General features: G+C 38.1%; 1 protein-coding gene, 2 long non-coding RNA genes and 1 pseudogene across 4 annotated transcripts; 2 read left to right on the top strand and 2 right to left on the bottom strand.

The window, feature by feature from the left end:
• Window positions 1–23,553: 23,553 nt before the first annotated feature.
• On the top strand, window positions 23,554–31,160 carry LOC309510278 (uncharacterized protein). Its single transcript, XM_082191282.1, has 15 exons — window positions 23,554–23,614; window positions 24,171–24,366; window positions 24,527–24,696; window positions 24,777–24,878; window positions 25,139–25,371; window positions 25,452–25,630; window positions 25,723–25,813; window positions 25,956–26,100; window positions 26,240–26,439; window positions 26,582–26,709; window positions 29,526–29,638; window positions 29,716–29,898; window positions 29,988–30,140; window positions 30,710–30,899; window positions 31,038–31,160. Exons 2-15 carry the CDS (start codon window positions 24,179–24,181, stop codon window positions 31,063–31,065), a joined length of 2,103 nt encoding a protein of 700 aa, XP_082047408.1. The 5' UTR covers window positions 23,554–23,614; window positions 24,171–24,178; the 3' UTR covers window positions 31,066–31,160.
• A 5,029-nt stretch (window positions 31,161–36,189) lies between these two features.
• LOC309510272 lies at window positions 36,190–36,797 on the bottom strand. The gene is made up of 3 exons (XR_014210288.1): window positions 36,711–36,797; window positions 36,519–36,586; window positions 36,190–36,247 (listed from the first exon to the last, which is right to left on the bottom strand). It is a non-coding gene; the product is annotated as an uncharacterized lncRNA (long non-coding RNA).
• An 8,994-nt stretch (window positions 36,798–45,791) lies between these two features.
• LOC309510275 (NACHT, LRR and PYD domains-containing protein 3-like) lies at window positions 45,792–98,249 on the bottom strand (annotated as a pseudogene). The gene is made up of 7 exons (XR_014211624.1): window positions 98,196–98,249; window positions 96,287–98,092; window positions 74,608–74,778; window positions 71,365–71,535; window positions 60,850–61,020; window positions 48,337–48,512; window positions 45,792–47,110 (listed from the first exon to the last, which is right to left on the bottom strand). The product of XR_014211624.1 is annotated as an NACHT, LRR and PYD domains-containing protein 3-like (transcript).
• A 3,775-nt stretch (window positions 98,250–102,024) lies between these two features.
• LOC309510269 lies at window positions 102,025–102,352 on the top strand. Its single transcript, XR_014210285.1, has 2 exons — window positions 102,025–102,213; window positions 102,253–102,352. It is a non-coding gene; the product is annotated as an uncharacterized lncRNA (long non-coding RNA).
• The last annotated feature ends 41,310 nt before the right edge of the window (window positions 102,353–143,662 follow it).

The following is a 143,662-nucleotide window of genomic DNA, read 5'->3' as shown; positions in this document are numbered from 1 at the left end:
AGCAGATGACTGACCTCATTGTCAGCATGACCAACCTCCATGCGCGCCGCACAAAAATTGAGAGACTGGACCGGGGTGGACTCCACAGATCTCCGTGCCTACATGGGGTCTGTGGGATCATCGCCTTCCCCTCCTATTTTTACTCCGTAAAAAACAGATTGAACACAGAATCCATGTTCTGGACCCTTGCGATGGCATAGCGCGTCGGCCCTGGAGTCACGGGAGTTGGCAGGCTGAAGAAAGTTGTCTCCGCGTTGGTGGAAAACCACACTTCGCCGTTTCTCCCAATCCACCCAGATCCAGGATCCTCCGAATCTTCCTCGCCTTCAGTGGAAGCTAGAGAGGATGATGAGGATGCCACATCCAAATCAGGATCTGACTCTCCTGAGTCTGTGGTGTCAGAGGGAGAAGACGATACATCCTGCAGCTCGCTGGAGGGGTCAGGCTGCATAATCATCTCTAAAACTTCACTACAAGTCAAGCCCTTTCTCATGTTGCTTGCTGCTCTTCTCACCATCAAATGACCAGCAGGCTTGCATGCAAGTGTTTAAATCCACTTGCTTTGTTTAGTCTGCATTTCTCACCATCAAAAGGCAGCAGATGCATAAATACACTTACTTTGTTTTTGTTTACTCCATGTAGTTCTGAGAGCTGAGGTGCATATTTTGATTTTCTCAGACGTATCAAGGTGAGTTCTCATATTCTCTCACTCACACACTCACACACACACACACACACACACACACACACACACACACACACACACACTCACCCTCTCTCTCTCTCTCTCTCTCTCTCACACACACACACACACACACACACACACACACACACACACACACACACACACACACACACACACACACACACACACACACACACACACACACACACACACACACTCACACACTCACTCACTCACTCTCTCTCTCTCTCTCTCTCTCTCTCTCTCTCTCTCTCTCTCTCTCTCTCTCTCTCTCTCTCTCACACACACACACACACACACACAAAAATATGCTATTATAACTCCATGTAAAAGCCAGAAACTAAGTTTTTTTTTTTGCACAGGCCTATCTAAAGGGTTAATGGTGCCACCTGGTTATCAACAGTAAAAATTACAAATTTAACCTCTTCCCAACAGGGAAAACCACCAACAATCAAAAATGCATGATTATATGGTGTTATGGCTTTGCAATCAAAAAATGTGGTTATAATGGAAGTCTATGGGGCAAAAACAGCCACAAACAGTAAATGAGGGAGAAAAAGTTCAAATCTGATGCTGCACAAAAACTAACAATGCATCAAAACCAATGTTATTTCTAATCTTTGACATGTCCAAGACTGTGATAAAAGGTAAAAAAAAATCCAGTCCACATTCACATTTTATATTGAAAATAAGTCATTTTGTGTTTTTTTTTCTCCAAAATCAGTGACATCATTTATGAATTTGGCAATTAAAGAGTTTTAAACATTTAGTAGTTTTGATCAGGACTGAGGTTGATTAATAGATTTATGCAAAAAAAATTGAAAAAAATATTTATCTGATACATTTTTACAGCAGTTTAAAGTAGTGGCTGTTTTCAGCCACGAACATAACGAAAGGGTAGTGAATTTGAACAATGCACAAGGGTTAAGGACATTATGGAATTAAGATAATGTCTGTACTATGTTATGATTGTACTGTACAATTAAATACAATCGTTGCAAACTAAAGTCTGCAGTCTGAACACTTTACCTCAGAGCGTCCGTTAACTGAATGAATTGAGAATATCACCTGAAAATCCGATAACATCAGCCGTTTTCATCCACACAGCTGATTTCCTTAAATGAATGTAAAACTAAATGTATATTGCAGGACAGGGTGAAGTCAGTATACATTAACGACGATTTTAGACAAATATGAGACAAAAATGTAAATGGCGCTCTGTGGCACAGCAGGATTTTGAACAAGGTCCTGAGCCGTTGATGGGCGCCGCGGACAGACGCCGAATGGCGCGCAGGTTTGCACTGCGTTGAGATTTTATGCAACAGGAACTTTTCTGAATGCTGTTGGTGACACAGTGGGTCTCAGTAAAGCTTCTGTGTCATGGGTGGTATACAGGGTATCTTGTACCATGTTTTTGTATCTTTTCTGTACGTCTTTAACGCTCCGCTCAGTGATCGGATTAACGCTGTTAAAGGGATAGTTCGGCCAAAAATGATATTAAACCCATGATTTACTCACCCTCAAGCCGTTCGAGATGCATATGTCAATCATTTTTCAGACGAACACATTTTCAGTTATTTTAGAAAATGTTTTGGATCTTTCAGTGGTTATAATGTCAAGTTATGGGGTCCACCTCCTTCAAGTCCCAAAAATGTGCATGCATCCTTCACAAAACTAATCCATCCGGCTCCAGGGGGATAAACGAAGGCCTTCTGAGGGTGTAATCCGTGCGGTTTTGTCGTAAAAATATACATATAACCACTGAAAGATCTAAGACATTTTCTAAAATAACTGAAAATGTGTTCGTCTGAAAAATGATTGACATATGCATCTCGAACGGCTTGAGGGTGAGTAAATCATGGGTTTAATATCATTTTTTGCCGAACTATCCCTTTAACTGTCGAAGCAATCTTTTTCCAAATTAAACATTTCTTCTTGTTTCTACATTCTCCGCTAAATTTCAAGTAAAATGTCCTTGTAACTGTTATACTCCAACAAACACATATTTTCCGCTGGGGTAAACTGCACTGAGCGGTTGAATGCGCTTACTCGATCCGCCATGTTTTTTGTTTTGAAAATGTCTTATTTTACCCAGAATGCATTGCAGTGTAGTCCTACTTAAGATAGTCAGAGTCTTAAGTGCTTTGTGCAACGGTCTGATTTAGATGTCTATCTGAAGTCTGACTATCTACTATATCTAAGCCATAGTCAAAGTCTATCTTTGTGAAACCAGCCGCAGATTGTCATGTTTTATCTCTAAGACTATGAGCCAAATTACTGGAGAGAAGAGCAGCACCATCCCAGGAGGGATGAATACCATCTCTTTTCAACAGGTCAGGTCTGCCCCAAAAACTTTTCCAATTGTCTATGAATTCTATATTATTTTGCCATTGAGTGAACACAATCTACTAACTATCTCATCACTCCTGCGAACAGGAAGGGGGCCAGAGCAAATTACAGTGCCTGACATCGTACTGGAAAGTTCACACACCTCTTTAATATTAATTTTGGTGATCTCCGACTGGCGGAGTCAAACATCATTTGTGTCGACGTGAATAATAATCTTAGAGAATTTACGATTAGCATTAGCCAGCAGCACTTTTAAATTTGCTTTGATGTCAGGCGCTCTGGCTCCCGGCAAACATGTGACTATGGTGGCTGGTGTCTCTATTTTCATGTTCTGTGTAATAGAATCACCAATAACTAGGGCACAATCAACAGGATTCTCAGTGGGTGATTCACTGAGTGGGGAGAACCTGTTTAATGTTGTTATCGGAACGGAAGAGCGGTGTTTTGTCCTGCGACTATAGCGTCTCATCGTCAACCAATAGTGCATGTAAGCTGTGCTTTGACCTGTGATTGCATATATGGATATATATATATGGATATATATATATATATATATATAATAATTCGTTACATTTATATAGCGCTTTTTCTGAGACCTCAAAGCGCTTACATATACTTCCTTTCCTTACCTTTTTTCTTTTAGGCACATGAGGTTTTTTCTTTACCTACTCTCTGGGTTTCTTTTGTTTCTCGTTCTTCCTCTCATGACGGTATCTTATTTCCAAACATTTTTAGGTGAGGATCGATACCTGGAACCAGTCGTGGAGGAGGATCTTTTCCATATTAATCCGCTTGGCTGGATTACTTTCCATGCATGAATGGATCAGATCCCTGCATTCTGTGAAGAGGGGAGAGATGTCCGGTTATTATTGTAAGTGTTATACTTTGTGTAACTGCTCACATTATTTTAAGCAGTAATAAAAGTTCCTGTATGACCCGTCCACATGCTCTCACCTTTGGAAATGTCTTCTGTGTAGGAGGGCTCACCAAACATCTGAGGGAGGTACCGGTACTCGCCAGGATACTTCCCAGACAGCATCTTGAACATCAGTACGCCTAAACAATACACTGTTGCAGGCTTGCCATGATACTTTCCATGCCTGACCCACTCAGGGGGAGCATAATCTCTTGTGCCTGGAAGAAAGAACAAGATTTCGTCCATTGCAATGAATTTGTATTTCCATAGCTTTTTGTCGATTTATTCACCATAGATTTGTGGAATAATACGTACCACTGAATTTCGAATAAGAAGACTTCTTCAAGCGTTTGCTACAACCGAAGTCTATTAATTTGACCTGCAAGGTGTTTGGGTTGATGAGCAGGTTTTCCAGCTTGATGTCGCTGTGGAAGACGCCCCTCTCACTGCATATTCTTGCAGCAGTGACAACCTGACGCATCACAGCTCGTGCCGTCGATTCCTTGAGGATGCCACCATTTTGCAGTAAAAATATCCTCATATCTACACATGGCGTGGGCCGCTCTAAGACCAGTAGATATTCCTCTGGTGTCTCGTACCAGTCCAGCAGCTTTATTATTTGAGGAACACTGGGATTTTTGTTCATAAGAGCCATCATCGCGACCTCATTTGGAGGGGATTTGCCGAATAGACCCTACAGGAGAGATAATAGTTATACAAAAGTGAGATAATTAGGGGACATGGTTTAATTTAAATGAATTACTACAGAATTATGTCCTGCATTTGGGTAAGTATAGGTTTGAAGAGTTAAGTAATTGAAATACTGGAAATAGTTACTAAAGTTTCGGTCACTTTTACTGTCGACCGGCAAAAATTTTCAGGGCAAAATTTTGTCATTTTAATGGGAATTTTTGCGTGAGGGTAAAGTCACGCGAATGAACTGTGCTGACTAACAGAAAGCTGCTTGGTTCGGAAGTTCATACGCTATTGACAATGGTCCTTTTGTGACTGCAAAATTTTGTTAAAATGTCCTATTATTAATGTGACTGTGTACTCTGAGAGTAATAAAACGAAGAGAGGAATTGCCTACTTACAATACGGACATTTTCCATGGCTTCTGTCTTCAGCACATGTTTGATTGCCACCTGTTCTCCAAGGGAAAGAAAAAATAAGAATTTTTTTGTAAGAATGTTTTACAATTAATTAACTATATGTGCAGAGGTCACATGATTCCAGTAATTAACCTTGATGTAACTTTTAATGAATTTAAATTCCAACTTCCAAGAGTGCAAAAAAACTACCTTTCTTGAATCAGACAAACGGATCCCGTCGTAGACGCATCCATATGATCCTCTACCCAGCATTTTCATAGTTTCATAGTGCTGCAAGACTTCCCCTGTTAAAAAAAAAGAGGGACATACAAAATTTACAGTATAAACCACAAAAAAACATACAAAATTCACATTAAAAATAGCTGTAGAATGGACACATTATTGTGGTGCCTCACACAACCAAAATCCATCCTCAGTTCACATTTTCATTTGGATAATAAAGACAATGTCCAGAAAAACATGTTAAAATGTAGGTACTTTTTGCACATTTTATGAGTCATGTTGGGGCTTGTTATATAAACTGACCTGTCTTTCCCTTTGAACTTATATGGATAATTTCATCCTCATTCTTCCAAGAAATGTCATCCGATGTCGAAGCGGAGTTGATGTTCTCCTCAGTCATAGATGGCACAGGCAGAGAAGGACTGCTGTTGTGTGAGATGATGCCACTTTGCTCTTGCCTGGTGATGTCTTTATCACCATCCGGCACACTGGTGGGAGAAGACACACAGCTGTGCCTGCTGTACACTGAGTTGTGTTCAGTGTCGCTGTTGTGTTCAGCTTCCACATCAGAGCATCTCTCAGGCTGTTGGCTGCTGTCATTTCTGCACTGACTCTGTTGGGCTTCGGTGGAAGTGTTCTTGGATTTCCGAGACAAAACCCATCTAAGGAACTTCCCTTTCTTCTTCTTCTCTACTTTCTCTGGGACAGGCCTTGGCGACACAGATGCAGCAGCATCTTCCTTTACAATGTAACTGTGAGATTTGCACTGACCCATTGCTCCAGATGTCTCTCTGATGTTCTGTCACTAACTTATCACAAGTTCACTGAACGTAAATTGCACAGATCGAAATGAAATACTAAAAATCATGAGATATAACACAGATCGAGAGATATAAAACAATTAGAGCAATTTTTCACCACAGATGTAACAGAAATACTAGTCAGATCGCTTGTACTACAGACCAGAAATCAACTGAACTGCTAGAAAACCAGAGAAGAGTTCTATGGGCGACTCTGCCTGTGACGTCACGAGTAGTGACGCGCGTCGGCCGGTTGCCAAGGGATTTTTTAGAATGTTTTTTTTCGAATGAAACTTGCAAAGATAACGTCTCTGGTTACTTACGTAACCTATGTTCTCTGAATAGGGAACGAGACGCTGCGGATAGCGCAGTGGGATATTCTCCGAATGTGCCGATTGTCTGAAGCCCTATAGAATCACGCCAATTCATTGGCTGATGGCGCCCGCGCAGTCTGGCTCCGCCCCGACGCTCTTACGTCGCATCATTACATATTCGCGTGCGCCATCTGCTCCTCAGATTTCTCTGCCGAAAAGAAAACTGTCAGCAGCGCGAGGAGCTTGGCAGCTAACGCAGCGTCTCGTTCCCTATTCAGAGAACATAGGTTACGTAAGTAACCAGAGACGTTCTCTTTCATAGGTTCACTCAACGCTGCGGATAGCGCAGTGGGAACGGACTACCAAACTCGCCAAGCTAGAGCGCTTTCCATGACTGGTACATAAATGAGACAACGACCAAGATGAGTTCAAACAGAAAGAACCTGGGAACCCGGGGTCATGTCAAGATCCAAATTATAGAACCTTACAAAAGTGTGCGGAGAGGACCAGCCTGCCGCAACACAAATGTCCTCCAAAAGTGCTCCTCTAAAAAGAGCTTGAGAAGATGCCACACTTCTGGTGGAATGTGCTCTAATGCTAAGAGGTGAAGGCAAGCCACGCACCTCGTAAGCCAACGAGATAGCTTCTGTGACCCAGTGAGAAATCCTCTGCTTTGATGCAGCAAGCCCACGGCGGCCAGCACCGAAGCAAACCAGAAGCTGGTTAGATTTCCTCCAACCGCCTGAGCGGTCTACATATATCTTAAGAGAACGAACTGGGCAGAGCAAGTTAAGCTTCCTATCTTCCTCAGAAGAAAATGGAGGAGGGTGGAAAGCGTTAAGGTTAACCACCTGCGAGCGGAAAGTTGTGGAAAGAACTTTGGGGACATACCCCGGTCTCGGCCTCAAGGAAACCTTGACCAAGCCAGGAGCAAAGTCCAAGCAAGACTCGCTAACAGAAAGAGCTTGTAAGTCTCCTACCCGCTTTAATGAGGACAAGGCCAACAAAAGAGAAACCTTGAGAGTCAGAATCCGCTCCGGAGCTGACTCCAAGGGCTCAAAGGGGGCCTTCGTCAAACCCTCTAGGACAATAGAAAGGTCCCATGAGGGAACTCTAGGGGAGCGAGCCGGTTTCAGGCGCTTAACCCCACGCATGAAGGCCGAAACTAACCTTAGTTTCCCCAGGGGAATCTCGTCCGATTCCCTATGTGCTGCAATAGCTGCGACATAAACTCTGAGAGTGGTAGCAGCTGCTCCAGAAGCAAACTTCTCCTGCAGGAATTCCAGTACTGAACCAACAGGGCAGTTAACCGGGCTCCTATCATGTGCTAAGCACCATGTCTCAAAAACCTTCCATTTGGAAGAATATAGCCTCCTTGTAGAAGGGGCTCTAGCACTCGCAATGGTCTCCTGAACGTCAGTTGGGAGATCAGAACTTAATGCTAACGGCCTCTGATCGGCCAAACATACAGCTTCCATATGTCTGGGCGAGGATGCCATATCCTGCCCTGCAGTTGGGACAGCAGGTCTTCCCTGACCGGGATCTTCCAGGGGGAAGATTCCAGCAGAGGAATTAGCTCTGAAAACCATGGCTGAGACGGCCAGAACGGAGCTACCAGGAGGAGGCGGACTCCGCTCTCTCTCACTCTGGCCAAGACCGCCTGGATCAGTTTGATGGGCGGGAAGGCATAGAGTTTCTGCGTTGGCCAAGGGTGAGCAAACGCATCTATCCCTAATGGAGCCGGGGGACTCAGGGAGAACCAAAGCGGGCATTGGGACGACTCTTGACATGCAAAGAGGTCCACTTCCGCTTCTCCGAAAACCTCCCATATCAGGGCCACCGTCTGGCGGTTCAACATCCATTCTCCCGATCTGAGTTTCTGCCTCGATAGAAAATCTGCTGCGAGGTTCAGAACCCCTGGGACATGAACTGCTCTCAGAGACAGGAATCTGCTCTGAGACCACAGGAGAAGGTGACGCGCATGCCTGTCTAGGGTGCGCGACCGAGAACCCCCCTGCCGGTTCACATGAGACACCACTGCCATGTTGTCTGTTCTGACAATTACATGGTGTCCTTCCAGAAGAGGGAGAAAATGATGCAGAGCCAGAAAAACGGCTCTTAACTCCAGGCAGTTTATGTGCCAAGAGAGAGTCTCGCCAGTCCAGACCCCACACGCTGGTCTGCCCTCGAAAACCGCTCCCCAGCCGGTGAGAGAGGCATCCGTCGTAATCATTTGACGACGAAATACCGTACCCATGCTGACCCCTTTCCGAAGAAAAAGAGGGTCCCGCCAAACTGACAGGGCTCGAAAGCAACTGCGCGATACCTTCAGTAGACGAAGGGTTGGCCCGGAGGGCCGAACCCCTGAGAGCTTCATCCACCACATGAAGGGTCTCATGTGGAGCAGGCCCAGCGGTAGCACAGAGGAGGCCGCAGCCATTAGGCCCAGCATCCTGCGGCAAGTGCCCACAGACACATGATGGCCTAGCGAAAAACGGGCCAAGCATGTCGTCAGACTGGAAATCCGTGCAGGAGCCAAGCGGGCCTGCATGAGAACGGAATCCATGTTCACCCCCAAGAAAATGGTGCTTTGAGCCGGAGCAAGAACACTCTTCTCCGAGTTCAACCTCAAACCGAGAGACTGGATATGACTCAGGACGATGTCGCTGTGGTGGGTCACTAGTTCCCTGGACTGGGCTAAAATGAGCCAATCGTCCAGGTAATTTAGAATACGGATGCCCTGGAGCCGCAATGGGGCCAGAGCTGCATCCATACACTTCGTGAATGTCCTCGGGGCCAGAGCGAGGCCGAAGGGAAGGACCCTGTACTGGAACGCTCTTTCTCCAAAGGCGAACCTGAGGAACTGCCTGTGTCGCCGTACAACCTGGATGTGAAAGTAAGCATCCTTTAGGTCTACTGTCACGAACCAATCCCCTGGCCGAATCTGAGATATGATAGCTTTCAGCGTCAACATCTTGAATTTCCCTTTGTAAAGGGCGAAGTTCAGTCGGCGGAGGTCCAGGATGGGACGCAAACCGCCGCCCTTCTTCGGGACCAGGAAATAACGGCTGTAAAAGCCCCGTTCGGTTTCTCCTGAAGGAACCTCCTCTATTGCTCCTTTGAGAAGGAGGGATGAAATTTCCTGCTGAAGTACAGAAGCCTGAGTGGCGCTGTCCACTACAGTAGGAAAGACCCCGTTGAAACAGGGGGGATTGCGGCAAAACTGAAGAGTGTAGCCGAACCGAACTGTGCGGAGAACCCAAGACGATACCCCTGGTAAGCGCTCCCATTCTTGAAAGAAATGTGAAAGAGGAAGAGGGATGTTGTAATGCAGACGACATACCTGAGTGAGGGTGCCGTGTTGACGTTCGTGGGGTAGAGAAGTTGACTGTGCAGGAGAGCCCTTGGCGTCCTGGCACGTGATGGGAGGCATCGATGCTGGGGTCATGGTGACCAGGTCTGCCTGCTCCGGAGGAGAACAAAAAGTGCCTCCGAGGATGCGACCGGCAGTTATAGAGAGTGTCGGGGGTGAGGGGAGAAAGCAAAAAGCGTCTCCTTCCTCCCGCGCCGGGCTGAGTAGAGATGGTGAAAAATGGCCTGCACTTCGAGACACTCTGAGTGGCGAAGGTGACAGGGCAAGGAAAGGAGAGCTGGGAGGTGGGCAGAAACGCTTGCGCGGTCTGTCCCAACCTTGAGGAAGCAGAGGAGCTCTCCTTTTTCCGACCGGAGGGTCAGGAACGGCTCTGGGCCGCCGGAGCGGTCGGTTTGTCGGACCGCTTCAACTGGAGGCGCTTGTGAGGCCGTTGACGGGGAAATGGGCGACCGCGGGCTCCCCAAACCTGTGTAGGTGGGGGATGCACCGGTTCGCTCCTCCTGGAAGAGAACTCCGGTCTATAAGAGGGACGTTCTCTGGGTCGAACAGGGGAGGGAGCAGAAGGTTCCCTAACCCTCCTGGGCATGAACTGTCTGAACGCGGCCGATTGGGATTTGGAGGAGCGGAATTTCTCAACCACTGTGTTGACCGCCTCACCAAACAACCCCGTTTGAGAAATGGGGGCGTCCAAGAGGAAAACCTTCTCCTTGTCACGGATCTCCGTGAGATTAAGCCACAAGTGGCGTTCCACCGCAACGGAACCAGCCATAGAGCGACCTATGGCGCGTGCAGTATGTTTGGTGGCTCTTAAGGCTAAATCCGTAGCCTTACGAAGCTCCTTGACCGCTTCGGGGGTCACGCCGTCGCCCTCATCCATTTCCTTCAGGACGTCCGCTTGGTAGGCCTGAAGAATGGCCATAGTGTGCAGGGTCATGCCTGCCTGCCCAGCCGCCATGTAGGATTTCCCAATGAGAGAGGAAGTAGTCCTACATGCTTTAGAGGGGAGGAGGGGGCGCGACTTCCAGGACGGCGCAGACGACGGAGCAAGATGGTCGGCTAAAGTCTCCTCAATCGCCGGAATGGCGGAATAGCCCTGTTCCACAGAACCTACTAGGTTGGTGAAATCAGCAGCTGCCGCATTAGTGAGGCGCGCAGAGAAAGGCTGCTTCCAGGATCTGGAAATCTCGTGATGCAGATCACTGAAAAATGGCAGCTTTCTCCGTTGAGGCCTAGAATTAGGGCCACTGAGAAGTCTCTCGTCGAGTTTCGACGACTGAGATTCGCGGGGCTCGTCGGGCCAATCAATAGCGAGCTTCTCCGTAGCGCGCGAAAGTACGTCAACGAGCTCCGCGTAGGCCGCAGTAGGCCGCGCTTCCTGGCCGCTCGGCGGGATAACCTCGTCGGTGAGAGGAGGCCCGAAATCCTCGGAGTCGGAAGCCTCGGTAAAAAGTACATCCTCCAGCCCGAAAGAAACCGCGTCGCGTGCTCCCGGGCTGGGGCGCAAATAATCGTGCGAAAATTCGACTGGCATGCCTCGCGCGTGCCGAGGGGAGGGAGGGAGAGAAAGAGCGGGGCTCGTCTGCTCGAACTCCACATCCTCAAGCTCTACATCCGAACCCCAAGTCGCGGATCCTCGAGCGGCCTCGGGAGCGCGACAGGGGGAGACGAATGATTCCCTCTCAAAAACCGCGAGCCGCGATTTGAGGGTTCTGAGCAACAAATTTTCACAGAATTTGCATTTAGACGATCCTATGACTGCCTCGCGCGCATGTGAAAAACCCAAACATTTAACACACTTACTGTGTGGGTCGTCGTCAGCGATGTAACGAGCACATGGCGGAGTACAGCGTCGGTATTCCATGGCAACTTCACCGTAAGGAGAAACAGAGTTCCGCTTGAACAGTCGCAGAAGCGCCGAGAATAATCCAGAAGTCGTATTTTTTGAGCTCAGAAAAATCACGAGCGAAGGGCAAACGTGACCGCTTCGTTCTGAAGGCAGAGAAATCTGAGGAGCAGATGGCGCACGCGAATATGTAATGATGCGACGTAAGAGCGTCGGGGCGGAGCCAGACTGCGCGGGCGCCATCAGCCAATGAATTGGCGTGATTCTATAGGGCTTCAGACAATCGGCACATTCGGAGAATATCCCACTGCGCTATCCGCAGCGTTGAGTGAACCTATGAAAGAGAACTGCTATTGTTTTGACAGAAAATGTATATCTTTATAAACTTATATGTAAGGGAAAATCCACGGCTTGCTGTGCATTAATTTTCCCCCCAAAATTAATCAAATGTGCCCATCTCAAACAAATATCAGTGATAATATTGTGGTCAATAAAACAAAATCAATTTGATTAGAATTAACATGATAACGTACGTTCAAAACTAAAGTAGCCTAAATTCACCTTTATTTTTATGTATCTGTCAGTCTGAGACTTCGTTGCCATAACGCAATATGTCACTTGAGTGTGTCTTGCTTCGGACTTGACTGACGGGTCTAAATAGTCTAACGGCAGGCTTAACCGTAGCTAAATAAATGTATGCGTTTTAAAACGAAAATGCACTACTAGTGTAAACGTAGATGTTCCACAGTCTGCTCGGGAACCGATGCTCTCGATACAAATATGGTTCTTTCATTGAGTAGTCGACGGCAGGAAGAAATCAAACCAAACAATTTCTAAACTTTTTTTTTCAATGATCAAAGGTAGTGTGTCGATTCAATTAAAAATACACATATCACATATTTTAAAATATATCATAATTCATTGTTCATCATGTTTGTTCGAATTTCAGGAGATCTCTCCTGCCAGGCTGTTGTCGAAAATAAGATATTGTTCTTAAGTGACTTGCCTGGATACATAAAGGTTAATTAATTAATTCATTGCAATTTATATGCTACAGTTTTTTGAGTCCAGGAACACATCAAGACTAAAATTTGAGCTAAAAACAGCGCGCTGTCAAAGCACGTTAAGACGCTGCTCCGCCAATCTCCAGCAGGGGGCGTTCAGTATTAGCGTCGATAGAAAACACCAGTCCGCATGGAGTGAGTGAGTGTAGCAAACAGACTCATGCATGCTTTCCTCACGTTTGATGTGTGCGTATAGTACCAACTTGATTTATGTACTTCAGCTCATGTTAACTGTTTGATGAAGTCAATTTATTATGTTGGTTGATATTCCTTGTTTAAGGAAGCTTTACATAGAAGTAGTGATTGATTTGTGTTCATGTATTCAAATGATGTTGCTTATTGTTCATGAAAGTGTTTCTGCTACATCTCATTGTATGCATCTGTTTAGTTAGCCTATTGAATTGTGTTTCTGTTATGTTATATATTGATTTATATTATTATATGCGTTGCTTTAGACCACACACCCATGAAAACACCAGTGTACTCATTTGTGCTTATGTGCTGAACCTTTATTGAAGCTGTGTGGAATTAATGAGGAGAAAATAAAGAATCAAAGAACTTTCATGCTGCACTGTAAACAATTATGCACTGTTAACTTAGTTAAAATAAGTTCATATACTTAGGCTGATTGTTTGTGCTCTGTTTACATTACTAATTTAGCCAACTCCAAATGTTTTATTTGAATCCAATTTGTGTGTGAATAAAATCTGTTAAATAAACTTATTTAAAACGAACCGCTGTACCTGAAAATATAAAACGATCTGTAATCATTACTTCTGCAATCCAAAAGTATGGGAAAATTGATAACACAATAGATGCACTACTTATTTGGGACACAAGCTGCAAGATTGTCACACTATCTCACAAACATAAAAACAAACATTTAACTTTAATATAAAGAACATTTTTCCTTGCCCTCCATCTATCCTTTCAATCACATCTCTCCATGTATCCTAACTATCCACCCTTCTATACTGTCCTGTCTCGTCTTCTCACACGAAAGAACAAAACACTTGCTTCCTGTACTTATTCACCAGGATAAACTCCTGGCAAATGTTTTCCTTTCTGACTTTATCCAGTATTACTTTGTGAATGTGATAGACTGATACAATGTGAATATGCAACATTGTGCTTCTCAGCCAGGTCTTCAACCTCCTCGGAGCACCGAAGCTCCTCTCCTCTTCAGCAGAGGCAGGAACAACCACAAGAAGTCGTACAAGTGCTTCTACTTGGTTGAAAAGGCCACGAAGTTCAGGCAACTGATTCCTCAGAATAGTTGCGGCCTCTGAACTGGTTGGGTATGTGTTTTGGAGCTTAAACATGTTCAGCTGCACCTTCAGTGACCTTTGGTTTAAATTCAGGATACTGGTCCACCACAGCAGTGTTTTCAGACCAACCTGATCAAACCTCTCCTTCAGTATCCAGCACCTTGAAGCTGATGACGGTCCAGTGCTAATGTAAGTGCTTTTAAGTAGTAGTTACTACAGTTATAACGTTAGTCTATCTGTGTGAAAAAAAAAAAAAAAAAAATTGTCAGTTCTGTGATCGTGCTTTTGAATCGTTGTCAGAATTTTGCTAGCACAAGAAAATCCATGTTCCTAATGTTGTTTTTAAATGTAGGCTAGTATTCCTGATTGCCATGCCATGGTCCTACAACTACTCCCACCATTCAAAGAGAAGTTAGACGGTGTTATCCTTAAAGCAGATGAGTAGAGATTATTCAACAAATCTCATTAATCTGTAATGTTTTATGTTTTGGTTCTGTTGATCATGGTTGTGCTGTCCTTTTAAAAAATTGTTTCAGGAATTTGCAACGCTGATGTCCTGCAATCTACATTTGCCAGTGGAGTCCACACTTTATGTTGCTTGGTATGTAAACATTGGGTAGTTTTAACCTAAAATGAAAAGCCATCATTTACTCACCCCACTGCAAAATATGTTTTTCTTAATTAGTGTTTTTTTCTTGTTTCCAGTCCAGATATCTAAAATTCTTATGAAGAAGCATTTAATAGACAAGTAAAAATTTGATTGTTTTCTGAAAGAATAAGTCAAAATTAAGTGAGTTTATGCTTAAAACAAGCAAAATAATATGCCAGTGCGTTTTAACATTCTAACCCTAATCAATTTTAATGTTTAGGTGAAAAATGTTATTCATAGAACTATGAATAGACAACTACATCGAACCACAGTGAAACCCACAATAGTTATTTTAATTATTAATATTATTTATTTATTCATACATTTAAAAAAAAAAAAAATTTAATTACAGGTCAATCTCTAAGCGACCAGTAGTGGACATTACGTTTGGAAGGTCAAGGTGTGTGTGAAAGGATCACAGCATCTTCATCACTGGCCTGGCAGCGCTGTTTGCCTCCTCCTATGAGTTCAGCTTGCAGTACCAGGAAGAGGCAGCACCTTGAGTTTGTTCAGAGGTTAGTCATTAGCATATTTGCCATTCATATATATATTATAAATATAATAATATATAAATAGCTGACTACTGGTATAAACAATATGGCCATGGTTTCCATACTGGGCTTAGCTTAAGCCGGGTCTAGGCCTTAATCAAATTAGGGTATTTAAGCAGCTTTTATAAAAATGTCTAATAAAAAAAAAAAACATTACTGGTGTGCATCTCGAGACAAAACAGTGGCAGTCACATATTTTAAGATATGTCAGTGCAAGTTGTTTTCAGTTAAATGATTAGTGAAAATTCTGTCATTAATTACTCACCCTCATGTCGTTCCAAACCTGTAAGACCTTTGTTAATCTTCAGAACACAAAGATAAGATATTTTTGATGAAATCTGAGAGGTTTCTGAACCACCCATAGACAGCAACGTCTTTGCAACTTTCAAGGTAGTCAAAACATCGTTTATATAATCCATGTAACTACAGTGGTGCAATCTTAATATTATGAAGCGATGAGAATTCCTTTTGTGCACAAAAACAAAATAACGACATTATTCAACAATCTCTACTCTTTCATGTCATTCTCCTACGCTGTTGACGTAGTGTAAACAGTGTCAAGTCACCTTAGCGCTTTTAACAATATAGATTGTTTCAAAGCAGCTTTACAGTGATAATAGGAAAGTACAGTAACATAGATTGTTTAGGCTTTACAGCAGCTCTAGAATAAATTTATCAGATCGACTATTTTTGACCGTCAAAATGCCGGCGGACACAGCTTCAGTGAGTTGTTCAAAATCTTTCTTTTTAGTAAACTCTGTGTACACAAGCAATGTTCTCCATGCTGGAGTTCATGTGTAGAGCCCCTGGTGATACTGAGAGCAAAGTTTCATGTTGTGTCGAGCCTTCTTAGTGTTTTAAAAATAGCGATTTTTGATGCTATCATAGTCGTGCCCCAAGCACTCCCATTCAAAAGGCAATTTGACCGAAAACGAAAATACGGTCAAACTTAAAAGTGACGTTTCCATCCTAATTATGCTTTTAAACAAAAGTTTGCCTCGGGTAGATTAACAAAAAGAGGTTGCATTTTGGCAAGAGTTATCCTTTAACGCTCTCCGGCCCACTCATCTACACAAAACAGTGCCTGGTGGCTCGAGAACGCAAACCCTGTTATAGATTTCAAGGTGCAAGCCTTGAAAAAAAGCCAGTGCAGTGCTTCTGGGTTCTACGTCAGAACGTAGGCTTATTATTGGCCGACTCTGGTCGTGTGTGATGACCCAGGAGCTAGCCAATAGTGAGCCTACGCTCTGATGTACAATCCATAAGCGCTGCACTGTTTACACTACGTCAACAGTGTAGGAGAATGACATGGAAAAGAAGAGATTATTCAACAATGTTGTTATTTTGGGGTTATTTTGCGCACAAAACCACGGGGTCAAATTTGACCCCTGTTAATTGCTGCTACCCCAAAAAAAAAAAAATGGTCAAATTTTACTTCAAAAGCCCAGAGTGCCACTTCTGGCCCCTGCATAGAGACACCTAGTGGATGAATATTGAACTCACAAGTGCCAGAGTGGTAGTAATATGATGGCTGACCACATGCTGTTTTGTTGAGCTGGAAACCTAGCCAAACAAAATCGTCTTCTCAGCAAACCAGCGGATGGTAAAATTGTGTATTTTTTGTTCATCTATTTAGTATTAGCTTGCAGAATGCCTAGAAGTATGTTTTATATTATTTTTGGATAAATTAGCAACTCTGAGCTAGTTCAAAAAACGATGGGCCAAAAATGACCCTCTGGGTGTATGGGTTAAAAACATGTTGGGTCAAAAATGACCCTCTGGTTCTTTGAGTGACTTTTATGGAGAATGGTGACAGTCCTGTGTTTGGCTAAAGCCTTGAAATAAATAAAGTAGTATATCTTTTCAGGGAGTATGGCCACTCCCTTTTCAGGACAGGGAAAGCAGCAGAGAAAGGTCACTGTAACACAAGTATTGGAGCAACTTGAAGCTGATGATAGTGTGAGTTCCTCTCTCTAGCAGAACAGATTTTTGGATAAGCAAAGACCCATGGTGTTAGTTTTTTTCAGTCGTGATTTTGGCCTTGTGTTCTTGTTTCCATTGGCCAAAGTGTTTGTACATTTGATATCCAGTTCTAACATGCAACAAATAAAGCAAAAAAAACAACAAAAAAACATTGTTAAATGTAGCTGTGTGGTTGACTGATTATTTTCCTAAATTTAAAATAGTTTGCATTGACGGTGTTTGTTATTGTTATTCTGTGAAATGATACACCTAAAGCCCATGGGTCAAATTTGGCCCTAATCCTAAATTAGGGAATAAAGGGTTAAAATTTAAAAAGTGGATATTTTGGTGTTCAGTGAACTTATAGAAGTAATTTAATGCATAGTTCATAATTTTCCAAAGAAGAAAAGTGTTCTTGGGTTCTCCAGGGTTAAGGTTGAACCAACGTTGTTATATACTATTTACTGATGTTTTTACTACCTTTCTGGGCTTTGACAGTTGCAATGACATTGATGTCAATGGAGGGACAGAAACCTCTCAGATTTCATTAAAAATATCTTAATTTGTGTCCCGAAGATGAACGAAAGTCTTGAGGGTGAGTAATAATGACAGAATTTTCATTTTTGGGTGCAAACATGCATTTTAGTCTGGTAAATGTCATGTTTAACATTATCATGTAGTCATGTATGCAATTCACATTGCAAGGCTTGCAATTAAGTTAAATTATTTCTGTCACAAAGGTTTGGGCTGGATTCTGGCAATGTGTGCTCTATATAAACTGAGAGTCTATGACTGCCTTTCCACTGATACTCTGATGGGACCTGATGAGGGGATGATATTGTTAATGAGCTGGGTGATGAGTAGACAAAAGTTGTAGAATAAACTTTAAATCTGGCAACCCCACTTCCAAAAGTTTAGTTAGTTGACAGTGCGCTTGTAAACAGACACATTGAGTTGATGTATTTTAACCAGGGCAGAAGAAATATCAGTTATTGATCACAACATCCAACATTGCATTTTTTTTTTCATGTTGTTTAGTTTTATCCAAACAAATTAGTCGTTAAAACCGATATCTGGTTTTTATTTACACGTCTTTTGTGCTGTCTCTCTCTGTCAAAATATATAAACTCAGTCCATAATATTTCATTGTTTTTTTTCTCTTTCTTTTCTGCCTTTTAGACGCTTTCTTGACATCAATCCTGAACGTGGATCAAAAACAAAGAAAGGACAAGTAACTTCAAAGAAAACTGGCCAAGTTATGCAAAAAAAAAGAACACCACTGTAAGCCTACAGGTTTCCTCACTTCTGCGAAAACTTGCAGACTTTGAATGGGATTTCGTTTGCACTTTTATGGACTTCAAAACAGAAACAGCACTTCACTGCCATTATAAAGCTTGGAAGAGCCAGGACATTTTTTTAAATAACTCCGATTGTATTCGTCTGAAAGAAGAATGTCATCTAGACCTAGGATGACTTGAGGGTGAGTAAATCATGTGCTAATTTAAAATTTTTGGGTGAACTATCCCTTTAATTAAGCGCTTAGTTATACCTGTTTGTTGTTAAAGTGTTAAAATTGCATTTTATGTTTTAAAAAATTCAGCCAACATGTTCACAGAAGGCAATTTTCTGATCTTTGCTTTTAACCAAATGTTGTTTTCTTTTTCCTAGTGTGGCTACTCTTATGAAACCTTAACGTATAATATTTTAATTATGTAATTATAAAAGCAGCATTCCCTGTAAAATACAATTTATTGCTGTAGACAGTTATACTGTATTTGGTAATTACAGTGGAGTACTGTAAATGCTTTTTACTGTACTAGTGCTGTAAAAATACAGTATGTGAGGAAACTACACACTAGAAGCCTATTAGGCCATGGCATTGTTTCTTTTGTTGCTAAAAAAAAGACATGTTCAATAAAAATATAATTGGATCAGTGTAATGTTGCAGTTGTATGTATGTATTTTACATGGCTCTATTGATTGAAAGATATTTTGAGTTTCAGGAACTAAAAGTTAAGTTGGGCCCGGGCCGTTAGAATATATAATTTAGTTGAATTGGTAATGGAGTAATGCTTACTTAACAAGCTGAGTTAAATAAATGGGTGGGGAATGATTGTTTAAACTAAGTATCTTCAGTACTGTAACTCGGTTATAAGTACATTCAACTTAAATGTTCTATTCCATTCCATTATGGGCTTAAGTACATTGAACGTAGTCCACTTGTCTTATTCAACTAATGCTTCATTACTTAAAAAATTTAAGGCAACGAGTTACCTTGGTTTTTTTAAGTAGATTCTACTTATCCGGGTTTACAGTGAGGAAAACCGTTCTAGGTAGGGCTGTTGAGTTACTATGTTATGAGGTATATATATATATCAATCATGGGTTTGCATACATAATATGAGATTTTTTACACAGGAAAAAAGAATCTACAAGATTGAATATCTTAATATATATTTTCTTAAATAATTCATTATAATACATTTAAAAAAATCATTTTTTTGTTAGTTATAGGCCCAGGCCTGAGGGATGAAACGAGAGTTAAATTCAACAAGAAAAAGAGGAAAACAAAGCAATAAGCCACTTTTGCTTGTGGATGAAAATGTTTGGATATAAAATAAAGAAATTAACAACATATTCAAGAGATGACAATTTTGGGATTTCGTAATAAAAATAAATAATATCGTTAAAGGGATAGTTCACTTTGAAATTAAATTTTGGTATGTTTTAGCTTACCTCAAGGGCATCCAAGATGTAGGTGTCTTTTTTTCCGCAGTAGTTTCAATTTTGATATTTTTAGGTCAAACCGTTCTTGTCTGTCAGTCATATAATGCAGGTCGATGGTCACTTGTCTCAAACAGCATGCACAGAGTCCAAATTAAAACAATTCCCCGTCGTCCAAATTAAACAATTCCCCATCGTAAGTACACATTGATGGCCTAAGACACGAAACGAGCGGTTTGTGTGAGAAAACGAACAGTTTTTATATCGTTTTTACCTCTTGAACTCAGCCACGTCCAAGTGATCTGAGAGCGCGGGCGGGTATAGATATATACACTAGATGTCGCCTTGGCTACTGCGAAACCGTTTGACCTAAAAATATCAAAATTGAAACTACTGCGGAAAAAAAGACACCTACGTCTTGGATGCCCTTGAGGTAAGCTAAAACATACCAACATTTAATTTCAAAGTGAACTATACCTTTAAGGATATAACGGTGGGTCACATTAGTAGGGTTAAATATAACTTAAATCAAACCATAAATGTGTTCACAAAATAAATGGGCAGCAGTTTCTTCAAAAAGACCACAAAATGAGCAAGTTTAATCAATATCAAGATATTTACAGATAGATGAATTAAACGTGTCGTTCAAATCTTTTAAGTTGTTGCGCGTGTGATAACCATAGACTGTAAAAAAAATATGGACGTAGTGTCCGTGACGTCACCCGTAGGTTTCTGAAGAGCATTTTTGAAGCCTAAAGTAGGCGGAGCCGGCCGTCGCCATCTTGGCCTTGCGTCACTCCCGGATAACAGAAAATAGGCAAAGAGGCGGGGCGGGAGTGGAGCTGAGGAGCCTTGCTAATATGATTCTGTACTATTCTGCTAGTTGAAAATGTAAAATTGGTTGATGTTATAGCGCACACAGTTGTTTCCGCACGGAAATATGATGGTTTGCTCATCAAAATACAACAAATTATTCCTCACTCCTGTCCGCAATCCGAATATATAATGAGACTGTGCCACTACAGTAGCCATCTTGACAAAATTATTAGCTAACAGTTTGTAGAAAAATACTATTTAAACGAGTTGTCTGGTTTGTTTGACGTTGAAATCTTGTTGAAATCTGTTTAACGCTGCAGTAGTGACTGGTCAACCCAGTCTCACGGCAGTTCGTGAAGTGGTCACGTAATTTAATCTATTTATTCGTGGCAGGGACACGTTTATTTCGTTATTTTCGTAACTCCAGCACGTTTTTTAAACTAATGCATTTCAATTGGATGAATCTTTCGTGCATCCAGCACGATTCTTTCTGCCGTTATTTTCGTAATTTCAGCACGTTTTTTAAACTAATGCATTTCAATTGGAACAGCACGATTCTTTCTGGAACCCTGGCCTGCAGCGTTGAAATTTGACGTCTTGGGTCAGCACGACCCAAAAAAATATTCAGGGCGAGTCAAATGGCTGCCCCTAGAACATTTTTATCTGGCCCTCCAACAGGTTTTTGATGTTTAAAAACCCTCGCAATCTGATATCAAAGTGCCCTCTGCGCAAAGGTTTAGCGCGTTAATCAGCGGTGAGTTTAACAACGCACACGGTGTGCAACCGCATTCAGCGGTGATTTTAACAACACTCAACTGCAGGTAAACCGGAAATCAGAGGTGAGTTTGACCAAACCAACGCTCAACTGCAGGTAAAACGGCATTAAAAGATGAGTTTAACAACGCTCCAAGGCGCGTGCAAGTAAGCAGTTTAAGCATTTTCTTGTCATAGGTAAGTTAGGACGCTGACTGCTTTAACTAGAGCATGCTGGATAAAAACGTATTTTTATCGGAGGTTTGCTGATTTTAATAAATATATATATATATATCATATGCTACGATTGTGTTCAATTAATCAGTTTTATTTGTATTTTTTATTATTATTAAATCCTCTAATTAATAACGCTGACGTCACCGTATGGGTCGATCCCAAGGTCCATTGCGATTTTCCACTCGGTAAGTAGAAGAGTTAATTAATAGAGATGGATACTATTCTTACATTTACACATCAAAAACTGTTGAATTAGGACAAGAAGTTGTGTTTAGAAACTTTGTAAGGTGGCCATTTCATTCTTATGACGATAAATGATCGAAGACTTTATAGCTTTCTGCACCAAAATATCGATTTTTGCAGGCTAGCAAAGTTAGCTAACGTTAATTGAATTCAAGTTCATTTTTGTCGCATATATAATCATGTAAGGTAGCCTACAATCATAGGGGAATATACGATTTTCAGTATTACATTAGGCCACAATTATTATCCAACATTAAATGTTCAGAATGAAGAACGGTGTTGCCAGATTGGTTAGTTTTACAGCCTAACGTATCATTGTTAAAAATCCACGCAAAATTATATAATAAACACCCACATAAATCCATAATAAACTATACAAATTCATAACTACTATTGGGGCTAATCACAATTTTTCAATATGAAATAAAAGATAATAGAGAAAATAGAAAAAAATTCGCTAAAGAAAATAGAGTGAACAGAACCAAGTCCATTTTAGTTTTTTAATTGAGCACTTCAGTGCTCATTAAAAAAAGGTATATTTAGCTCTGTGCATAACAGTCACAAAAATGTTATATTTTATCCATTGTTAAGTAATTTCATTGTCTCGGTCCCATTAACTCCCTCCCCGTAAACAAGTGTTTTTTTGTTTTTGTTTTTAGATTCTTCCAACATTACCCACCTACTAGTAGATTATCATTACACCACCACAACCAAAGGCCCTTTTAAGCGCCAACCTCTCTGGATTTGTGCACTGTTTGTCTTTCGGTCTGTCTCTCATTTCTGTCTGTGTCTCTTATCTCTGTCTGTCCATCTCTGTGTCTGTCCTTCTTTTTCTGTCTGCCCCTCGTTTCTGTGATGACCACTACACGTGTCACCGATTGTCAAGATGACAATTACATGGAGGGGAGACAGATGGCTCTTGAAATGAGCTTAGAACATGTTCTGACTGAAGCCAGGGTAGGTGTTTTTTAGGCGTTTATTTTTTTTAAAATTAATTTTCAGATGCAATGAAGTAGAGTGCCTACATTGGGTCCTAGTCCTATTCTATGTATTACCACATACAAAAAAATCCATTGTACCTTAATGGTTGAAGAAATATTTAGGCTATAATAATCACTCTTGTAGACTATTATATAAGCCTAGGTACCTCAGACTCATTCAGTCTGTGATTGTATCTAGCTGCTCTCAATTGTCAAACATTTTTATGAAAGGGGTATAGAGTTGGTTTTTACTTTTGAACTCCTTGGTCCAGCCAAACTGAATGCATTGATCAAGGATTCTTTCTTGAAATTGTTTTTCCACCTCAAAATATATAGGGTATAAAGTTTATGATAAGAGTTTTTTTTTTTTTTCATATCCATTGCATCTTTTGTTAAAAATATATTTAACAGCCTAATCATGATTTTCACTTCAACCCCCAGAAAGAATCCGAGGAGCAGAGGCAAGTTCCCCCTCCGCCAATCCCAAAAAGGGTGTGTTTAGGGCGTGGCAAGCCAAGGGGGAGGCGTGGAGGGCGGCCCAAAGCCTCAGCTACCGGTAATAATAATAATAGTAATTGGTTACACATCATGTCAATAAATCAAGTTGTGTTGGTGGTCTAACTTGGTTTTATTTCTCTGTGTGCTCTGTTGTAGTTACACACAACCAGATCGGGAACTACCTGCTCACTGAAGATCTTCCTGCAGCCAGTCTTGATCCTCAAGTGGAATTTGGTAAAATATGGTCGAATACATTTGAATTATTTTTAGGTAATTTTCTGAGGCAGTTCTGAAAGCAGGGTTCACCCAAATCCTGGATTCATGTAAAATTCTGGCATAAAATGTTAAAACTCGAAAGCTTGCCAGACCTCCCGTGCCTAGTTAAGGCCTGCTAAGGCATGAATTGGCCTGTGGCGGTATCGGACGTGGCTTAGCGAAGGGTCAGTTGTACCCACATCAACTGCTTATAAATCATCAAAGCCACAAATTGTGTCCACAATGGCCTGAGTCCTATTATTGAACCACTTTTTTGGTAGTTTCAATCACACATTTAGTATTTTCAATTTTGTCCCAATGGAATTACGTCTCAATTTTCACGTTCATACAATTTACCCTGATACATGTTTCAAAGTATGCTGAATTTGGCCCTAGATTGTTGGAAAGTTGATTTGGAAAAGTTCTGAAATTTATGTTACTGAAAGCATTGGCAATATATTTACCCATTTTTATGAAATCATGGGTCTGCATAGAAATGGTCCTTTGTCAATTAAATTAATATTTGTCTTTGCAGAAAAAAACATGGAGAGCCTCTCTGCTATGTCGGACTCCCCTGAAATCCAGAGGGCATCATCATCATGGGCTTTCAGGCTGCAGCAAGCCTCACAAAGATGGAAGGAGGCAAGGCCATTCCACCTTAAATGCCTCATCCAAACTCAGGATGTTGGCCAACCATTTTGTAGCCATTGCTGCAAGCCTGCAGTTGTTAGGTGAGATCTCATTAATGTTCTTTCATACTTTGTAGGTTTTTAGAGTGCATCACTAATTGATGTCTTCATGTTTCGGATAAACTGCACGTTTATGGTGGAGTCAGGGCTGTTTTAAAGAGTTGGTTCAATGACTATATTGGTTCATTTATTTCGTTCCTAGATGCAGAGAGTGTCTGCCAGACCAGTGGTTCTGTGAAACCTGCGATAGCAAGACTCACAGAAGATGGCCACTCCACGATAGGGAGTCAGTCCTTGAGGGCTTTTTTAAAGCTATTCCCCCATCTAAATATTTTGTTAGAGGGGAGGGAGGATACAGCTCACACGACCAAGGTAGGTAATTGCAAAACTCTTTTGTACTCTTATGTAATAAATCTAGTAGGCTAATTTTGTGTTTATCTTTCCTTTGCTAGCTTGTATTTTGCCAACGGTGAGAGTGACTCAAAAATGTCCCTGTGAAGTCCCCAGCATAACTGTGTCACCTGGCAAAGCAGTCATTTTAATTTCCATCAATGGTAATATTTCTAAACTCTGATCTTTTTTGAATATTCAGCTGTTTCCCCCTTTTTTTGCCTTTGCTTTAAAATGAAAATAATAGTACTTTAACTAAAACGACAGAATACATCTTGTCATTATGATAAACCAAAAAATATATACTTATTTGAACTATGCTGGTGTGATTCTACTCAAGATGTAGCCCAAGTGTCTTAAGGTGTGCCAGCTGATTGTTTCTAAAAACTCAGGTATTCATGGGTTTGTTTTCTTATTACCCAAGGGCGTTATGACATGCACCAGCCATTGTTTGCATGCCAAACATGCCAGCAGCAGTGGGCTCCAGAGTTCATGGACCTCATAAACAGTGGATACTGGCCAGCTTCCACCAGCTCTTCCACTTTGTATTCCCTCAACCTTTTCAGCAGTGTGAGGGAACTAAAAGTCATCGCTCCGGCACTGTCCAGACAAGCCTTGGCAAAGCTGCTGGAGCACCGTACAAAGTGTGGTGGGCGGGTAAGTATTCACCATATTATAGAATTCTTTACCATATGTAGACATCTCCAAAGTAACATTTAATATAATGCATCTTTCAGTCAGGACCAGTGTGCGGGGACACGCTGCAGCGCAGCTTCCTCGAATTTTCATATTGTGCTTTTGAGGAAGACAGCATGTCCTGCGGTGCACCTTTCACCTGCCCTGCTTGCACCCCAGACATGCTGGCAATCTCTGTGGATGGCAACAGGACGCTATACCGGTTTCTCCGAAGCGGAAGGTGATATTTTTTTCTTCCAGTATAGATTGATCTGGATTTTTTTATATTTAATATTCAGCATAGATTAATGTTCTGTTTGGTTTCTTCCTCAGCTCCGACTCTTCGTTTTTTGAAGGAGCATTTATTGCAGAAGACACATCTGTGTCAACATTTGTTGATGTCCTGCATAAAGCTGTGAAACAGGCAGGTTTCAAATTATTTCTTAATATAATTAGTATGCTTTTACAGCCCAGATTGTATTTGCATTGGTGAAAAAACTGCCCTCAGCTTCAAATTACAAGGAGTATATACAGTATGTTTATAGTGTGTTTCATTTACATCACAGCTACCTGGACAAGGCAGATGTGGGAGCTCCTCGTGGACAGCAGCGAAGGAGACTTCTAGGAGGACCTTCAAGTTGGACGAAGAGGGCATGGAGGTTGCGGTGTGTCGGCATGGTTTCCTCCTTAAAGCGCTCAATATGTTCAGAGGTGAGATTATAATAAATTGTTTGCTGTTAAATGTAACTTTGTATTGTTGTTGTTTGTATGCAGCTTATATACCCCTGCTTGGTTGAGTTTCCCATTATGATCTCTTCAGAATGTACAATAATAATTTTTAAATCCCTAGGTGAAATCTTTGCCTACCCCATGTATCTGCACAAGGAGTTGATGAGTTTAAAGCCAAGGTTTATCGCCATGGATGTAATGTGTAAATACTGGCCATATTTACACAAATCAGCAAACATCCTTCCTGATCTCCAGGGGCTAACATCAACCAGGCCTTTCCTAAGCGTCATGCACGCTACAGCACATTCCTCTAAGTGTGAGGTATGTTCAGTGTTTATTATGTTTAACTATCATCGGAAAATAAGTCCCTCTGCTGTGCGTCAGGGTCCGGTTCGCCTTGTCGTTACTTATTATCCGATATGATCGGCGGACATTACATTATCCCTTACATGCCTTCTTCTAGATTACATGGAGTGGCAAAAACCAAGAAGGAGCAGGGTCAACTGCAGGGGAGGAAGTTGAACAGGTGAACAGCTACCTCTCCCGCTGTGCCTTAACAACTAAATACATGTCGAAAGTAGCCTGGCTAACGTCAGACCACTTTCTCTTTGAGACGTGGTCTGGATACTACATGTTCATTTTCTCGTATTTGAGGCGTGGTTTACGAATGCCCAGAGCCGTTTATTGGGCGCTACAAATGTCTATCAAATGCGCCTGTACGTAGCTTATAGCCAATCGTTTCAAATTATACCAGATGACGTAAGTAGAGCGACAGATATTCAACGAAGAAGACGACGATGGGTCAGAGATTTATGTGTACACCAGAGAGTCCTGCACGGGTCCGATTTTGTAAATCCGCACCCGACCCGCTTAAAATAGAACCGACACCCGACCCGCACCCGAAATAAAATCAGTTTAGACTATCACATTATAGACACTTACAAAAATGTTTATTGCCAGGTCATACAGAAGTTACACGACAATTAACACAAGGACAACTTCAGCCGAAGCTGTCAAAAGGCCGGTACATTAAGAACATGGCTAACGTTACCACACAAATCGAACAGACGCGGCTACACCACTATATGCCACGCAATTTCGTCTAGCCTACATCTGACAATTTTGGGTTCAAACACGCCCTGCACACCACACATACTAACAGTGTTAAATATGAAAAATACCGTTCGATAGAACGGCTTTGTTACCAGTTATCTGCGTGCTTCCTCAGGGATGAAGTTCCACATTTGCGGCTATCCAACACGAAAATGTTTGCAGCAAAGCTTTTTACAATATTTTCTTCAGATAACTCCAAATTTCTCCCACACACTGGACTTGATTTTTGATGACGTATTGTCGACAACTTTACAATCTCCACTAGCTATTCTTTTCTTCAACTCCTCAGCATCCATCTCGACGACTGCAAGCAGATCGCGCGCGCGGTTATGATGAATTTTTAAAAGTGGAAGTAGCCTAGGTAACGTTATAGATCCTGGGAGGGGTGGCGCGTCGGCACAAATAAACTGATGTGGATTTTAAATTATTTTATCAACTTGAAATACAGGCATATTTTTGTAGATGAGATGCTTGCTAAACTAAATATGCATATATTTTTACGTCTGTCATGTTGGATCCATAGATAAACAAACTGCTTCGGTGTGTCGCATATACTTCGTCATCGTCTTGCTGCTCCCTCCCCGTTCTGTGATTGGTTCCCTATTTCAGGGGAAAAATTAGCCCATGGTAGCCAGACTACCTTGCAGCGTGAATAAAATCGCGCTGCTCAAGGCAGTATGGGGAAACCCAGGCTATGTCGAAAGGAGGTAATTGTAGAATTTCTCTTCTAATGTAATTTTTTTTATTGCTTTATTGCATGATTTTCACTCAACATTTACTCTCAACAGCACGTGTGGATATGCTTACAATCCATGCTATGGCCTGGAACTACAAAAAATTCACAACACTGCATCGGGCATTGTCTGCAAGATATGTGAAGGAGTGTTCTCTGTAAATGGTTTCAATTTGTGGTTATTGTGTAGCTTTGTGTAACTGTATTGTTTAACTGTCGAATTAGACTTGCCAGAGGCTTCAGGAGGAGACAGCAAGTCTAGCGGAGCTTAAAGAAAGCTTGGCTTGCACTGATGAAGCAGTGTGGGTGTCTGATGTGAGGAAATGGGCAGCTGGTGGTAAGTTTGAACTAGGGATGGGGCCGATCCGATCCAGTATCGGTATCGGGACCGATACCAGCGTAATTCACGTATCGGATTTTCCCGATCCAACCTGCGGAGATATCCGATATCCTTGAGTCATGTCTGCGCTTTAACGTTGTCTGCTGAAATGACTCCAAAAGTGATTCCCGCCGGCTAGTCTGCTAGCTGGCTGCAAACTGCGGAATGGATTTCCTGAACGGAGGCGCGGCTCAATGAGACACAGAGTTATGAGACACGCCACCGCTCAGGAAATCCATTCCGCAGTTTGCGGCCGCTGTGTGGAAATTCTTCACACTGGAAACACCGCAGAGCAAGACAGCAAAATGCAATGTTTGCAAAGCCGTAATTCAGAGCTCGTTGAAGCTCCCTCGCGTCGTACAACACAACGAATGCAATCAAACATTTAAAAAAGCACCACGTTACTGTCCGTTCACACCAAACGCGAATAGCGCGTCAAATTCGCGTCTGCCGCGTCTAGTTGGACGCTTGAATATTTTGAATCCATTCGCGCGCCCAGAGCGAAATTGACGCTCGTAAAAAGCAAAACTTTGAAGCGAAATTGACGCGCGTCTGAGGCGAAATCCGCTTGTCTGTTTGCACATGGCTGATGTTGATCGAGCATTCATCGAGAGAGTTACAGCATCGGAGCGAGGATCACCCTTTAGAGAGTGTGTGTGTGTGTGTGTGTGTGTGTGTGTGTGTGTGTGTAAGATGTTTACACTTGCACTTTTCTTATATTTCAAGACTCAAGTATTTGACATTTTGGGAATGTAATAAATATTGACATGACCTACAGTTGCATATTTGTTTTCAGAATGGGATTTTTCCTGTTAACAGGATTTACTGTTTTTCTGACTTCCTTTTCTGACCTTATACTTACCATACATGCATAAATATGTAGGCCTACATATCATACTTGCCTGTTGAGAGGAGTTTATTTCAGCATCATATAAAATAAACAATAATGATAATAATAATATTAAAGCAAACACAGCTCTGGTATCGGAATAGTATCGGTATCGGCCGATATCCAAATTCAGGTATCGGGATCGGATCGGAAGTGAAAAAATGTGGATCGGTGCATCCCTAGTTTGAACCAATAACATGTTTCACTTTGTGCTTCCTCATTGGCGGCGATCATAGATCATGATATTTAAGCTGTCTACTGCTTACTATACTGCATGCCACTATCTCTGTAAGCCTGTGTTTTTGTGTTGTGTTTCCAGATACAACAGGTACTTCCCTAGAGCAGTCCATTGAGGGACGTTACCTTAACGTGAGGCAGCGGAAGCAGGCTCTATACCGCCAAAATGGTAGAATTACATTGTCTATAGATAATTGCTCACTGTATTTTTGGTCATTTTTTTATACCTTCTGCTTGTCTTTACAGATAGCGGCAAGTTCCGTCACCGCCTGCGGAGAAAAATTGCTGAGAGCAAGAGACTGCTGTTGAAAGACATAGAGACATATAACAGTCATGAGCCTGCCATGGCAATTGATCTAAATGAAGTGGAGCAGTCACTATCAGGAGACAACCCATCCCCAACATGGCCGTGGGAGGTTCATGGCAGCGGTAAGCAGAGTTTCCTGAGGCATCTGATTTATTTTGTAAAGATTCAAGTCAAAATTGTTATTTATACATTTTCTTTACTTCTGTTGTAGCACAAATCGAAGACAAGTTAAAAATTTTCAACAAAGCCATGCTGAAAATGAGACTGGAGGAGGAAAGGACAATACTTGTTCAGGAGATGGCCCAGCACTGCTCATGGTTGCAGAAGTTGCAGGCAACTCTTAAAAGAAAGACTTCAGAGGAAGGCAAGTTTCATCTTTGTAACCATACCAATCAAACAAGGAAGTAATGGTGTTAAGGACACCATACTTTAACTTTACCTAACAACAGACATATCTTACTAGAAAGCAGTTGAAAAACATTACACTGACCATCTAATTTTGATGAGTTATAACAAATATTATAAAGCAAGGTGGGTATGTGCCATCCAGAAACTTGCGCTCTGCAAGCGAACAACGTCTTGTGGTGCCATCTTAAAGAGGCTCAAAATCTCTTTCTCAGACCTTTACCATGACTTCCCTGCTGGTGGAATGATCTGCCTATCTCAACCAGAGCTGCTGAGTCCGTAGCCACTATTAAGAAACATCTGAAGATGCATCTTTTTCAAAAGCACTTGATCTAGTATACTAACATTACTCTTCTCTTCAAAAAATAAACCCAAAAACTTTTCTGTACTGCGTTAGATCAAACTGAGAAAGGTCATAGCACTTGCATATTGTTGTCCTACTGTGGGTTTAACTAAAAGCGTCTGCTAAATGAATTAATGTAAATGTATGTCATGGTAATTTGGATGTTTTTCACTTTTCACTTACAGACAAGCAAAACAAGGGCCTTTCCTGTCTCTGCAGAAGACGTCTATCTGAAGTTTCGGATACGTTGAAAGAGGTGCATCTTCAATACAAGGCTGTTTTGGGTCCTCGGGGCTCTGCTATAGAGCTGGAAGAGGAAAATGAAAGTGATTTCAGCAGTCCAGACACCAGTGAAAATGAAGAGGAGGAGTGCAGGTAATTTTTTTTTTTTAATACCCTTGATTTATGTAACCTGTCAAATTGAGTAAAGATAACATTAATACTACATTTGTTTTCCAGAGTTTGAATAGGGACATGTTTAATGTTTACTCTGTTTGTGTCTGTGTCTCTCAGGGAGGAGCTACCGGGCAGGTGTCTGTAATCGATTGATTGCAGCCTGGGCAGTGTGAGGGACTTTTATGGCTGCTATTCCGCTCCTGTATCACATTGTTTTCTTTTTGTTCGCCTTTTTGCCATATGATTGATTACGCCACACTTTTATTTCATACCATATCATTTATACTGATTATTGCTTATTTCTCATTTTTCATCTCATATATTTACTGTAATAAATCACTATTTTTTGTATCTTAATCCATGTGTGGTCTCCCATTTAATTTTGCCTGTGCAAAAAGGAGCCTGGTCAGGGTTACACTGTTGTTCCACTTTTCTGGACTTGTAAGGTTTATATATGAGCTAAGTAAAATCACACCTTACTCATTCACTGACAATAGCGCTTTCTAGAAATCAAAATTTTTCCAATCTTATGCTCTGCCTCCTGACAACACACAAGCAGCTGGAGGTCCCTGAATCAAAATATGTGCCACATGCTGACATTTCATAAATTAATGGGTGTAACACTTATATACTGTACAAGGTGTTACAAGTATATCCGGTACATCAAGCTTGCCACGGCTGGTAAGGTCAGTGAAATTGGGTTTATCTCAAAACACACCTCTTTTTATCATAATAATCAATCAAAATATGGATGTTTTAATGGTTTGTGTATGATTTCAGAACTTTTGTTGACCAACATGTCAAAAATATGCTCTCTGAACGGTTTTTGTTGAAGATATCTTGTGCATCAAAATTCCCACAGCACCTAAGATAAGCATAATTAGGTTTATTTCACCACAGCACACCTCTTTATATCATAATCAATCAAAAATATGGACGTTTTAATGGTTTATGTATGATTTCAGAACTTTTGTTGACCAATTGTCAAAAAAATTAATATATTTTTAAAACATACATCAAATGTACACTCACCTAAAGGATTATTAGGAACACCTGATCAATTTCTCATTAATGCAATTATCTAATCAACCAATCACATGGAAGTTGCTTCAATGCATTTAGGGGTGTGGTCCTGGTCAAGACAATCTTCTGAACTCCAAACTGAATGTCAGAATGGGAAAGAAAGGTGATTTAAGCAATTTTGAGCGTGGCATGGTTGTTGGTGTCAGACGGACCGGTCTGAGTATTTCACAATCTGCTCAGTTACTGGGATTTTCACGCACAACCATTTCTAGGGTTTACAAAGAATGGTGTGAAAAGGGAAAAATAACCACTCGTTACAACCGAGGTATGCAGCAAAGCATTTGTGAAGCAACCTTGAGGCGGATGGGCTACAACAGCAGAAGACCCCACCGGGTACCACTCATCTCCACTACAAGAAAAAGAGGCTACAATTTGCACGAGCTCGCCAAAATTGGACAGTTGAAGACTGGAAAAATGTTGCCTGGTCTGATGAGTCTCGATTTCTGTTGAGACATTCAGATGGTAGAGTCAGAATTTGGCGTAAACAGAATGAGAACATGGATCCATCATGCCTTGTTACCACTGTGCAGGCTGGTGGTGGTGGTGTAATGGTGTGGGGGATGTTTTCTTGGCACACTTTAGCCCCCTTAGTGCCAATTGGGTATCGTTTAAATGCCACGGCCTACCTGAGCATTGTTTCTGACCATGTCCATCCCTTTATGACCACCATGTACCCATCCTCTGATGGCTACTTCCAGCAGGATAATGCACCATGTCACAAAGCTTGAATAATTTCAGATTGGTTTCTTGAACATGACAATGAGTTCACTGTACTAAAATGGCTCCCACAGTCACCAGATCTCAACCCAATAGAGCATCTTTGGGATGTGGTGGAACGGGAGCTTCGTGCCCTGAATGTGCATCCCACAAATGTTCATCAACTGCAAGATGCTATCTTATCAATATGGGCCAACATTTCTAAAGAATGCTTTCAGCACCTTGTTGAATCAATGCCACATAGAATTAAGGCAGTTCTGAAGGTGAAAGGGGGTCAAACACAGTATTAGTATGGTGTTTCTAATAATCCTTCCTTTAGGTGAGTGTATATGCAAATACAGAGCAGCACTAGAGGCATTAAATAATAATAATACATTTAATTTGTTTGATTGGGGAGACAAAGAAAATGTGCAGTGTTGGGGGTCCTTCAGGAGCATGGTAAATACTGCCATAGAGAGTACTGTTGCAGTAGTCCAGTCTGGAGGTGATGAGGGCATGGATGAGATTGATGCATTGGAGAATTAGTTCATCAATATAGAATATGGGGCTATGTATGCAGTATGATGCACCGAAGTAAGCAGGAGGATAGAACATGTCTTAATTCATATGAACTGACATGCACAGGCTTTTAGCATATGGGTTACAGTTTACATAGCCCCATATTGTAGATTGTGGAACCAACTTTACAGGTGGTACATTTTGGCCTATTTACCACTGAAGGACAGCTGATTCAACTACCAAAACCATATATTTTTCTAAAAGCCTATAGCTTGTGACAATGACTAACCCTAACCCTAACCCTAACCAGTTCTGTCAATGGTTGGAGAATTATTTAGTGAACTGGTTTGTCCCGAAAATTACTGTCCACATGCTGTCTGAGGATCCGAGTCTGAGCCCTTGACTTGCCAAAGCAGGTTAGCTATGAAACTGGATATATTTAGCAAAACATATACATCTGAATTTATTTTGCCAAAATTGCACATATCTTTATGTTTTATGGTCGTGATTATTGTTCATGACATACTCATGATATTGTACTGTATCTCTGCATATGATATGCCTGGTGTGTGTGTGTGGCAATAAAATTACATATGATATTTAACCAGATAGAAGGAAGCATCTGAGAAAATGTTACTGCCCCTGGACCCCAGGTTACCTCAGTAGAGCCCACCGAAGGTGTAAAAAATGGCACATTTAAAAGGGCTTGAATCCTTAAAACACTGTCAGATCTTTCTGAAATGTGTTATGCTTATTACTTAAGATATGGTTTACAATTATATCGGTTATTGGTCCATCTCATGTGCAATTATGTTATATGAACCACATCATTCAATGACAAACGATTAAAAGTGTAATTATACAAAATATATAAAAAATGTGTACTTCTGACCCCTGTTGCTAGGCAACACCCTGTACAGCTTGGCTAAAGAACAATAAACAGGCTGCATGAAACTACAGAACTTTATAATATCACCCAATTACGCACTGAGTCATTGTTAGAAGGAAATAATTGTTATTGTTACTTATGCTATGGATTATCAATACATGAACATTCAATCAGAGGAAGAGTGTCCACTCCACACACATTGGGGGCACACCCGGAGTAGTGGGAATAATCTTTTTGACTGTAAACATCAACAAACATCAAATAAACTCCGATCACAAACTGCACAACTACCTTTAACAATAAAACACTGTTAACATACTAAATTTAAAAACTATTCCATATTTATTAATGTAATGCATACTAATTTCATTTACAGACATTGCTTCTTTTAATTAATTTGTACTTTGTTGAATGTTGTCTATTTGAAAGTGACAAAAGTATCTCAAAATTATTGTCTTCTCTATGCATATATGTATGAAAGTGACAAAAATATCTCAATATTTTGCAAAAATTGAATTTAATATACATTTAATGGAAACTACAGGGATGCAAGCAGATGATAGGTGGACAGGTGTGTGGGGTTGTGTTTAGGCTTAACAGGCTGTTTGATTGGACAGCCGTGTGCTAAAAGCGGCATGAGGTAAAAGCGGCACCACCACCACCACTGTCCACTGGAGCATTCTTATCGTCTTGGGTCTTCTTTTTCGGTCCTTCTACAGTCTCACCACCACAATATAACAGGAGAGCCTAAAAATCAAATTGGAAAAACATAGATTTATGGCCAAAATGCCAGTCATTATTGGGAAATAAGTCCCTTCAGAATGAAGCAAGACCTGTTCGCCTTGTAGGGAGTTATTTTCAATATAATGACTGGCGTTCTACACATGATCCCTTACTTATTAAATTACTACAGTCATTCACAGACATATTGTGTGGCTGTGAAATGAAAGTGAAAGATGTACTTACCAAGGATCAACGACCAAACAGTGGAGAGGTACTTCTACAGAGAAGTGGGACACGAGAAAGACCGGCTTCTTCAGCTTACTTCTGGTTGGGGGAGACAAATATGTAATGCTCAGCTGACATTTTCCAGTGGGTGTACAGAAGTTGGTAAAGTAAAAAATTGAGGATGTCCAAAACAGTACAACACTTACTTATCTACCTTACCAAGGACCACTGATGGAACTGAAACCAAATAATGGAGTGGGACCACATCAGCCTATCAGGAGCAGTGACTGGTAAAAGGGACAGATGTAAGGTCATTTAAAACACCAAGAATATAAAGTTTCAGCTAAATCAATCACACACACAACCCCCCAAAACAATCACAAATGATCAAATATTGTAAATAATCACACTACATCACCTTCTATTGTATGAATGTTGGAAACTGCCAGGTTGGAAACGTGTTTGTGATGACCATTATGGATATTGCACATTCATTTTAAATAATTAACACTGTCATCAGTGAGGGAATTTTTTTAATTTTTTTTTACAATAAATTGCATCTGACTTACAGCATGTCAGTTACTCAGCATAGAGAGAATGAAGAGTCCTGCTTCCATTTGTGCACACATTTTGCTCGGTTGAATAATTTACTAACCTCTTGATAAACCACATATCAAAAGAAGAACCTGTTTCTGTATGTTAGGCATTCTTGAATTATCCAGTTCTGAAATGGCAGAAAATGTTGAACATCTACCATCTTCAACTCAGGGCTTGTAAACAACACTTTATTTTGAATAGAAATATAACAAAATTACTATAAAAAAAGTTATTGAATATGGAATGTACAATAAAAATAAATAAAACTACATATATTACAAAATGAACAAAATTAAAAAACTTAAACAAATGACTCCTTGGGCTCCCAAGTAGGAGTCCACTGTTTCCCACTGAAAACAGAAGGGAAAGAATGACGTTACATGTGATATTTCAATTATTAGATTGGGAATGTTAACTTCAAACACATTTGCACATTCTTCAAAACAGGTCTAGGTAAAAGCGTTTGACTTCAAAACATGTGTAAGAGTGAGAGTGAAATAGAGAGTCAGAGCAATCTTATTTCTGTATTTGTCATATAGTAGATCACATACCATGCTTCACAAGGCTCCCAGTCAATAAGTAATTCTGTTTGGCCCTATGACAGGAACAACAATACATGCTTACAATTCTTTTGCATCAGGCTTTGGTAACAGCCACCATGTTTCCTGTTTCATGTTTTACCATGATATTTAAAGTATTTTAGTCAAGAGACTGTAGTATATACTTTATACAATATTTACATTATTTGACTATTTGCCATCTTTACTTCTGTGATTGACGGGTATTTTAACTTAACATCTTGACTTTATTTTGACGTAAATAGAACAAATAAAGAGTAGTATGGTGTTCAGTTATGCATGTCTTACCTTTCTCACTCTTTCTTTCAGAGCACTCCTAATTGGATAAATACCCAGGCCTGTGTGGTAGGAGCAATCTGAAGGCATCAAAACTCAGATTAGGAACACAACAACATCATTAACATATCCAGGTCAAGCATTCACATCAAAATGATCAAATATCAAGTCTGAATGCAAATGTATTAAGTCATTTAAACTTACTTTTTTGTTTTCTTTTGCTTTTATCCATTTCTGCCTCTGTGGGATAGAAAAATACATATATCCACTAAAAAAAGGCAAACAATTCAGAAACGGTCTTGCTCATCATAGAATTTATTACAAATAACAATATCATTAAAAAAACCTGACAAATGCAAAACATGCCTGACTTCCGCTTTCTCTTCCCTGTTGACCCTGTGGTTTTGAAGAAATCAGATGTCAAACTAAGTATGGAGTGCATGGCAAACAATTAAGGACTATCTAGGTATGTCTTTTTATACATGTTCATTAAAACAGGCACACATTCACACACTCACTTGCTCGCTCGCTCACACACACACACACACACACACACACACACACACACACACACACACACACACACACACACACACACACACACACACACACACACACACACACACACACAGAGGGACTCTGTATATTAACCCTACCCCTAAACCTATGAGGACACAGGAAGTGTGAAGATGTTTACGTTGTCATTATACACATTTGTGTCCTCCTAAACCATATACGAGAACACACACACACGCATACATATATTATATATACAATACTGCAAAAGTGGAACATTGTATGAATAGTAAGCTACTTTAGATCTACTATAAATTTTGTATATACTTATATATACATGGGTTGAGGGGCATGATTAATTGCATAATTTTTTTAATCCATTACTTGTTTTATTTTACTTCATTATATTCTAATAAGTTAAAGTGAAACAGACAGCCATAATAATAACATATAATATTTTTATTGTTAAATGTGTGTTATTGCTCCAGCATTGTTTCCTCTGTATAGATTTTGTCCCCAACACGTCTGATGACGAGGGCCGGTACAGTATAGGAGCTCAGGCTAATGTTGGCCTGTTCAATCTACAGAAACTTCTAGAAGCTCTGAAACCACTGCTGACCTCAGATCAGCTTTCACAGTAAGAGATCCTTTTATTTTCTGTTGGTATTGGTCTGGAATAAATAAGAGTGATTCGTGTCGATTCATTTACTTCAGATCTCAGCAAATATTGAGAGAGTATCCACAAATCTACCATCAAAGGTGAGCCTGTCATTAGACAATATAGATCACTGTATTCCTCTCTGAGTCATTCCTGATCTCACTTTACTGTTTCTGTTGTAGATTTCATGAGCTGTTCAAAGCAAAGTTGAGCTTTCTGGGAAATGAAGAAAAGGATTCATATGTGATTACATTTCTTCTAAAGGTAAATATTAGCTGAATTGTTTTTTTCTCTAATTGTACTATAATTAATTCATGTGATAAAGTTATTTGGCCATTCTCAGGAAATGGTGTCATTTGTGACAATAAAAAAAAGAAATAAAAAAAAGTAAGGAATCAGTAAGACACACACACACACACACTGATATATATATATATACACACACAATTTCATTATAAACTTTTTTAATTAGATAGTTTTTTTTTTTTTTTTTTTGAATTATATATTTAACGGCCAAACTGTCAGAAATAGTCCAGTCCAGTAAAAGTCCAGTATGGAGTTAAATCAGTAGTAGATCACACAAATGGCAGCATTTCCTGAGAATGACCCATATAATGTTGTGTGATGTGTGATGTGTTGAGCTAATGGAGGACACTGGAGCAGACTTCACTATGACTTTCAGACAGCTGAGTGAAGTGACCCTGTCCCGGCTTCAGAAGGGATCCTTTGCTCCGGTACGTTTCCTCTCCATTCACTCCCACAGCAGCCGCAATATCCATAATCATGATTTCAGTCCATTAACTGTGACTGTGTCTCTCTTGACAGTCTTTGTGGGCTCTTTCAGACCTCTCATCACACAAGCATTTCAGAGACTGGGTTCAGCTGTATTTACAGCGTCTGTCAAGGTAATGTTGCTGTAATGTAAACTCAAACTCTTTAGAGGATTAAAAATGAACATCACTTGATGTGTTAATCGTCTTCTTCAGGATAATGAGTGACTCAGATGAAGAACGGCAGCACAGAATGCAAGGTGTGTTTTTGTATATGTTATATGATGCAGTGTTATATATTATGTGTTTATATATTGTTACAGTAACACTACCGCTGAAATGTTCATGATTGGTAAGATTTGTTTTTGAAAGAAGTTTCTTATGCTCACGAAGGCTGCATTTATTTAATCAAAAATACAATAAAAACAGTAATTTTGTAATACTATAATATATTATTATACTATGAGATATTATTACAATATAAAATAAATTATTCTATTTGAATATACAGTATTTGTGTAATTAATATATTTGTTCAGTTGAATGTAATTTATTCCTGTGATCATTTCTCCAGTCTTCAGTGTCACATGATCCTTCAGAAATCATTCTAATATGATGATTTGCTGCTCAAGAAACATTTGAAAACAGTTGAGCTGCTTAATATTTCTGAGGAAACCCTGATACATGTTTTGATTAATATAAAGTTCAAAAGAACAGCGTTTATTTGAATCTTTTGTAATATTATAAATGTCTTTATTGTCCCTTTTTATGCATCCTTGCTGAATAATATTATTAATTTCTTTTTTTTTTAAAAAGCCTTACTGACCGTAAATGTTTAAACGGTAGTGTGTGTTTTTTTACGATGTGTTATGTTGTATTTAATGTTATTAGTAATTTTTCTATTGTTCAGGAGTAAACCCACGCTATGTGTTGAGGAACTGGATGGCTGAATCTGCTATCAGAAAAGCAGAGAAAAATGACTTTTCAGAGGTATTATTACATGTGATGTCAAACTAATATGCTGTCATGATCATGCTTATCATATATCTTAGAGTGTTTGCTTTAATATATTAATGTGAAATGAAGACTTGACAATTATACATACAATGTAACATCTTCAGACAGACCATTATGGCTTGTTGACAGTATGTTTGATGTATTTCTAGGTGACACTGTTGCAGAAGACTTTAATGGAGCCATTTATGGAGCAGGAAGAGGCTGAGAGAGCCGGATATGCCAGTAAACCTCCATCCTGGGCTCAGCAGCTGAGGGTCAGCTGTTCTTCCTAACTCAGGGTCGAATGAAAAAAATAAATCATGAATTTCAGCATCATTTGAACCAAAAATATTGTTTATGACATTGTAATCACACTTCCTAATGGATGATCTGATTGGAGGATGCGCCATGTTTGATGTTATATATGTACATATATGCACGTTATATATGGACAATGGACATGGATGTCTTTTGTAATATTGCTGTTTCTGCATTTCTACAAAAGGGCAAAAATCTTTGCATCATGCATCTCGTTTACTCCTGTTTAACAATTAGGCATGTCAAAATCTGTTAAACAGTTAACCAGTGGTGGAATGTAACGAAGTACAAATACTTCGTTACTTTACTTAAGTACACTTTTCACGTATCTGTACTTTACTTAAGTAGAATCAATAGTGCATACTTTTGACTTTTACTTCGTTACTTTTTGCAGCAATTATTATACTTTCTACTCCACTACATTTCTACAACGTTTCGTTACATTTTCGGATCAGTTTTTCCCCTGCCAAAACAGGGATTGAAAAAAATCTCCATGTTTTCGGTGCTGATCGCGTTGGTGGCGCTAACAATAAAGCACCTAAAAGCTGTCACAAAGAACCAGCAAAAGTAATGAATATGTCAAATATAGCAAGAAGACATTTTAATTGTTTATTAATAAACAAGTGTTTTCTGTGTCGGCTGCAAAGATGAGGTTGACGATACTGATACGCGATCTTCGCAGTAGTGAACGCGCCAGAGAGAAATGCGCATTTCATACGGATTATAAGCAGAGAGCAGTCGGTTTTCTTTCGTTTTGAATTGTTCTGTTTAAAAGTACACATTTAAAGCTGTCTAAAGATATATTTATCAGGTCTGTGAGGCAAGTAGGATACCTTATACGCTGAGTTTCGGTTCATTTATGAGACGAGCTCCAGTTCACTCGCCAGCGCCTACGTGTCGTGATTATCTATTTTCTACTTATTTATTAAATCCTGGCAATTGTTTGATGAAACATTGATTAAAATTGAGATACAATTAATACAAAACGAAATTCAAATTTAAAAAAGGCTTTGTGCTTTCTGTTTGAGGTCTCAGTGAAAGTTTTAAAGCAGTCTTTTAGTGCCTTTCAGAGCGGTCACGTCTGTAACATTGTTTTTTCCTCATAAATGGGAACACGAAAAATAAAATAAAATGAATATGTTATGTTCTGTGGAGAGCCAACCCTTCATCCGGTGGGTATTACTTTTGGTTTGCGCAGTGTAATTCACAGAATTACAAAAAAATATTTTTCTACCTAAAAGTTAAATATTGTTTGTGTCCCGTAACGCATGTGTAGCCTAGATTTCCCATTAAATATAAAACGCATACTGGTATTTTTCAATATGTATTAAATGCATTTTCTGAGAATTTATATTTCAAGTTTTTACTGCAAATGTCCCGTTTATAACGATGGAATTGCCAAATATTAAATAATTTATCCTCAACTAGTTTTGTGGTGTAGGTCTACGTATTGTATAATGTTAACTTCAAAAAAGGGGTGTGTCGCGATTCTGCCTTCTCCCTTCTCACACCGTTCGTAGATCTGAGTGTAGCGATTTCGGATTCATATTGTTACAGCCCTAATTTTTAGAATATAGACATTAAGAGAATAAATTGTTATGCAAGTACTTTTACTTTTAATACTTAAAGTACATTTAAAATCAGGTACTTTTTACTTAAGTAGGGTTTTCATTGTGGTACTTCTACTTTTACTAAAGTAAATATGTCTCTGGTTATTTGTACTTTTACTTAAGTACTGAGATTCAGTACTTCCACCACCACTGCAGTTAACTTTGCAAGACCTTATTTATTATGACATTCCATTAGCAATGATGATATAGCATATTTGTAATACAAATAATCTGATTAGGTGCGTAAGTACAAAGTATTTACATATTTTAGTCTGGTGGTGTAATGCAAGAATATTAAACAAAATAATTAAAGATGTGTGTCCTAATGTCACGCCGAGAACTTGTTTGGCGGTCAGTTCCTCAGTCCAACTACAAAAACATGTCAATTAGCTCTATCTGTCTTCAAGATCATTGTTGACTGCGCTTTTTCAGCATTGCTGTCATCAGTTCTGACATGAGTTCGCCACCTGGGGGCGCTGTTTGTAGAGGTGTAGTTCTCTTTGGTGGAGCTGGAGGCATTTTTCTGATGGAGCCGGCGGATGGGTTGGCAGCCGGTGCAGGAGCTGGTGGTGGAGGTGGTGGAGGTGGAGCTCCACCTGCAGATGCAAAGTTTTGGGGACCAGGAGGAGGAGGAGGTGGAAGGGAGGTGATGGGGTCTGGAGGTGGTGGGGGGAGTGAGTCTCCCCCGTAAGGTGCAAAACTAGGAGGCGGTGGAGGAAGAAAGTCAGGGGGCAGCTCGGCATCTTCTGGAGGAGGTGGTGGTGGAGGCAGGTCATCCATGGGTGGAGGTGGGAAGGAGGATTGTGGGAATCGAGCTGGAGGAGGAAACTTGTTGACTTTGGTTGTGCTGGCAGGAGGAGCAGGGGGAGGAGGAGGCAACATGGGGTCGGGTGGTGGAGGAGGCAGGGTTTCCATTGAAGGCGGAGGTGGTGGGAAAGATGTTTGGTTGCCAGGACCCTTCAAAAACAAACCAAAAGTAGCATTCAGGAGCATTTCAGATAAATGATGAAATTACAAGGGGATTAAAACAGCTCTAAAGGAACCGTCACCCTTCGTGAAATATTAGTGTGCGTAATTTTACTGCTCTTGAAGTATACTTTAAATCTTTGAAGTATATTTAAAAATATATATTTTCAGATAATATATTGTTCATTAAATAAAAGGCCACTATATGTGTATTTAAAGACACTGCACTTTCATGACTGTTTCTTAACAGAGTTTAGTGCAATTTTAAAAAGTGTACTTTGCAATCATGACAAATTAACAGTTATACTTTTTAAATTATGGTTTAGTAATCTTTTGCAGTACATTTATTTTGATATTGACAAACATACTAGAGCACACACTACAGTTGAAATTATAATCAAATTTGCGTGTTATTCGTTAATACATTTAATGTTAATATTTTAAATTGACCAATTGGCAACTTCATCATGACAAATGTGTAATTAAATATTGAAAACATGTCAAGTTTCAATAGAAATGATATATGTATATTTTAGTTTACTATAAATGCTTCTCAGTACATTCGGCAGTAAACTTCATATTTCATTGAAAGAAGAAGTAATTATGAAATGTTATAAAATTATGTACTTAAGTGTGTTAATAAATTTAAACTATATTTTGTTTAATTGCAATTAACATGCAGTTAAGTGTCTGAAAACATAATAGTTCACACTTCAGTATGGTCCATGAACTTATATTATTTATGGTATTATATTATGGTGTTCTTCATTACTAACTGATAGATTTAGAGGTACCTTGGTGTCCTTTGGAAGCTGAGGAGCGTGTCCATTCGCAGCTTTGGCTGAAAGATAAGCACAAAAATGTCATCAAAATCCTTTAATATATCAAGATCTATGATACATCATAGCTCATTATCTCTACCTTTAGGTGTAGGAGAGGGTGTGGATGCACTGGAGGAGGCCTGGATAGTGCGGTTAGCCCAGCTTCCAGTGCCGACTGCTTTCCTCACAGCGGCTTTGTAGTTTTCATATAACTGCTTACCATACTATGACAAAATCATGACAAAACAAGACCGTTAATAAAGTAGAAGAACTTTTTTTTTTTTGACAAAGTAGACAGCTCACAATAGGACCCAACACAATACAGCTACAATTTACAGTATGTTTTTGCATTGTAAACTATAATTTATAATTTAATTTGCTGCAAAAACTTCAACTTAGTGTCTTCTTGCATTTATCATCATTATCTATTTTGGTTTTTGGTGTGTGGCCTGGTTTCTGCTCACCTTTGCAATACGTATCCCAGTCACCCACAGAGTCATGGTCAACTCATCATCACAACACAGATACTTGATGTATTGGGATTCTTTTTGAATTTGAGGATGCTGAAAGCAGATCACAGTGACCATATGAACATGACACACACCTGATATACACACCTGAGAAGGCCAAGATAATAACACTTCATTTAGTTGTTTTCGCTATTGTTTCCCTGTCATTCTCTACAGATTTGTGGAACCATTCATTTTTCAGGGGTTGAATCTTTAATCAATGTTTTTTTGTTCTCAAAACAACAAAGGGTTGGGTAACAACTTACTAGGGTTTTCAGTATTAGTTCATGCTTTGCTAATATTCATTTTTCTCCAAATGGACAGTTGGTGATATTAACATTGTTTTGATTACATATGTTATTGAGCTGCAGTTGCATAGCAGAGACAGTGGATGACACACTAAAATCACAATTTGATTGCCAATGCCCCTCATGCCACACTTTAGGATTAGTCCTAAATATTGCTAAAATGAACCACAAAAATATTGTGCTTTATAATTTTGAATTATTCAACTTTATTAATTGTGCATGTATTACATTTATTGCATTTTTTTTTGCATTGCATTCTTGACAAACATAAAACACAGCCCACCCTAACCTAATCATAGGCTGAAACACCCTTGATGATTTGTCATGCTTTCTTAATGAGATGACTGAGATAACAAATGATTTTATGTGGGGAGGGAAAGGAGTTAAAATAGCAAGGAAACATTAATTGCAAGTTATAAAGAAGGAGGATTAGGATTGATTGACTTAGAAGTTAAAAAGAAGGCCATAAGGGTAAAAACGATGAAAAAGTATTTATGTGATAAAGTGGAGTATGGATGGAAAGGTTATATGAAGGATGTGCTGGACAAATGTAGTGGATGTGGGGAAGAAGGGCTTTTTATGGGATTGAAAAAGCCGATGTATGACAAAATGCCGCTGTTTTATCAGGAAGTGCTAAGTGTGTGGGCAGAGGTCATATACAGAAATATACAGTATGAGTGTGAAAATATAAATCAAGTTTTAAAACAACCGATATTTTTATATCCAAATTTTAGAATGAAAGAGAGAGTGTTTTATGACAAATTGTATATGAAAGCAGGAGTGAGACAAGTTAAGGATATAGCATATGATGTAAGAGGGTTCTTACCTAATAGAGCCTTATATGATTGTGTTTCGGAGTGGGATGATGAAATCGAAATGTCAAAAGTGGACTCGATGTGTGAAAATATTAAGACAAGTCTGCCCAGAGCCTGGGTAGAGAGTATTGAAAATGAAACTGTTAAACCTGGGGAATGGGGATTGCCAGATTTGTATTTTGACGGAGGTGATGGGAAAAGACTACTAGAAGGAGTATCCACTAATATGATGTACACATTTATTTTGAAAAAAGAGATCAAATTACCAGCATCAGAAAATGTGTGGCCTAAGGTGCTCCCTGGCTTAAAGGTTAAGGAAATTTGGGAAAATCTATGTGTAAAGTACAATGGAATAGAATGTGAAAACCTGGATTTTAAATTAAGACACAACAGAATCTACAGGAAAGTGGTCCTCCACCAGATAAACAAGAACATAAAGAGGGATTGTGATGTGTGTAGATCTGCGCCAGAAACGTTGATGCATGTTTTTTTAGAGTGCAGAGAACTTGATGGTTTTCATGAAAAGCTAAAAGAGCTAATCAAAGAAAACTTCTCAGTTCTCGCGCATGCGCCGTGGCGCTCTCGTAAACTCACGTCAGAGGCCCTGTGTGGGAAAATTAATAGTTGAATTGTTAGGAACACATTCAGCAATGAAAAGGATTTCTATTTGTATCTATGTAATTGCCTACGTCAAACTATGCGACTTACACACATAAATGTATTGTGATCATTAGAGTTTGTGGTTGCGCAATAAAGACTCTGGATATATGCGGTACAAAGAAATCTCTCACAATAGGCCAATGTCTGGGTATCTGAGAGAAAATGGGCTGCGTTTCCCAAAGCATTGTGAGATAAGTTGATCGTAGAGGACATTGGTGGCAAATGGTCTTCACGATCAACTTCACAATGCTTCTGGGAAACGCAGCCCTGGACTGGAGCTCAGAGCCACTGCAGAGAGAATTACACAGAGCTGGCCAGTGAAATGAGACAACAGATACTCACTGTCACACATGCCTGGTATTATTATGGTTACAGTTATAATGCATGGATTGATTTGCACAGAAACAGAGTTTGATCAGATCAGAGAAGCTCTTCCTGCACATATTCAAGGTAATGTTCCACAATGGTTTCAGTGTCCCAGGACAGCAGTGAGCTCAACACTGCACAGCTGTGTCTTTAAAACACTTTGGCCAGTGGACAAATGAGAGCTACTTTTGACAGTTTGCAGTTCCTCTATTACAGTGGTGAGATATTATACCTTCTATAATAAGAATAAATGAATAAACATCATGTTACACACAAAAACAAGCAAACTGTAAATTCAATAATCTTTTATGCTCTGTCTTCGGTTTGCTTTCTTGTGAACATGATGATCATCAGATTGACCCATCATTTCAGATGAATATGATCATTTTGTGCAGGCTAAATAGGTCTTCATCCAAAATGAACGTTTTCTTATTACATTCAAATTATTATGTAAATACACTGTACAAAAAACACTTTTTTTTTTTTTTTTACTGATCGGTGATGGGACCGAGAGTGAAACTTACAAGTGTAGAATAGGTTAAAGAAAAACAATGTCGCAATGTGAAACCATCATGAAAGTTTAAATAATTAAGTAACAAAACAAATTTTCAGTTCAAGAACAATTTCTTAGATGATGACTTCCGAGAAACTTCACCATTGATAAATGTAAAACCAGTTCATAAGAGACATAAGGGTGCATTCCTGTACACAAAGAAAATGTATTAAGGTTTCATGCTTTTTCAAACTGTCTTTGGATCTGAACCAAAAGTAAAAAAACAACAACAAACAAACAAAAAAACTTGCAGCTGCACATACAGAAAAAAATAAATAAAATAGTAATGTCACAGTCTCTGCGTCTTCAGTCTCTGTGTCTTCAGTCTCTGCGTCTTCAGTCTCTGCGTCTTCAGTCTCTGCGTCTTCAGTCTCTGCGTCTTCAGTCTCTGCGTCTTCAGTCTCTGCGTCTTCAGTCTCTGTGTCTTCAGTCTCTGCGTCTTCAGTCTCTGCGTCTTCAGTCTCTGCGTCTTCAGTCTCTGCGTCTTCAGTCTCTGCGTCTTCAGTCTCTGTGTCTTCAGTCTCTGTGTCTTCAGTCTCTGTGTCTTCGGTCTCTGTGTCTTCGGTCTCTGTGTCTTCGGTCTCTGCGTCTTCGGTCTCTGTGTCTTCGGTCTCTGTGTCTTCAGTCTCTGTGTCTTCGGTCTCTGCGTCTTCGGTCTCTGTGTCTTCGGTCTCTGTTGACTGTGTGACTGTGACGTCTCTGTAGCGGCTCCTTATTCACCATCAGCTGATCCTTAAACTACAATTAAACACACAGAGTCACATATGGAGTATGAGACATTACTGCGGTCACATCACATTAGTAGATTCATTTCAGATCAAACACAGGCAGAGATACATACAGAGTACATTAATATTACAGCCAGAGATATAAAGGTGAGGAGAACATCAGAGCTGTTGTTCTGCACGCGGGAGAACGACAAGATGAAGAAGATCCTGATCAAGACCATTGTGAACAGATCATCGTGTCAGGAACACTTCCCACTTACCGTCGTGGAAACGAAAGGTTCAGTCGATTATTCGTATCATATGAATGATGTGATGAACAGAAACTACTCTCGCAATTAATTGTAATCTTTTCTGGGAGTGATCTAGATTCTTCTGTGACAATGTCCTGCAGCCGAGAGTCAGAGCGGACCTCCTGTCGGACAACATCTATGTACTAACTGATTAAATGATAATACGGCATATGTAGTCCATTCCATAGAGACTGTGTGTGTTCTCAGAATAATGAGAACAAATAATGTTTATTACAGGATCTAAATAACTGAGCAGTTAAACTCGCTGTTCTCCAGAAAAATCCTCCAGGTTTTGCACATTTTTAGGTTTTCCAGAATCTTCTGCATATTTGACACCTTTCCAACAATGACTGTATGATTTTGAGATCCATATTTTTACATTAAGGACAATTGAGTGACTCATACACAAATATTACAAAAGGTAAAAACATTTACTGATGCTCAAGAAGGAAACGATGCATTAAGAGCAGGGGGTGTAAACTTTAAACAGGATTATGATGATGTGTACATTTTGTTCAAAGATCATCTTTTTTTTTCATTCAGTACTGCCCTTCAGAAGCGAATACTTCCCGGTTTCACAGAAGACAAAATAATTACAATTTATCCTGTTCATGCAATTTAAAAAGTTTACACACCCCAGCTTTTAATGCATTGTGTTGTATCAGTAAAAAAAAAAAAAAAAAAAAAAAAAAAAAATTATATATATATATATATATATATATATATATATATATATATATATAAAAAAACAAAAATATTTTTGTTTTCTTCAAGAAATACTGTGTAAAACTGATGTCATTAAGATAATATGCAGGGGAAAACCAAATCCTATGTTTGGTGGACCCTTTGTGTTACAAACCTTATTAGTATTCCAAAGTATTCTAAATTATTTAGATTAGGTTACAAATTACTGTATTTTGTCATCTTTAGTAAATAATCTACTTACAAGATAGTGTCTCCAGTTTATAATGTGGATCATTCTTCAGATCAGAGAGAAGCTTCACGTCTGATTCTCCTAGTTTATTCTCAGTCAGATCCAGATCTCTCAGGTGTGAGGGGTTTGATCTCAGAGCTGAAGCCAGAGCAGAACAACCTTCATCTGTGACTCCACAATCCCTCAACCTGTAGAGAACAATGACACACTCTTCACTCTCTCAGTTCAGATCAGATCAGTTTAACACAAGGGTCCGCAGCCGTACTGCAGGGGGTCCGTCAATTAATGCTTGATCACAAATAATTTTTTGTTAAAAAATTAAAACATGGGTAAAAAACATCACAGTCAAATTTAAATATAAGCACTCTCAAACGAATGCAAGATCTTCCTCAAACAATCTTCATCTGTGACTCCACAATATTTCAACCTGTAGAGAACAATGACGCTGTGTAAACAGTGTGTAAAATGACCATTTTATTAAAGATTGCAGTGTGTGATGTGATTTGAATGTAGTGACAAGCAATGCCTCTATATTCTACACTGCTTTATAAAGGATGCCGGTTCTCCATGAACTTCAGGAGAAACTGAGGGACAAATACCATGCAGTGCTGTAACTATGGAGTGATAAAGAGATAACATTAATAACACCTGAAGTGTAACTTTATCAATTAAATGTACTATATTTTAGTTCAATAATATTAATTTAATATTTTGAAGATATTTTTGTTTCTAAATATTTGTCCAATAATGATCCATTAATGGCCATTTAAAAGAATATTTTTTTCTAATATGTTTATTACTTATATTACAATTAGATTTCATGCTTAGCATTTAGCATGCTAATATATGCTATAGCTAATTAATAGTTTCGTAGCAATCTAATACAATCTTATAACTCAGTCATGTGACACAAATATAAGAAATTGAATGAATTAATCCAGTTAGGGAACCATATTAAAATCACTTTAAAACTTCTTCATCGGGTTACTTGGAAATGACTTGATTCCACGATGTTGACATTATGTGAACAAATTATCTTTGTTGAACTTAATTGGTTCATGTGGAACTGATGTGCATGATTCAATCATTTAAATCCTACACACTTTTTCAGTGCATTGTTTTCTGTATCTTAAAAAGAATTTTGGATTTACTGTAAATCCCTCTGGTCCTCTTCGTTTAGGGGTCACACTTGGCTCCTTCGCTGTCAAAAGTGACCGAAGCCTTAAAATGTCTTTTTTTGTTGCATTTTTTTTTTTTTTTCAGGAAAACCAATGTAATATATTTTTGTTCAATAATATTTTTTTATTATTATTTCGAATTTAGAAAGGTTTCTATGGTACTACTAAAAAAAATTATGAGCATTTTGTTCCATTAGAATTCATATTTTTATTATTATTATTTTTCAATAAATGCAACATGTCACATTAGTGCAGGCCTTTAAAATCCATTTTTTGAAGTGAGAAAAGCGTCATCCAGTGGCGTTAAAAAGTAAAAACTTGTGTAATGTCGTGTAACCGCCTGTAGGCTGTACTGTTGCTCACTATATAAATACATAGAGAGGCTTTTTGATTCCCATTGTTTTTTTTAGACATGATTTCTCCATTTTATTCGTTTTTTTAAAATTTATTTGGATATATATTTAGACATTCTAAAAGACTATTTTTGTCAAGTTTTAGATAATTTTGTTACATAAGTATCAGGTTTTGCATTATGATTACAATCAAACAATAATGTTTGGTTAGAAAAGGAACACAATGCAAGCATTTTTTGTTAATCAGTATTTGATCATTAAAAAAATCTAACAAAATAAGGGATGGATAGTGATAATTCAAAACACTTTATACAGACATTTTGCAATTAATTGGTATTTTATTCAGTTTAATTCTATAAATGGTAATAAAACTTCAGAAGGGAACAGCAATTATGATCTAACAGCAAAAACAATAAAATAACAACAGCAAACAATCATTATCAAACTGTAGGTTAAAAAACAGGAATAAAAATGTAATTATAATAATAAATATTATTTTAACTATGTACATACAAACTGTAATTATTTTATGTATTGTTGCATATGCAGCAGATATCAGGAACACCTATTAGGCTAAAATAAGACCAAACAATTATTGTTTGTTTGTTTGTTTGTTTGTGTGTGTGTGTGTGTGTGTGTGTGTGTGTGTGTGTGTGTGTGTGTGTGTGTGTGTGTGTGTGTGTGTGTGTGTGTGTGTGTGTGTGTGTGTGTGTGTGTGTGTGTGTGTTTGAGAGAGAGAGATCTTTTGTATTTTTTAATTTATTGATTTTATTTAGCATATTCTCAAAATGTACTGTTGCAGTCTAACTAGTTCATTTCTCTCTGTATCTGTGTGTGTGTGTGTGTCTGTGTTTGTTAATTTACAGTATGCATATTCCATAACAACCCGGCCCTCTACAAGAGTTTTAAACATTCCAAGCAAATCAGCATCTTCTCCTTCATTCTTACATGTATGGGATTTTAAAATAGACAGCTTTGCCTGTCCCACAAGAAAATTACCAAGTGTACATTGTACCTTCCATTCTTTCTTATACTTCACACCAAAAATGAACATATTTTTTGTAAACATAAAACCAAGCTTAGTAAACATTTTATCCAACAATTCAAACAAAGGAATTAATCTTGAACAATCACAAAAAAAATGAAAAACAGTATCGAGAATATTGCAAAAAGGCATGCAGATAAAACCATCTCATTAAATTTTGATACAAAACTGTTAGTTGCCGCACAATGGAGTACTCTCCACTGGAGGTCCCCAGACCTCTTAGGAATGGGGGGCTTATACAAACACCTCCATGATGGAGTTATTTCCGAAGAAATTGATAGATGTTCTCTCCATTTAGTATCAACACATCTTTTCAATTGAGTATAAAACAAGGATTTCACACACATACAATATAATATCTTTTTGCCAACATTATGAAACAATACATCTTCAAATCTTTTCAATAAAGTATCATTTAAATCTTCATCCAAATCAAGACTTATATTAACTCGAAGATCTGGAAAAATCATAGGCCTTTCATCATTCTCAATAAAATTGTTTACATAGGTCAAGAAAGACTGAGGAAAAGATTTTTTAAGATCTCCAATTATCCCTTCAACACATCTTTCTGATCTAAGCCCAACTCTATTAGCTATAGATTTAGCCGTATACCATTGACCCTTTGAAAAATCAATTAAATCTTTTACAGTAGCTATTCCTGTGTTTAAAAACTTGTCAATTACTGAACTCAGAATGGAAGAATTCCTTTTAAAGAGAGGATTAAAAAACAATGGTTCTAAAACACCATAATGTTTATCATCATCTCTCAATTTTTTTAACATTTGCCAGGCCTTTAATACAGTTACATAAAAGTTAGAAGAAGAAACACTTACTCTTGGATTTGGATTTTGGACAGATTTTTCAATTAGGAATAACTGCTTAGCTAATCCAACTCCCCCAATACTTTGTAAAACAGACAAACCTAATGCAATCCAGGGTATCTTATCTGAACAATATAATAGCCTTTGTAATGTTTGAAACCTCATTGTCTTAACTCTCGCCTCCAGATTTATAAGTCCTTGACCACCTTCTACAACTGGGAGATACAAAACTCCAGGAGGAAGCCAATGATAACCATCCCAAAAGAATTTAACAAAGACTTTTTGAATACCAGTCAATAACTCTTCAGGGGGATTCAACACTGTAAATCTGTGCCACAACATTGAGGCTGCCAGATTATTAACGATTAAACATCTCCCTCTGAAAGATAACCTCGGGAGAATCCATCTCCACTTCTGTAGTTTCCCCACAATTTTATCAACTAATCCTTCCCAATCATTTTTCATATAAGTATCAGATCCTAAATATACCCCAAGAACTTTAAAACCATCTTTGATCCATTCACATTGTTGTGGGATTTGAGGAGGATCTATATCCCTCCACTCGCCTAACAGAAGGGATGTACATTTATCCCAATTGATTCTAGCAGATGTAGCTTTTTGAAAAGTTTTCAAACTAGAAGTCAAAGCAGCCATATCATCAATGTTCCTTATGAAAACAGTTATATCATCAGCATAAGCTGTGAGTTTTACAGGTGGGATCTCTGGAAAACCAGGAATACAGAATCCATATAGTCGTTTCCTCAAATGTGACAACAAAGGCTCAATAGAAATTGAATATAGAAGTCCTGAAAGAGGGCATCCTTGTCGTATACCTCTTGTTACGGCAAAAGGTCTAGTTAGACAACCATTAATCTTAAGCATACTAGATGTTTCACTGTAAAGCAGTTTAATACAAGAGACAAATTGTGGTCCAAAGCCAAAGGCCTTCAGAGTCTTTAGTAAATAAAAGTGATCCACTCTGTCAAAAGCTTTTTCTTGATCTAAAGATAAGAGTCCAATATCAATTTGATGTTTTTTAGCAACTGCAATAATGTCTCTTAGCAAAAACAAGTTGTCGAAAATTGTCCGCTCAGGGATACAGTATGACTGATCTTCATGAATTATAGTTGCCATACATTTCTTCAACTTATTAGTTATAGCTTTTGACAGTATCTTAAAATCAGTACACAGCAACGACACAGGGCGCCAATTCTACAAAAGTCCAAGATCTCCTTTCTTAGGGATTAATGTCAACACTGCCCTCCGACAGCTTAGGGGTAAAACACCTTGATTAAAGGACTCCAAAAAAACATCATACAAATCATGTCCAATCACATTCCAAAAGCTTTTAAAAAACTCAGCAGAGAGATCATCCACACCAGAAGATTTGCCACTGTTCAGCTCTTGCACAGCACTTGAAAGCTCATCAAAAGTCAAGAATTCTTCCAATTCCATCTTTTCTTCTTTAGACAACTGTGGAAGATCTAGAAGAAGTTCTTCAACTGCTACTTCATCACAAAATTCGGACTGATAAAGTTTTTCATAAAAAGAAATAGCAGAAACTATCATTTCTCGTTGATTGGTTATTTCTTTGCCATTAGGAAGTTTCAGTTTGTGAAAAAATTTCTGCTCTTTAGATTTTTTTCTCCAGTCCGAAAAAAAAAAGCAGTTGGAGCATCCATTTCATTGCACTTCACATATCTTGTTCTGACAAGTGTCTCCTTCTCCTGCTCTTCCAATAAATCCTTCAAAAGGCCTTTGTTCTCTTTAATGATATCACCTCCTCCCTGATTGCGGAGGCTTTGTTGAAGAATTTCTTGCTCTATCATCTTCATCTTCACTTTCAAGTTCTCAGTATTATTTGCTGTGTATTGTTGACAAAAAACCTTTATCTGGACTTTTCCCAGATCCCACCATTGACTAAGAGATGAATAACTACCTCTCTCTTCTCTCCAAGACTTCCACAAAAGACCAAAAGAGTGCACAAAGATGTGATCTTGAAGTAATGTATTATTAAAGTGCCACTGTGACTTATAGGATTTAGGTGACAAGACAGACATAGACATAGAGATATAATGATGATCTGATATAGATGTAGGGGAAATACGATTACTAAAAAATCTTCCTTTATTGCATTCCTCAATATAAAAACGATCCAATCTGGCAGCAGAAACCTTATTTGAATTAATTTTCAGCCAAGTATATTGTTTAACTTGAGGATAAACATCCACAAATCTACAAGACTATGTCTATTAATTAAAGATTTAAGAACATCAGGTTTTTCCTGGCTGAAAATGAGGCGGAGGTAGCAAAATCCGATAGCTCGGTACCTCTAGGGGGGTCCGGGGGCATGCCCCCCCGTAAGAAAATTTTGTACATTTCAAAGATAAATGCATTAATCTGGTGCATCTTTTTATGTATAATGACCACTAGAAGGTGAAAAAAAAACACTTTTTACAAGCATGTATTTATTTATTTTTAGGCATTTTAATAATCAGATAATTTGATTTTATTTACAGTTCATAGGGGGCCATGAAATTACAAAACAGTACTAGTAAATTACGTGACTGCTACTTGTGATAGCTTATTTTATAAAAACGGCAGAAGAATTTCGGTTATTGCCTAAGTCAGGCTGGCTCTATGGATATATTTTAAGTAACCTAACTAGTTTGAGAGCCGAAGCTTAAGAAAAACAGTATCGGTACCTGGCTGTGACAAGTGAAGGCACTTCGATGCTGCAGAGAAGGTGCTTCTTGACTTTCGTGCGTCTGTGGAGGTTGTGATAACTGACAGGTGATGTTGAAAAGGGGGAGGGGCAGGGGCTCGTGCGCTTTCGCAGAAATTTACCTTGCTCCGTTTGAGACAAGCACGTTTTGGTGCTTAAAGCCCTGCATTTCAGCCCGAGCCCGACGTGCCAATATTATTATTATTGACTTATTTATGCCCCTAGGGCCGGGCTTCGGGCCAATTCTCACGTCATAATTCACATGCGGCCGGGCCTCGGGCTTTTTTGGGGTTATCCTTCTTTTTATATTTTTAGACATTAATTTAAAAAATATGAGAAGCTGACGACGACGATAGAAAAACAAACATAGAAAGACATTTCATAACCTCATAACTTTCATAATCTTATAATTACACAGTGACATATGACTGACATGACAGTCTCATGCACGCACGCACACACACACACACACATACGCACGCACGCACACACACACAGAAGGTTTCCCATCAGCGCGACCCACGATTCAGCTCATGTGCAAATAATGGAGAATATTAAGAGAAAAAATCACAGATGGCCAACTTAAAACGCAGCGGGAAGAGTGATAGAAGAGAGGAGGACTGGGTTAAAACCTTAGGCTACACTGTGGATGCTATTCTTTTTCTCCACGATGCTCTGTAAAAGACTGCTCTAACTTTTCGTTTCATTGGACTTTATTTTCGTTTAACTGTTGGAAACTACGGATGCTTTTCGTTTGATTGGACTTTTATTTTCGTTTAACTGTTGGAAACTACTGGAAAAAAGAATGGCCATGTTCTGTCGTGCATTTTTGAGGTAAGATAACCTGCAAGTTTATTTAATTTAATTGGTTTAGATAGGCTATTGCTCCTTTCGTTTGCGAGCGCTGGTTCGAGCAGCCTGAGCCTGCCTCAGTATTTCAAAAAAAGTTGTTTTACTCACTGTGGTTTAATAAATAATCATTTGTTAAATTAACTGTCTGTGTGATATGCTTGAAGTGTTTTATAGCCTATCTATGGATTGTAGCCAAGTAAAGTAGCCTATTAGCGTTGATTTGAGAGGCTAAATTGATCAAACATGTTGTAGGCTATACTCGCTGTCGGTTCGGCTTCATTTAAAAAAAAATGCTCCAAAACATTTGTCTAAATTAACATGATAAAGAAATGAAAAGAAACATAACTAACAAAACTGACCTATTTTAATGGCTGAAAATAGGGCAGGCTGCCGCTGTGTAATAATAATAATAAAAAAAACGGACTCGGGCTGATAATTCTGATGAGCTGTCGGACTTGTGCTTGAGCGTCTCGGGCCAGGGCCCGGCTCGTGCTTATTCTGATGCAGTCGAAATGCGCAGAACGGTTTGAGAATGGAATGGAACCCGGCCGTGAACCCGCTGCCGAATCGTGTCGGTGGAAAAGAGGTATCTAATCATGTGATTCCGTCTTGAGTTTTTGTCGACAGACGGAGGCGGCCCGAAATTTGACGGAGGCGGCCGCCTCATAATTCTCTATGCAGGAAAAACCCTGTTCATGATTCCTATCCAATTTATGATCTACCGTACAATTAAAATCACCCCCTATAACAACAATCTTATCATCTGAACACTTCAACAATTCTTCAGAAAGTTTCAGAAAAAAATCACAGCGCTCGCTTCCTATATTAGGAGCATAGATATTATAAAAAGAAAAACTATTATTGCCTATTATTAAATCAGCTCTAAGAAGGCGTCCTGGTATTATTTCTAAGAAAACTGGATTATCTTTAACACGCTTTGAGAATAAAAACGCAACACCAGCACTCACGTTCGTACCATGACTAAGACTAATACTGCCCTCCCATTCATTTATCCAATCTGTCTCATTACAGGCATCAGTATGAGTCTCTTGCAACAAAATTACATCTGCTTTTTTAAGTTGTAAATACTTAAATAAAGTCACTCTCTTTCGTACATCCCTACATCCATTTATATTTAAGGATCCGATATTAAAGGATACCATCAGGATGAAAAAAGAGAAAATGAATAAATGCCAATATAGATGTAATTTCCAATACATAATAGGCTACCTCTTTAAGGACTTTTCTTTACTCTTTTTCTGACAGCACTTACAAACTTTTTTAAACGATAACGCTTAGGCTGATCTAATTCCTCAAGTGTTGCTTTCTTCATAGCCATAGCAGAGGAATCAATAAAAAGCTTCAAATCAGGAAAATACGTTTCAATCTTTGGTTTTCTCTGTTTTTTTGTAGCATTCAAGAATTCATCCAGCTGTTCCAAACTATAATACCAGATCCTCTTTAATCGCCCAACAGTTCTTTCCTGAGAATTGAATTCATCCAATTCATCAGTGATTAAGTCTGAACACTCACTATCCGGATCACTGTCAACATCCTGTGATATTGGTTCAGCATCATTTTGGGACATATCCCTATTTGATGCCTGCACCTCATCCAAGACATCCCTCACTTTAGACCCATCTTGTTCTCCAGATTGTTCTACCTCCTCCACAATCTCTACAGGGTCATTCATTCCACTCTGTCTAGCATCAGGAATGATCGCATCCGTTTCTGTAATCTCAATATTGCCACCCTGAGGCAACTGTTCTCTCATTTCAGTAGACGCGTCAATTTCCGCATTCAAATCAACTGCAGCGCTTTCTATAGTCGGTTTAACCAACTCGTTATTCTCCAAAACAATTGAATCTTGCACTGAACCATTCTTTGCACTTTGAGCCTCTTTCACAACAGGACAACCTGTTTTAATATGGCCGTATTTTCCGCAAACAAAGCATTTCATAGTCTCAGTAGTGATAAATATTGTATAGTCCTTACCAAACACTGTCAATTTAACAGACACATCAAGCATTTCAAATTCAGCGCTTAATATCATCAGAGCCTGACGTCTGAAAGACATGACATGTTTCAACTCTGGATTTTTCAGTCCTAGAGGAATCATTCTAATCTGCCCAACCAATTTTCCATAACGAGCTAAGATAGACTCGAGCGCTTTATCAGAAATAAACGGAGGTACGTTTGACAACATCACTCTTTTAGAAAGACAAAGGTAAAATTGGAACAAATACATCCTGAACAGTTAAACCACACTCCACCAATTGACTAACCATTTCGATTTCCTTCAGAAAAACGACAATTGCTTTATTCATTCTTGAAGCGGACATTATGTTTTGTGCACCTATTTCTCGACCAATAGCGACCAAAACACTCTCAATAGACATAGACTCATCTGACGGCATGCACTTGCACGCGTGCCGAGCAGACAAACAGGAAAATCCATCGGAATTTGAGCCCATCTTTATCAGATAAACTGACAAAAATAGCCACTATAACACCTTCTCCTCTAACTTACAGCAATATTCAAAATAAATAAATAAACTCAGAAAGGAAAAGTTCAACTCACTCAGCAACTCCCAGTGGTGGAGGAAGTACTGAATCTCAGTACTTAAGTAAAAGTACAAATAACCAGAGACATATTTACTTTAGTAAAAGTAGAAGTACCACAATGAAAACCCTACTTAAGTAAAAAGTACCTGATTTTAAATGTACTTTTAAGTATTAAAAGTAAAAGTACTTGCATAACAATTTATTCTCTTAATGTCTATATTCTAATAATTAGGGCTGTAACAATATGAATCCGAAATCGCTACACTCAGATCTACGAACGGTGTGAGAAGGGAGAAGGCAGAATCGCGACACACCCCTTTTTTGAAGTTAACATTATACAATACGTAGCCCTACACCACACTACTAGTTGAGGATAAATTATTTAATATTTGGCAATTCCATCGTTATAAACGGGACATTTGCAGTAAAAACTTGAAATATAAATTCTCAGAAAATGCATTTAATACATATTGAAAAATATCAGTATGCGTTTTATATTTAATGGGAAATCTAGGCTACACATGCGTTACGGGACACAAACAATATTTAACTTTTAGGTAGAAAAATATTTTTTTGTAATTCTGTGAATTACACTGCGCAAACCAAAAGTAATACCCACCGGATGAAGGGTTGGCTCTCCACAGAACATAACATATTCATTTTATTTTATTTTTCGTGTTCCCATTTATGAGGAAAAAACAATGTTACAGACGTGACCGCTCTGAAAGGCACTAAAAGACTGCTTTAAAACTTTCACTGAGACCTCAAACAGAAAGCACAAAGCCTTTTTTAAATTTGAATTTCGTTTTGTATTAATTGTATCTCAATTTTAATCAATGTTTCATCAAACAATTGCCAGGATTTAATAAATAAGTAGAAAATAGATAATCACGACACGTAGGCGCTGGCGAGTGAACTGGAGCTCGTCTCATAAATGAACCGAAACTCAGCGTATAAGGTATCCTACTTGCCTCACAGACCTGATAAATATATCTTTAGACAGCTTTAAATGTGTACTTTTAAACAGAACAATTCAAAACGAAAGAAAACCGACTGCTCTCTGCTTATAATCCGTATGAAATGCGCATTTCTCTCTGGCGCGTTCACTACTGCGAAGATCGCGTATCAGTATCGTCAACCTCATCTTTGCAGCCGACACAGAAAACACTTGTTTATTAATAAACAATTAAAATGTCTTCTTGCTATATTTGACATATTCATTACTTTTGCTGGTTCTTTGTGACAGCTTTTAGGTGCTTTATTGTTAGCGCCACCAACGCGATCAGCACCGAAAACATGGAGATTTTTTTCAATCCCTGTTTTGGCAGGGGAAAAACTGATCCGAAAATGTAACGAAACGTTGTAGAAATGTAGTGGAGTAGAAAGTATAATAATTGCTGCAAAAAGTAACGAAGTAAAAGTCAAAAGTATGCACTATTGATTCTACTTAAGTAAAGTACAGATACGTGAAAAATGTACTTAAGTAAAGTAACAAAGTATTTGTACTTCGTTACATTCCACCACTGGCAACTCCACACACTCCTTGCTCACGCGCTCCCCACAAACACGCCGCACATGCGCACAGAGAGAGAGAGAGAGAGAGAGAGAGAGAGGGGGGGGGGTCTTATTTGCGTCACTCCTTCATTGCTGTGCACTTTTTTTCTGCACAGCGGCTGATTTGTAGTTTGTACCACCAAAAGTTTCTCTGAGTTTTCGTATTTCCCATTCATTTCCTGTCGGTCATTTTTGAAGGAACCAAGTGTGACACTTTTTTTTTTACGACCCTTTACCATATCCGAATCATGTCTATGATTATTTTGTGTGTGTTCACAAAGCTAATACAACAAACGTCACCAAGTGTCATCCCATTCAGATGAAGCAAGATGAATCATTTTTAAACCGAAGAGGATCAGAGAATGTCAACATTGAAAAGTGGAAGATTAATCAATTTATTAAAGAAATGTTAATTATTAGAAACCTTTTTGTCCCTGATATTATTATTTTTTTCTATTTCTATTTCTTTTTCCTTTTTTTATATTGTGCTCTGTTCTTTAGGACATTTATTATAGTTTTGTTTTGCCTTATTGTAATGATATTTACTGCAATACAAAACTTTACTTCCGCATTCCTCGATTCCTATGGAAGTCTGTGGGTGTTGTAACTCTGTCAGTTCAAAAACACTGTTGTTTTAATATAACATTTATACTTTGTGTATTTGTGTAATGTTTTGTCTTGTTTGTGATGTGGAGTAATTATATATATATACTATATAGTACTGTGCAAAAGTCTTAGGCATGTTAATCATTTTTCTGTTTCTTCATGTAATCACAGACGGACTCGATGATGGTGAGATCAGATCATACCGGCTGTTGTCAGATTCCTTGTGCATACACAAATCTCACTGGATTATTACAATTAATGGCAAAAAGAATGTTTGGAAATCTAAACTGATATTTCCTACTGACACATTACAGCAAAATATATAAATAACTGACTTAAAACCATCTTTTTTGGGGGGGGGGGGGGTATTAACATGCCTAAGACTTTTGCACAGTACTGTATATACTGGGGAGAACATTTATGTTTTAGGATTAGCATGTTTAATCAAGCATTGGCTCACCTGTGATGTTCACTGATTTAACTGAATATTTATTTAATGTGCATTTGGACTGAAGTAAGTATCACTTGTAATTTATTGTTTAACTGAGTGTCTATGAATCACACATAAAATACTGGTTTTGGTTTTCCTGGTCAAACTATAATTGTACAGAAAATGAGCTCTCAATAAAATGTATTCATTTGTCTCTCATCTGTGTTGTGTGGATGTGTAATTGTTTGGTTGGACTCCTTCTTCAGACCCGAAAACAAGCTAGAGTTTAACAAGCAAAGTTGGTGATTGAGTAAAAAAGTTAAAAACTATTAAATAACTAATACATAATATATTTACCAAGGACAAAATATGTGTTTATCAGAGAGTTCATCTTACCCCAGTTTCTCCAGTTTACAGTGAGGATCCTCCAGTACAGCAGAGAGCAGATGAACTGAATCTCCTAGTTTATTCCCAGACAGATCCAGATCTCTCAGGTGTGAGGGGTTTGATCTCAGAGCTGAAGCCAGAGCAGAACAACCTTCATCTGTGACTCCACAATCACTCAACCTGTAGAGACAATGAAACACTCTTCACTCTCTCAGTTCAGATCAGATCAGTTTAACACAAGGGTCCGCAGCCGTACTGCAGGGGGTCCGTCAATTAATGCTTGATCACAAATCATTTTTTGTTAAAAAATTCAAACATGGGTAAAAAACATCACAAAGTCTAATTTAAATATAAGCACTCTCAAACGAATGCAAGATCTTCCTCAAACAAACTTCATCTGTGACTCCACAATATTTCAACCTGTAGAGAACAATGACGCTGTGTAAACAGTGTGTAAAATTAATATTTTATTAAAGATTGCCCATGAACTTGAGGAGAAACTGAGGGACAAATACCATGCAGTGCTGTAACTATGGAGTGATAAAGAGATAACATTAATAACACCTGAAGTGTAACTTTATCAATTATCCATTAATGGCCATTTAAAAATAAATAAATAATTCTAATATGTTTATTACTTATATTACAATTGGATTTCATGCTTAGCATTTAGCATGCTAATATATGCTATTGCTAATTAATAGTTTCGTAGCAATCTAATACAATCTTATAATTCAGTCATATTTTTGTTCAATAATATTTTTTTATTATTATTTCGAATTTAGAAAGGTTTCTATGGTACTACTAAAAAAAAAAATGTATGAGCATTTTGTTCCATTAGAATTCATATTTTTATTTGTATTATTATTATTTTTCAATAAATGCAACATGTCACATTAGTGCAGGCCTTTAAAATCCATTTTTTGAAGTGAGAAAAGCGTCATCCAGTGGCGTTAAAAAGTAAAAACTTGTGTAATGTCGTGTAACCGCCTGTAGGCTGTACTGTTGCTCCCTATATAAATACATAGAGAGGCTTTTTGATTCCCATTGTTTTTTTTAGACATGATTTCTCCATTTTATTAGTTTTTTTAAAATTTATTTAGATATATATTTAGACATTCTAAAAGACTATTTTTTTTAAGGTTTAGATATTTTTGTTACATAAGTATCAGGTTTTGCATTATGATTACAATCAAACAATAACGTTTGGTTAGAAAAGGAACACAATGCAAGCATTTTTGTTAATCGGTATTTGATAATTAAAAAAATCTAACAAAATAAGGGATGGATAGTGATAATTCAAAACACTTTATACAGACATTTTGCAATTAATTGGTATTTTATTCAGTTTAATTCTATAAATGGTAATAAAACTTCAGAAGGGAACAGCAATTATGATCTAACAGCAAAAACAATAAAATAACAACAGCAAACAATCATTATCAAACTGTAGGTTAAAAAACAGGAATAAAAATTGAATTATAATAATAAATATTATTTTAACTATGTACATACAAACTGTAATTTATGTATTGTTGCATATGCAGCAGATATCAGGAACACCTATTAGGCTAAAATAAGACCAAACAATTATTATTTGTTTGTTTGTTTGTTTGTTTGTTTGTTTGTGTGTGTGTGTGTGTGTGTGTGTGTGTGTGTGTGTGTGTGTGTGTGTGTGTGTGTGAGAGAGAGAGAGAGAGAGAGAGAGAGAGAGAGAGAGAGAGAGATCTTTTGTATTTTTTAATTTATTGATTTTATTTCGCATATTCTCAAAGTTTGCTGTTGCAGTCTTACCAGTTAATTTCTTTGTGTGTGTGTGTGTGTGTGTGTGTGTGTGTGTGTGTGTGTGTGTGTGTGTGCGCATTTGAGCGAGAGTCTCTTTTGTATTTTTCTTCATTTATTGATTTTATTTTGCATATTATCAAAATTTGCTGTTGCAGTCTTACCAGATCATTTCTCTCTCTGTGTGTGTGTGTGAGTGTGTGTGTGAGTGTGTGTGTGAGTGTGTGTGCGAGTGTGTGTGCGTGTGTTTGAGCGAGAGAGAGTCTCTTTTGTATTTTCTTCATTTATTGATTTTATTACGCATATTCTCAAAATTTACTGTTGCAGTCTAACTAGTTCATTTCTCTCTGTATCTGTGTGTGTGTCTGTGTCTGTGTGTGTGTGTGTCTGTGTTTGTTAATTTACAGTATGCATATTCCATAACAACCCGGCCCTCTACAAGAGTTTTAAACATTCCAAGCAAATCAGCATCTTCTCCTTCATTCTTACATGTATGGGATTTTAAAATAGACAGCTTTGCCTGTCCCACAAGAAAATTACCAAGTGTACATTGTACCTTCCATTCTTTCTTATACTTCACACCAAAAATGAACATATTTTTTGTAAACATAAAACCAAGCTTAGTAAACATTTTATCCAACAATTCAAACAAAGGAATTAATCTTGAACAATCACAAAAAAAATGAAAAACAGTATCGAGAATATTGCAAAAAGGCATGCAGATAAAACCATCTCATTAAATTTTGATACAAAACTGTTAGTTGCCGCACAATGGAGTACTCTCCACTGGAGGTCCCCAGACCTCTTAGGAATGGGGGGCTTATACAAACACCTCCATGATGGAGTTATTTCCGAAGAAATTGATAGATGTTCTCTCCATTTAGTATCAACACATCTTTTCAATTGAGTATAAAACAAGGATTTCACACACATACAATACAATATCTTTTTGCCAACATTATGAAACAATACATCTTCAAATCTTTTCAATAAAGTATCATTTAAATCTTCATCCAAATCAAGACTTATATTAACTCGAAGATCTGGAAAAATCATAGGCCTTTCATCATTCTCAATAAAATTGTTTACATAGGTCAAGAAAGACTGAGGAAAAGATTTTTTAAGATCTCCAATTATCCCTTCAACACATCTTTCTGATCTAAGCCCAACTCTATTAGCTATAGATTTAGCCGTATACCATTGACCCTTTGAAAAATCAATTAAATCTTTTACAGTAGCTATTCCTGTGTTTAAAAACTTGTCAATTACTGAACTCAGAATGGAAGAATTTCTTTTAAAGAGAGGATTAAAAAACAATGGTTCTAAAACACCATAATGTTTATCATCATCTCTCAATTTTTTAAACATTTGCCAGGCCTTTAATACAGTCACATAAAAGTTAGAAGAAGAAACACTTACTCTTGGATTTGGATTTTGGACAGATTTTTCAATTAGGAATAACTGCTTAGCTAATCCAACTCCCCCAATACTTTGTAAAACAGACAAACCTAATGCAATCCAGGGTATCTTATCTGAACAATATAATAGCCTTTGTAATGTTTGAAACCTCATTGTCTTAACTCTCGCCTCCAGATTTATAAGTCCTTGACCACCTTCTACAACTGGGAGATACAAAACTCCAGGAGGAAGCCAATGATAACCATCCCAAAAGAATTTAACAAAGACTTTTTGAATACCAGTCAATAACTCTTCAGGGGGATTCAACACTGTAAATCTGTGCCACAACATTGAGGCTGCCAGATTATTAACGATTAAACATCTCCCTCTGAAAGATAACCTCGGGAGAATCCATCTCCACTTCTGTAGTTTCCCCACAATTTTATCAACTAATCCTTCCCAATCATTTTTCATATAAGTATCAGATCCTAAATATACCCCAAGAACTTTAAAACCATCTTTGATCCATTCACATTGTTGTGGGATTTGAGGAGGATCTATATCCCTCCACTCGCCTAACAGAAGGGATGTACATTTATCCCAATTGATTCTAGCAGATGTAGCTTTTTGAAAAGTTTTCAAACTAGAAGTCAAAGCAGCCATATCATCAATGTTCCTTATGAAAACAGTTATATCATCAGCATAAGCTGTGAGTTTTACAGGTGGGATCTCTGGAAAACCAGGAATACAGAATCCATATAGTCGTTTCCTCAAATGTGACAACAAAGGCTCAATAGAAATTGAATATAGAAGTCCTGAAAGAGGGCATCCTTGTCGTATACCTCTTGTTACTGCAAAAGGTCTAGTTAGACAACCATTAATCTTAAGCATACTAGATGTTTCACTGTAAAGCAGTTTAATACAAGAGACAAATTGTGGTCCAAAGCCAAAGGCCTTCAGAGTCTTTAGTAAATAAAAGTGATCCACTCTGTCAAAAGCTTTTTCTTGATCTAAAGATAAGAGTCCAATATCAATTTGATGTTTTTTAGCAACTGCAATAATGTCTCTTAGCAAAAACAAGTTGTCGAAAATTGTCCGCTCAGGGATACAGTATGACTGATCTTCATGAATTATAGTTGCCATACATTTCTTCAACTTATTAGTTATAGCTTTTGACAGTATCTTAAAATCAGTACACAGCAACGACACAGGGCGCCAATTCTACAAAAGTCCAAGATCTCCTTTCTTAGGGATTAATGTCAACACTGCCCTCCGACAGCTTAGGGGTAAAACACCTTGATTAAAGGACTCAAAAAAAACATCATACAAATCATGTCCAATCACATTCCAAAAGCTTTTAAAAAACTCAGCAGAGAGATCATCCACACCAGAAGATTTGCCACTGTTCAGCCCTTGCACAGCACTTGAAAGCTCATCAAAAGTCAAGAATTCTTCCAATTCCATCTTTTCTTCTTTAGACAACTGTGGAAGATCTAGAAGAAGTTCTTCAACTGCTACTTCATCACAAAATTCGGACTGATAAAGTTTTTCATAAAAAGAAATAGCAGAAACTATCATTTCTCGTTGATTGGTTATTTCTTTGCCATTAGGAAGTTTCAGTTTGTGAAAAAATTTCTGCTCTTTAGATTTTTTTCTCCAGTCCGAAAAAAAAAAGCAGTTGGAGCATCCATTTCATTGCACTTCACATATCTTGTTCTGACAAGTGTCTCCTTCTCCTGCTCTTCCAATAAATCCTTCAAAAGGCCTTTGTTCTCTTTAATGATATCACCTCCTCCCTGATTGCGGAGGCTTTGTTGAAGAATTTCTTGCTCTATCATCTTCATCTTCACTTTCAAGTTCTCAGTATTATTTGCTGTGTATTGTTGACAAAAAACCTTTATCTGGACTTTTCCCAGATCCCACCATTGACTAAGAGATGAATAACTACCTCTCTCTTCTCTCCAAGACTTCCACAAAAGACCAAAAGAGTGCACAAAGATGTGATCTTGAAGTAATGTATTATTAAAGTGCCACTGTGACTTATAGGATTTAGGTGACAAGACAGACATAGACATAGAGATATAATGATGATCTGATATAGATGTAGGGGAAATACGATTACTAAAAAATCTTCCTTTATTGCATTCCTCAATATAAAAACGATCCAATCTGGCAGCAGAAACCTTATTTGAATTAATTTTCAGCCAAGTATATTGTTTAACTTGAGGATAAACATCCCTCCACAAATCTACAAGACTATGTCTATTAATTAAAGATTTAAGAACATCAGGTTTTTCCTGGCTGAAAATGAGGCGGAGGTGGCAAAATCCGATAGCTCGGTTCCTCTAGGGGGGTCCGGGGGCATGCCCCCCCGTAAGAACATTTTGTACATTTCAAAGATAAATGCATTAATCTGGTGCATCTTTTTATGTATAATGACCACTAGAAGGTGAAAAAAAAAACACTTTTTACAAGCATGTATTTATTTATTTTTAGGCATTTTAATAATCAGATAATTTGATTTTATTTACAGTTCATAGGGGGCCATGAAATTACAAAACAGTACTAGTAAATTACGTGATTGCTACTTGTGATAGCTTATTTTATAAAAACGGCAGAAGAATTTCGGCTATTGCCTAAGTCAGGCTGGCTCTATGGATATATTTTAAGTAACCTAACTAGTTTGAGAGCCGAAGCTTAAGAAAAACAGTATCGGTACCTGGCTGTGACAAGTGAAGGCACTTCGATGCTGCAGAGAAGGTGCTTCTTGACTTTCGTGCGTCTGTGGAGGTTGTGATAACTGACAGGTGATGTTGAAAAGGGGGAGGGGCAGGGGCTCGTGCGCTTTCGCAGAAATTTACCTTGCTCCGTTTGAGACAAGCACGTTTTGGTGCTTAAAGCCCTGCATTTCAGCCCGAGCCCGACGTGCCAATATTATTATTATTGACTTATTTATGCCCCTAGGGCCGGGCTTCGGGCCAATTCTCACGTCATAATTCACATGCGGCCGGGCCTCGGGCTTTTTTGGGGTTATCCTTCTTTTTATATTTTTAGACATTAATTTAAAAAATATGAGAAGCTGACGACGACGATAGAAAAACAAACATAGAAAGACATTTCATAACCTCATAACTTTCATAATCTTATAATTACACAGTGACATATGACTGACATGACAGTCTCATGCACGCACGCACGCACGCACACACACACATACGCACGCACGCACGCACACACACACAGAAGGTTTCCCATCAGCGCGACCCACGATTCACCTCATGTGCAAATAATGGAGAATATTAAGAGAAAAAATCGCAGATGGCCAACTTAAAACGCAGCGGGAAGAGTGATAGAAGAGAGGAGGACTGGGTTAAAACCTTAGGCTACACTGTGGATGCTATTCTTTTTCTCCACGATGCTCTGTAAAAGACTGCTCTAACTTTCCGTTTCATTGGACTTTATTTTCGTTTAACTGTTGGAAACTACTGGAAAAAAGAATGGCCATGTTCTGTCGTGCATTTTTGAGGTAAGATAACCTGCAAGTTTATTTAATTTAATTGGTTTAGATAGGCTATTGCTCCTTTCGTTTGCGAGCGCTGGTTCGAGCAGCCTGAGCCTGCCTCAGTATTTCAAAAAAAGTTGTTTTACTCACTGTGGTTTAATAAATAATCATTTGTTAAATTAACTGTCTGTGTGATATGCTTGAAGTGTTTTATAGCCTATCTATGGATTGTAGCCAAGTAAAGTAGCCTATTAGCGTTGATTTGAGAGGCTAAATTGATCAAACATGTTGTAGGCTATACTCGCTGTCGGTTCGGCTTCATTTAAAAAAAAAATGCTCCAAAACATTTGTCTAAATTAACATGATAAAGAAATGAAAAGAAACATAACTAACAAAACTGACCTATTTTAATGGCTGCAAATAGGGCAGGCTGCCGCTGTGTAATAATAATAATAAAAAAAACGGACTCGGGCTGATAATTCTGATGAGCTGTCGGACTTGTGCTTGAGCGTCTCGGGCCAGGGCCGGGCTCGTGCTTATTCTGATGCAGTCGAAATGCGCAGAACGGTTTGAGAATGGAATGGAACCCGGCCGTGAACCCGCTGCGGAATCGTGTCGGTGGAAAAGAGGTATCTAATCATGTGATTCCGTCTTGAGTTTTTGTCGACAGACGGAGGCGGCCCGAAATTTGACGGAGGCGGCCGCCTCATAATTCTCTATGCAGGAAAAACCCTGTTCATGATTCCTATCCAATTTATGATCTACCGTACAATTAAAATCACCCCCTATAACAACAATCTTATCATCTGAACACTTCAACAATTCTTCAGAAAGTTTCAGAAAAAAATCACAGCGCTCGCTTCCTATATTAGGAGCATAGATATTATAAAAAGAAAAACTATTATTGCCTATTATTAAATCAGCTCTAAGAAGGCGTCCTGGTATTATTTCTAAGAAAACTGGATTATCTTTAACACGCTTTGAGAATAAAAACGCAACACCAGCACTCACGTTCGTACCATGACTAAGACTAATACTGCCCTCCCATTCATTTATCCAATCTGTCTCATTACAGGCATCAGTATGAGTCTCTTGCAACAAAATTACATCTGCTTTTTTAAGTTGTAAATACTTAAATAAAGTCACTCTCTTTCGTACATCCCTACATCCATTTATATTTAAGGATCCGATATTAAAGGATACCATCAGGATGAAAAAAGATAAAATGAATAAATGCCAATATAGATGTAATTTCCAATACATAATAGGCTACCTCTTTAAGGACTTTTCTTTACTCTTTTTCTGACAGCACTTACAAACTTTTTTAAACGATAACGCTTAGGCTGATCTAATTCCTCAAGTGTTGCTTTCTTCATAGCCATAGCAGAGGAATCAATAAAAAGCTTCAAATCAGGAAAATACGTTTCAATCTTTGGTTTTCTCTGTTTTTTTGTAGCATTCAAGAATTCATCCAGCTGTTCCAAACTATAATACCAGATCCTCTTTAATCGCCCAACAGTACTTTCCTGAGAATTGAATTCATCCAATTCATCAGTGATTAAGTCTGAACACTCACTATCCGGATCACTGTCAACATCCTGTGATATTGGTTCAGCATCATTTTGGGACATATCCCTATTTGATGCCTGCACCTCATCCAAGACATCCCTCACTTTAGACCCATCTTGTTCTCCAGATTGTTCTACCTCCTCCACAATCTCTACAGGGTCATTCATTCCACTCTGTCTAGCATCAGGAATGATCGCATCCGTTTCTGTAATCTCAATATTGCCACCCTGAGGCAACTGTTCTCTCATTTCAGTAGACGCGTCAATTTCCGCATTCAAATCAACTGCAGCGCTTTCTATAGTCGGTTTAACCAACTCGTTATTCTCCAAAACAATTGAATCTTGCACTGAACCATTCTTTGCGCTTTGAGCCTCTTTCACAACAGGACAACCTGTTTTAATATGGCCGTATTTTCCGCAAACAAAGCATTTCATAGTCTCAGTAGTGATAAATATTGTATAGTCCTTACCAAACACTGTCAATTTAACAGACACATCAAGCATTTCAAATTCAGCGCTTAATATCATCAGAGCCTGACGTCTGAAAGACATGACATGTTTCAACTCTGGATTTTTCAGTCCTAGAGGAATCATTCTAATCTGCCCAACCAATTTTCCATAACGAGCTAAGATAGACTCGAGCGCTTTATCAGAAATAAACGGAGGTACGTTTGACAACATCACTCTTTTAGAAAGACTAGACAAAGGTCAAATTGGAACAAATACATAAAACAGACAGTTAAAACACAAACAGTTAAACCACACTCCACCAATTGACTAACCATTTCGATTTCCTTCAGAAAAACGACAATTGCTTTATTCATTCTTGAAGCGGACATTATGTTTTGTGCACCTATTTCTCGACCAATAGCGACCAAAACACTCTCAATAGACACAGACTCATCTGACGGCATGCACTTGCACGCGTGCCGAGCAGACAAACAGGAAAATCCATCGGAATTTGAGCCCATCTTTATCAGATAAACTGACAAAAATAGCCACTATAACACCTTCTCCTCTAACTTACAGCAATATTCAAAATAAATAAACTCAGAAAGGAAAAGTTCAACTCACTCAGCAACTCCACACACTCCTTGCTCACGCGCTCCCCACAAACACGCCGCACATGCGCACAGAGAGAGAGAGAGAGAGAGAGAGAGAGAGAGAGAGAGAGAGAGAGAGAGAGAGAGAGAGAGAGAGAGAGAGGGGGGGGGGGGGGGGGGTCTTATTTGCGTCACTCCTTCATTGCTGCGCACTTTTTTTCCGCACAGCGGCTGATTTGTAGTTTGTACCACCAAAAGTTTCTCTGAGTTTTCGTATTTCCCATTCATTTCCTGTCGGTCATTTTTGAAGGAACCAAGTGTGACACTTTTTTTTTTACGACCCTTTACCATATCCGAATCATGTCTATGATTATTTTGTGTGTGTTCACAAAGCGAATACAACAAACGTCACCAAGTGTCATCCCATTCAGATGAAGCAAGATGAATCATTTTTAAACCGAAGAGGATCAGAGAATGTCAACATTGAAAAGTGGAAGATTAATCAATTTATTAAAGAAATGTTAATTATTAGAAACCTTTTTGTCCCTGATATTATTATTTTTTTTCTATTTCTTTTTCCTTTTTTTATATTGTGCTCTGTTCTTTAGGACATTTATTATAGTTTTGTTTTGCCTTATTGTAATGATATTTACTGCAATACAAAACTTTACTTCCGCATTCCTCGATTCCTATGGAAGTCTGTGGGTGTTGTAACTCTGTCAGTTCAAAAACACTGTTGTTTTAATATAGGGGGGGGGGGGGGGGGGGTATTAACATGCCTAAGACTTTTGCACAGTACTGTATATACTGGGGAGAACATTTATGTTTTAGGATTAGCATGTTTAATCAAGCATTGGCTCACCTGTGATGTTCACTGATTTAACTGAATATTTATTTAATGTGCATTTGGACTGAAGTAAGTATCACTTGTAATTTATTGTTTAACTGAGTGTCTATGAATCACACATAAAATACTGGTTTTGGTTTTCCTGCGGGTCAAACTATAATTGTACAGAAAATGAGCTCTCAATAAAATGTATTCATTTGTCTCTCATTTGTGTTGTGTGGATGTGTAATTGTTTGGTTGGACTCCTTCTTCAGACCCGAAAACAAGCTAGAGTTTAACAAGCAAAGTTGGTGATTGAGTAAAAAAGTTAAAAACTATTAAATAACTAATACATAATATATTTACCAAGGACAAAATATGTGTTTATCAGAGAGTTCATCTTACCCCAGTTTCTCCAGTTTACAGTGAGGATCCTCCAGTACAGCAGAGAGCAGATGAACTGATTCTCCTAGTTTATTCCCAGACAGATCCAGATCTCTCAGGTGTGAGGGGTTTGATCTCAGAGCTGAAGCCAGAGCAGAACAACCTTCATCTGTGACTCCACAATATTTCAACCTGTAGAGAACAATGACGCTGTGTAAATAGTGTGTAAAATTTATATTTTATTAAAGATTGCCCATGAACTTGAGGAGAAACTGAGGGACAAATACCATGCAGTGCTGTAACTATGGAGTGATAAAGAGACAACATTAATAACACCTGAAGTGTAACTTTATCAATTAAATGTACTATATTTTGGTTCAATAATATTAATTTAATATTTTGAAGATATTTTTTGTTTCTAAATATTTGTCCAATAACGATCCATTAATGGCCATTTAAAAATATATAAATAATTCTAATATGTTTATTACTTATATTACAATTGGATTTCATGCTTAGCATTTAGCATGCTAATATATGCTATTGCTAATTAATAGTTTCGTAGCAATCTAATACAATCTTATAATTCAGTCATATTTTTGTTCAATAATATTTTTTTATTATTATTTCGAATTTAGAAAGGTTTCTATGGTACTACTAAAAAAAAATGTATGAGCATTTTGTTCCATTAGAATTCATATTTTTATTTTTATTATTATTATTTTTCAATAAATGCAACATGTCACATTAGTGCAGGCCTTTAAAATCCTTTTTTTGAAGTGAGAAAAGCGTCATCCAGTGGCGTTAAAAAGTAAAAACTTGTGTAATGTCGTGTAACCGCCTGTAGGCTGTACTGTTGCTCCCTATATAAATACATAGAGAGGCTTTTTGATTCCCATTGTTTTTTTTAGACATGATTTCTCCATTTTATTAGTTTTTTTTATTTTTTATTTAGATATATATTTAGACATTCTTAAAGACTATTTTTTTTAAGGTTTAGATATTTTTGTTACATAAGTATCAGGTTTTGCATTATGATTACAATCAAACAATAATGTTTGGTTAGAAAAGGAACACAATGCAAGCATTTTTGTTAATCAGTATTTGATCATTAAAAAAATCTAACAAAATAAGGGATGGATAGTGATAATTCAAAACACTTTATACAGACATTTAGCAATTAATTGGTATTTTATTCAGTTTAATTCTATAAATGGTAATAAAACTTCAGAAGGGAACAGCAATTATGATCTAACAGCAAAAACAATAAAATAACAACAGCAAACAATCATTATCAAACTGTAGGTTAAAAAACAGGAATAAAAATTGAATTATAATAATAAATATTATTTTAACTATGTACATACAAACTGTAATTATTTTATGTATTGTTGCATATGCAACAGATATCAGGAACACCTATTAGGCTAAAATAAGACCAAACAATTATTGTGTGTGTGTGTGTGTGTGTGTGTGTGTGTGTGTGTGTGTGTGTGTGTGTGTGTGTGTGTGTGTTTGAGCGAGAGAGTCTCTTTTGTATTTTCTTCATTTATTGATTTTATTACGCATATTCTCAAAATGTACTGTTGCAGTCTTACCAGTTCATTTCTCTCTGTGTCTGTGTCTGTGTGTGTCTGTGTCTGTGTCTGTCTGTGTGTGTCTGTGTGTGTCTGTGTGTGTCTGTGTGTGTCTGTGTGTGTCTGTGTGTGTCTGTGTGTGTCTGTGTGTCTCTGTGTGTCTCTGTGTGTCTCTGTGTGTCTCTGTGTGTCTCTGTGTGTCTCTGTGTGTCTCTGTGTGTCTCTGTGTGTCTCTGTGTGTCTCTGTGTGTCTCTGTGTGTCTCTGTGTGTGTGTGTGTGTGTGTGTGTGTGTGTGTGTGTGTGTGTGTTTCATTGCTGTGCACTTTTTTTCTGCACAGCGGCTGATTTGTAGTTTGTACCACCAAAAGTTTCTCTGAGTTTTCGTATTTCCCATTCATTTCCTGTCGGTCATTTTTGAAGGAACCAAGTGTGACACTTTTTTTTTTTACGACCCTTTACCATATCCGAATCATGTCTATGATTATTTTGTGTGTGTTCACAAAGCTAATACAACAAACGTCACCAAGTGTCATCCTATTACGATGAAGCAAAACAATTAAATTAAAAAAAGTGTTCGGTCATTTTTAAACCGAAGAGGATCAGAGAATGTCAACATTGAAAAGTGGAAGATTAATCAATTTATTAAAGAAATTGTAATTATTAGAAACCTTTTTGTCCCTGATATTATTATTTTTTTTCTATTTATTTTTCCTTTTTTATATTGTGCTCTGTTCTTTAGGACATTTATTATAGTTTTGTTTTGTCTTATTGTAATGGTATTTACTGCAATACAAAACTTTACTTCCGCATTCCTCGATTCCTATGGAAGTCTGTGGGTGTTGTAACTCTGTCAGTTCAAAAACACTGTTGTTTTAATATAACATTTATACTTTGTGTATTTGTGTAATGTTTTGTCTTGTTTGTGATGTGGAGTAATTATATATATATATATACTATATAGTACTGTGCAAAAGTCTTAGGCATGTTAATCATTTTTCTGTTTCTTCATGTAATCACAGACGGACTCGATGATGGTGAGATCAGATCATACCGGCTGTTGTCAGATTCCTTGTGCATACACAAATCTCACTGGATTATTACAATTAATGGCAAAAAGAATGTTTGGAAATCTAAACTGATATTTCCTACTGACACATTACAGCAAAATATATAAATAACTGACTTAAAACCATCTTTTTTTGGGGGGGGGGGGGGGGGGGGGGTATTAACATGCCTAAGACTTTTGCACAGTACTGTATATACTGGGGAGAACATTTATGTTTTAGGATTAGCATGTTTAATCAAGCATTGGCTCACCTGTGATGTTCACTGATTTAACTGAATATTTATTTATTGTGCATTTGGACTGAAGTAAGAATCACTTGTAATTTATTGTTTAACTGAGTGTCTATGAATCACACATAAAATACTGGTTTTGGTTTTCCTGGTCAAACTATAATTGTACAGAAAATGAGCTCTCAATAAAATGTATTCATTTGTCTCTCATTTGTGTTGTGTGGATGTGTAATTGTTTGGTTGGACTCCTTCTTCAGACCCGAAAACAAGCTAGAGTTTAACAAGCAAAGTTGGTGATCATTGAGTAAAAAAGTTAAAAACTATTAAATAACTAATACATAATATATTTACCAAGGACAAAATATGCGTTTATCAGAGAGTTCATCTTACCCCAGTTTCTCCAGTTTACAGTGAGGATCCTCCAGTACAGCAGAGAGCAGATGAACTGAATCTCCTAGTTTATTCCCAGACAGACCCAGATCTCTCAGGTGTGAGGGGTTTGATCTCAGAGCTGAAGCCAGAGCAGAACAACCTTCATCTGTGACTCCACAATCACTCAACCTGTAGAGAACAATGACACTCTTCACTCTCAGTTCAGATCAGATCAGTTTAACACAAGGGTCCGCAGCCGTACTGCAGGGGTCCGCCAATTAATGCTTGATCACAAATAATTTGTTAAATTAAAAAAATAGTAAAAAACATCACAAAGTCAAATTTAAATATAAGCACTCTCAAGCGAATGCAAGATCATCCTCAGTTGATTCTGTAATAATATCATACTGGCAAACTCTCAAGTGTGTTTTTGTGTTTGAGCTCTGGAGAACGTCAAATGTTTTTACAGCGGTGAGAAATGTAGCCAATCACAGTCATGTTTGTTGGTCTATTGAACGCAGCCAATCAGAGGTGTTTCATTTTGTCAGAATCCACTCACCGAGATATAAAGGCCCTGTCCTAAATGGCACACCTCACTTTCAGTCTTGTAGACTTACAATGGCTTCTGCGTGCCCATTAAGTCCATAGGGTGTCCCATTTAGTAGTTTTAGGTTTCAGAAGGGTACTCACGAGCGCCCCTCTGCGGTCGATATGTGCTCTAAATGCGCACTGAAGCGAGCTCCGCAGCAGACTTGTTCACGACAGTCAAAGCGGCGTTACGTCAGGAAAGTGCGGACTCGACAAGTGCGGTGTTTAGGGTGCCATTTGTGACAGGGCCAAACTCACAATTGCGTGACATAAATAGCAATTGCAAGAAAAAGTCAGAATTCCGAGTTTATACCTTGCAATTCTGAGGGGAAAAACAGTCAGAATTGTGAGATAAAAAGTCACTGTTTAACATGTTCAAACAAATAATGTAGCAAAATGATCATTCAAATGTTATTTTTCTTAATTGCATTTACACCCACAGTTAAGACACTTGCGATTGCATTTTCATTAAATGTCCCGCAATGAATGAAGCAAAATTCAATGTGCAAATTGAAAATGCATTCCGCCGTCAATCACTGCGTGAAGTTGGCCCCGCCCCCTCCCTCCCTGTCAATGACTGTGTGAAGTTGGCCCCGCCCCCTCCCTCCCTGTCAATCACTGTGTGAAGAGAGAGAGATTTATTTATCCTTTCGGAAATTTGTTCTACACCATACAGCATCGGTTTCCAACAGGGGGGTCGCGGCCCACAAGGGGGCCTCACCGAGCTCTGTGGGGGGTCGCGTCATATTTTGAAAAGTTTTGAGCAATTTGCATTAAATAAAAGTCCTTAACTTTTTTTCTGTTCAAAATTTATATAATGAGCGAGTTCATCATGAATCCATTTTGCAGTGTTTTTGTCTTATCCTGAATCACTATGGTACACCTATAATAAGTGATTACATAGGGACTATTTTACCCTGGTTCGGATCGCTGCCGCTGCGGAGTAGCCCAGTACCTGCGTGACTCGTCATAGACGCACACAGAGAGAGAAGTAGTTCCGGCTACAATGTTCTTCCGAAAGACGCATTATTCTGTTAATAAACACAAGTTTATTATCACTCGCTATAGCGCCAAAAGCCTCAAAAATAAAGCCTCACATTGATAAAGCCTCACAAATAACATGCAAGTATTGAGGCCCCAGACAGAAGTCATTTAGTAATAGCCTATATTCATTCTTTTTTTACCTACACACAGGTGTGAATACTGATATTTTTGTTATTGCATTTAAAATAGGGCAAATTTATAGGCTACTCCTAGGCTTACATTTTTAAATTACAAAGGGCCTACTAATGTTTTTGTTATTGTATTTTCAATATTATAGGCTATTATTTGTGCATAAACATATCTGTTTATAGTAAACATACCGTTTATTTGAAAACAACATATTTTGTCATCCTTGCTGCAAGCTTACAAGAGCGATAATATCATTAAATGTGAAGGGGGGCCCTAAAATATTTTCTTGGGTAAAAGTCAAGTCAAGTCAAGTCAAGTTTATTTGTATAGCGCTTTTCACAATACAGATTGTATCAAAGCAGCTTCACAGTATTAAATTAAAATAATACAACAAAGTTTGTTTCAAGAGGAATTTATTGATTGATAAAATTAAATTAAATATCCCCAAAATATCCCAAACTGAGCAAGCCAAAGGCAACAGTGGCAAGGAAACGAAAAACTTCATCAGGTGACCTAATGATGTCCTAAAACTCCATCAGGTGACCTAATGATGTCCTAAAACTCCATCAGGTGACCTAATGGAGAAAAAAAAAACCTTGGGAGAACCCAGGCTCAGTCGGGGGCCAGTTCTCCTCTGGCATTTATGAGCTAGAGGCCGGATTGTAGTTTGAACTGTAGGATTATATGAATGCCTGGCTGAAGAGATGCGACTTTAATCTAGTTTTAAACTGGGAGAGCGAGTCTGAGCAACGAACAGTATCAGGAAGACTATTCCAGAGTTTTGGAGCCAAATGTGAGAATGCTCTCCCTCCTTTGGTGGTTCTGGATATCCTAGGTATGACCAAAAGCCTTGAATTTAGTGATCTTAAAGAGCGCGATGGATTATAGGGTGATAAAAGATCCGTTAAATAGACTGAAGCTAAGCCGTTTAGGGCTTTATAAGTCAGTAGCAATACCTTATAATTAATACGGAACTTTATAGGTAACCAATGCAGTGATGATCAAATCGGTGTTATATGATCATATTTTCTTGATCTAGTAAGAACTCTAGCGGCGGCATTTTGGACTAACTGTAGCTTGTTTATTGAGGATGCAGGACAACCAGCTAATAAAGCATTACAGTAATCCAGTCTCGAGGTCATGAATGCATGAACTAACTTTTCTGCATCAGAAACTGATAGCATATTACGTAGCTTAGCAATGTTTCTAAGGTGGAAAAATGCTGTTTTTGTAACATATGAAATATGATTTTCAAAAAGGGGGTCTCAGACAAAAAAAGGTTGGGAACCCCTGCCATACAGTACGTCTGATACATTTATACATAAGACAACAAGACAGTTGACAAGACAGAATTCCAAACAAAATATACAACAACATTTCCCTCTCCCCAAACACCCCCACCCTACCACACCCACACCCATACACAACATCAGGACAGAAGACTCAAACCCCACTACACATAACTAGGATAATAAAGTGCAGTTGTGCATACTGTAACAGTCAAGCTGGAAAGAAAGTGCATGATGCTATTTAAAGTGCTGTCCTGCAGGTAAGTTCTTATTCATAAGTGTAATGTAGTTGGAATGAATGACTTACTGGCTCGATTAGTTTTGAAAGAGGGTAACCTAATCCTCCTCCCTGATGGCAACACCTCATATGCCTGGTGTAGGGGGTGTGACATATCTCTATTAATTGCTTGACCTTTCTTCAACACCCTTCTTTCACAGGTAATAGCCATACTGTCTAGTTTTTTCCCTGCAACCTTGCTAGCCAAGTTAACTATCTTGCTCAGTCTGTTTTTATTGGTCACTGACAAAGAGAAATACCAGGCAACACAACAAAAAAGTAGAATGCTCTCCACAAATGAGTGATAAAAAAGTAACATCATATCACTATCCACTCTAAATTGTCTTAGTCTCCGCATAAAATGCAGCCTCTGCAGCCCCTTTTTATAGTATAACTGTTCCATTGCAACTTATTATCTATTATTGTCCCTAAGTACTTGTACTCGGCTACAATCGCAACATCCTCTTCATTTATAACCAAACACTGATGGGGCTGGCTCCCAATTCTGTAATCTATTATTATTTCCTTTGTTTTCTTTATATTTAGATGAAGATAGCTGGACCTACACCAATCTGCAAATTGATCCACCCAGGCCCTGTAGTTGGTCTCATCACTATTCTGTATTAACCCCACTATTGCTGTATCATCTGCAAATTTTATTGTAAGATGCTCAGGTGTATTACTTCTACACTCATTAGTGTAACAGGGTTTCTGCAGGGTTTGGTCAGTCAAATTTAAGACTTTTTAAGACCTTTTTATGACCATTATGATTGAAATTTATGACCTACACGAATTACGAAAAATCATTAAAATTCCTTTCAAAAGTTTTTTTTTTAATTGACTTTCATTGAAAGTAACAAGATGTATTATTTAAATGCCTAAAGACAGCTCCAACGCCTTCTTACCCAGTGTGCAATATGCTTGATACTGATTATTTGCGACAGGCTTGAGCCAACTACTAAACACACCATCTTTGAGCCATGGCTCGTTAAATGTACACTTTCCCATTGTGATAGACCGGGAGATTTCAGTTAGGGCTGGGCAATATGGCCAAAAATTAATTTTATATTAGTCAATATCGATAATTATCACGATAAATGTCAAATCTTTATTTCTTTCAAGTTTAAAGGCAGACTGTTGCTTCTAAGTGAAAGTTGTAGAAACCAGAGCTTTAATTGTGGTTTTAAACTAACTTTACTCTTTATTGTCAGAAAATATAATGACAAACACTTGCTAAAACAGGTGAACATTTCACAAATCTGAGGTAGGACATTCAAACATTTGTCATTTGTCCTTAACAAAATAAATATCTTTATTGGGAAAATAATTACTTAGTTTCTGCACGTGCTAATAGGGGCCAAGTCTTGAAACAGGTTTGTGTTGCCTAACTTTGATGGCACATATCTTCAGGAAATGTATGAAAAACAGTAGCCTAAATACATTATTAAATACTGTAAATATTCCATTAGTCCTTTAATACATTATCAGCACTAATAATATAATAAAATTCAATATGTATATCCCACATGGTGCAGTTAATATTACTAGGCTAACGTTACAGTAAATCCATGATAAATGATGGGAGATTGTAGACGGAAAAGCCTTCAGACTGTATCGTTGTGCAGAGTTTCTCCTGTTGGTCAGCGCTGTTCAATCTGCCTTTAAACTGGTTTAAATCACTGAGACAGTGTGTTCTTCGCTGAATTCAAGCACTTCTCACTGGATCTTGTGACCGAGACCGATCAGAGTAAACGCATCAGTTCTATTGAGCTCGCGCTGCGCTGCCGTTTGGACTTGGAGCCGAGCGGGTAAATGCATCGTGTGGCGCGCGTTTCAAATGAGCGTTCCGCTTTTGGCGCATTTAACCTGTGCATTTAACATTATGCCGCCAGCGCATTTTCAGGGGGAAAAAGCAATGGTAGAACCAACGAGTGAACGAGCATATCAATTTAAGACGTGGCTAAATGAAATTTATGACCTTGTATGGAAAATCCGGACGTTTTTATGACTTTTTATGGCCTAAAATTCTGATTTTTAAATTTAAGACGTTTTATGACTTTTTATGACTCCGCGGAAACCCTGTGTAAAGAGTGAACAATACTGGTGAGATGACACTGCCCTGTGGGGATCCTGTATTGGTCATAATCGGGGAGGACACAGCCTCATTTACCCTAACACACTGTGTTCTCTCCGTCAGAAAGGACTCAACCCACCTTATAATGTTAGGATTTACCCCTAACTGCCCCAGCCTCTCCATCATAATGTGGGGCCTGATGGTGTTGAAGGCGGAGGAAAAATCTATAAAGAGAACCCGGACATATCGTTTGGGCTTATCCAGATGGCAATAGATATTATGGAGCATATACAGAAGGGCATCATCTGTGCTCCGCTTGTTTCTATAGGCAAACAGTAAAGGGTCGATATTACATTGCACATCATTTAGAATATGTCTCAGAACAATTCTCTCTAGGCTCTTCACCACGATTGATGTTAGGGCGACTGGACGATAATCATTTAAATCAGCTGGTCTTGCTACCTTAGGTACTGGTACTATGAGCGAGGACCTCCAGGCTTTAGGAATGTAATGTGTATCTAATGACTTTTGAAAAAGCTGGCAGAAAATGAGGCTAAGTTGTTCACTACACATTTGCAAAACCCTACCACTTATTTGATCTGGGCCTGGTGCTTTTTTAGAATCAATTTTATTAAAAACTCTACGCACCTCATCCGCTGTAATAGTTGGAGGAGTACCATACTGTAACTGCTGTCTAATGGCATCACGCTCCAGGAGAAAGTCTGATGTTTCGAACCGTGCATAAAAACCATTCAGTTCATTTGCAAATGCTTGATCATCTCCATTTGCATCTATGTGCCTTTTCTTCTCTTCCTTCCCTATCATTGTATACATCCCTTGCCATGCATGTTTCAGGTTATTCCCCCTCATGTTCACCTCAATCTGCCGTTTATATTTCTGTTTACAGTCATTTGTTATCTGTCTAATCTCCTTCTGAATTGCTTTCATTTTAAGCCTGTCTCCCTGCTCAAAAGCTCTCCTTTTCCTGTGCAGTGCAACTTTTAATTCTTTATTTACCCAGGGTTTGTCATTTGGAAATACCCTAAAAGTTTTTTCTGGGATTATACAGTCCACACAGAACCGAATATAGTCAGTCACCACTAAAGTCAACTCTTCCAAATTCTTACTAGTGTGCACGAAAATGTCCCACACAGTACAATCAAAACAGCCTCGAAGGCGTTCAACAGACTCATTAGTCCACTGTTTAACTGTCTTTATCTCCGGTTTGCTGGTCTTGAGCTTTTGTTAATACTGCGGGACAAGCTGGATTGCATTGTGATCCGAGTCTCCGAGGGGTGGTTTTGCATAGCCCTTATAAGCGTCTTTAATATTCCCAAAGCATAGATCGAGTGTTTTATCCCTCCTTGTCGGGCATTCGACTTATTGATAGTAATTGGGCAATACGCTTTTGATTGAGCATCCATTAAAGGGTTAGTTCACCCAAAAATGAAAATTCTGTCAGTAATTACTCACCCTCATGTTGCTCCAACCGCGTAAGACCTTCGTTCATCTTCGGAACACAAATTAAGATATTTTTGATGAAATCTGAGAGCTGATAACTTCTCCGTAGGCTGCTAGGTGGCCCAAACTTGCTGGCCCAGAAAAGTTATTAAAGAGATCGTTAATATAGTCCAAGTGACTACAGTGGCTCAATATATCAAGCGACGAGAATACTTTTTGTGTGCAAAAACAAACAAAAATAACGACTTTATTCCACTATTCATTTCCTTCTCTCTGGGCCACTAGTTGGTTCGCGTAGTGTTTTTGCGCTGCGCGTCACACACATGACCAGCGTCGGCCAATAGTGAGCCTACGTGGTGACGTGTAACACAGACGCGCTGCGCAAAAACACTTACGAGGCCCAGAGAAAAGGAAATGAATAGTGGAATAAAGTCGTTATTTTTGTTTGTTTTTGCGCACAAAAAGTATTCTCGTCGCTTGATATATTGAGCCACTGTAGTCACGTGGACTATATTAACGATCTCTTTAATAACTTTTCTGGGCCAGCAAGTTTGGGCCACCTAGCAGCCTACGGAGAAGTTATCAGCTCTCAGATTTCATCAAAAATATCTTAATTTGTGTTCCGAAGATGAACGAAGGTCTTACACGGTTGGAACAACATGAGGGTGAGTAATTACTAACAGAATTTTCATTTTTGGGTGAACTAACCCTTTAAAGTCTCCGAGCACAAACTTCGGTGCATCAGGTGCCATGTTTTCTAGTTTAGCCATTGTGTCGTATATCCTATTTGCCGCGACCTTAGTATTACAGTCCCTCCAGAAAAACGCGATTATGCGATCGCATGATTCCATGCATAATCAGCCAAAGTCCGCATATTTATGCGGGGGGCGCATTTTTTTAAATACGCCGCACTTTTGCCGCATAAATTGCAGATTTCCGCGTGCAAAATATGCGGGCTTGCATGATTTCATAATCCCCGCATTTTCGTTGCAAAAAGTCACATATATATCTTAGCAGAAAGTTGACAAATGTTGGGTTTACTTCACACAAGCGCAGCCATTTCCCCTGTTGCCATGGGAACGTTATGAAGTGACGTAATTACGCGACATCATTGAAAAGCTGCAAACCCCGCGATAGGCCTATTTCACAAAAATCCGGTCGTATCTTACACCGCAGGCCGTGCTTTGCATGTTTTCATGGAACAACTGGGGAGAAGTTAAATCACGTCAGACACAGAAGGCAAAAAGACGTGTCTGTGGTGTGAAGGAGTAAGTTAAGCAGATGTTGAAAATGGAGTGTTGATGCTGGTTCGGGAGTGATGCCCTGACAAAACATGTTTATTGCACTTGATTGTTATCTGATTTGCACGTCATGCACTTTTATTTATTATAATCAAATGTTGGCAAATTAAAATTGTTTGTAGAAGTTGTTTTCTGTAACTTTCTTAAAAATGAGTGAACATGGAGCAGTTTTTCCGTGAGCGGGACTGGAAAACCCGGAGTGGATCATGAGCGGAGTGATAAAAGAACGCTTAGAGTGGAGAGAGGAACATGCTTTTGCTTTTGCATCGCATCCCCCTAAGCAGGGTGAATAGCCTACACCTCGTCTTTCCCATTCAAACTAAAATGAAGACATTTATTACACTATTAATGTAATTGGTGTTGGGCAATCACTTTTTTTTTTCTCTTTTTCATCAAACTGCAGTTTTCGCAAGTTCCCGCAATTTTCGCAAGTTCCCGCAATTTTCGCAAGTTCCCGCAATTTTCGCAAGTTCCCGCAATTTCATCGCATAAAATTGCATAAATATCCCGCATATTCCATCGCATTTTTTAAGAAATCTTGCCGCATAATCAAGGATTTTTGCCCGCAACAATCACTAAAAAACTCCGCGTTTTTCTGGAGGGACTGGTATTAGCGCGGGGATGAATATATACCACAGTGACAAACACCTGACCAAATTCCCTAGGTAGATAGTAAGGTCTTACCGACAGCGACAATAGCTCAATATCCTCCGAGCAATGGGAGTCTCTTACTGTGTAGTTTTTACACCATCGCTCATTTATATAAACACACACCCCCCCTCCCATTCTTTTGCCGGTTACCTGTGCATCACGGTCCAGTCTAATCGGGTCGCTAAACCCTGTGATCCTGAGTGTTGAGTTATCAGTCGTGTCTTTAAGCCATGTTTCCGTGAAGCACAACAGACAACTTTCCCGATACTCTGAGAGGTTCCTCACAGCGTTCCGTAGTTCCGTAAGTTGCTTCACCAAGGAGCGGTTGTTAGCCAGGATGACCGTAGGTAGAGGTGGCTTGCTCCCCCGTGCGCGAACTCTACGCCGTACGCCTCCTCGCCGGCCTCTTTTCCTCGGTGATGTGGATGTCCGTGTACACTCATCTGGCAGATCGACTGGAAAGTTTCCGCTATGCAGATCCCTTAGTTGCCAGAGTTGATCCCGGGTATAATGTAAAATCCCATATGTTGTGGCGGCGGCCGATGCATAGCTTCCCCGACTCAGTGAAAGGACTGTTAACAGCAACAGGTGAATCGCCAGGACGATAGACAAAAACTGCGTCACAAAACGCATCTTGACTTTGTTGGCTCGCTTCTGACTTAACAACCAAACTTTCAAAGCGTGTAGTTCGAGGTTTATGTGATGAAAAACGCTTACATATAACCCATAAAACAAACAAACATTTCAGACGTGCTGTAGGCACTCGTCGCCACAGTGCAGCGCCGGAAGTGAAGTTGGCCCCGCCCCATCTAACCGTTCTAACCTGTGTAGTAGTAGTACTGATGAATAATTATTTACATAAATGTGATGCTTAAGTTATCCTAGTTTCTCTCTACAAAATAGTACATTTTACAACATTTTAAATCACATGATTTTAAACCTAAATTTGATGGATTAATAGCATGTGGTCACCGCAAGTATTATATATTTTTTTTATACGTGTATACAGAACATTTTAAAATTAAGCCATTTTATTTTATTCAGGTCATATTTGCTGTTGAGTGGAAGCAAAAATTAGTCAAGTAATTGTCTCTGTAATGTTAATCCTAAAGCTACAATAAAATATGGTCTGTAAACAACTTAACATACCAGTACACATTCAAGGGAAAATGCAAAAATAATAACAGCATCAAGAAAAGAAATCTTGTCAGATGTCCAAAAAAAAGAAAGAAAAAAAATGGTTTAAGATATTTTGTCTGGTAAGAGTTCCTTCGTTAATGGCAAATTTTTCCACAGTGATCTGTACATAAGGTTCCTCTTAATTTGCTGTTCAGTGTCTGCAGGACAAGCAAAAAAAAAAAAAAATCATCACTGATCAACTCTCTTCTAGTGCGCATGCATATATGACGTCACCCAAACACACCACCGCGCATGCGCGTAACAGTGTCCAGTACGTGTTGGATCTGATCCAGCTATACGTCATCGTGCTACAGGCTGCAGAGAGGACTTCTTGAGAGTAGTCGAGTGCAGGCGGGGAGGAGCTGCAAATGGACACGTGAAGTCGGACACTTTCTGGTTCCCGTAGTGACCGCTCACGTGGTGTTTGCATACTTTACCACAGCTGAAGTGAAATAAACTTTATACTTTATGTACTGCTTCATACAGCGTCTGTTTGAACAAGAATAAAGTTCAACATAAACTTCTATCAATGAAGTGGAGTCTACGTTTTTTAATCAGTTTTAATTTGATAAACATGACACAATATAACATCGCAACTACATGAAAAGAGTGTTTACTGTTATAAAAAACTGATTTGTGAGCTTTAGAGGAACTAAAGGTTTTCGAATAAACACGAAACACACGTGATCGTTGTCATGCGGTGAATCCGGCCAATCGTGGAACAGCTGTGTCGTCATCAGAGCTCGTGCAGCCGCTCTTGAGAAGCTGCGCTGGCTGAGTTCTCCGGCTACTCTCGAATCGCTCTCGCGGTACTTTGATGGCATACGTCACAGTCACATGGCGTCGGCACTTTATCAAGTCGGACAAAATTTCTAACCGGCATGCACTGCTTCAAGTCAGCCGCCGATCGGTCTGCGCAGACCTGCATGAAGTCGAACAAGCCTTGTGTGAAGTTGGCCCCGCCCCCTCCCCCCCTGTCAATCACTGCGTGAAGTTGGCCCCCCCGGTGACGTCATCATCTATAAGTCCTCCTGGGAAGTCGTGTTTACGACGGCAGTGCATTCAAGTCACTTTCGTCAGAATAAGATGGCGGTGTACTTTCTCTTAATTAATTACATATAAATACAGCAAGATTCTTAAACTAGTTCTAGAAAATGAAGAACAAAGAAATGTGCATCCGGTGTACTTTGTTTTTTTATATTTTTCATTAATTTATGAAGCCACTGCAAACTTAAAATATGTTAAAATATGTATTCAATTTACATATTAAAACTAGTGTATGAAATGGCAAATGTAAATAATATAATTGAATTTTAATTTTAATTTTGCACCAAACGTTGCACAAATGTAATGGAAAACGTAAATTTAAATACAGAAATGCATTGCCATTTTACATATTACATTTCAAATTGAATATTGCTACCCATATGCTTCCATAGAACGCAAAACAATGATGATGATGCATAATAACGCCAGCGTTGTGGATACACTAACCCAAAACCCTCCATAACTTTTCCATTAATTTCACATTTTATTTGTATAGCGCTTTTCACAATACATATTGTTTCAAAGCAGTTTTACAGAAAATGCACATCTACATTACAATTTAGAGTGATCTGTTATCAGAGGTGACTGTGTGCAAGTTATGTATTTCAGAAATGTACATATACAAATCACACAGTTAACTAATAATGTATTAAATTTATTTACTTTATCACTGGCACTTATTTGGAAAAAAATTGTTGAATGGCAAATAAATAAATGACGGACTTTTATTATGTAAGCTTTATTTTACACCTCAACCGACAAGGGAATTTATAGTCATATTTATAGTGTTAATATTAATTTGCGAGTCCACAAACTCATTCTCTTAAATGGCTTGGGTCTGCAGAGCATTCACAGCGTACAGTATACGGACTGAATGCCCCTGACCTGAAGCTTTTATATCAAGACCATTTTCATGTTTATCATTTATTTCTATTATTTGCGTTGCCTTATAACTTCATGCTTACAGTTTAACACATATGTGTTTATTACCACAACAGTAAATAAGTGTCTTTAGAAATGTTATAATATATATTATAATGAAAAAGACTAATAAAATTGTCTCTTCATATTAAATGGATAACAATATATGTCTGGACACTTGAAAAATGTGTAATAATGGGGCCTATAAAACTTAAACATTTAATGATTTATAAGCATTTCACATATTTCTACACTAATTATACAAAACTATTCTGCCAGTGCACCATACTGTACAAATGAACTAGATCAATGTTCATTCTTGTCTGAAACTTTGGAGGAGACAAATATGAAACCACCAGTATGAAGGGCCGTATAGGAAACAATTATTGAAAAGCCTCAACACTAGTGAAACAAAAAACATTGATCAACCTTGGTGAAATTCATTCATACGCATTACTGAAATAAGAAGAGATTTCGGTAGTTGATGATGGCTAATTTCCCTTGAAAAGGAAGTTGTGTGTCCGCACTTCTGTTTAATTTGGCGCGTCTCACAAACTCTTTTAAGCAATGTCTGTTAGTTGTAACGAGTTGTATGGGAAGCCAAACACACCAACAGTGGGACGAAACGGAGCGGTGTTACAGAGCTCGTGCCGTGCTGACATCATCGGTGCGGCTCAATGGACCGAGCTGTGTGACCGACTCGACATCGCAGGGAGGACGTGTTTGCTAGCGAAACCGAATGGAGCAAACTAATCTCACCAGCGCGACGCTGACCATGTTACTTTATTCATTACTGCTCCGCAGAAGTTCAGGTGTTTTCCCTGCATATAAGATCATGAAGATCAGCATGAAGTTATTACATTTCTTTTGCTTATTATCTTTCATATTAGTACATTAGTAGTGTTTGAAAAGCTACTTTGAATTTATTTATTTTTGTAGCCACGGAAAGAGCCGTTCAAAGCAGAAACTTCAACGAGTAAGGACTGTGCAGTGCCGGGGGAACTATAGGATCAGATTATTGTTATTAAATTATTAAATAAATAAATTAAAATTATTGAACATAATGAATATAATGAAATACTCACTAAATTGAAAGGATATATTTTAAAAAGAATGTAAAAATGAACACTAATACCAGATCATGAGATTAGACATTTGTGTACACCTGTGATTTCTGTGCTGAGATTTAGTGTTTACAGAACATTTTACAAGCTAATTTTAGTCCTAAAATTCTTACTGAGGACAAAGACATGTGTGACAATCAGAGAGACAATCTTACATCAGTGTCTTCAGTTTACAGTGAGGATCCTCCAGTACAGCAGAGAGCAGATGAACTGAATCTCCTAGTTTATTCCCCCACAGATCCAGATCTCTCAGGTGTGAGGGGTTTGATCTCAGAGCTGAAGCCAGAGCAGAACAACCTTCATCTGTGACTCCACAATCACTCAACCTGTAGAGAACAATGACACACTCTTCACTCTCTCAGTTCAGATCAACACGTACAAGCCACAATTCTACACAGACTATTAAATATGTCTAAATTTCAATTGGAGATTTATCAGTCATAAAAAAAAGAATAAAGAAATTCAAAAAGCTTTCAACACATGTTCTTCATAAATCCAACAGTTCTAAATGAGCTCAAACACAACTACACCTCTTCTCTGTGACAGACTCATCGTGAAGATGAAAGCACACAAGAGTATGGTAGGTTAACTACTGACTATAAGTAACTTTGTAACTACATGCCAACTTATTCTAACCCTAACCCTACTAGTCTACTAATAAATCTATTAACACTCCAATGGGAGTTAGTAGACATGTGCAACTGTACTGATAGTCAACAGAATGTGTTCAAGGGACCATTAAAATAAAGTGAAATCAATATGGTCTAACCTAAATTGATAATTATGACAACACTGTTGCTGACAGTGAACATACCATGAGGTTTTACTGGATATGCAGTGATTGTTTCTGTCTTCCTAATGCTACCTTCTGCCTCTCTGTTTTGCTCTTGCACACAATCTACTTCATGCCTTCTGTCCTCTGATTGATAGTTTATACTTTTTTTTTATCAAATAAAGTATTTTTTGCTGAGAAATTATTTATTAATGATTCATGATTTTTATAAATTAATGTAAGAAACATTTACTGGACTGAAGAAACTGAGTTTATTGATTATTCACCATTTGTTAATGTTAAAAATGTAATTCTTTTGACATTTTTTCATGTTAATATAAATGTCAAATATGACACAACAGGCTTTTGGGGAACATTTTCCATCTCTTAATTATTATTTATTTGCATTTAATTGCATATATGTGTCAGGCAGTGTTGGGAAAGTTCACTTTCTACATGAACTAGTTCAAAGTTCAGTTAACAATTTTTTAAATGAACTAGTTCAGTTCATAGTTCAAACTTCAAAATTTTGAACTAAAGTTCACAGTTCCAAAAAATCAGTTCTTTTTTTCCATATGTTGCTGCAAACTATTATTTTTAAAAATTATTGCCACAGCCCATATAAAACCACAGACAGCAATTATCTTATCAGTTTTAACACTGAAACTATGCGTCAGATTTCATCTTCATATCCAATTTTAAAATCCTTATTCAACCAGGGTTTACATAGCATTGAGGGTAGGGTTGCCAACTAAACAAATGCGGGACAATCGTGCATGGTTCTTTACAGGAAAATGAGGGACACTCAAAAATATTTGTAGGCTATAGGCTAGGCCAACATAACACAGTAGGCCTATATGTCATTTCAGGTTCGTATGCGTTTAAAAGGTTTTCAGACAACACATTTGTTTTGATTAAAGTCATATTACACACAAACCATAGTTCAAAATAATAGCATTTATCTGAAATAGAAAGCTTTTGTAATTATACACTACTTTTAAAGAAATTAATAGCCTACTTTTATTCAGCAAGTACATTTATAATGCTACGTTTTTTTATTTCGGATAAATTTACTTTGAACCTTTTATTTATCAAAGAATCCTGATTTTTTTTCTTTCTTTTTTTTTTACATTAATAATAATTAATGTATAAATGTTTCTTGGTCAGCAAATCACATCAGTATATTATTCCCTCAGGATGATTTGATGCTTTCTTGCGTGGCTGGATGTATGTTGGACTCACAATAATCACGTTGTTTGAATTCGTTAAAACTGATTTGCCGAAATCAAAACCCAGTCGGACAGTGAAAGGGATTTGCCGTTAGCGCGAGTCCGGATCGAAGCGACCAGACAGCGGAGGATTCTGTGTGCAAATCAAACAATGATTTGTCCCAAAATAATAATTAATTCTCAATTTAGAGTTTGTTATTCGTATGGTCTGATCTCTGGGTCTGATGCGCGTGAGTGTGGACTGTGATTGGATGATGACCGGTGTCGTGATCAAGTCATAGCTGTCAACCCTCCCGTTTTTTCCGGGTTTCTCACGTATTTTAGCTCTTTTCCTGCTGTCTTCCCGTTTTAGTATTTTCCCGTAAAATATCCCGTATTTTTACGCTCTGATTGTGTTAACTCAGAACACGCAACTATCTGTCGCCCTGTCCCAAATGGAACCCTAAGCACTCGCGGTCTTCCTCTGACGCCCGTTTCACACATACTCCGTTTGCAGTGCGTGTGCGATGCGTATTTTTTCCCGCACCCATGTTACAGTAACAGTTAGAGCTTTCACACTGCACACGGATGCAGTCCGTCGATCCGTTCCAGTTGCGGTGCGTATACAGCAGTGCAGAGATCGTTTCCATACCGAGTCTATTTTTTGCTGTGCTGTAAAGTGACAACGCATGGTTCGTGTTTAAAATGCACACAGATTGACATTAAAATGTAATAGTTTCACCATAAATGCGTTTAATTAAATAAAATGTAGGCTAGTAATCTTACCATTCATGCATGTAATTAAATAGTACCATTTTTCACAGTCATCTTTTTATTTTAAGACGAGGTAAAGCAAGGAAAACTACAATTTACTTCAACAAGGTAACATAACGACACTCGTCTCATTCGTGGATGTGGAAAAACAAGTTAGTTGTGACATGCAAGACTTTATGTATAACGATTTAGAAAAGGTATGAAATCTGCTGTTTTGGTAAATTAAGTTTTAATTTAAAATGTATGCAATTTTAATATAAGTAGCTACATGGTTCTGCTTGAGCAACTTATATAATCTATATAGAAGTAATGCATTGAATAATACGTTGTGTTACGACCTCTCATAAAAATATCAACTCTGTGTGTGTGTGTGTGTGTGTGTGTGTGTGTGAGAGAGAGAAAGAGACAGTGTGTGTGTGAGAAAGACTCTGTGTGTGTGCGAGAGAGAGAAAGACAGTTTGTGTGTGTGTGTGAAAGAGAAAGACAGTGTACAGTTGTCTTCACTGTCTCTATCCATTTGTTCAACTGCCTCTTACACATTCTTTCTGCCTGTCTGTCTCTTTCTCTCTGTTTCTTTCTCACTCTGTCTCTCAACATTAAGCTAAAAATACGTTGTAGCAAATGAAAATGTGTAAGTAATGTTTACTTTGTTCATAAATAAAGCACTTTTTTGAAAAGTAAAACAAAACATATCCATTGGTGTGCCATTTTTTTATATATATTGTGTAGTTATAAACTCTTTAGACTGTTAATGATCAGTGCTTTTTTAAAAAGTTTGTGGGTAAGAATCGTGTAAAAAAAATCCCTTATTTTGGGGATGGATTCTGGGAAATCTCCCTTATTTTCAATGTTCAATGTTGACAGCTATGATCAAGTGTTGCTGTTGTATCAGATTCAGTCATACATCAGTGGTTAGATCAGCGTCAATAAACGGGACAACGGAGGTTCCGAACGGGACAAATACATTTCTATAGAAATCTTGCACCCTTTTGAACGAAGTTAAACTGAGAGAGCGTGCCGTTCACAGACACCAGAATGAAGGAGTTCACAGTAACGTTCATCAGGCAGTAACAGAGTACGTTCAGTTCACGTTCGCCCAAAATATGAACGAGTTCATGAACTATCTATCGTTCAATGAACGCGTTCAGGCACAACACCGGTGTCAAGGTTTTAGACTTATGTTTGGCCACATAGATTATATATGTTCATTGTGTCTCTTGTTGGTTTTCAGTCTCTGTCATTATGTCTCCTGTGCCTTGTTCCCTGTTTGTGTATTTATAGCCGCGTTTCCACCGCAGGAACTTTCCCCAGGAACTAGGGACTTTGGGCTGGTACTCGATGTGTTTACACCGCAGGAACCAGGGTCTAAATGAAGTTCCGGGTAAATATTTCCCCCTCCGATAGTCCCTGCTCATGAGGTAGTACTTTTTCAAAGTTCAGGAACTTTCAGGGGTGGGACTTGTGCGCTGCACAAGCTGATTGGTTGCGTTCACGCCGCATTTTGGTTGGATGATTCCACGCAGCATTTTATTTATTTTTAACCTCACTTTTTAAAAAATCTATTGCGGTTCGTGTCGTGGCTTCATGCAGTAAGAGTTGTCTGTCTGCAAATATGGAATTTAATAAAAAAAACTGGTGGACTGGCGACGAGTTTCAGGCTTTATTAAGGGTATTTGTGGAAGAGGAAACTTTCTGCGCGTTCGTCCCAGCCATCTCACGGTCAATGTCCGCAATAGCTGATAACATACAAATTTTATATCTAACGTTAGCATTACGAGCTACTGAACACGCTTTATCAGTGCTCGTCTCTTTTCTGTCACAGCTTTTATTATTAAGTCATTATGTTTACACATTGTCATCTATTGCAAGGCACTCCAAACCATGTTACAAATTTACTATAACAGGATTGAAATAGCGCTTTGAGGTTAGTAACAAACAACTATTTACAAGACTATTCACTATTTATGATTGATAGACGGGGTTCGGGCTTTTTTTAAGCTTATTTGCGAAAGAGGAATTTTTTTTTGCGCGTTCGTCCCAGGCATCTCACATGATAACACTGATAACATACGTTGTCTAATTTTATACGCATACGAGCTTTCTGAACACGCTTTAGTATCAGTGCTCGTCTATTTTGTTTTGTGAATTACCTAAACCAATACATAACTGCAGCACAGTTTGAATCTCCTCCATACTTATAAATGTGGCGCTCAAAACTGATTACTGTCCGTCGCAGACTGGGAGGAGCAGTTGCGCGCAGTTTACCTTCCCGGTACTTTAGACCGCGGTGTAAACGCAAAAAGCAACCGGTCTGGGGCGAAAAAAGTTCCTGGGAAAAAAGTTCCTGGTACAAATTGTTCCGGGTAATTTCGGTGGAAACGCGGCTTAAGTCACCCTTCTCCTGAGTACTTTGCTCAGTGTTTCCAGTGCCATGACCAAGTCTAGGTCATTCTCTTGCTGTGCCTCTTTTGGAGTTATCTAAATCTAATTTGTGTACCTGGTATGGTTCCTTTGTTTTGTTTAATTGACTTTTGCTCTTTGAAATTTTGGAGTACTCACAGATCTTTTTGTGAACTTTTTTTCAAATTCCTTCTGGATTTACTTTGTGGACTTTTTGGATTTACTTTTTGGAACTGTTATCAAACTATTTGTGGAAGTTTTTTGGAGTTTACTTTTTGGCTTTATCCTAGGAAAGTTTGGACATTCCTTTTCATCAAATAAAAGATTTGAAGATATTTCCCAGAACTGTCATCTGGTTTTCTGCATTTGGGTTCACCTTTTGACTGTGTTGAAGTTTTCACACTAGTCCTAACCCTGTGTTTCTGACAGTATGAGCCATAAAAGCGATGTATAAATATGATACTCAACAAAAAAACACACATGCATGCATATACAAGTTAGCATCTGTTTTTTGTTGAGTATCACATTACACACACACACGCACACACACGCACGCACACGCACACGCACGCACGCGCACGCACGCGCACACACGCGCACACACGCACACGCACACACACACGGCTTTTATGGATCATGGATCAAAAAAATGGTGTATTAATAATCAATAAACCCCAGTTGCTTCAGTCTAATAAATGTTTCTTACATTTACATTTATAAAAATAAAAACTTTCTGAGCAAAAGGACTTTACTTGAATTTTGTTTTTGTTTTTTAAGTATAAACTATCAATCAGAGGACAGAAGGCATGAAGAAGACTGTGTACACGATGTTTCTCAGCAAAGTTTTGGTCATATTGATCATTCATAGGCCCTAGAAATTTGCATATTAAATATGATACAGTAGGCTAATATATTCATAAACAGGCATTGTTCGACCGAATTTTACAAAGAATGTTTAAAGTTATGAGAGAATACATGTTTTAAAATTGTTATTAAAATGTTGTAACACGCATTGCCAAACAATTTTCCCACGCATTTTCCAATTAATTTAAACTCCCAAAGGGGAAACGTATCCTGGGAGATACAAACATTTACAGGCAGATTATGTAAAATGTAAAAATTAAATCCATAAAATTTCAACATAAATATAATAAGCTAACACTTAACAACAACTATTTAACACATGTATCACTGAAGGCGGTTTAGTTTGAGATCTTTCACTTTTGAAAAAGTATTAAATCTCCTGATAAAAACACAGGCGAAGAAGAAGCAGAAACATGCAATATCATATGTGACCCGTGCTGGCAAAATGAGTCAGAATGCGTACAGGATAATTCTGAGCTACAGGCAAAATGGTCGAATTTGAGGTTTTCACAAAAATGAGTTCATTAAGCCCTCATCTAGTGATCCCAAGGGTCAAAATACCAATTAAACATTTTAAAAAGTATCTTTATTTGTATGTTTTCCTTTGTCCATGAAAAATTCAGTTTTCTCTGCTCGCTTCTCGACGACTGTGCTTTCCCTCAGCACAAGTTTGGTATTGTTTTAAAACGTAGCAATCCAACTTTGTGAATATTAATAGCGAATTCTCGATGGCATGAGTCTGAACCAATGAAATGTGATTTTCAAACTCATACTGATTTAAACAAAATGATTTTACTCACATTGACTGACACATCCGAAGCGTGCCTCAAAGACGCCTCAGACAGCGCGTGATCCCGATATACTCTTATACCTACACAGAATTACAGTGTTTCAAAATATCTGTCTTGGCGAGTATTCAAGCAAACATAATCTGCTATGTCTTAAGTGAACGTTTGGTAACTGTTGGGGAAAAACATCTGAGGTGTAACATTATATTAGATCCGTGCAGTACAGTAGGTCTGAATATATAGGCTGTCTTTTTCATAAATTTTAATCAAACAATTGTGGTACCATGGGGAAAAAAGTTGAATATATATTGTTCCTATAAATATTTGGTTTTGACTCGGTGGTGTGTGCCAAATTTGGTGTTATTACCCGAGATTTTAAGGTATGGTTGGTAGATGATTTTGTTTTGGAACCTTCAGAAAACTTTAACTCGATTTTTCTCAAAATTGACTTTGACTATTAAAGTCAAACAGGTGTAGCTCAGTCATGAACAATTGCTCATTGCGACTCATTTTGCCAGAACGGGTCACGTATGTAAGCAGACGCAAATGTAAAATCAAAACTGCCTAATGTTACTTAATGAAATGTCGACGCAGGACGAGGTATAGGACTGTGAAGCTTTGGGGGTGTTGTTGAACTTGATCTACTCCATCTGTGTTTTGATCATCGTTCTGAATCCAATCCAGACATAGTCTAAATATCTAATATCTACAAATTCTTAAATCAAGATACATAAAATGTTAAGTCTTTTATACTGAAAAATTGCTTAAGTTATTTTGCTTCTCAAGTAAATGTATCTTCAATTAAGAATATAAAAAAGAAAAGAAAACAAAGATACTAAGAAAGAAATTTATTTTCTGCAGTGTAGCCCTAAAATTTACATCAGAGCATTTAGTCCAGGGTTCCTCAAATCCGGTTTTGAAGTGCCGCTGTCCTGCAGAGTTTCTCCAACCCTGATTAAAGAGGCCTGAACAAGCTAATCCATGTCTTCAGAGTTACAGGAAGGAGAGTTTTATCAGGGTTTGAGCTAAACTCAGTAAGGCAGCGGCCCTCCAGTGCCAGATTTGTGGAACCCTGATTTAGTCTTACAGAAGACAATAACATGTCTGACTATGATATACCGTAGATGATCTTACCAGAGTTTTTCCAGAGAGAAGCTTCACACCCGGATCTCGCAGTTTTCTATTATCCGGATCCAGTTCTCTCAGTTGTGAGGGGTTTGATATCAGAACTGAAGTCAGAGCAGCAGAATCTTTCTCTGTGACTCCACAATCACTCAAACTGTAGAGAGATGAAAATCATACTTGGTAAACACTATGAACTGAAAACAAAAAGCAATAGAAAATTGAGAAAAAATAGACAATTTGTAGATGGAGTAAAGAAAACACTGCACTTGGTCACCAATGGATGGCATTGTCTCAAAATTACTCAGGAACCTTGAGGTAATGGTGTCACAGATTACAATTGGAGAGAGTTAAGTGTGAATAAAAGACAAATGGGACATGGTGTGGACTCAGGATAACAAACTCTCAGTGTGCAAAAGAACAAGATTCTGAACAGACACGACACATACAACATAAAATTAAACCAACTAACTCCACGCTTTGCTCTAAATGTAAGACCGCATTCTTGGGCTAGAATTCTTGGCCTCCCTTGCATGTGAATAACCAATAAACATGCTATATGAATATTTAATTTTTTGTCTGTTGTTGCCAGGACTTTATATTACTGGATCACTTTCTTAGATTTATTAGCTTTTGACTTTCTTTTGTTTTAACAGTAAAGTGATAGTTTTCACTGATACTTACTGAACTTTAATCACGGGCAGCAGCTTCTAAAGAACCTTCAGTTTTTCAGCTTTATTGTTTTCTCCAACAAATGTATTAATATCAAACTTCTCCAGACTCTTCTCTGATGTCAACAACACAAAACCTACAGCTGACCACTGAGATGAAGAGAGTCTGGCTTCACTTATTGTTCCAGATTTCAGATACTGTTGTATTTCCTCCACTAGTGACTGGTCACCCAGTTCATTCAGACAGTGGAACAGATTGATGGATTTCTCTGGAGAGTCAATGGTCCTGATCTTCTCCTTGATGTACTCAACTGTTTTCTCATTGCTGTCAGAACTCCTTCTTCTCAGTGTCATTAGTCCCTGAAGGAGAATCTGATGAGACTCCACTGACAAACCCAGAAGGAAGCGCAGGAAAAGGTCCAGATGCCCATTTTTACTCTGTAGAGCCTCATTCACGGCTCTCTCATGGAGCTCAGAAAATGAAACATATTCTGGTAAATCGAGTTTAGACCAGTTCTTAAACATAGACAACAAACCTGGTTTAGAGACTGGGTCAAATACATTTCTGTTGTTGTTTGTGAAGCAGAGGTGCACATATAAAGCTGCTAGATGTTCCTGAACACTCATGAACAAAGCAGAAGACTTTCGCCTGATACAGGCCTGACTCCTCTCTGAAGATCTGAGTGCACAATCCTGAGTACACTGATGCTTCTGTCACATCAATGCCACACTCTCTCAGGTCTTTCTTATAGAAGATCACATTGCCTTTCACAAGCTGCTGAAAAGCCACTTTCCCCAGTTTGAGGATCATGTCTTCATCTGTCAGGTTCTTCTTATAGTCCTTCTCATGTTTGATGTTGGACTGAAGGATCAGGAAGTGTGTGTACATTTGAGTGAGAGTCTTGGGAATCTCTCCACTCTCTGCTTCACTCAACATCTTCTCTAGAACAGTGGCTGAGATCCAGCAGAACACTGGGATGTGGCACATGATGTAGAGGCTCCTTGATGACTTCAGGTGTGAGATGATAGTATTGGCCAGACTCTGATCACTGATTCTCTTCCTGAAGTATTCCTCCTTCTGTGGCTCATTGAAGCCTCGTACCTCTGTCACTCGATGGACACACTCAGAGGGGACGAGATCGGCTGCTGCTGGTCTAGAGGTGATCCAGATCAGAGCAGAGGGAAGCAGATTCCCCGCAATGAGGTTCGTCAGCAGTACGTCCACTGATTTCTTTTTGTTTACATCTCGTAGAGTCTCATTCCTTTGAAAATGTAAGGGAAGACGACACTCATCCAGACCATCAAAGATGAACAACACTTTATATTTGTCACTAGATATTTCCATTTCTTTTGTTTCAGGGAAAAACACATGAAGAAGATCTGAAAGACTGAACGTTTTGCCCTTCATCAGATTGATCTCTCGAAAAGGTAGTGGAAATATGAGCTGGACGTCCTGATTCACTTTGCCTTCAGCCCAGTCTAGGATGAACTTCTGCACAGAGACTGTTTTTCCAATGCCAGCGACTCCCTTTGTCAGCACAGTTGTGATGGGTTTGTTTTGTCCAGGTAAAGGTTTAAAGATGTCATTGCATTTGATGGGTTTGTCCTCTGTTGCTGCTCTCCTGGATTGTGTCTCAATCTGTCTCACCTCATGTTCATTACAGATCTCTCCACTGTCACCCTCTGTGATGTAGAGCTCTGTGTAGATCTCATTCAGGAGTGTTGGGTTTCCCTGCTTTGCTGTTCCCTCATTCAGACACTTAAACTTCTTCATCAGATTTGATCTAAATGTGTTGAGGACTGTGGATAAGATATTTGACTGTAAGACAGACAGAAAACAGGTCCTGAGCAAGATTTATACATTGCTCAGTTCATACCATGAGACCAATCTGGACATTCTGAAACACAAGTGGGAAACTGACTTGGATGAAGACATATCGGACGCGGTCTGGCAAAAGGTAGTACAGAATATTCATTCGTCTTCAGTGTGTTTGAGGCATGCTGTTATCCAGTTTAAAGTGGTACACCGTCTGCATTGGTCCAAAGACAAATTGTCCAAGATCAAGTTGGACCTGGACCCTGCATGCGATCGGTGCAAACAAACCCCGGCTACACTTCTACACATGTTTTGGACTTGTTCGAAGCTTCACGGATACTGGCTATCTATTTTTGATACATTTTCCAAAATATGTGGAAAGACTGTGCACCCGTGCCCTTTGACTGCACTATTTGGGGTGATCAAGGTGGATGCTTCTTTGAGCGGGTGCCAGGTGAACATGATCGCTTTTTGTTCCTTGCTAGCTAGAAGACTTATTTTGTGTAGGTGGAAGGATCCTTGCCCTCCAACATATGGACACTGGATTAAGGAGGTCATGTGTCATATTCATTTGGAAAAGATTAGATATAGTGTAAAAGGGTCTGTTGAGAAGTTTTACAATATGTGGATGCCATTTTTGTCTTTTTTTTGAAAGTGTGCCAATTGACAATTTTGTATAAATATCTACACAAACCTGTGTTAAGAAGTATATGAGGTTGCATAGAGGTCTGACTACTGTTCACATTTCTATTTTATTTATTTATTTGTTATTATTTTTATATCTATCTTTTATGGATCCAGTATGGGGTGGGGGAAGGGGGGCTTTTTGTTGTCGCTGTGTTAATCTAAATGTAAAACTTAAAATCAATAAAAAGACTTTGTTCAAAAAAATAAATGTGTTGAGGACTTCATGGCTGTAAAATTAAAATAACATGGTATTACATAAGTTAAATATAAATGTTAAATGTTATAAATGTAAAATGTTGTATTTGTTTAACTGTTTGTTTACTTTACCTGACACTAGCATACCTGCTTTCATTAAAGTCCTGTAGTTGATTCATAGGCTGGTCATTCTTCTTACAGACGGGTTTTGTTACTGCTGATCTTTGTGGTGGGATTGACCTTAAACATCATGAAGAGAATCAATAATCAGACACTCTGATATTGGTGGATTTGTTTTATATTACCTTAATAATTCACTGTCACCCTCTGAAAACAGATAATAAGTAAATGCACTTATTATTAAATCAACTGCTCAAGGCCACAACTGTAAAAATACTAAAAACAAAAACTATTAAAAAAAAAAGTTTGTCAAGATAAACTTTGTGTTAGCTTGAGAAAGCTTTTTATATATGGTAAATATTATATTAAAATAATATATTATTGATTGATTGCTTATAATTTAACATCATCAGAGCTATTTTAATGGTGAGAATAAAAGTAGCAAAATATAAAGAGAAATAAACTAAAAACTAAATTTACAAAAGTTTTTAAACTAATTCGGCCTCACTTCATTAAATAAAATCTATTAATACGAATCAACAGAATAAAAACAGAGTCCTTGAGGAGTTAAAACCATCGCATTCCGTTAAAATCTGCTTTAAAGATAGTGGACTCTGTCATAAGAGGCATAAAGGAGGATCTTCAACTGATAACAAAACCTTGTGCCTATTTGGCAATATGTGCAGATGACTTGGTATCAGTGATTATCCGAGTAGAAACAATGTTTTCTACCAACAACAGGATTCATTTCATAAAGTTTAAAGATCAAATACGATGCGATTTCTTGTTTTCCTTTTTCTTTAGTGTGTTATGTAGCTGTTAGTGCAAGTATAAGATCTGCAGAGTTAAAAAGCTCAAAGTGTAAAACCTTAAGAGATATTCTTTATAAAAGTTAAGGCTCAGCCACACCTTCCTAAAACTCTTCTTTCAAACACGCCCCAACAAATCTAGGTCAGTGTGTGGGGACAGAGTTTCATAAATAAATGTATACGCAAAGAAAGAAGGTGTAACTTTTGTTCTCGCTGTATTATTGTTGCCGCCAGCGCCGCCATGTCGTGGAGACACTGTGTTTTTCGCTGCGAAAGCCAAACTAAATGAGTTTGGCCTTCCAAAAGAGGACACAATTAGAAAACAATGCTTAAACTTTATTTACAACTGTTCCAGAACAGTACAACTAAAATATTCGACTGTGTGATGCGCAATTTTCAGAGGACTGTTTCCAGACCCTGCGAGAGTACAAGGCAGGCCGTGCACAAAGCTGATTCTAAAAAGTGGGGCAATTCCATATTTGCTTGTACATTCTGGCGCTTCTGACTCACACACAGCCTGTAAGTATGTTTTTTTTATATTTTAAGAATTTGCTACTGACTATTCAAAAATCTCTTTCATTCAAATATTTAAATGTCTTTAAGAAATGTTATAGCCTACCTGAGATCAGTCTGTGTATCGTCATTCTTAAAATCTATTGGATGACCCATAGACCCGTCACTCCTCAAAGACACACAGCTGGGCGCTGGTTCTGATCTCTCCTGCTGAACTGAACTATAACAAAATAGATTTAATTAGTTTTTGATGATAATCATCATATGCAAGATCTTCATACTGTTTGGATGAAAAGCACTTGAGGAGGGTTTAGACATTGTTTTCAAGAAATTCATTTAAAACAGACATCTCTTTTATTATGGGCCTATAAAAGGTTATTTCATTTGGAAATATGTTCAGATGATATGGTCCCATGAATTGTCTGAGTAGAAACAATGTCGTAACTTTTGTTCTCGCTGTATTATTGTTGCCGCCAGCGCCGCCATGCAAAGATGATCGCTCATCTTGGACATCTGCATTTTCCGGATCAGAATCGGGCTCCAATTGATAAGGTAGTTCTGACATGATCACATGCCTTTATTGCTTCTGGAGCTGATGTTCCAAATATGGTAAGGGGCGAGACATTTCCGTCACACGCTTGAAGGGGTGGTTGATTATGATTTCACTTTTTTAACTTTAGTTAGTGTGTAATGTTGAAGACGAAGTCCTTAAAAAATGCTAATCAATGAATAGAAGATAACACATAAGCTACCTAAATTCATCAACTAACCATTCAGAAATGTACTGTTGCATTCTACAAGTTGTCACTTCTTGAGTCTCTCCATTATTGTCTGACTCTGGTTTGAACATAAACATTGACATTTTCAGTGCATGTCTGTGTGAGGTAAAAGGATATAAAATATCTGTGGGGTATTTTGAGCTAAAACTTCACATACACACACTGGGGACATCAAAGATTTATTTTACATCTTGTGAAAAGAGCATTATACCACCCCTTTAAGGTTATCGGGCCAATCACAATGTACTGGCTAGCTGGCCAATCAGAGCACGCCGCGCTTTTCAGAACGATGAGCTTTGTAAAAATCAACGCATTTCAGAAAGGCGGGGCATAGAGAAGCAACAATAATGTACAGTATGTGTAGAATAATGAGTATGTTTGTTTTTTAACCTAAAACCGCATAAACACATTGCATTAAACCAAATACACAAAAAAATGTTCTTTTTAGAACCGTCATATGACCCCTTTAATTGTATTACATTGATACCATCTGTTGGTCATTTTTGGAGGAGACATTTTGCAGGAGGTTATAATGGGTTTGAGGTCAGAATATAGAATAGGGTATTTTTTTGAGCTCTGAATATACATGTAAGGCCACAGCAGCACTGCTGCACATTACCTGCAATTCCACTAGGGCTGCAACAAACGATTATTTTGATAGTCGATTAATCTAACGATTATTAGAACGATTAATCGACTAATCATCGATTATTTTGCCGACTGATCATCAGTACGTTTGGAACGATTATTCAGCTTTTTCAATTAGTTAAAATACTGAGTTATACATATTCTAACTATAATAAAAAAAAAAAAAAAAAAAAATCACTTCAGCTTTTGAAATGGTTGTTTTAATGAACTTTGAGCCAAACAGGTCATTCTCTTTAAGTTCCCAGATTTCTGTCCAACTCAAATCACACACAAATGCTCTCTAAGCATTGGTTAAATATTCTGTTCTCTTTCAATAGAAAAAAAGAAACAAAAATTAATCAGCTGCACTACAGAAAAACTTAATCTGCAAACAGTTATTATAAGAATTAAAAAAAAAAAATTGACAATTGAGCTGACAGAGACACTCTCATTCACCTTTTAATTTACAGTATGAAAAAGTAACTGACATGATATTCTTCATAACATCTCCTTTTGTAAGTCTTCATGAATATGGAACAAAATAAAGGCAAGTGATAAGCCTGTAATACCTAACGTTAATAGTGTTACAATAATAAAACAGCCCTGACTCCTAAGCTCGATCAAGCTTTATTCTATGCAAAAATAAAATCATATTACTGTAATTATATTATTATTGTTAATATTGTTGCTATTATTAGTAGTATTGCATTGTCTAATAAAGATATTTACTGCTAGTTATTTAGCTCCAGCTGGAGAACATTCACCTCTCACCGGCTCGTCTTGTTTCCTCTTCAAGTGCTTTAACATGCATGTTGTCCTCCCGTGAAAAGCAAGTTACGCCTAGCATGTATTGCACATGACAGCATTCTTGGTTTGAAGATTTGTGAAACTTTACACACCTTGCTAGTTCGGATTCGTTTGCACTCCGTCAGATCATAATTTGCGCTGTGTTTTCTTCTACCGCAATAGCATTTGTAACATTACTCTCTAGCGCTACTGCGCCGTAGCGGTCAAATCACGATATTGCAGGCCCTTACATTAGGTCACGTGAGCTCAAACGACTACTCGACAACAAGATATTTTGTCGACAATTTTTTATTGTCGACGTTGTCGACAACGTCGACTAATCGTTTCAGCCCTAAATTCCACAACGCCCAGGTACCAACAAAAAGGACTGCAGTCCATTTAAAATGTCCACAAAAGCTGGGTGTTTCAAATAATATAAGCATCTCTTTCAATAAAATGCTATTTATCTGATTCCAAGCCATGAAATTGGAACACTCATAGATTATGTCTCTCTTGCATCAGGTGAAGACAATGTCTATTATGAATATCATAAATACAAAATACAAAACACCATAATATTAAAATGTTAATCATGTCTTTAAGAAATGTTGTAGCCTACCTGAGATCAGTCTGTGTATCGTCATTCTTAAAATCTATTAGATGACCCATAGACCTGTCACTCCTCAAAGACACACAGCTGGGCGCTGGTTCTGATCTCTCCTGCTGAACTGAACTATAACAGAACAGATTTAATTAGTTTTTGATGATAATCATCATATGCAAGATCTTCATACTGTTTGGATGAAAAGCACTTGAGGAGGGTTTAGACATTGTTTTCAAGAAATTAATTTAAAACAGACATCTCTTTTATTATGGGTCTATAAAGGGTTATTTAATGTATTCATTTAAAGTACCTGCAAACTGGAGAAAAATCTTCATCTCTGGATGTTTGTCTGTCATCCATGATGAAGCTGAACAGTTGAAACAGTCTGATCTCCACTGACTCTGGATGTAAATGACGAACAAACACAAAACTAAAGTAATTAAACTTAATTAAACATCTTTATCATTGATCTGATCATGAGAGTTGGAGGTAAATAGATAATGACATCGATGCGTTCACTCAAAAAAGTAATTTGAAAAATCATCACATAGCCTAACTTACAGCACGATACACAAAAGAAACCCCGTTCCTTTACTACAGGATGAAAAATGTCAAACACGTCCTTTCAGAAAAAAAGTATTAATGTGGACGTCACCTGTAAAGGGCCTCAAGACATAAAAAGTCCCCTTGATCCAAATTTAGTCTAACGTTAGATATCCAACCGATTCACAAACTCCTCCATCTTTTCCATCAAGTAGCTAGTACACACATTCCTGTCTACGGTTTTATAAAAGTTTCTGTGAAATACTTACTAATATTTTGTTATCGGAATTTAGGAATCGACTGTCTGATTACATGGCGAAACATCAGCTTCCCTTTCAAGGGAACTCGAGCTGCGTCGAGACACGGTGGGAACGCCCTGCGTGATTGCGTCGTGAAGCACGTGTATAACCAGTCCAATGGAAAGACGAGACGTAATAGGCGGGTGAGATGGTGCTCGATGCAGAGCCAAATGGGAGGAGCTAGAGCTCGAGCTCACCCTTGCTGGATCTAGTGCGAGTTCAACCGTGATGGAGGAAGGACAAGTTTGTTTTGATGCGCAAGATTCTGGCATACATCATATTGTATTTTTCTCTAATATTTGTCGTGATTATGATTAAATATTTATCGTAAACATTGCTCACACTCTGTGTGTGTGTGTGTGTGTGTGTGTGTGTGTGTGTGTGTCTGTTTCTAAAAACGGTTGAAACGTATCTATGTAGCCTATTATTATTTTATCTTTATAACGGTTTCGTTGTTTTCCTCACTTTTAAAGCTGCTTTGGACAAAAGCGTCTGCTATGATTATGTAAATTACTAGACTTAAAAGGCAATGTGAAAGCTTAGATAGTGCACCCCTATTTATTTTTTGTCCACCGCATTTACGTGTGTTATTTGTGAATTAATCTAAATCATCTGATTAATTTATGAAATAAAAAATAATAAGACTAGGTACCTAATCTGCCCTTTTTGTAGAAGTAAAAGCATACTCCAACAGGCCAGTTGTAATTATTATTATTTTTAATTATATGTAGTTATTTATAAGTTATTAATTATATGTAGTTATTTTTAAATTAATTAAACTAAAGAAATAAGAAATGAAAATTTCTCAAATAAAAATGTATATTTACTGTACCAAACACCACTTTTAATACACAATAGTCGCCATACTTTATTAAACAACACTTTATTGGAGGACAAAGCATAAAGTTGATAAAGTAGCAGCATAAAGAAAAATGAGATTCAAGATAAATAAAAATGTGTCTTCAAAAATACGTTACCATCATATGAATCCATTCACAGCTGCTGAAGCCACAAAACGAGTGCCAGAGAATCATATTCAGTCACCTACAGAAAACAGATTTGATATTGTGTTGGAAATAATGATTCATTATCACAGCTAAACTGGTTTCTTGCTCTTCCCTGTACGTCTCTATCATGTTCGTGTTCTTCTACCTCGTCTAAACAGTTTGTTCAGTTGAAGAACAGAAGATGTGATCACTGATGTGGTGTAGCTTTTTCTCAACCAGAGGAAGAAGTCTCAACATCCCATTGTCAGGCGTTCTCCAGTGCTGGTCTGAAAGTAAAACAAAAAACACAAACCATTCAAATGAAGTTGTTTAATGGACAGTCGGGTCAGCTTATGTTCTGCGTTATTTAAAGCAGTGATGGTTTACTCTGGCCCTCAGCGTCCACTGTCCTGCAGATTTAGCTCCAACCTCAAACCCTCCTGCCTATTGTCTATAAGTAAACCTGAAGACTTTGGTTCAAATTTTCAGATGTGCTCGATTAGGGTTGGAGGTTAACTCTTAATTAACCTCAAAAAGTAGAATGCAAAGGGCCAGAGTTGCCTGTTCCTTACATAAATTTACAAAGCAGCAGTCAGTACATTATATAATATACACATTGAAGTATTATATATATATATATATATATATATATATATAATATTGCAGCACATAATATAAGCGAAGTACTGAACAAAAACAGTTATATCAACAGCAACCTATTTTAAAAGATTTTTAAGAAAGGCATGGTCTCTTTTGAGCCTTTGCCAGTGATGCTTGATTTCTTTCCAGACAACATACTCTTCTGTGAATTGTTTCAAGAGCTTCACTTGGTCAAAAACCAAGTGATAACCTGTACAATGTAAAATTGTCAACATCACAGTAAATTGACCGGTGTTGATTTTCCAGTGTTACAATAAAGTATTAAAATAAAGTGTTGAATCAACACTAAACAGATTGGGTTTAACACCAGAAGTGTCCATTTTAAATAAGAGTTGGTGTCATTTTGCGTTGTTGCAAACATAACTCTCTTTTAGAGTTAACCAAGCCACACCTCCGTTTACGTGCAACCGTCGTTTTGACTGAACCAGAGTCCAGACCACATGCGAACGCCATTTTACTTGTGGAAGAGTCAAGCGTGGGGTAAGTCTAATACTTTAACTTGATAGTAATACAGATAAATCAGACTGTAAATTGATTTCAATGTATACAGTTTATTAGTTTAATCTATTATTCGATCACAAATCACTGTAATAATGAATAATTAACATTAGACAGCCAACGAGCTCTGACGTCTGATTTTTGTATTTTGATTTTTGCCAATGTCATGCCACTTTATAAATGATGTAAAGGTAGTAAAGCCTCGATTAAGCTTAGTTTTCTCTATCATCACGTCTCACGCACTGTAATTGTTTTTATGCACGTTCACAGGCATTTTCTTTCTGAGCACACTCGACAAAGCCTAAAGTTTTGCGCGCGCGAAGCACAGGCCATTTTACAAGGTGAACTGTTGAATTTCTAGAGTGTTCTACCAGTAACGTTAAATTGGCCTATCAGGAAGATCACTGGACTAAAACTAATTGTTATGATTTTAATTTGAATATTCTTTCGTTGACCGTGGTTCTGTGATAGTCGTGGTTCTGAACTGTGGTAACGTTAAGTTTATCATGTTGTGAAATGATTGATCTGCGTGGTATTATTTTCTGCCAAATATGGGTGTCAAACGCAATTAATTAAACATTTTGTAGTGAATTAAAGCTCTCAGTTGCCTTTTAAGGAACGAAATCCAGTAATATTTGTTAGTGTTCGCTCTAACACTGTGTGGAACACTCGTCGTGAAATATAGGTAACGTTAGAAATAAGGCACAGCTCTTCACTCATCTCCCTAGGGCTGAAAAATGTAGTCGACATTATCGATAAACGTCAAAACAGATATTGTCGACAGATATTTTCAACTAATAACGCCTGCAATAACGCGGTTTAACCATTGGGACGCTGTAGTGCAAGGCTGTATTGCAGCTGATGCAATAGAAGATGGCGGTTGAAGCTTTTAATGGTGCTGCTTTATTTAATATAGATTTGTGAGGCCAAGATGGCGGCGGTGTAGGTGGTAGTGTTTCTTTGCTCTTCAGGGAAATAAAGGTGAAGTGGTGATATAACCTATTAATCGGACTGGTGATAACGTGAAAAAAATACGTGAAAACGTTATATGATTCTGATTTGACATCTTTATGCATGGGAAAAAGAGGCAAGAAGAAAGTTAAACAAGTTTGGCTTGACACCATGTCTTCCGACGCATCTGGCTCAACTGATCAATTTGAGAATTCAGCATCAGCCTCGAGTAGTGCTGGATTTAAACTTAAGAAAGATACCGAATCACAGTGGTTTGACACATGTCCAAATTTCGACAATGAGGTTGTTGTCACATCCCTCTCGGATACTCCTCAGAGGCCAGCTGCTAAAAAAACTAAACGCGCAGAATCTAACGTTAGTGGAAACGGGAATGAGAATGTCTTGGCGGCTATTCGTGAGCTTGATTCTAAATTAGACAAAACGTTCCAGAAGATTTCGGCGATTGAAACTACCACCGAGGCAACTTCCAAACAAGTCAAAAGTCTAACAGCGACGGTACAACAGCTTATTTTGGATGTTGGCGTGCATAAAGAGGCTCTCGATCATATGGAATCTGAGGTCCACGCTCTGAGAAAGGAAAACAAATCACTGAAAGCAAGTGTACAGGAGTGTAGACGTTACAGTTGGCGATGGTTTCTAAAGTTGCACGGCGTTGCGGAAAAAGACAATGAGGATGTCCGAAGTGTGGTCCTCAACATCTTAGGGAAGATTGCTCCTGGAGTCGGAGACGGGCTACAGGACAGTGTCGATGTCGTTCATCGTCTGGGTCCGAAGCGGACGGATGGAAAGACCAGATCGATCATAATTCTCTTCTCACAGCGCCGCATTCGTGACATCATTTGGAGTGCTGCTAAAGGTTGCAAGTTTCTAACTGACAATAAACTGCGTCTCTCGGAGCCGCTGTCTCCTGAAGATAGAGCAGCGCGGGATAAGCTGTGGCCTCTTGTGAAGAAGGCAAGGGAGGAGGGCAAGAAGGCAACCTTTCGCAACTCATTTGCTTTGATTGATGGGAAACAAATCTTCTATGCTGATGTCGTGTAAGCCAAGCTGCTGCTTGCACTGGTTACTTTTCTCATGCAAAAATCGAAAAGATGAAACTTGACGACTAACAATATAAACTGTGCAAAAACTTTTTGAGTTGTGCACAAATAGGAACTATTTTTGTTCTTCTTTAATTATTGTTACCTTTACTATTAATCTCCTTATTTGTTTATCACCTCGATAACATGTGCTTTGGTTATTATCCACCTCTCCCTTTACATTCTGGTAGCTAGTCTAAAGAAAGTAACTTTTTTGTTGTTTTTTCTCATTTTGTTTAGGGGTTCTTGTTATGGAGTATTCGTTTAACTCCTTGTCGGTTGTAACTTTAAATGTTAGAGGTTTGCGGGACAATCTGAAAAGAAAAGCAATTTTTTTGTTTTGTAAAAGAAGTGCAGCTGATCTTATCTTTCTTCAAGAAATTCATTCAGGGGAAACAGATGTTACATTTTGGAGAACGCAATGGGGAAGCTCAATTTTCTTTAGCCATGGCAGCAGCCACTCGGCTGGGACTGCTATAATGTTACATAGATTTAAAGGGACTGTATTAGAAACTGTATGTTCTGATGAAGGCAGATGGGTTTGTGCTGTAATTAAACAAGATAACGCCACCTTTATAGCTTGTTGTGTATATGGACACAACTCTCGTGCATCCAATAGAGTAATGTTCTCTCATCTAGTGGACAAGCTTAAAAAGTTACACAAAAAATAAAATAATGTTTATTTTATTTTGGGGGGAGATTTGAATGAATGTATGGACGATCACCTGGATAGATACCCCCCTAGACTTGATAGCAGGATGAATAATGATCACATTTTTTTCCTGTGCTCCGATCTCTCTCTTACTGATGCATGGCGGTTCTTTAATCCTTCTACAAAAGATTTTACCTGGTCCAATAGAAGTTTATCTCTTAGATCTAGGATTGACTTTTTTCTAATTTCATCTTCTATCCTTAAATATGTAAAAGATGTTTCTCATGTCACTGCCCCGTTATCAGATCATAAATTAGTTGCAATAAAATTGAGTGACATCAATGATAACCCGAGAATGAGGGGCTATTGGAAACTTAATAATACCTTGTTACAAGACAAACAATTTAATAATAGTATCATCAATCTTACCAAAGAATTATTTACCGGATCAACCAGAGATTATAAAAAAAAACTGGGAGTTCTTTAAATATAAAGCTAGATATATTGCAGTTAAAAGAAGTAAGGAACTTAAAAATATTAAACATAAAACCGATTCAGAGTTGGTTAATAGACTTAATGTTTTACTAGCTAAAGATAAGATTACAGAAGAAGATATGGAAATAAAAAAAATTAAATCTGGAATTCGACAGAGCTTATTTAGAGATGGCCAAAGGTGCATATATTAGATCTCGAGCGAAATGGCTTGAGGAGGGGGAGAAGAATTCTATCTATTTTTTTGCCTTGGAAAAAAGAAACGGTCAGAGGAAAGCTCTTTCAGCGCTTAACATCGATGGAGTTACCTCTAAAGACCCTAAAGAAATATCAGAATTTGTTAGCAAATTTTACAGCAATCTTTATACATCTGAATTTAACTATGACAGCTGTGAAAAATGTATTAATACAATTAAACACCGTATACCAATTATTGATCGTGAGTTTAGTCGAATTTGTGACGCTGATTTGTCAATAGAGGAAATTAATCAAGCTCTGCACTCAATGAAAATAGGTAAATCCCCTGGTATTGACGGGCTTTCAGTAGAATTCTATCTTCACTTTTGGGAGTTTATTAAATTGCCTTTATTTCATATGTATAAGGAATGCATCAGTCAGGGAGAGATGACCTCTACAATGAAACAGGGAGTTATATCCCTTATACCCAAGTCAAGCAAGGACCCTTTATTAATTGACAATTGGCGGCCTATTACTCTTTTAACATTAGATTATAAAATGTTAGCCTCTGTTTATGCTAAAAGATTACGTACTGGTCTAAATAACATTTCAGAATCTCAGTCGAGCTTCATGAAAGGCCGTCACATATCTAATAATATAAGGTTAGTATTAGATGTGCTAGATTACTCTAATTTAATTCACTCAGACGGTCTCATACTTTTTCTTGATTTTCAAAAAGCTTTTGATTCCTTAGAACACAAATTTCTTTTTCGCACTCTAGAGTTATTTGGATTCGGTAAATCATTTATTGATACTGTAACCATGTTTTATAGAGATATTAACAGCTCAGTGATCGTTAACTTTGATACATCCAAAAGGTTTGACATCCATCGTGGAGTCAGACAGGGCTGTCCAATCTCCCCGTTTTTATTTCTTTTAGCCACTGAACTACTTTGTCTAAGGATTAACCAAAATGAAAGTTTGACAGGAATCTCTATATTTGATCGGGAGTTTAAAATAGCACAGTTAGCTGACGACACCACACTATTCTTGGAGGATAAAAAACAGTTACCTAATGCTCTGGAATTGGTGGAACAATTTTCTTGTGCTTCGGGTCTAAAACTTAATATTTCGAAATTATCTCAATTCATGATATAGATGAGACATCATTGGAGGGGATCCCTGTTAAAAACTGTGTAAAATATCTAGGTATCCATATCACAAAAAATCCAGTTACCAGACATCTTTTAAACTTTTCTGATAAAATGACAAAAACTAAAAACGTCTTTAACATCTGGCTTCAGAGAGATCTTTCATTATACGGTAGAGTCCTTTTATCTAAGGTGGAAGGGCTCTCTCGCTTTGTATACCCTGCTCTTTCTTTGTTTATCAATGATAAAGCTATAAGGGAAATTAACAAAATATTTTTGGATTTTATTTGGAAAAATAGGCCTCACAAATTGAAAAAAGAAGTACTCTCTAATTCCAGAGGTGAAGGTGGCCTTGACTTTTTAGATTTTGCTGATACTATAAACACCTTTAAAGTAAACTGGCTGAAAAGATGCCTTGTGAATCCAGTGTCGTTATGGTTTTTCATTCCTAATAATATCTTCAACAAACTCGGTGGCCTGTCTTTCCTATTAAAGTGTAACTTTTTACCTAGCAAGTTACCCATCTCCTTATCTAACTTTCATCAGCAATGCCTTCTCTCGTGGAAATTGTGTTTTGTCCATAGCTTTTCCCCCCCACAAAGTTCTCCTTTGGAATAACGCGGATATAACCGTTAGAAATAAATCTCTCTTTTTCCCTAGATGGTTTAACAATAATTTTAATTGCATTCTATCGGTCTTTGATGATTCTGGTCATATTCTAACTTACAAGCAATTTTTGAATCACCATAACTTTCCAGTTCCACCAAAGGAATATAATACCTTGATAAAAGCTATCCCAGCAGGCTTAATTCAGCTAATTAAAAATCACCTTAACTTCAGTAAAGGTAATAGTGTTTATCCGGCTTTACGCTTGGGCGAGATAGATTTTTTAGATCGAAAATGCAACAACAGACATATTCGCTCAATTTTTCAAATGAAGAGAAAAGTTACTCCAAGGGGTAAATTCTATTGGGGATCCCTTGTAACAAATGTAATTTGGAGAAAGGCCTGGCTTTTGCCTAGTAAATTTTGTGTATCCAACAAAGTTAAGGAAATTCATTATAAAATCCTTCATAAAATCTATCCTGTTAACTCTTCCATTTCTAAATATTCTGATATTGATGAGACTTGCTCTTTTTGTGGTTTTGTTGAGGAAACTGTCCCCCATTTATTTTGTGAGTGTAATGTAACCAATCGATTTTGGGCTAATTTAAGTGCTTTTGTTTTTGGCCCTACAAATGTGACCCACACCTTCATTCTTAAAGAGATTATCTTTTATTATGAAAACCCAAAGCGGATGTCCCTTGAACATGTTGTTAATTTCCTTATCTTATATGCAAAATTCTTCATCCACAAGCAAAAATGGCTTAAGTCTCCTTTGAGCTTCCCTCTTTTTCTTGCTGACCTTAATTATTTTATTTCTTCCCTTAGACTTATAAATAACAAAAAAAGTGCAACATTTTTGATGCATTATGATGATTTATTAAAAGATATGACTTAACCTTGTTGTTATGCTTTTCTTTTCTTTTTTTGTATGTATAATTACATAATGTGCTTCATGCAAATCCAGGATATGTATTTTTTTTTTCTCCTCGTTTCATTGTTTGTTCATTGTAAGAGATACAACCTTGCTTCACTTCCCTGAGCTTGTAATTATGTGCAAGTTCTGCAATAAAAAAGAAAAAAAAAAGAGTCGACGGACAGAAAAAAAAAAGAAAAAAAAGAAAAAAAATATATAGATTTGTTCACATGCAGCTGATTTATTTTTGTTTATTTGTACATTTTACTCATATTTAATGGAGCAAAGTCAGACGTGGACAGTAGTCAATCGATATATTGATCTCGTAATGTGTATGCGTAAGACGTCGGTTTCACAAATTTGCGTTTACATGGAGAAAATGAAAATGGCATCTTTGATGTTTTGATATTTTGAAATGTAATTTATTTTATCACTTAAAAAAAGAAAATGGTTTCATATTGAATCAAATTTTATTTATAGCAAGTTAGCAACCCAGTAAGATGTTTATTCCTCTCCCACAGGAGTTCAGAGGTAAAATCACTATGATAGTCAAAGCACAATTTAGACATCAGAAGAAGTTCATAAAAATCCCAGAGGCTTGCTTTGATATATTTATAGCAGAATGTAAGTAATGAAGTCGTTATTAATAATTAGGTGTATATATTCATTACCGGTCAAAAGTTTTAGATCGGTACGATTTTTTATGTTTTTAAAAGAAGTCTCTTCTGCTCACCAAGGCTGCATTTATTTGATAAAAAAATAAATAAAAAACATTAATATTGTGAAATTATATGACAATGTAAAATTATTGTTTTCTATGTAATATATAGTAAAGTGTAATTCATTCCTGTGATCAAAGCTGAATTTTCAGCATCATTACTCCAGTCTTCAGTGTCTGATCCTTCAGAAATCATTCTAATATGATGATTTGATGCTCAAACATTCATTACCTATTATTTTCAATGTTGAAAACAGTTGTGTACAATTTTTTTCTCAGAATTATTTGATGAATAGAAAGTTCAAAAGAACATTATTTATTTAAAATAGAATATTTTCTAATATTATAAATGTCTTTACTGTAACGTTTGAACCAGTGCTTGAAGTGGGGGGGGAAAGGTGCCGGTACTCTCTTGCATTGGCAAGTAATCATGACATTTGAGATTTCTACAGTGAAAAACAAAACTTGGAGATATTGCTGGTACAACAACAATTTATTGATATTTATTAACAACATAAATGTATTTAAACAAGTCGTGTATGTGTGTGTGTGCGTGCGTGCGTGCGTGCGTGTGTGTATATAAAAACGGAACAACAAGTCTGCAAGTCCAAAAATACATTTATGGTGAGATTACTACATTTTATTTAATTAAATGCATTTATAGTGAGATTATTATATTTTCATGTCATATTCTGTGTTAATTTTGACCACGAACCATGCGCTGTCACTTTAATTAAGCGCGTGCAGCACAGCAGAAATAGACTCGGTGTGGAAACGATCGTTGCACTGCTGTATACGCACCGCTCCTGGAACGCATTGCCGGACCGCATCCGCATGCAGTGTGAAAGCTCTAACCTGTTAATATGGGTGCGGGAAAAAAAATACGCACTGCAAACGGAGTATATGTGAAATGGGCGTGACACTGACGCTTTTTCTGTCAGTGGTAGAGTACCGGCTACATGCAAGAAGTAGCGGTACGCAAGAAAAAGTGCAGGTACGCTTTGGAGTAAAATGCAGAAGTGCCGGTACTGCGTACCGGTGAGTACCGCCCCACTTCGAGCACTGGTTTGAACAATTTAACTCACCCTTGATGAATAAAATTATTGATTTATGTTATTTATTTTCCCCCAAAAAATAAAATTTAAATTATTACTGACCCCAAACTTTTGAACGGGTAGTGTTTAATGTTACAAAAGCTTTCAGTTTCAGATAAATGCTGTTCTTTTGAACTTTCTTTAAAAAAAAATCCTGAAATAAAAATGTAAAAAACTGTTTTCAAAACTGATAATAACCAGAAATGTTTGGTGTGCATTTAAATCATCATATTAGAATGTTTTCTGAAGGATCATGTGACACTGAAGACTGGAGTAATGATGCTAAAAATTCAGCGATCACAGGAATAAATTACACTATTACTGTATATTACACAGAAAATAACTGTTTTAAATTGTAATAATATTTCACAATATTATTAATATTCTTTTGTAATTTTTTAATCAAATAAATGCAGCCTTGATTAGCAAAAGAGACTTAAAAAAAAAAAAAAAACATAAAAAATCTTACCAACCTAAAACTATATATATTGTATATAGTTTTATATATGATATATATTGTATATATGTCATTCAATTAATTTATGACAAAAACCAACCCACTGGTGGTCATTAGATCAGGAAACACATCTTTATCCACCTCTGTGCCAGTGTCATCTGTAACTGTAACTGCAAGAATTTAGGCAATGCTTTATTCACAATTTGACACATAAGGGGATATATATATATATATAGCTATCCTTATGTGTCAAATTGTGAATAAAGCATTGCCTAAATTTGATAAAACTTTTGTTGTGCAGTGAAAGAGAAGTTCTCAATTCCGGAAGATCTTGCAGTTACAGTTACAGATGACACTGGCACAGAGGTGGATAAAGATGTGTTTCCTGATCTAATGACCACCAGTGGGTTGGTTTTTGTCATAAATTAATTGAATGACATTGGTGAGTGATAACAGGAGCTATTGAATGATATCAAATCCCAATATCTGAATGAATGCTGGTAGTGTTTAATATGTACAGTATTTTAAATGTTGTAGCTAGTGTTGATGATGTGTGGATAAATGTATTCCAAATATGTCTATTAACCCTAGTTTGAACATTAACAGGACCTTCCACACCTCAATCTTCAGTCAGCTTGGATACAGATACACTGTCTCTAACTTCAAAAAGCAGTGAGGACAGTGACTGGTTTAGTCCAAAACGATTCAGGAAGGATGATAATGAGGCTTCTCAAAGCTTACAGGCCAGAGATGTGAGTCCCAGTAGCCTTACACAGACATTGGGGGATTTACTTATCATAACCTTGAGCTTTACATGCTAAAAGTTTAATTCATATATTTTTTTTAAATTTTTTTTTTATACACAATAGTAATTTTCCAGTTCAGGACCATCGTTCAGGGCATTTAAATATTCCTGCATTTTCTACTCTCTTATTACATGGCTCTGTGGAACATTTGATTCTGATTGGTCAATTGACCCTATTTACTTCGTTAGCGCACATTACTAGTCTTTTGGTGAACAGTTAATCTGTGCAAATATATATATTTTTTATTTTATTTTTTTTTTGTCATGGTTATTGAGAGATGGAGGGCAGGAGAGCTAAAGTAAAACCCCTTCATATTTAAAATTTTCAAGAACCCACCGCTTCATGTCCTGATCAGCCTGTCGGAGTTTATTCTGCTATAACAACTGGCTGGATGCATTTCATCCCTTACATAATTGGTTAATGTTCCTCTTTTTATAGTTGATAAAAGAAATTCTACACACAAGACCAGGTGGAGCAAATGTGCTGAAGGAGTATGAAGATACAGGGACAATTAGCGATGACATGAGAAAACTGATGGTGAACATCTTGGTTGCACACGTGATTGAGACAGAAGGGTAATTATCAAAATGTAATAGTCTTGGGTTATTTAATTTGTTAGTGATTATGTAAGGAATAATTGACGACAGGCCGTTGAATTATTAGAAAAATAATGCACACCCGAGGTGGTAATGCGGTCACGACGCGAAGCGGAGTGGCCGTTACACCTCGGGTGTGCATTATTTTTCTAATAATTCAACGGCCTGAAGTCAATTATTCCGCTTATACTACAGTTACTGTTGGAGAATTTTCTTTGTCTCATCTGTGTCACACATAAATCCTATTCAAATGCATGATATGAATATTAGGGAAACTAGGCCTAGAATATGGGAGGCCCAAAAGCAGGGGAAACGAAGGCCTAAAATCATGGGAAACAGAGAGAACAGGTCAAAGGGGACAAAATGATGGGAAACACTGAACCTGTCAAAAGTGTTTACGAGGAAGAGGTTGTGTGAGGACAGGACAAAAACTGGGTGAAAGGTAGTCTAAGGACAAGAGTGGAAAAGTACCCGAAAAACCATATATGAAATCATATTTAATAAAGCGCATGCGCCAGTATGGCCACCAATAGAAATTGGACATTAATGCAGGTGTTTCTAATCGTGGCGACGTGACAAGGAGGAGCAAAGAGAAAAAGATAACCATGATAACGCTAATTGGTCACCAAGCGAGGAAATTGGACACCAAGGGATGAGAGAAAAGGTATAAGATCTGAGAGAAAACCATTGTAAAATTAGATGCTTAGCTACCATCTCACTTTGTTGAATTGTTCAATAAAGTTACTTCTGAGACCTGAAACTTCGACTCTGAAAGATTTCTTCTGAGACCTGAACCTGATATTGAAGACCTGAACCAGAGACAGAGAATTGGCCACAACATTACCACACCTCGAAACATTGTTCAGATTATGTATTTCAAGACGTTTGTAAAGTTTTTGTCATTAAAACGCTCTTGTATGTAGGACTAATTTCTTACGCATCTAATCCCATGCCTCCGTTGCTAATTCCAAAACGTCATTTCAGAGTTAGTAACGGAGGTTTGAGCCGCTGATAGCAGACTAATGCTGGGTTAGGGTTAGGTAGAGTTAGTAACGGAGGTTTGAGCCGCTGATAGCAGACTAATGCTGGGTTAGGGTTAGGTAGAGTTAGTAACGGAGGTTTGAGCCGCTGATAGCAGACTAATGCTGGGTTAGGGTTAGGGTTAGGTACAGTTAGTAACGGAGGTTTGAGCCGCTGATAGCAGACTAATGCTGGGTTAGGGTTAGGGTTAGGTAGTGTTAGTAACGGAGGTTTGAGCCGCTGATAGCAGACTAATGCTGGGTTAGGGTTAGGGTTAGGGTTAGGTAGAGTTAGTAACGGAGGTTTGAGCCGCTGATAGCAGACTAATGCTGGGGACACACGACTAGCTGACACATTCTCTGACTGTTTTCATCGACTGCAGCAGATTTTAAACACAGACTTTGAACACAGACTGAACGCGCTGAACACGCTTTTGGGCATGATCAGTCATAAGTATCAAATTACATTCATAACCGGCCTTAAAGTGTGTTCCCAGCTTTATGCAGTTATTAATGCAGTTATTAGAGAGAGATGTTGCAATAATGAGACAAAAGCATGTGCGTCAATATTATTATTTTTTAATTCATTCAGTTCGTTTTAATTAATTCGTTAATTCTTTTTTTTCTATTATTGACAGATGACAGTAGACTAGCCAAATAAATGAAACCCAAAGCCCTTTTAACAAGTAGGCCTATCAATAATTATTTATTTGTTAAATTATCTGCAATAAAAATCCATGCTGCAGGACTATCCATTTATTTAGCCTATATTCAGTTTAATTTTCTATTGATTATAGATAGGACTTTATAGTTTATTTATTCAAATTAAACAACATGTTTCTATTGATTGTGAAGCTAGACATTGAAAATTGCAGATCAAGCGCATGGGGCGAAATGCTTTTTCTTGTTATGAATTGTATCCTATTTTCCGTTATTACAGTTGACTACGCGAAGTGATATGGAACTGTAATGCGGTCGAGACCTGCCTGGAACTACTTTAGCCGTGCGTTTCCCTGAAAATAATGCACACCTTAGAACGTTTGTCAACCAATCAGATTCAAGCATTCAACGGCCCTGTAGTATAAGATAGTATATAAATTGTGAACTATATTAGTTGGGTGCTACAAATTTTAAGTAATAAGCTGTTGATTGTTCTGAAAATAAGAGTAGTTTAGTTATATATTTTTAAACAATTCTCATCATTGTGAAGTAACATTGAGTGTTTCCATTTTTCAGGAGAGTCCCACATCGACTTACCAAACAGAACTATGGTTTGGGAATTATCACCTTGTTTCCCTCACTCAGAGATCCCCAAGGGAGGACTGGATATGTAAGTCATAATGTGAGATTAGAACATTCAGTATTTTTGTGATCATTTAGAAATGTCTTTCTAAGAAGTTGTCATTTTCGATGGAGGGTTACAATTGGTGTCATTTCATAAGGAACATTTTTATGATGGCCAAAAAAGCACTGGGTTCTTGTCATGGCGCCTCAAAACAGTACAACGGGGGACAAAACCTTCTGCAAATAAGGATGATCCAAAAACAGAGGAAAAGGGAGGCCCTTTGCTTGACAGACAGCTGTGTCACCGTGAAGATCAGCTAGATAATGACCAAAGTTTAGAGGCTATCTCCTTGATGAATCATACAAGTGACCGTGAGGTCATCATGCAGAAGATGAGGACCACGTCTGAATACAGACAGCACCTTATCCATGATCCAGAGAAATCCACCACCATTCTCTCAGTTTTTCCTCGATTCCTGGATACTAAAGGATTGGTATGGATTTTGTCTTTCCTTTTTTTGACCAAATTGAAATGCTAGTTTCAGAGAATTGTCAAATAGTCTGCTTTGTTGAAAACACATTTAGCTTGTTAAGAAATGTAATATTTTATGGTAATTTCTTTACATGTTTTCTGCAAACTGCTTCAGATTCTTCAGGACTTCACGCTCCTCTTTGGGTCAGAATCTGCTTCCAGACTTTTTGAAAGGTGGCCAACTGTCTTCAAAGCAAAGGTTATAAGGCTAGCAGAAACCTTGACTTCCACTCCACTGCTGAAAAGATTACTGTCATCTGCCAAAGAGAAAAGGGAGGAACAGGATTCCCCAGGTAGAGTTGTACAGAACTAACTTGCAATGGTTTAAAATCTGCTTAACTTAGTTATTGTAGTGTAGACATTTAACATATGTTTTGTGTTTTTCAGAATGGGACAGTGACCTATCATCCTTCCTTCTACTTCTGCATCTCTTGTCACCCCAGGCTTCAGGAAGAAGCAAAAACCCACAAGATCAGTATTTCTCAGGCTGTTGACCACGTGGTGGTATTTCAAAAAGTAGGTTATTGGTGACAAAATACAAGGGCTATAAGCGTTATACTTAGATTTGCTCCGTTAACTTCTCCATCTTATAATTCACTATTAGATGAACTGTAAATGCGGGTAAATATAGTAAGTTATCTAAATGTAAATGATCTAAACCAGAGATGTTCACAAGTCTTTAAGCTGAAGTCCGAGTCGAGTCTCAAGTCATTTCATGGCTTACAAAAAATAAAAAATAAATGTCATGCTTAAAAATCACCTTTAACAGCTAGTTGGTGCATATACAGTTTTCTTCTGGAGTGTCTCTTGTTCTGTACAATGTTCAATCAAGCTAAAAAGACTAAAATTTATGCTAACTGATAGGGGTGTGACGAGATCTCGTGTTACGAGATCTCGCGAGATTAAAACGCGACGAGATTTCTCGTCGAGGTGAAACTTTAGGCTTGTTTGAGATGCGACTTGCCTCGCCTGAAATGTATGCGAGAGTAGGCGGCTGCAGTGAGAGGAGGAGTGAAAAAAGAGCAGGCAAGCCGGACAGTTCGCTCTTCACGCAGTGGATCTGACACCTGTGAGATCAAAGATGGATATCGCGGGATTCACGCTCGTGCAGAGTGTTGCTAATAAACTGGATGGAATTTAAGTTCTGTTGCTTTTATATGAAAATAAGTATAATGAACAAGACACCCATAAGTAGCCTACTTATTTAATTCCATTCCAAATACATGTTTATCAATCTTTTTTTTCTTTAATACAGACATGTGTTTTTATTTATTTTTTTATTATAAAAATTACATTGCATAACCCAAAGAGATCGCACTGTCAGATAGTTTGGGAATATTCACACATAACGTATACACATAAAACATGATATCAGAGTTTTAAAATCAAACATTTTAAAAGAGAACAATACATCACGGTTGTTTAAACCAATGATCATTAAGCTGTGTCGTCAGTAAGTCGTTTCCCATCATGCTTTTGATCAGCGCAGTCAGTGGAGAGCAACTGCGCTCGACTGCAGAATCCGACACGTGCGGCTTGCGCTCGCGAGAGTTTTTTGACATACGTCAGCATGACATCAGAGCAAGGCGGACCGCACTCGGACACATTTCTAACCGGCATGCATCTCGCGCTGATCACCGGTGATCGATTCTGCGCAGATTTTGCTCATCTCAAACAAGCCTATTGTCTCGTGAGTTGTTGTGATGTCAGTGATGGAGCGTGAGGGTGAAATTAGTATTGAAGATGCCCCTGCCACTTTTAAATCATTTGTGTGCTGGGCCAATCACACACACACTCCGCGTACACACACACACACACACTCACTGTCCCTCGCTCACTCACTCACTCGCGCGCACACACACACACACACACACTCACTGTCGCTCGCACTCTCACTCACTCGCGCACACTCACTCTCGCTCGCATTCAACCCGTCGTGGAGGACCGTTAAAATTAAACATGCTAGTCTTTCTGTCGTGATGTCCTGAAGCGTCGCAGACGCGTAGGTTATCGCCCACTATGACACACTATACGAAATAAAACGATCGAATCTTGCGTCCCGACGCCCGTTGTCCGAATCTCCACGAAACGGATCGTGCCAAAATCGTGCTAAAATAGTGTAATCTGAACCAGGCAGGTAATAAACATTTGGCCTATCATGCAAAGAACCTATTAAAGCACTAAGACATGGGAACAGTATAGCTAACATTCACATATCCGACATCGCAATATTAAACAATGTTATCGCACATCGCAGCTTTTCCTCATATCGTGCAGCCCTGCCCAAAGGTCTCAACTGCTGCCAGAAATCGTCGACATGCTTATATTCTTGAAAAAGAACATTACCATAATCTTAGGCTGTTCTGTGTAGTTCATTTATCTCTTTTTCATGCTTGAAGAAAAAAATGTGTTTCTGTTTGAACTTGTAGTTTTGAGAAAGCAGTACTTTGATTATGGATACACACTTACGGTTTGCATTTAAAGTGTTATTTCAGTTATTTATATTTATACTGTTTTATTTTTTTTATGTTCGATTTGTGGAAAGGAGTTAGAGTTCTCATGTGAAATCGTACAGGGGAGAAGCCAGACGGTAGAGTTTATAGCAAAACATTTTGCAGTGTTTGCATGTCCTTTACTGCATAGAATTAATTAAAATAGAAGTAAAATAACATTCATTACAAGTTGATTTCAAAATGCACCTAAATTGTTTTGCATTTTGTGATTTTCAGTCGAATAAAAGACTATTTTCCATTCATATATTTCATCATTGAGGATTTCTTAAATTGTGTAAAAATCTCGTCTTGTCTTGTTCTCGTGAACCCAATCTCGTGTCTCGTCTCGTGGAGTAAGCGTCTCGTCACACCCCTACTAACTGATAAACCTGCACTTGTTTGTCATTACTATTAATCAAATTTGTGTTTTTGTTTGTTTGTTTTCTTCATTCAGGCATGCCGGAGTATACAGGAACATCTTGAGGCGGAAGAGAATCGTCAACCATACATTCTTGCCACAGGGAGCAGCAAGGAAACTATCAGTCAGTTCTTCATTGTGGTTGATAAAAAGCTCATCCCGTCAAGAATCCTCTTCACTTGCAGCAATTGATGAACTCTTCAAGGTCCATTTTGTTTTCAGCATCAGTTATGATCTTCCACTCAAAAATATGTACACTTTTCTCCAGACTACAATCTACGGAATTGATGTTGGCACCACAAGTGAGAGCCCAAGGGTAAAGGAGCTCAGAGCGAAGTTATTGAATGATGTTTAGATGCTACATCTGTAAAACGCTGCTTGCTACAACAGTAAAATTAATTCGGCACCTTAAACTTGTACATGGTTTGTATCCTGGCAAGAAATTTGAGCTGGTTTGTGCTCAGGATGGTTGTTGCTTGCAATTTAAAAGTTATGCAGGTTTTAAAAAACATTTAACTAGATTTCATTTTAGTGGTGTAGCATCAAGCAGTGAGAATGTATCACTACAAAATCAACAAGCTCCAAATCCCGGTGAAGCAGCATCACTTGTTGTGTCTAACACAGAGCAAAGTTCAGATAATGATGCAAGTTTGCATGAATGTTCTTCTGTTTCAAGGGATTGTTCCAAAGAAATGTGTGCATCCATAATAGCTAAATTGCAGGGTAACGGTGTTGCAAACAGTGTTATTATGTCAGTTGTTGAAAGCATGGAGGATTTTGTCACTGATTTCCATACAAGTTTAAGGGAAACATTTTAAATGTTGTGCCTGTTGACAGCACAAGTAGAAGTTCAGTTGAAGATGTTTTTAATAGTTTTCATAATCCATTCTCCGATTTTAATACCGATACAAAATGGAGAAAATATTTCAGTGAGAAATGGGGGGTTGTTGAACCTACTGAAATACACTTAGGTGTCAGATACGATACAAGAAAGAATAAGATCTCTGGAATGTATGAACAGATTCCAGTTAATGACACTTTCATATATATCCCTCTTCTGAAGACTCTTGAATTCATTTTTAGGAATAATGAGGTGTGTAATCTTATTCAAGAGAAACGGCAAAGTAACACGTATCGAGATTTGTGTGACGGACAGTATTACAAAAACCATCCTTTGTACTCCATCCATAGCAATGCCCTTCAGATCCAAATTTACTACGATGATTTCGAAACGGCAAACCCATTAGGATCTCAACATGGGATTCCTAAACTTGGCTGTTTATATTTTGTGCTTCGTAACCTGCCAGCACACATAAATTCTTCCTTAATGAACATACATCTAATTTCTTTGTTCCATTCTGAGGATGGAAAAAGTATGGCATGGACAAAATACTTGGCCCATTGGTTGATGATGTGAAAATACTTGAGCAGGAGGGAATGAAGGTGTCATTTTCTGAAGAGCCCATCTTTGGTACTATTGCGCAATTTACCGGCGATAACCTTGGTCTAAATGGTATTCTTGGTTACGTTGAATCTTTTTCTGCGAAACATTACTGCAGACTCTGCCTCACTGACAAGGTGTTAGCACAGGAAGTATTTAGTGAGGATGATCCGCGGGTGATATTGCGTAGCAGAAACCTAAATGAGGAACATTATAAGTATCTAGCTGACAACCCTAATGAAAACTCCTGTTATGGTATTAAAAGAAATTCTGTACTCAATACCTTGACTTACTTTAATGTATCAGAGAACTTTGTGCTGGATATTATGCATGATATCCTGGAGGGAGTTGCACAGTATGAAGTGAAACTGCTTTTTGAATACATGAGTTGCAATCTAATTTCTTGAGATTGCATTCCTCAAAGACTGTATGCCTTCAACTATGGCTATTTGGACAAAAATAATCGCCCAACCAAGGTTAACCTTCAACAAGCTGGAAACAGCATTGGACTCAACGCAAGTCAGACATTGTGTCTCATAAGGAACATCCCTCTCATATTTGAAGTTGTAGTCCCAGAAGGGGATAAGCACTGGTATTTGATGTTGCTCCTCTTACATATTGTTAACATTATATTTTCTCCTTGCATCTCTGAAGGAATGACAATATTTTTGAAGCATCTGATAGTGGAGCATCATCGATTGTTCAAGGAGTTGTACCCTTCTAGGAATCTGATTCCAAAGCACCACCTTATGATTCACTACCCTGATTGGATCAGGCAAATTGGCCCATTAATTCATGTATGGACTATGAGGTATGAAGCAAAACACAGGTTTTTTAAGAAAAATCAAAAAAAATTCAAAAACCTGACCAAATCACTTGCCAAAAAACACCAGCTAGCCATTGCCTATCACTGGGAGCACTGTACTATCAAAGGTATTGAGTCTGGCCCTGTTTCAAAAGAATTGTTGTCCGACCTTGAAAACGGTGATTTTATTTCTGAGCAGCTCCACATTGATCTCTCAAGTGAATTAACGGTCACACCGTGGGTTAAGTGTCATGGTACGGAGTATCGTAGTGGTCTTGTTGTGTGCTTAGACTTGGTTGATGATGCACCTGTCTTTGGAAAAATTGTTAACATTTTAATTATGGATGGAATTTTTTTTTTGCCATCATGTATGGAATCAGAGTTTGTTGAACATCTTCATGCTTTCAGTGTTTTTGCACAAGAGAACAGTCTTGTGCTCAAAAAACCTGACGAATTGTTTTACCACAAGCCGTTTGATTTACAAATGTCCTATGGAAATGACAGTCTATTTTACATCGTTTTGGACTGTTATTTGTAAAAAAATAAAAATAAAAAAAATGTATTCATGTAATTTAAAGTACTGGCTAGATGTATTGGTGCTCTGTGCTGGAATAAAGTTTTGAAAGAGTAATACAGAGTGATGGGTTTATTTCAAAGTGAATTTATTCTTTTCAGATTAAATAATTGTTAGTTTATTTTACAGTTCTTTAAAGTAGGTAATGCAAAACCCTAATAAGAAAAACTGGTAACTCCTTTAGTGTTGTTTTTTATTTGTAAATAGGTGTTCCATCAACACCAGGATGGTGTAAAATTTGACTCCTATAAGGTTGAGAAGATTGTCATTTCCATTTTTTTAAGTGTTAGGTCAACACCAGAACAGTGTAGGAGTTTAACTCTGCCAGTGTTTGCTACAAAGCTGCACCCAGCTCTGTAACAGTGTTGTTATTTGCATTGGTGTTAAAATTTTACTCTCTTAGTGTTCATATTGTTACACTGTGTCGGTGTTGCGAGAGGCAACACTTTTGAAAGTGTTGAACTAACACTTTGTGGGTGGTTCCCATATATACACTTTCAAAGTGTTGAAATTAACTCTATTGGTGTTGATTTCCGGATTTCAAATTTACTGTGATCAAATTATGTACTACATATTACACAGCATTGTTTCAATACAAGACATACCAATGGACTCACGCACCTTTCTGTCTTCTTTGGGCACCAGATGTTCCTTCCTCACCCGAAACAAAGGACTTATTCGATTAGCTTGCGTTGATATAGAACTGGTCTTCCTTCTCTGCTGTAAAACAAGAAAGTCTCGACTTACTCTATGTGCAATAACTATTGTTCTTGAAACATAACTTAAGACAGTTATAAATAAGTTAATTTACCATACGATTCAGGAGAGAACATTTGATGAGTAAATACTGATTGCAATATTCTAAAAAATAAATAAGCAAACTTAAGAACAATTCAAATTCCCTAACATAGGGGTTTATATAAACTGATATTCTAATATAAGTAAGAAGAATTTAATAGCAGGGACTGTATCAATTTTCTTTAAGGATTTACAAAATAAAGAAAAGTCATTTTTTAATGCATTCACATTTGGAAGAGATTTTGTGAAACGACATTTGTGGATATAGAATTTAACAAACAGTATAATATTATTTATCAAATATTCAACTTTTTTATTTTTCATTAAAAGTCCATATTTGATCCCATTCCAGGAAAAAAAATCAGATCGTGACGTAACTCTTTGATAGCGAGAAAGTTAACCTGCGCATGCGCGGCCCCGCCCACTAAATCCAGCGGGGTGAAGCTGGAGCTCCAGCGAGGGGAGGAGCTGGAGCTCTAGCTCCTCCCATTTGGCACTGCAGAGTATATATATATACAGTACCAGTCAAAAGTTTGGAAATGTTACTATTTAATGTTTTTGAAAGAAGTCTCTTATGCTCATCAAGCCTGCAGTTAAAAAAAAAAAAACTGTAATATGAAATATTATTACAATTTAAAATAATGGTTCTCTTTTTTAATATACTTTAAATGTAATTTATTTTTGTGATGCAAAGCTGAATTTTCATCAGCAAGTACTCCAGTCTTTGGTGTCTTATGATCCTTCAGAAATCATTCTAATATGCTGATTTATGATCAATGTTGGAAACAGTTGTGCTGCTTAATATTTTTTTTTATAACCTGAGATACTTTTTTCAGGATAATTTGATGAATAAAAAGTTAAAAAGAACTATTTATTTAGAATAGAAATCTTTTGTAACAATATACACTACCGTTCAAAAGTTTGGTAACAATAAAAGAAATTAGTACTTTAATTCAACAAGGATGCGTTAAATTGATAAAAGGTGATGGTAACGATTTATATTGTTAGAAATGTTTTTATTTTGAATAAATGCTGTTTTAATGAATAAATGCTGTTAACGTTTTACTCAATGAATCCTGAAAAAAGTATTCCAAAAAAATATATTAAACAGCACAACTGTTTCCATCATTGATAATAACTGAGTATCAAATCATCATATTAGAATGATTTCTGAAGGATCATAAGACACCAAAGACTGGAGTACTTGCTGATGAAAATTCAGCTTTGCATCACAAAAATAAATTACATTTTAAAATATATTAAAAAAGAGAACCATTATTTTAAATTGTAATAATATTTCATAATATTACTGTTTTTAGTTTTGTTTTGTTTTTTAACTGCAGGCTTGATGAACATAAGAGACTTCTTTCAAAAACATTAAAAATAGTAATGTTTCCAAACTTTTGACTGGTACTGTATATATATATATATTATGGCAAAAGAGAGCAAGCAAGCCTTGTGTTGTTCCCTGCCCACGTTATATCACGGGTGGGGAGGACACACATTTCAGCTTTGTGTTGCTTGTTTGGGAGTGGAGCATGCCAACAGTCAGTTCTCGAGGGGGCTGACTGTGAGCATTGCGAGGAGCTGTCCGTGAGGACGCTCCGCTCCCGCCGGCCATTCTTCGAGGAGGACGGTTCGGTGCGCGCTCCCCGAGGCGCGGGTCCCGCTGCTGCCGAGGCACGGCGTCGACGCGCATCTTGGGGATCGCAAATGGATCGAACAGCGGGGTTTGAGACGGGCCCCGCCCTATCTCTGCCTTTAAACGCTCTGCGGTTTCTCCTCCCCGGGATGAGGCACTCATGCTGCGATTTCCAGTTCCGAGGAATTGGTATCGTTAGTGTTTTTGTTAAGAGAACAAAACAATTACAAATATAAAGAATAAAGCAGATGTTTATGAATAAATAAATAAACAAGTCAGCTCATAACTCTGTTGAATAAAGAGGAGCTTTTAAAAGGAGGTTTTATCTAGTGCTGTTGCCAAGTTAAATATTACTGGCCAGCCGGTTATTATGAGAGTGAAAATATAAGTAAAACTCTATATCTCAGCCTCCTCGTCGGGCAATGCCGTTTTTTCCCTATCTCCACACTGAGGTGTCGAGATCGTGGAATAAACCGGTTTCTATTTATGCGTTTAGTCCCCAAACTTCTACTATAGTAATGTTATGGGTTATGTTAAGCACTAAATGGTTTAGCTCCCCAGTACTTGAGCGAGCTCTTAACGCATTATAGTCCTTCACGTCTATTGCGATCTCAAAATACCGTCCAGTTAACCAAAATACAATAAAATATATCCAATAAAATATAGATTTTAAAGTTAAATAACCAAAATACTATGTTTGATAGTTATACTTATAATTTTGTTTCTATTACATGCAGTTCTAACTTGAGCTGTACGTTCACACCACCGCCGACTTGAGCTTCCAAAGTTACCGGAAGTCATTCATTCATTTTCAATGGAAGCTGGCTTCTCTCTTCTCTCAGCTGCAAGGAGCGGCAAATCCATTGGCGTCGCGTTTTGGGCGTCAATCAGAAAGTTGAAAGTAGCTCAACTTTATGGTAATGAGCTATGACGCGGTTCAGCGGCAAGCAGCGGCAAAACGTCAGAAACCAATCAGAATATAGACGTCCTTCGCGATGGCTGATTCCGGAGAAACATACGATGTAAACTTTCGTTCCTACCAAAACATTAGTTCCGAGAAAATGGAGGAGAAGTTGATCATTATCGGATTAATTGCACAGTTTAACCATAGAGTGAAAGTTTACCATTTGCATGTGTTTTTTTAGTCCTGTCAGTTTAACAGGGCGCGCTTGACAGGGCATATAAGAACGAGCAGATAGAGAGAGAGAGAGAGAGAGCCCCGGACGCGCGCGCGCACTCACTATTAATGATAATAATAATAGCTAATTATTATTTTTTCCCGACCAAATGTGACCAAAACGGTTATAAAAATGCTGTCGTTATAACAAGTGAATTTATTCTTTTCAGATTAAATAATTGTTAGTTTATTTTACAGTTCTTTAAAGTAGGTAATGCAAAACCCTAATAAGAAAAACTGGTAACTCCTTTAGTGTTTTTTATTTGTAAATAGGTGTTCCATCAACACCAGGATGGTGTAAAATTTGACTCCTATAAGGTTGAGAAGATTGTCATTTCCATTTTTTTAAAGTGTTAGGTCAACACCAGAACAGTGTAGGAGTTTAACTCTGCCAGTGTTTGCTACAAAGCTGCACCCAGCTCTGTAACAGTGTTGTTATTTGCATTGGTGTTAAAATTTTACTCTCTTAGTGTTCATATTGTTACACTGTGTCGGTGTTGCGAGAGGCAACACTTTTGAAAGTGTTGAACTAACACTTTGTGGGTGGTTCCCATATATACACTTTCAAAGTGTTGAAATTAACTCTATTGGTGTTGATTTCCGGATTTCAAATTTACTGTGATCAAATTATGTACTACATATTACAGCATTGTTTCAATACAAGACATACCAATGGACTCACGCACCTTTCTGTCTTCTTTGGGCACCAGATGTTCCTTCCTCACCCGAAACAAAGGACTTATTCGATTAGCTTGCGTTGATATAGGACTGGTCTTCCTTCTCTGCTGTAAAACAAGAAAGTCTCGACTTACTCTATGTGCAATAACTATTGTTCTTGAAACATAACTTAAGACAGTTATAAATAAGTTAATTTACCATACGATTCAGGAGAGAACATTTGATGAGTAAATACTGATTGCAATATTCAAAAAAATAAATAAGCAAACTTAAGAACAATTCAAATTCCCTAACATAGGGGTTTATATAAACTGATATTCTAATATAAGTAAGAAGAATTTAATAGCAGGGACTGTATCAGTTTTCTTTAAGGATTTACAAAATAAAGAAAAGTCATTTTTTAATGCATTCACATTTGGAAGAGATTTTGTGAAACGACATTTGTGGATATAGAATTTAACAAACAGTATAATATTATTTATCAAATATTCAACTTTTTTATTTTTCATTAAAAGTCCATATTTGATCCCATTCCAGGAAAAAAAATCAGATCGTGACGTAATTCTTTGATAGCGAGAAAGTTAACCTGCGCATGCGCGGCCCCGCCCACTAAATCCAGCGGGGTGAAGCTGGAGCTCCAGCGAGGGGAGGAGCTGGAGCTCTAGCTCCTCCCATTTGGGGTGAGTATTCCGACACAGTGTAACAATATGAACACTAAGAGAGTAAAATTTTAACACCAATGCAGAGAACAACAACACTGTTACAGAGCTGGGTGCAGCTTTGTAGCAAACACTGGCAGAGTTAAACTTCTACACTGTTCTGGTGTTGACCTAACACTTCAAAAAAATGGAAATGACAATCTTCTCAACCTATTGTTCTCCAAAACGGTTATAAAAATGCTGTCGTTATAACATTTCATGGTGTGACACAGACTTCAGAGCGGCCAAAGCGTCAACAAGCTTCCCCGTACTTTTTGACAAGCGTCCTTGACAGGGCGGCCAGAGCTTCTTTGCAGCTCAAGTCGGCGGCGGTGTGAACGTACAGTTAGCTCTCCAGTTAGAATATTGGCTTCTTACTGACCCTTTAAAGGGATACTCCACCGAAAAATGAAAATTCTGTCATCATATACTCACCCTCATGTTGTTTCAAACCTGTATGAATTTCTTTCTTTTGCTGAACAGAAAGGAAGATATCTAGAAGAATGTCAGTAACCAGACAGTTTTAGATACTGTGGTGTATTCAGTACTATTTAATATGTGCATTAATGTTGTCCCTAAAGACTTGCCGTTGTTGGCTAGTGTGTATTCTGCGCATGTCATAACGAAGTTCGAGCCTGTAATACCCACATGTGGAGTTTTGTATGTGATGCCCCGATATTTGATATAAAGCAGTTAAACGCGTGCCTTGCCTAGTTATTTAAGTACACCACATAATTGGCGACGAGATAAATTGGTTTAGTGAAAATGGCATACTTTTCCCAAAGACCGGACGAGTTCAAGCCGGAGAATGAAACATGGTCTGCCTATGTTGAACGCATGGAGTTGCTGTTCGAAGCTCATGAAGTCAACGATGGAAAAAAAGTCCCAATATTGTTGAGCTCAGTCGGCGCATCAACGTATGGCCTTCTACGCAACCTTGTCCAGCCCGACAAGCCAAAGGACAAAACCTTTAATCAAATTGTGACCATTCTAAAGGATTACTATGAACCTAAACCATTGGTCATCGCCGAGCGTTTCAGGTACCGTAAATGTGTTCAGAAAAGCGGCCAGACAGTGACGGAATATGCTGCTGAGCTGCGTCAACTCGCTGCAAAATGTGATTTCGGGGATAGGCTGGATGAAGCTCTACGTGATGGATTTGTCAGCGGAGTCAGTTCTGAGGCATGCCAGCGCAAATTACTCTCAGAGGATAGACTGACTTTTGCGAGAGCCGTAGAGCTTGCTGTTAATATGGAGACAGCCCACCGAGATGCGCAGCAGTTGCGGAAAGGTGATGACGTTACCGCTGTTCACAAGGTAAAGGAGAGACTGCGCTCACCCTCAAAACAAGGGTGCTATAGATGTAAAGGAAAGGGTCATAGCGCCAGCGAGTGTTTCTATAAAAATGTAAAGTGTCATAAATGTGGCAAAGTCGGGCATATTCAGAAGGCATGCAGGACTGGGGGTCAGACACGTGACAGGCAGGAGAAAAGGGGGAAGAGAAACAGTGAACACAAAGATAAAAAAATGACAGGCTACGTTCGAGCTGACGAAATAGAAGATGACATTCTGATGTTTTCTGTGTTCAGTGCAACTGGTGCTGGCCGACGGCCATACAGGGCAATTTTTGATGTAAATGGAAAAAAAGTGCCTATGGAAATTGACACAGGAGCAGGAGTTAGCATTATATCAGAAAATGTGTATGAGCAGTCATTCTCAGATGTGCCACTGGAGGGCAGCAGCGTCGCACTGAAGGGTTATTCAGGAGAGACTATTCCAGTGAAAGGACAGTTCATTGCAAAAGTGGCTTATGGAAATCAGATTGCTGATCTACCACTTATAGTAGTGGCTGGAGGAGGTCCTTCTCTGTGTGGGCGTGAATGGCTGGATCAAATCAAACTGAATTGGAAAATGATAAAAAAAGTAACAGGAAGCATTATACACCCAACAACTAAATCCAAGTCAATTCAAGATGTGTTAAATAAATATGCTGATGTTTTTAAAGACGAGTTGGGGACGTTAAAAGACGTTAAAGCAGCAATTTCTGTGAAGCCTGACGCAGTTCCAAGGTTCCATAAAGCCCGTGTCCTACCCTTCGCAATGAAAGAAAGGGTAGAAAAAGAACTGGAACGCCTAGAAAAAGATGGTGTTATCAGCCCTGTGAAGCACAGCGAGTGGGCTGCTCCAGTGGTCCCTGTAACCAAGCGGGACGGTGGACTCCGCTTGTGCGGCGACTATAAAGTAACTGTGAACATGGCTACAAACACTGAAACATATCCACTACCACGCATAGAAGAAGTTCTGGCAGCCTTATGTGGGGGGAAGATATTCTCCAAAATTGACCTGGCAGCCGCCTACCAACAGGTCCTTTTAGATGACGAGTCAAAAAAGTATACAACGGTGAACACGCATAAAGGACTGTTTGTGTACAATCGGCTTTGTTTTGGCATTAATTCTGCTGTCAGTATTTTCCAAAGGGTCATGGAGAATGTGATGAAGGATCTCAATGTTGTGGTCTATTTGGATGACCTGCTGGTGATGGGCAGGGACGAAACTGAGCATCTGATGAACCTGGACAGAGTTCTACAGCGGCTGCAAGAAAATGGCCTAAGAGTAAAAAAGGCAAAGTGTGACTTCGGAAAAACACAAATTGAGTACCTGGGTCACATGTTGGATGGAAAAGGAGTCTACCCTTCTAAAGACAAGGTCAGAGCCGTGCATGATGCTCCAACACCCACAAACATCAAAGAGCTGAGAGCTTTCCTTGGGTTAGTGAACTATTATGGTCGTTTTTTGCCGCAGCAAAGTACTGTTTTGGCCCCACTTTACAGACTGCTGAAGGACCAAACAAAATGGGGGTGGAGTAAAGTGGAACAGAGCGCTTTTGATAGGTGCAAAGAAATGTTGGCCAGCGACAGGGTGTTAGTTCACTATGATCCGAACCTGCCGCTCTCTCTTGCATGTGACGCTTCAGCGTACGGAATTGGAGCCGTTATTCAGCACACAACACCTGATGGGCAAGAGCATCCAATAGCCTATGCGTCTCGTACGCTCTCACCGGCTGAGAGGAACTATTCGCAAATTGAAAAGGAGGCGTTGAGCCTGGTGTATGGAGTGAAGAAATTTCACCAATACCTGTGGGGGCGAAAGTTCAACTTAATCACCGACCATAAACCTCTGCTCACGCTGTTTGGAGAACATAAAGGACTTCCAACAATGGCAGCAGCGCGTATACAGAGGTGGGCAATTATACTGTCTGCCTATGATTATCACATAATCTATCGCCAGTCAGAAGAACACGGCAACGCAGATGGTCTGTCTCGTGTTCCACTGCCGGAAACCACGGACGCAGGAACAGAGAAAATAACAGCATACCTGCATGCACTAATCTGTGAACACCTGGAAGACGCACCACTGAGTGCAAAACAGATTTCCAAGGCAACCCGCAAAGATGCAGAGCTATCTAAGCTGCACAGATACATCATGGAAGGGTGGCCAAAAGAAGTACCAGAAGAACTGAAAGTGTACTACAAAAAAAGAGAGGAACTATCTGTTGAGCAAGGTTGTGTTCTATGGGGAACAAGAGTAGTGGTGCCTACAAAGCTGAGAACAGCAGTGCTTAAGGAGATCCACAGTGGACATCCTGGCATTGTAAAGATGAAGACCATTGCAAGGCAGTATGTCTGGTGGCCGCATGTAGACATGGACGTTGAAAAGCTCTGTAAGCAGTGTGACCGGTGTCAGTTGGAGCAGCGTATGCCACGCCCAGTTCCTCTGCATCCCTGGGAGTTTCCGGGAGAGGTTTGGAAAAGGCTCCACATTGACTTTGCTGGTCCGTTCATGGGTCACATGTTTATGGTAGTTGTAGACGCATATTCTAAGTGGCTGGAGGTTTTCAAAATGGCACAAATAACATCCTCCACAACCATTTCAAGGCTTCGGAGACTTTTTGCGTCATATGAATTACCGGAGCAAGTTGTCACAGACAACGCCACAACCTTCACGTCAGAGGAGTTTCAGCTGTTCATGAAGAGGAACGGTATCCTTCACACAACTGGTGCACCGCGGCATCCAGCTACAAATGGCCTCGCTGAAAGGTATGTTGCCACATTCAAAGCAGGCATGAAAAAGCTGAATGGAGAGGATTTGAGTGTTGAGGACAAAATCTCGCATTTCCTACTGCGATATCGCACAACTCCCAATAGTGCAACTGGAGAGTCACCCGCAGATTTGCACCTAAAGAGACATGTGCGTTCGCGGTTGGACTTTCTAAAGCCAAACATCGCCATGAGGGTGAGGAGGAGGCAGTATCAGCAGAAGGAAGAACATGACAATCGGGCTGTTGAGAGACAGTTTGATGTGGATGAACCGGTGTATCTACGAAATACTGCAGGGGATAAACCTAAATGGATCCCAGGAGTAGTTACACAACAGACAGGTCCAGTGTCGTACCGGGTGCAGGGAGAGTTAACTGACCAGGTGTACAGGCGTCATGGAGACCAGTTGCGACCTCGTTACCCTCAGAGTGATTCAGACCCAGAGCCTCAAGGAGCAACTCAGTCAACTGAGCAGGAGAGTGACCTTGCTGTGTCAGTCTCCGCAGCTCCTGCACCAACACCACCTTTTACGTTGGACCAGCCCGGGCTGCCTGATCCAGAGACGGTGACTTTGAGGCGCTCGGAGCGCGTGACTAAGCGACCGTCACGTTACAGAGATTAAAGATAGTATTGATACTGGGACTTGTTACTTAAGAGGGTTTGTGTTATTGTAAAGTTAACATGTTTTGTTTAAATTGCCGGTCGTTAAATTAACCGGAGTGAAATCACTATTCTGTGAAAGAAGTATAGTTTTAAGTTGGTGTGTACTGTATGTTAATGCACTATATGGGGATTACCTTTAATTTTAAAGGGGAGGTAATGTGGTGTATTCAGTACTATTTAATATGTGCATTAATGTTGTCCCTAAAGACTTGCCGTTGTTGGCTAGTGTGTATTCTGCGCATGTCATAACGAAGTTCGAGCCTGTAATACCCACATGTGGAGTTTTGTATGTGATGCCCCGATATTTGATATAAAGCAGTTAAACGCGTGCCTTGCCTAGTTATTTAAGTACACCACAGATACCATTGACTTCCATAGTATATATTTTTCCAACTATGGAAGTCAATGGTATCTAAAACTGTCTGGTTACTGACATTCTTCTAGATATCTTCCTTTCTGTTCAGCAAAAGAAAGAAATTCATACAGGTTTGAAACAACATGAGGGTGAGTATATGATGACAGAATTTTCATTTTTCGGTGGAGTATCCCTTTAAGAAAGACAGAACTCACTCTTGCACTCACACTTACAATCTCTCTCTCACACACACACACACACACACTCTCAGATATGTGGTTTATGAGGACTCTCCATAGGCGTAATGGTTTTTCTAATGTACAAACTGTATAATCTATCCCCCTACACTAACCCTACCCCTAAACCTACCAATCACAGATTTAGTATGTTTTTTAAGCCGTTTGGTTTAGAAGGACACATATGTCCTCATAAACCATGTTTACGTTGTAATACCCATGTCATTATACACATTTGTGTCCTCAAACCATATACAAGAACACACACGTCACACACACACACACACACACACACACACACACACACACACACACACACTAACAATATGCTCTGACAGGAGGAGGACAGAGTAAAGGTACACAGGACCTACAATTCCCACACTTTTATTAGCCCCGGGTCTAGCCGGACAGCCTGTGTGTGGGGGTGTGTGTGGGGGGGTGTGTGTGTGTGTGTGTGTGTGTGTGTGGTGTGGTCATTGAAAATGTGTTCAGATATATATTCTTCACAGAAAATGAGCCAAGGCCAATGAGTCTGAGTTTGAAAAAATAATGAATCGTATAATTTTTCTCTTGATAAAAGATGAAACCGGGTCCTACAGACCCGAACACCATACAAGGGTTAAAACGACACTAACGAGACGCTTAACAACACAGCGTACAAATCAAACATTTTATATAGATATCATATTCTAATTAAATGAATACTTACAATCACAGAAATAATGTCCTTGGCGATGGTCAATTTGCTGCCGCCGCAACTGCTGCTCGTGTCCGAAAGCTGAATCATACGTGTAACAGCTGTTCTAAATAAGCTACATCTGATTGGTTAATAATAATCCTATTTCAGTATCTTGCCGCACTATTGGCTCGACTGATATAGTAGGCAACCGCGTTTGCCTGCATATTTACGGGTCGTGCAATATAATTTCGGGGGAACATGTGCAATAAATGGGAGTGGCAACACTTTTCATATCGTTGAGAATAAAACAACCGTCCCAACTTTACAAATCCAGGTTCTCCCTCCATGGGGATCATCCATTTCGAAAAGTAAAGCAGATACGGAACCTCGGCCCACGCGAGATGCAATGCGATTGGTTGCTGGACCAGCCAATGGAATTAATATGTGTAATATTAATATTTAAAATTGCCTAGTCATTAGATTTGTGAATTCTTTTTCTGAAAAACAAAATTATATCATTAATCTTTTAATTATTTTGGCGACGTTTTATATCCATAAGACAAAAATAACTCAAAAGAAACCCTCCTATATTACCTTTTATAACACTGATCTCACAATATACTTAGAATATCTTTTAAACATGAGATCACAAAACAAAAAGCTTATAAAAACAATACAAATTTTAAAGCTTTTCAAATACATATAACTGCCCTGATATTATAAACTTTCATTTCTGTATTTATTTTATGTTTTATTATTATTATGTACATTTATACTTTAGTTGTTGTTGTTATTCTTTGGTTTATACATTTTGAATTGTATTTACAGTGCCTTGTATTCATTTAGTTTTTTTGTTGCATTGTAGGCTACTTGAAATGTTTGTAATTTAACTAAATAAATAAAAAGCACAATATGTTATGTATACCATACGTAATAAGATATATTTCTAAAATCAATACTTTCAATATTATATATTATATGACGTTACTGTCACAAAAATAGCTTTAATGGTTCTGTTTTTGTTTTTGTTTTTTTTAAGCAAGTCTGGAGGCTAATGAAATGAAACAGATGAGAATCATTTTCCCATCTAAATACAGTTGATTTTATTGTAATGTGATGAATCAGAAAAATAAACAAATATAACATTCGCTTAGGCTGTTTTTTAAATGGACCAAAACAAAGTGAAACCAACGTAACAATTTGAAGTGACCAGACCGAGACCACTGACATTGATAATAAATATTATTAAAAAAAATATATAAGATGGCACCACAAGACGACTTTCACTTGCAGAGCAAATTTAGCACGTTTATAGTTAACTCAACTGGGTAGCAATTGTGAACAATTTTAATAGAGAATTCAAAAATAATTTGGATTTCTTCACCACTACTACTAACCGGTTGGATGGTGTATTAGTGATATTGAAAGCTGATTGGCCTTTATAAATATGCGGAAAAGGGCCAATTTAAATATTAATTTATATGATGTCCGATTTATTCTCTCTTGTGCCTTTTTGCGCGCATTTTCCACGGGTTTTAATAATAAAACTGGTCTGAAAGAATGAAAATCATATTAAAGAAAACGTCAACATTAAGGTTGCAATTATTTAATAAATTGAGTGATGTGCGCGTGCATGCGTGGTTCGAATTTTAGTTGCTATGTAGGTTATGAATTCTGACTGCATATATATTTACACTCGAACCGGTCGCTGTCTGGGCGTGCGTGCATGTTATGATTTGAATGTTAGTTGCTATGGCGACGCGTTTTATGAATTCTGCGATCTGCATGTATCTCTCTGCTCAACGATCGACCGCTGTCTGTTGGTTGAGAGACGAGGCGAATTAACAGACTGACTTTTGCGGAGAATTTTCTGGCCGAAACTCGATACTTTGAAGCTTTTCTGGATTGCTGAGAGGAGACCTATATTCTTGAAGGACATCGGAGGATATATACTTTTTGAAAGCGTCATCTGATAATACTTTTATTTGATAGTTCTTTTCCTATTTTAGAAGTAACGTTAGCTTGTTTGATATTTTTTTCAGGGGAGTAACTCTATTTCTGAGGATATTTCTATTGTATTGTCTTGTCTTGTATTTTGTTCTGATTTTCTTGGCAGGTTGTCGATGGCTCGTAATCGAATGATGGGTGGAAGAGGAAGTGAGTGCTTTAATTTTTAATTAATTTTTTTATGGTGTGTTGTACAATGACTGACTGATCCCATTTGATCCCATTTATTTGATTCATTGCATGTGAAATAAACTTGAATTGAATTTGAGTAACTTAACTGAAGTACAAATCTGTAATTGACCACAGACATTGATTATTGATTATGATTAAACTAACGTTATGTGATATGTGAAATATTCCATCCTTAGAGCACTCCAGATCCAGGAGAGCTGCTTTCTGTCAGACGGCTGGTCGGGAGGTTTGGAGGCCCGATTCTGATGACCGTGATCAGGATCCGCTGCCCAGAGATGGACAAAGTAAGTTACAGATACTTCTGGTCAAATATTACTCAGTTACAAGTAAAAGTTGAAAAGACTGATTTTTACTTGAGTAAAAGTACAGAAGTACTTGTTTTTAAAGGTACTTAAGTATCAAAAGTAAAAAGTAAATGTCAATGCATTGTTTTATTATTGTTTGTAATACTTACAGTACCTTATGCCTCTGAATCTATGCCTGCCTACCTACCCACCCTCATATCAATATATCATTTATTTCTAGAACACAGTTCCTGTAGTGGGATTGAATGTGAGATTGAATAAGTGCTCTCAATAACGTCCACATTAGTTTCGGGCTGTTCCCTCAAATAGGGCCCTATTTAAAGATTTTTGGCTTTTAGGATGAATATGTCAGCCACTGTTATAAGCTAGTGTGCTCCAAAACAATGACAAAATGAGCATTTAAAAGACCAAACCCAACATTGAAAATGAAAGTCAGATTGATGTCAGAATCCAACTACTTTCTACAGAAATGTAACGTTAGTGGAGTAAAAAGTATGATACTTGTCTTTCAAATGTAGTGAAGTTAAAGTAAAATGTTTCCAGAAAAAACAGTAACTTACTCAAGTAAAGTACAGATACTCAAAAAGTGTACTTAAGTACAGTACTCAAATAAATGTACTTTGTTACTGTCCACCTCTGCCGCTGCCAGACCCGACCCAGACACAGAGCCAGGATCGTCCTGGATATTTACCATCTCTGTCTTCTGAGTTTTCTGTTTCTGTGTCCACAGGTCAGGCTCACGGGACGAGGGCGAAGCAGAACCCAGATGTTGGACGTCCGTCCACTTCATCTAACCACTCTCGCAGAGGTCAGAATAGGCTTTTAATAAAGATGTAATGGCTTAGTTTCTATTTCTATTTTCAATGGCTGATTTGTCAACTAAACCAACTAAAGTAACGATAACACTTTATTTTGATGGTCCCTTTTGAACATTCTGTCGACTATACGTAACTTTGCAACTACATGTCGACTAACTCTCATTAGAGCATCAGTAGACTCTCTCCTTAATATGAACTATGATGATATTTTAATCATTGTTTTAACTATGTACGAGGCACTGCGAGTGCGAGCTGACATCGCGTTTGTCTCTCAGGCTTGCTTTCACTGCGTGATGTGTCAGTGCAGTTATAGATGTCCCCAAATTAGTTTTTGTCTTATATTTATATCATATTATGTTGTTATATTAGAATATCACATGATCAAGAGTGCCATTTTCCTTTGCACAATTGCAAATGTGCTATTTATTTTATACAACAGTTAAATTAACAATAAAGTTAACATTGTGAGTTACTTTTTGGACACAATATTGTCAATTTTCACTTTATATCGCCGACGAGATTTTCATAATGAAGCCGTAGTCCAACAGACAGATTTGTTTTTTACTGAAATCCGCGTTTTGAACGAATCATTTTAACGATTCAATGAACAATCACTTTGTTTTCTGAATGAATCAGCCGTTTGAACCATAGACATCATATAGATAGACGCCCTATCGACCGCTACTGCCTACTGGCGCGGGCGAGCCGTGGGGCCGCCATCTTAGACCGGTCACCCGCTCCACTCAGTGTAATCTGTATGGCAGGTGCAATGAGCTGTCAGCGCATTTAATTAATCATACCTCACTGAATACCGAACTGATTTTCAAAGGTCAAAGGTCATTCATGTAGCTATTATACAGGACACATGGTTCGGCGTATTTTAATATTCATAGTAGGCTTAACAGTAATATAATATTCTGATATAAGATATAAAGTGACCAGACGTCCAAAATCAAAATATGTGATGTAGGATATAAGCTATTTTATAAATCACACACTATAAATATGATAAAGAAGCAGAAACAGATAGTTGCAGTAAAGCAAGATATTTTAATAAGTTGAAGAAACGTGTGTGTTTTACATTTACATTGCTTCCTGATATCACGTGCGCAAACACAAATAACCTATATTTATATATATATAAAACAGTTATGTCCGGTCGAACAATGTATGAATTAACTTAAGATTGGATTGCGGTAAAAGTAAGTTTCGTGCCTCTTACAAGTGCTTTCGAACTTCTTTCTGATCTGAATGGTATGTGGAAAACACTTGAGTTGAGGGAGGGAGAAAACACGCAACTGAATGCCTTTTCAAGCGTCTCAATACTTGAAAAACCACAGGAAACTACTTTTAAACACGAAATTACTTGATTTACAGAGGGTCTATTCGCACGTTTATAAACGTTAACGTTACCTGAGGTAATTTTCCTGGACCTTTTTACAGAAGGTAAAAGTCGCCGTAATCTTTACTGACATTGTCCAAAATGATTACTGAGATGGCACATTCGGACGGGACTAAAATAACCGAGAAGCTCTTGTAATTATTACTTTACCCCACCTCTCCATGTCAGGTGAACACCGGCTGGTGCAGTAAACATTGCCTAGCTAACGTTAGCTGGCTACGATATCAGTACAGTAATATCAAAGATCCTTGCTCCTTCTCAATTATCTGGTAATATTCTATTCACAAAATACAACCAATAGTACGGTAATGTTAAAAGTAATCCCCCGGGCCCTATTTGCGATGGTCCGCCGATTAGAACAGGAAAATACTCCACAGTGCTCTAGCATCTTAACTGCTGCCACACAACGAAACTAGGAACACGACCGGTTTAAGATGGCGGCCGCATTTCTCAGTGCCCAGCGGCCAATAGGGCATCTAGTCTCTATATAATATCTATGGTTTGAACAAATCGGTTGAATAAATGACTCCAACAACTCGCTTATTAAGACAGTGACTTGCCGCCACCTACTGGTGGTTTTAGTTTCATATTTAAAGTATTCTTTAATTAAAACATTAAAAAACTGTACAGTAAATCATTAAATCATTTTAAAATATCATCTAATTATTATCGACAAAACGTTGAAAATATCGAGACATATTTTTGTCAATATTGCGCACCCCTAATGTACGGTATTCATTTTGATTTCTTCAGGTCTTAAAAAGGTCTTAAAAAGCCTTAAATTTGACTTTAAAAATTGTGCAGGTACCCTGTAATACTCTAATGAGAGTTAGTAGACATGTAGGTGCAATTTTACTTGTAGACAACTGAATGTCTGTTGGGAGGAGCATTTTACTATTAAGATTTGAATAGTAAAATGTAAGTTATATCATTATGTCATTGCTTAATTTGACGTCAGAGATGGGTCTAATAGTTGTTTTCATTAGTTTTTTCTTCATTTCAGAAAAAGCTCCAGAACGTCTTTGCCTCAGGATCTGGAAGGCTACGAAGGGACTTTTCAGCTGCTGTTCCGGTAGTGCTGTGACTGTTGTGGAGCCTTTTATTCCGGAACCATCGTCACCTTCTCCAGATCACTCCGGCGTCAAGCCAAATAATGGTAAATCATTATTTCTCCAACATTAACATCTAACCCTAACGGTCAACTAATACTCTACTAATACTCTAATGAGAGTTAGTAGACATGTGCAGTGTTACTTATAGACCAATTATAGGTTTGTAAACATCCGGGATGCGTGCGCATCGTGGTTGCAGAAAGACCCGTTTAACAGCTGATCCTTACACGGATACGGATAAGAATAATACTAATAGCTCGATTTAAAACATTTTATATTTAATTTTCGTAATGTTCTCCGCATATTTTTTTGACCACTTTTGGTCCCGACATGCGCAGTAGAACCTGCGTGACGCCGTGTGACGTAGGGTGATAATTCCCCTATAGACTTATAGAATGTCTTAAAGGGACCAAAATAAAGTGAAACCAATTTTTTCCAACATTCATCTGACATTTTCGGAACATTCCGAGAACATTCAAAAGTAACGTTCCAATAATGAAAAATTATAAAATAGAATGTTCCTTTAACCAAGATAAAACATTTTTGAAACGTTGAAAAAACTGGATGTTTTGAACGTTCAGGGAACATTTAGAAATAATGTTTTCTTAATTGAGTGGGAATGTTAGCAAAATGTTCTCAATAAGGCATGAGCTCGATGGCTGTCTGACACACACCAGAAACACACGCACAGAAAGCCGCTTCACAGACAGCATACGATCCAGAAAAGAATTCAATTTCACCACTTATTTCTCTTGAATTGTCAAAAACATGCAAAATTGTCAAAATGGCTGTCGTGCCGAGTATTACAGAGTCAGTTATGTCATAAATAAGACATTGCTATGCATTTAATAAATGTGTTTAATAAAATATATCTATATTTAGATATGGCCCATATGATCTTTACCATTACAAGAACTGAGCCACATGTGCCAAAGTTGGCCAAATGAAGCCTGGAAATGTATGTTTTCTTTTTAATTAAAGATCAGATAAAATAAGAAAAATAACTTTAGCGTTGAATCGGAATCACCTCGTAATCGTGATAATAGTGAAATAAAATTACTATTAATATTGTGAAATAATATGTTGGGACATTTATGCAGGCATTAAGCAGAAGTCAGGTGGATAGCGTGAACAATTCCCATTACTTTAGATTTGTAACTTTACAGATAAGATTTGAATAGTAAAATGTAAGTTATATCATTATGTCATTGCTTAATTTGACGTCAGAGATGGGTTTAATTGTTGTTTTCATTAGTTTTTTCTTCATTTCAGAAAAAGCTCCAGAACGTATGAAGAAACCTGGTCGTTTCCAGAAGCGCTGGAAGGGTTTTTTCAGCAGCTCAAGAAATGTTGTGGAGCCTTTTATTCCTCCAGCAGATCCTGTTCCTGAACCATCATCGTCACCTGCTTCAGATCACTCCGGCGTCAAGCCAAATAATGGTAAATCATTATTTCTCCATCATTATTTTAAACAGTATTATCTTGTTTTCCACTCAAAATAAGGCTTGTTTTTACAGAATATTAAAATTATTTCCCCCATTATAAAATTATTTTCTCGACCAGCGCTGACATTTTTTAAATAAAACAATGGATCTAGCAACAGACACTTTACTGACTATAAGTAACTTTTCAACTACATGTCAACTTATTCTAACCCTACTAGGGCAGGGATAAACGATTATTTTTTAAACGATTAATCTAGCGATTATTTTTTCGATGCATCGATTAATCTAACGATTCATTTTTCCAGTCCGATTCGATTCGATTATCGATTATCTCCCCAATCCCCATTAATTGACTAATAGCAATTTATACATGTTAATTTACATATCTGAATGAAAAAAACATGAATTCCTTAACATTGCAATATATGTTTATTGCTCTTAAAATTCCAAAATAAAAGACTATACAAGTGCACAGTAATGCATTCTTAGTCAGAGGTAGCATTCAATAAAACCTTAAAGCCTTGAAAACACATAGCTTACTGAAACAAGCTTACTGAACACATAGGGCCTAGCTTACTGAAAAAAAAGTTCTTCTTTCAGATGAAAATAACAACAACTTGATGTCTAGTATTCAATAAAAAAATAAAAAGGTCACCCAAAATACTTGTTTAGAGCAATTGAAAGAATACAGTAACCAATGTAAACTTGAGGGCTTTAAGCTAATACAGAGAGTGCTTTTCCAACAAAAAATAAATATAAATGAACAGTGGGAGCCAGCAGCCTGTCATGGCGTCCTTCCTGAACCAACAGAATTGAACATTTATGTTGAAAACACATAGTCCTAGCTTACTGAAAAAAGTGCATATTTTAATTCTTCATTCACAT

Source organism: Leuciscus leuciscus (assembly GCF_965113295.1).
Source record: "Leuciscus leuciscus genome assembly, contig: SUPER_11_unloc_7, whole genome shotgun sequence".
Lineage (NCBI taxonomy): Eukaryota > Metazoa > Chordata > Actinopteri > Cypriniformes > Leuciscidae > Leuciscus > Leuciscus leuciscus.
This window is presented reverse-complemented; position numbering and strand designations above follow the sequence as displayed.

What these genes read in the sequence shown, in the direction of transcription:
- LOC309510278 (XM_082191282.1), top strand. Translation starts at nt 24,179, where the DNA reads ATGGAGAGCCTCTCTGCTATGTCGGACTCCCCTGAAATCCAGAGGGCA. An exon ending in CATTTTAATTTCCATCAATG is followed by an intron (nt 24,879 to 25,138) that starts GTAATATTTCTA and finishes TTATTACCCAAG; the next exon opens with GGCGTTATGACATGCACCAG. An exon ending in GTGGGAGGTTCATGGCAGCG is followed by an intron (nt 29,899 to 29,987) that starts GTAAGCAGAGTT and finishes CTTCTGTTGTAG; the next exon opens with CACAAATCGAAGACAAGTTA.